We start from the raw sequence: 137,063 nt of genomic DNA, 5'->3' as shown, positions 1-137,063 counted from the left end.
GGGCGTGGCCTGTCCGCGCCGGTGCGCGTCCCTCCGCGGTTGGCGCTGTCCCGCTCGCTGTGCGCGGTGCTCCGGCAGTCGCTCCGGGGGAGGATGCCCGCACACCCCCGTGTGCCCAGCTGCCGCTGCCTCCCGGCCGGGAGTCAGACCCGAACCGCCCCCGCCGCCCTGTTGCACCTTCCCTCCTCTTCTCACCTGCCTGTCCTTCCTAAACCACCTATGTCACTGCATCCCAACGCTCCAGTCCTAAAAGTAATCCCACCACGTCTCCGTGATGCCAACAACGCTGTAGAGCTGCTCATGTGCACCCATCTCCAGCTCATCCTGTTTGTTCCCCATGCTGTGCGCCTTGGGGCACTTAAGTCAGGTCCCCAACGAAGCCGCCTTGCTGGCTGGAGCAATAAGAATTCTTTTGGGCTTCATTTTAGGATTGATGAAAAGACCACCTGCATCCCAGAGTCCTTAACTGTTGCTGCAAGGGCCCTGAAGTCCCTCTTGATGCTCCTCAGGCTGCTCCTGGCTGCGTCGCTGGCACTCAGGTGAAACACGAGCAGTGGATAACAGTCCGTGGGCCATATGGGGTTGGATACTCTCTTAGTAACACCCCTGATACGAGCCCCTGTAGAATGACGCTAGCCTGTGTACAAAGTGGAGCTATCTCATTTGTACAGCTGTTATACTGCAATCGGCTCCAGAAATCCAGCGACCGGAGCCTCCTGGAATGCTCCTCAGTGACAGCAGCTTTACGCAGCCAACCAAGTAAAGCCAACCAACTGCTCATGTTTGCCTGTTCCTTCTGCAGCTGATCCAAACCTTGTCCGTCACTGGATGTCAGACCAAACACAGCTGCACGGCCTCGCAGGGAGGCCATTTTCCATTATGATTATTGAATGATACTGTGAGATATGTTCAATTGATTCGTGTTAATGTGAAGCAATACTAGGGCTGCATGGTGAAATGTGACCCTCTCTGTGTATGGAATCTTTAATTATCCTGTTTGTTCTTATATAGCCACAGGCTTAGGGGAAACAGGAAGACATGTACATAGTTCCATAAGTTTTGTTTAAAGTTATAAACATATTTGGGAGGTTTACTTAAGTTATTAAAAATGTGTTTGGCAGGATTCACTCCTGCCTTAGTAGTTTGACATAATTAAGGATTTTACCTGCTTAACAGCGCTGTTTGCATAACTAGGACACTTGACAACGGAGCGAACAAAAGGAGGGAAAAGCGGGCTGGGGGCTGATGACCACAGGCACGTAAACAACCCCAAATCTGGGACCCGCCCCTTCTCTACTTTTAGCCAATTAACACCTGTGTAGAGGCCAGTGATACGCTCTTGGCCAATCAGTACCTGCCGCGAACGGTGTGAGTAACCAATGCAGTGTAGAGTGTGAGCTCCCCAAAAAAAGGAGAGAGGCACGATGGGGGGACCGGGAGGTTATAAATGCGGTAACTGCGAACAAAGGGGTGTGCCTCTTGGGGGAGCGGAGGCTGCCGGCGCACCCAGCGCTGTTTGCTTGTTTCTGTTCAACAAACTGGAAACTATAATTGGAATCCTGTTTTGGGGCTCAACTCATTTATAACAATACCGTCTGCATTAGCATCCTCAAGAGGGAGATCTTAAAGGCACAAGAACAGGCTGTTCCTGAATGCTGTAAGGCGAGCCGTAGGGGAAGAAGACCGGTGTGGATGAACCGGGAACTATTGTTGAGGCTCCGGAAGAAAAAGAGAGTCTATGTCCTCTGGAAGAAGGGACAGGCTACTTGGGGAGATTACAAAGAAGTTTCTAAGGTATGCAGGGAGGAAGTTAGGAAGGCAAAAGCTCAGCATGAACTCAGATTGGCCACTGCAGTAAAAGAGAACAAGAAATCCTTTTACAAATATATCAGTGGTAAGAGAAGAAATAAGGAGCATTTACACCCTTTACTTGATGCAGCGGGGAATGTGATCACTGAGGATAAGGAGAAGGCTGAGGTCCTCAACGCCTTCTTTACTTCTGCCTTTAATAGGCAGATCAGTTATCCTCAGGGCACTTTATGCCCTAATCTGGAAGTCTGGGATGCAAGGCCGAGTACACCCCCTGTGGTACAGGTGGAGACAGTTAGAGAGCTCCTTCTCCATCTGGACTGCCACAAGTCCATGGGACCGGACGGGCTCCATCCTAGGGTGCTAAGGGAGTTGGTGGGGGTGATTGCCGAGCCGCTCTCGGCCATCTACCAGCGGTCCTGGTTATCTGGGGAGGTCCCGGAGGACTGGAGGCTTGCCGATGTGACTCCCATCTACAAGAAGGGCCGTAAGGAGGATCCGGGGAACTACAGGCCTGTCAGCCTGACCTCAGTACCTGGGAAAGTTATGGAGCAAATCATCTTGGGTGAGATCACTCGGCATATGAGTGGCATCCAGGGGATCAGGCCCAGCCAGCACGGGTTCACGAAAGGCAGGTCGTGCTTGACCAACCTCATTTCCTTTTACGACTGGGTGACCAGACTGGTGGATGAAGGAAAGGCTGTTGATGTGGTCTACCTGGACTTCAGCAAGGCCTTTGACACGGTCTCTCACAGTATTCTCCTAGGGAAACTGGCTGCCTGTGGACTGGGTAGGTATACCCTTCTTTGGATAAAGAATTGGCTAGGGGGCCGTGCCCAGCGGGTGGTGGTTAATGGAGTCAAGTCCAGCTGGCAGCCTGTTACAAGTGGTGTCCCCCAGGGGTCGGTACTTGGGCCCATCTTGTTCAATATCTTTATTGATGACCTAGACGAGGGGATTGAGTGTACCCTCAGTAAGTTTGCAGATGACACCAAGTTGGGTGGTGGTGTTGATCTGCCTGAGGGTAGGGAGGCCCTTCAGAGGGATCTGGATAGGCTGGATCACTGGGCTGAGCTGAATGGCATGAGGTTCAACAAGGCCAAGTGTCGGGTCCTGCACTTTGGCCACAATAACCCCATGCAGCGCTATAGGCTCGGAGCTGAGTGGCTGGAGGACTGTGAAGAGGAAAGGGACCTGGGGGTGTTGGTTGATGCTCAGCTGAACATGAGCCGACAGTGTGCCCAGGTGGCCAAGAGGGCCAACGGCATCCTGGCCTGCATTAGAAATAGTGTGGCCAGCAGGAGCAGGGAGGTAATCATCCCCCTGTATTCGGCACTGGTGAGGCCGCACCTTGAGTATTGTGTTCAGTTTTGGGCCCCTCACTACAAGAAAGACATTGAAGCCCTGGAACGTGTCCAGAGAAGGGCAACAAAGCTGGTGAGGGGTCTGGAGCACAAGTCTTATGAGGAGCGGCTGAGAGAGTTTGGATTGTTTAGTCTGGAGAAGAGGAGGCTCAGGGGAGACCTCATTGCACTCTATAGCTTCCTGAAGGCAGGTTGTGATGAGCAGGGGTTTGGCCTCTTCTCCCAGGCAACAAGCAGGACCCGAGGAAATGGCCACAAGTTGTACCAGAGGAGGTTTAGATTGGACTTGAGGAAAAACTTTTTCTCTCAAAGAGTGGTAAGGCACTGGAACGGCCTGCCCAGGGAGGTGGTGGAGTCTCCGTCCCTGGCAGTGTTCAAGAGGCGGCTTGATGAGAAGCTACAGGATATGCTTTAGTAGCTGTGGCAGCAATGGTAGTGGGAAGACGGTTGGACTAGATGATCTTATAGGTCCCATCCAACCATGTGATTCTATGATTCTATGATTCTATCTTTCTGCTTGCTGGTTTTTTCCCCCATCCCAGAAATGTTCCATAAGTAAGACAACTTTTGATTTCCCACTGCTGCTAAAACAGAAATCTTGACAAGGTACGCAGAGAGGGGAAAAAAATCGAACAGGAAACGTGATGAAAACAGGAGAAAAGAATATGACCAAAGATTTATTAGAAGTTTTATTTCTAGGACCTGGTCAAAAATAAATTATAAAATGAACTTTCATCTTCCCCTAGCATTCCAACAACAGCCCGAATAATCAACACAACGTTTTTCTTCTGCCTGTTTAATAATGAGTAAAACACGTCAGAAACAAGACTCCTGTGAGCTGCAATTCTGCTCCTGTCTTCCTTTAGTACCAAGATCAAAGACTTTCGTGCCAAAGACATCAGCTTAGACTTTTTTCTTTTTATGTATACCTGAGAGCAAGTAGTTCTGGCCTAGGATGCTCTGTCTGACCTTCTGCAGCAGTCAGGGCCGCTTGCCCGGACTCCACAACGCAGCCGCTCTCCCGAAACCAAAACCTAGCGAGTGTTTTCCTTCGGTGCCAACCAAGCGAACTTTCCCGTCAGCTGCAGGGGGGGCATTTCGGCCGCCAGCAGCCTCCGAGCAGCCTCCCAGGCGCAGCTCCGCTGCCCCTCCAGTACCGGCTGGCTTCGAGAAGGCCGCCAACACCGGCGGGAGCACGCCGCCCCGCCGCCGCCGCGCCTGCCGGCACCCAGCCGGGAGGGCAGGGCCACCCCCACCGCCCCATTCCAGCTCGCCCCTTCAGCTGGGAGGCGGCTGGCTGCGCGGCCCGGCCCCGTTTGCCCAAAAAGCGCCACAAGCCCCGCGGGGGGTCGGGAGGTGCCGCGGGAGAGGGCCGGAGCTGAAGCGGGGCCGCCCCCACGACACGCAGCCGGGGGCAGGGGCGGGAAATGGTTCCGTGGGGCGGCCCAGGCGCCGGCGCTGTGACCGGTCTGTCCGTGCGCTGCGCGCTGAGCCGTTACATTTCGCCGCTCGGCAGAACGGGCTGGAAACTTGCGCGGCCGTGCTCTCCGAGCCAGCTCCGCCGGGGCTGACCCGTGGGCTGGGACAGCGTCCGCCCCTGCGCGGGAGGGTTTTTGGCAGTGCGGTGCATTCTGCGGAGCCCCGTTTTGATCCTTGTCACCGTCTTGCTCTCCTTTTCAGGGACCGGTCAGTTCTGCACACACGGAGCTCGCTTGTGGAGAAGCTCTTCTCGGGTAATCTCATAGAACGGGGTTTAAGTAGTTCAACAGGATCTGCCGTCTCTGCTGGGGAACAAATCTGCCCTGTTTCTGCCGTGGAGCCCTGGCAGAGCCGTGCAAAGGCACCCGTGAAGGCAGAAGCTTCAGAAGAGCAGGGGTTGTTATCCCAGGTGATGAGGTACCTCATAGATCTGTGAGGGATGGTTCCCCTAGTTTTTTCCACTTTCCTTGCTCTCGACTGGGAAGATGACAACTTTGGAAAGTTTTCCTATTTAATGATTCCGTTTTCTGCATCATCTGAAATGACCTTAACTTGAGGTTAGTTATCATTTACAAGAGGTAAAAAAATTTGTCTGTTTTTAAAAAGCAAACTGTCTCTGGTAACTCCCAGTATCCCTGCTCTCAGTGAATCTGCTCATGGAGGCAAGCTGGCAGCAGAGAACATCTGTCTGCGTCTCGGCTGCTCTGGTAGGAATGCAGTTGGGGTTCTTTAGCTTCAGCTGCTGATCAAAATGGGACCTCGGAGGACAGGAGCCTATGAGCTGAGGCTGAATGGCTCTCACGTGCTCAGATCAAAGCTGTCATTGTCTTGGCCCCACCTTGGGCAGCAAGAAGGAGTGTGGTGGGTTGACCTTGGCCAACAGCTAAAGACACAGCCAGGGACTTGCTGGAGAGGGAGAAGAGAGGAGGAGGGTGAGAAGACTTGTGGGTAGAGATAGTGGCCATTGAATGGGGAAAGCAAAAGCTGCGTCCTCCAGCAGAACAAAAAGAGCCATTCAGTCACTGCTGCCCATCAGTGGGTAGATGCTGAGCCACCTTCTGTCAAGCAGAGCCTCAGCATGCGTCCTGACTGCATGTGCAGACAAGCGCAACAACCACGAACGTTTCCCCTCCTCCTCTTTTCCCTGAGCTCTGTTTGCTGAGCACAATCTCATCTGGTATGGGATATCCCTCTGGTCCATTGGGGCAGCTGTCCTGGCTGTACCCCCTCCCAGCCTCCTGGCTGGGGGAGAGTGGCGCAGGGCAGAGCGGGAAGGAGAGAAGCAAGCACTGTCCAGCGAGAGCCAAAAGATTGGTGTGTTCTCAGCAGTGGTTTGGCCAAACAGACAAAGCACAGCCTCACACGGAGTGCGGTGCAGAAGAAAGCAGCCAGACTCGTGACATGCTCCTAGGAGGGAGGCTGTGGATGGGAACTGGGGAAGGAAAATTGCCCAGAGCTTGCCGGTGAAAGGCCTTTACCTGGACAACGGCTGTTGTTTGCAGGAGCGTTGTTTGAGCTGAATAACCAAGGGACTTTCAAAGCTTGTGCATCTTTGTGCACTTGACCGCACGGTTTTTATGAGTTGGAGTGTTTCATAGCTCAGCGTGCGTACCAAGAAAGAAACATGCGCATCATCTCAGCGTTATTCTCCATTGTTTGCTCCACAGAGAAACCTCAGCAAGAGGAACCCAGAGAACCCAGTTTCCTTGTTGTGGATCTGTTTGTGTCAGTGAGGCAAGCCCTGGGATTTCAGAGCTTCCTGTATGTTCCTGCTTTAACTTGCAGGTTTCCTTATGTGCAGTGGTCTTGCCTTCTTATTTTGGAAGAGTGCCGTGTTGTTGCTGCCCAGATACGTAAAATGGGGGCAGATGAAGAGTGAGAGGATGGAAAAGGGAAAGACACCATGAGACTGTCCTGGGGCTGACTGAATACGACACACTCTGAATAAACAGGCTGCTGCTAGGGAAATGGCTTGCCTTGCTTATACACTGGGGCTAACTATGCATTTTTGTTTTGTTTTGTTTTATCCTGAAGTCTCTCTCCCAGTCTTCTTGTGTTCCCCTGGCCTGTCCCCATCGTTTCTGTAGCCTTCTTGGCTCTGACTGGCTAACAAAGAGGGATGTTCAGGCTATTGGCCAGCTGCTGGAACTGGTTAAAACGACGCCAGGAACCCGTCAGGTAAACGCATGAAAGTATTTTACACTTCTGTGCTGACCTTCCCAAACTGTATTTCATGTCCTCTCACCTATGTTTTGCTGTCTTAGCTGTATAACATGATTTCCCATTTTTTAATTCTGAGACAAAAACCTGTATTTTTTTTTTTTTCTCCAAGAGAGAATCAAGACATCTTCTGAACTTAAAAAGTTAATTCAGGTGTTGTTTCTGACTTCTGCAACGTACAAACTTCAAAATACTTGGCCTTCACATACTGTTTCCTCAAGTTGAATGTTATGGGATGATGCTGTTTCCTAAAATGTTGTATGTGCTCAACAGCACTGGTTTGCACATTTGCAGTGCAGATTGCTCCTGCTGGAAACCAAGGCACAATGAGTACCAGTGCCGCTTGTTGACAGCATCTGCTGTTGTCTACACGAGTGTTGTGTACTGAAATGAGTTTTGAGTAGAGGCACGACTTTGAAGCAGAGTGACAGTGAAAATACAGGGGAGTGGGAAAGAAATGACGGAAATTGTTTGAGACCATGACCACACCAAAAGAAAAGGATAAAATTGGCAGTACCGTGAAACTAACTTTCAGCAGGCAAATACAGGTTGAAAGCAAAATCCGTGTCTCCTGTGAAACTTGGAGCACAATCTTAGACTTCTCATTTCATACCTTCTTCTGCTGTTCTGTCTAATCTGAGAGTTGGACACCTTGAACAGCAGATACCAAGCAGCAGGCGTTGTTACAATGGTGTATTTTGATCCCTATTCTTCCTACTCCTTAGTGGTAAATTTGCTAGGCGTGTATGAATGAAAGAAGTGATGTCTAGCTAGAGGAAAAATGTTTGAAATGTGTTTCTTGCTTTTTTACTCCTTATGAAGGAAGGTGACTCTGTTAATGGTGGGTCTGGATAATGCTGGCAAAACTGCTATCACCCAAGGAATTCAAGGAGGTAAGCCATTAATTGGTTTATCACCTCAGTGGAGCATTGAAAGAGAGAGTGTAATTACTAATTTTCCATCCTTTTAATCTAAAAATGTTTCTTCGTCTCTTCATTTATCTCTCCCTCCCATACTGTGGAAAGACAATTCTGGTAATGGTACCCCCCAAAGTAGGACAAGGGTGGTTGCCAAAGTGAGCAGGTCACCGGCCCCATTGTGTGAAGAGCTGCAGATGAGAGAAAAATGAAGGAGTCTTACCTTTGTAAGATCAAGATTCTGATTTTTGATATCAGGCAAGTCACACTGCGGTGACTGTAAAGGTCGGTGCTGCCAATCACGTGCTTAATGCTCAGGAGAAGCAGCAGAGCAAGCTCTGCATTTGCTTGTTGGCCACTGCACCTACCATCATGTTGAGCTCCCGTAGACCAAACCCGTGGTAGTTCAACCAAATGGCTACCATTCTGCTACGTCTTTGCCAAAGGTAATAGGATGGTGTGGAGGCCAGGTAGATACTCTGGAGAGAGCTGCCTCTTCAGGCGTTGCACCCGGCAGCATTACAGCCCTTACTCCACTGAGACAGGAAAAAATTGGCGCATAGAGGTGCTGAATTATCTGGGGAACACCGAGACCCAATGATGAGTCCCTTGATGCTTCTGTACCTTGAGTTGACCCCTGTCTTATTAACTGCGCTGAATGCTAAATGGCAACAAAATCTGTTCTGGGTTCTTGTTTAAATTTCATGAGCATCAGAGTGTATTTTGGGAGTAGAGGAAGGTTTTTTCAGTAGCTCAGTAAAGAGCTGAAGGAACATTGTCACTAAAAGGAAGGCGACTGTCTCCATCAGTTGCCTGAAGTGAAAGAGAGTGTAGGACAAAAACTCTGAAGGCTGTAGACCACATTTAAATTCAGAATTACTTTGAATTAGTGAAATGATATAAAATACTCTGGTTGAGAGACCAATGCTTTCATTTGAAATTCCCCGAGGAGAGGGGAAAGTCTTAATGTAAAAAAATAGGTGGTTACCAATATGCTGTCACTGAACAGGTTTCCTCCATGTTTTTAAAACTGGAATTTTGCTACACAAATCACAATGTAAAATGCTGTTGAAATAACTCAGGACACTTTTGACTGAAGGATTTCTTCTGTGAACTCTGACAGAGTCTCCTGAAGACGTGGCTCCAACCGTTGGGTTTTCCAAGGTTAACCTGAAACAGGGACGCTTTGAAGTCACCATCTTTGATTTAGGAGGCGGAAAAGAAATTCGCGACATCTGGAGAAATTACTATGCCGAGTCCCACGGTGTAATATTTGTGGTGGATTCCAGCGACGTGGCAAGAATGGGAGAAACCAGAGAAGCCATGAGAGAGGTTTTAAACAGCCCTAAGATATCAGGAAAACCCATGTTAGTGTAAGTAATGTTCTGAAATGTTCTCCTGACAGCCTGAAGTGTGGTAAATGTTGCCCTTCAGTACACCTTCTCAAGCAGTGTTTCTGTCTAGTACAAACGTAAGTAGAAAGTTACTTATGAAGAGCAAGTTCAAAACATGACAAATCAAGTTGTTTGGCACTGGAGAGAAGTTCTGGAGAGCAGGCAGAGCCGAGGTGATCGTGAAGCAGTGTTCTGTGGGGAAATGCACACGGTTTGGGAAGTTGCAAAGTTCTGAGCTTGCATTCCCGGACTCCACCAGATGGGGCTGCGTAGCTCTAGGTGCAGAACAGTACAGTCTTTTCCATCTGCCTTCTCAGGTGTAAAACGGAATTGCTTTGCCGAGGGATGCTTAGAAATGACTGACTATTAGTATCTGCTGAATACAGTGCATGGACTAACATGTTTATTAAGTAGAATTAAAGCTGGAAGTAGGCATTTGATCTTGACTTTCTCCTCCTTCCCCCTCTTCCTCCATTTCTCAAAAATGTAGCTTTTGGAGATGTGAGAATCTCTCACGTCAGGGTGCTAAGTTGTTTCTTTTCATCTTTTCTTTAGGCTGGCAAATAAGCAGGACAGAGAAGAAGCTCTGCCAGAAGCAGATATCATCGAAGTCTTGTCTCTGGAAAAGCTTGCCAATGAACACAAGTGTCTGTGTCAAATTGTAAGTCTGTTTTAAGATGCTTCATTTTCTAATAGGTAGGTGATGCTTGCAAGAAGGTGGGGATTGTGCCACAGAGTGTAAAACCGAAACTGGAACCCTGCAATCCCAGCCACGACACAGTACATCTACTGTTTTGCAAGCAATTGGACTGTTCACCTTGACGTTCTGCCTATGGATCCGTTGAAGAAATCTTTCTAACACGGTTCTCAAAGCGTACCTGCTGGTCCACTCTGAAACCATGTAAAAAAAAATAATTACTGATGTGGTTTAAAACTTGTTTACTTGGACAGCAAGTTTAGTATTCCAAAAAGCACCTAAATGTGTAAAATAACTACATGCAAATTTATTTCCCATACTTGTAAGTCTTTTGCAGGCTTCACAGTCAACAGCAATTGTTTGGCTCATTTCTCGTTTTCAGCCAAGGAATGTGATCTGAACTGCAAATGATTTTCCCCTCCTTCTCCTTCTGTTGATAGGAACCTTGCTCAACTATCATTAGCTGTCAGAAGAAAATGGATGAAACACTTAGAAAAGGTTTCTGTTGGCTTCTGGGGATCATAGCAAATCATTTTGAGGACTTAGAAGAGCGCATCCAAAGAGACACCAGCGAACAAAAAGCCTATGAAGAACAGATGAAACGAGAACGGGCTGAGCGAGTGAGAAAGATACGAGAAGAAAGGTATTCTCTCTGTCATCTTTCCGCCCTCTGCTTCCTCCCTTTCTCTCAGAGACTGGATTCATTCCTGTACACAGACCTTGTGAGAACCAAGCTATCAAGGATTTAAAGCTGACAACCCAAGAGTCTCCCTATTAAAAGTACAGACCTGAGTGCTAGAGCCTTTCTTTAAGACCTACAGAAACTTTTTTTTTGCCTGGCTCATCCCCTTTATTCTGTTGGCTCTGTGCTGGAAATGCACCCTGAATGAGAATGGCAAGGTGGTTGTGGAACAAACTGGGCCTTGCTAATAGAACTTGACAGGAGGCTAACCTAAGCAAGAAATCCTGTCATTTAATCTTGTTCCCTCCAAGTGTGTTCTAACATCAGCTTTGATTCACGGAAGTTAGACTTTGTAACCCACATGTGAATATCAAAGACTAGATGCCAAACGTGATTCAACACTGTGCTCCATCAACTGCAGGCTATCCAGTTGCAGATGTATTCTGTCACATCTCCAGAAATTGCTTCCAATTCTTGAAGTGCTGATGAACACTCAGGCACACAGCAGCACGTGTTTCTACCTCTGCCACGGCAGATACTTGTGCTTCAGTGATGTGAGCCTGTCCTCTTGATTTTTGGAGAATGTTTTTCAAAATCCAGAAGCATCTTGTAAAAATCAGCTGGCATAAACTGGAGAATGAATTAGATGACCTAATAAGTGTTCTCTACTGTGTAAAATTTATGGCTTGGCTTCTTCATAACTCTTTGTTCATCTCCCTTCCTTTCCATGCCCATTCCCCCCCCAAAAAAACCCGACAAACAAACCCCCAAAACACTAAACCAACTACATAAACTCAACAACAACAACCAAGGGCAAGAGAAGAAGGACGTGTATCTGACGAGGACAGCCCTGAGCCTGAGAACTGTGGAAACCCCTTCCAGCATCTATCTGCTGTCATCTCTGAGGTAGGAGAAGATGTGGAAATCTGGATCCTTTTAGACCTACCAGTAACACATGTCTGAGAGGTAATGAGAAAAATGGTTCGATTGCAAGAATTGTCCTATGTCTGTCTGCACAGCATTATTTTATTTATTTCTCCCTCATCTTGGCAGTCTGGTTTTGTGTGCGTTGAATCAAAGCTTTCACGTTAAGAAAATCCCCTCGTATTGATTTGGGGACAAAAATTTTTGTAGACACAGTAACATCAAGGCATTGTAAAGAGATGACTCAACACATTTCCTAATTAAACTCTGGGATATTCAGGAGTGGAAAATATTCCAAGTGTATGAATTTCTTGCAAAGTGTTCTTTTTTATTGTACCGTATTTTTTTATTCGATTGACTTGAGAGAACATCATCTCAAGAAACACTCTAATCCCCAGACTTTTCCATTAAGTAATTCCAACATTTGCTTCTCTCCAGGACAAAAGCACCCGTATCCCTCTCTCTTGTAAAGTCAGCTCCATGCACAGTAACACACTTTATAATAACATACAGAGTAGAAGAGAAGGGTCCAGCTGGGAGTATTGCAGAGATGGTGATTTGGTGATCTAGCACCTGGGAAACAGCCTGGCATTCAGTCTGTATGACACAAGGGGTATTTGTCCAAATCATGGTAGCACCTTCTGGATACTTTAACTAAATCACTTTTTTTTTTTTTAAAAAAAAAAGGGATAATTGAAGAAATTAGGAGTTTTCTAACCTTTTGCTCGGGACTGTTGATGCTGTTTATATAGCTAGCATGTTTTTTTGGTCATATGCCTCGAAAGAAAGCAAGAATAGAGGCTATGAACCTAAAGATAATTTATTTTGCTGTTAATTCTTTGTTTTCTTAATTTTATTTTCTTCCTCTGGACAAGATACTGGAAATATAATTTCTTCACCTATTTGAAAATATTTTCTATGCTAGATGAGGGACTGAACAATATTTTAGGAATATTTGGATTTTAAAAATAAACTCCCTGTCTTATTAGTGAGTTTTCAGCATTAGGACTTACTAAAAACATCTTATACTTTTTGTTAGTATGGAAAACAAATTGAAAAGGAAAAGGAGCAGCCAAAGTTGGAGACTGAGAAGGCTGCAGTTCTCCTGAAAGCTGAAGCAGAGCAGGAACAAATGGATGCCCCGACCTCCTCAAGTAGCAGTAGCCAAAAGACAAATGATGGTAAACGAGAAATTTTATGACTAGCAATTCTACAACTACGCAGCTTTTGCAGCACGAAGAAGAGGCCGAGCGTGAAGCCTCAAAAGGCCTTGTCTCAGATAAAACTGGTTCCTTTTAATGTCTCATTTAATGTTATTCTTGATAGAGTTCTTCCCTATGTCTGACTTTTTTTTCATGATGCCGCACATCAATGTCATCCACAGAAATCATAAAAAAGCAGCATCAGGTGATTGTCTTGGAAAATCAGCTTTGACCAAGTGTGTGTTTGTCGGTGTGACTGGTAGTGTAGCTGAAACTGGGTTCCTTTGGAACATCATCAAATGTGGGGTACACTTTCCATCAGTACCAGGCTACGTTGAATTTCTTTATTCAACCATAGAGTTTGTATCTATTTTATGCTTATGGTTTATTTGCTCTAGCAAAATGTTCTGTAAATTTTACATTTCACACAAATTTGTGTTTAAGTTCAAACAGAAAATGCTGATGTAGCTCATCCCAACAGTGGTATTAAAAGATGAGGTAAGAGATTCTCTGAGTAGAACTGGATGATAGGTAATGCTTTATTTCTCTTTGGTATAGGTAACAGGAAGAGAAAAATTAAAATCCCCAATTTCAAAAGGCACCACAAAGTAACACCTGTCAACACAGAGGACACTGGTTCCCCAAACCCTACACCAGCACCAGCACTTCTACGGGGTACGTGTACTAACAAACAAGAACTGATGTCTCAGTTGGTGGTTATTCGTCGTTTAAAACATTCATTTGGGAATGATGGAACAGGAATGGTCTTCCTACAGAGACAGGCTACTAAAACTCTCTAGGAACTCTTTGGTACTTTTTCCCACTTCATGGTATGGACTTTGAGCAGTTCAATGGTATTAAAAGATGAGGTAAGAGATTCTCTGAGTAGAACTGGATGATAGGTAATGCTTTATTTCTCTTTGGTATAGGTAACAGGAAGAGAAAAATTAAAATCCCCAATTTCAAAAGGCACCACAAAGTAACACCTTTCAACACAGAGGACAGTGGTTCCCTAAATTGTATACCAGCAGCAGCTCTTCTACCGGGTAGGTGTACTAACAAACAAGAACTGATGTCTCAATTGGTGGTTATTCGTCATTTAAACATTTGGGAATGATGGAACAGGAATGGTCTTCCTACAGAGACCGGCTACTAAACCTTACTCTCCAGGAACTCTTTGATACCTTTTCCCACTTCATGGTATGGGCTTCCAGCAGTACTGATTTGCTCTGCTCTGTGGGGAAAGATGTCATTGCTTTCACAAAAGCGAGTCAGAAACTTGACTAGTCACTGATGAAAAAGTGATTAAAAATTGGAATATTTTCAAGGGCCAATCTGTCCAAATACATCTTGCATTCAAAATAAAAATGGCAGAGTGTATTTCCACTGTCCATCTGTAGACAGTTCATCGTCATCTGATGCAGTGGGGACAGGAGCTGGGTTACCTGCACACTGGAAGAAGTCTGAGGTCCTCAGACACACCCAAGCAGGACTGCAGAGATCCAGCAGGGCTTATTAATTTGGGATCCGTAGTGGCACTTCCACATCCAGGCTGGTTCTGCATGAAGCTGCCTGTTTGTTTCCACATGGACCTGATGATCTGCTCTCACTGACCAGTGCTCATCACTTCACAAGACTGAAGCCCGATGGGCCTGGTGTATTTCTGTCGTTCTGAGAACCACAGGCCACCTCCGGATACATTTGCCGTGTGTAAGCTGACTCCTTGCATTGCCATGCATCAGTTGTCCCAAAATTCTGGATGCTGCATTGCGTTACTGTCACTTACAACTGTATTGCAATGCTGACTTGACTACAGCAACATTCCAATGTTGCTACTTCCTTTTTTCAGTTCTTGTTTGTACACTTTGGATGTCTCATTTCCTATTGTTAGCGATGTTTACAGATTACCATTGAGCTTGATCTTGCAAACGCTGATGCACGTAGAACAAAATGGAGTTAAACCTGTTTTGGTCAATATACCTCCCGACATTCAATAGCACTGTCTGAAAGTTGCTTGTCGGAATTCGCTCTAAACTTCTAGGCTACCTGACTTTCATTCAGGAAGCAAGAATTTTCCTTATTTCAATGGCCTGGAAGCAAGGTAGATGGTAAGTCTACAGAGATTAATGTGTTTTTCTTCTCTGACATTTCTTCCACAGATTTCTATGGAAAACCTCTCCCGCAGACTCTGTGCCAAAGACCCAGCAGTGATTCCCACAATGTTATTGCATAACTGGTTCTCAAACAGCATTTTAAAAAATTTACAAAAAAAAAAATTCAGAGATGTTTTTTAAAATGACAGTGTTAGCTTTTGCCAAATGATGTTATGACCATTAAAATGGAGTTTGTTCTATCCTAGTTGTTCAGACTTTGTGATTCACTTCTCACATCACCAGCTCTTCTTCAGGACTTAGCGTGAAATCAGGAAAGGTCTGTGTGTCCATGGATGCTCATGTGAACATGGTATTGAACACTGTTCTGGTTTTGTTAGTGAGGGGGGGCCTAAGGTGGCAGCTTCTGTAGGAAACTGCTAGAAGTCGCTCCCCTTTGTTCAGTGGACTCGGCCGGGCCTAGGGCGGACCTGCTGCTGGCCAAGGCCGAGCCAATTGGTAGCAGAATGTCCCGTGATAACGCCTCTGCGATAACGTATTTAAGTAGGGGAAAACAGGAAAAAGAAGAAGAGAAGATGTGAAGCAGCTGAGCGGGGGGCAGAGAGGGGGAGGCGCGAGCCTCATGGGCCTTGCAGGCCTCACCCTCTGGCCTCCCGCCGGGCAGCCGACTGGGCCCAACTCGGCCCGGCCCGGCTGCAAGAAGTGGAGAGGAGATGAGAAGTGAATAAGATGTAAAAAGGATCCTGAGAGGCGTCTGCCAGCCTGTTGTGAGGAACGGCTGCAGACGCCAAGGTCAGTTCAGAAGGAGGTGGAGGAGTAATATGGCTCCTGGCCAAGATTCCTCTGCAACTCGTGGTGAAGACCATGGTGGAGCGGGTTGTCCCCCTGCAGCCCATGGAGGTCCACGGAGGGGCAGAGATCCACCTGCAGCTCGTGGAGGACCCCACGCCAGAGCAGGTGGAGGCCTGAAGGAGGCTGTGGCCCGTGGAGGGCCCGCTGGGACAGCTGTTCTAGAGGGACTGCACCCGTGGAAGAGATGACCCACGCCGGAGCAGTTTCACGGAGGACTGTGGCCCGTGGGAGGGACCCCACGCTGGAGCAGAGGAGGAATGCGAGGAGTTCTTCCCCCGACGATGATACAGCGGCGTAAAACAACGCGTGATGAACTGACCGCGACCCCCATTCCCTTTTCCCTCCCCGTGCCGCTCGGGAGGGGAAGGTAGTAGAGATAATGTTAAGCCCGGGAAGAGGGAGGGGTGGGGAGAGGTTATCTTGTTCTCTGTCTCATTCTCCTGCTAATTTTAGAAAATAAATGAATAGTTTTCCCCAAGTCGAGTCTGTTTTGCCCGTGACGGTAACTTTAAGGATTTCTCCCCGTCCTTATCTCAAACCTTGAGCCGTTTTTCTTATATCATCTCCCCCTGTTCTCTCGGAGGGTGGGGGGAGCAGGAGAGAGAGACTGCGTAGTCTGGTCCTGATCAGGGCTGAACTACGACAAACACGCAGTGGGTTCACTTGTGCAAATACACAGCTGTAAACCTGAAGAAAAATACCTTCAAGATGCCATGATCCTGGACCGTATGTGCTTACCAAGACCTTTCTCCAGGTGCTGCGCAGTGCTTGGTATTTTTGCAGCTCATCAATGGTTCTAAAGCATTTGGTAGGATTCACGTATGATAGGGTGAATATAGGAAGGTCATGCAACAACTATGGAGTCTATTTTTCTAACTTTTTATAGAATTAGTTGAAAGTTTGAGTGGACAGACGTACCTACGGCCAATAAAATGATACCTAGAAAGCATGAGAACGCTGATGGTCAAATGCATACAAGCAGAGGATGTTTGACTCTTCCATTTCTCTTACAGCAGCAATTCCTCTCCTGAGGGATGACATGACCAGACGCAGACTTCCTATTTCTGGCAATGTGAAGGGGGAGGAAGTTAGACAGGGAAGTTTAAGAGAAATACGTTTTCTACCAATACGTGCTATTTTGAATCATCTGAAATCTTCCCATGTGTGGTTTTCTTTGTTTTGTTACCTGAGTTGGGCATAGGTAGAAATTCAGTTGAGAAAACAGAGCTGAATCGTGTGTAGTCTACTACAACGTCCCGGAAAATTGCACACAGTGACAGTTTTGCACTAATTCAGTCATCAGCTCTGATGGAAAACTGCATTAACTGGTAGCGAATCATAGAACTGTTAGGGCTGGAAGGGGCCTTTGAAGGTCATCCAGTCCAACCCCCCTGCAAGGAGCAGGGACATCTCCCACCAGATCAGGTTGGTCAGAGGCCCCTGCAACCTGGCCTTGAACGTTTCCAGGGATGGGGCATCCACCACCGCTCTGGCCAACCTGTTCCAGTGCTCCACCACCCTCAGTGTCAAAAATTGTGTCCTGATATCTCATCTGAATCTACCTCCCTCTGCTTTGAAACCATTACCCCTTGTCCCGTCACAACAGGCCCTGCTGAAGAGTTTCTCCCCATCTTCCCTGTAGGCCCCCTTGAGGTACTGGAAGGCCGCTAGAAGCTATGCAGAGCAGCAGATAAGCTCCTGCGCTTTTTCATCTCGATAAGACTAAAATGCCATCTTGAAAACAAAAGAAGCCCCAGATTTTTAAGGACTTACAGAATACTTCCATGTCATGTGTTAGTTTTGCATGTTAAAAATCACAGAGAAGTGACACATAAACAACGAGGGTTACAATTGCATCTGTGCCTATTTAAATGCTTTTCCTCTTCCCTGGGAGACAGCCATGGGTCTCTTGCTTGCGAGGACAGCGTTATGCCGGCTCTCTGTCCGGCTGTCTGCCCCACGATGCACCGGAGCCCCGCTGCGGGGAAAGCAAGGCGTCACACGGCTGCCGTTGAGCCAAGCTTTCAATTTAATGCTGCGCAACACAGCATTATCTACCCGAACACCCCCTGCGCACGCGAACACACCCGCCCCCTGCGCCCACGGACCTATCCGCGCCTCGCGCGCAAATCGCCGCGGACCTTCCTGTGCACGTGCAGCCCCGCTCGCAGCCCTTCCCGTGCACGTGCAGCCCAGCCCCGCTCGGAGCCTTGTTGCGAAGCTGCAAGTTCTGCCGTGCAACACCCACCAGTCTGCGAACGTTACCCCACAGCGTTATGCCGCCTGCTTACAGCAAGGATGGAAACCCTCTTTCAAAGGGATTCTGGAAGAAGCATTCCTTGATCTCCTGCTACACCCCAGTCCTCCATCCCATGGTATTACCAACAGATTTTGGTAGCTAGCAAAGCAAGGCAATGTTTATATTCAGCACTTTGGCATGAGAAATCTTTGCCAGGTCCCCCTGAGAGCAGTGTGTTACACAAATAAATACCTACCCTATCAATCCAAATGAAATTATTACCTGAGATTTGTGAAGGGTCTATGTGGGGGGGGAGGGGGAAATCCGTCGTAAGAATGGGATGTTTGGAATGGGTGGAGAGGAATGTTCCAAATCTGCTAGTTCCGTGTGAGGATGAAACCATTTGTGTGTGACCGTCAGGACGGGAATACTTTCGTTGTATTCTAGTAGCACAACACAGTCAGTTTGATTTGATTATTCTCAAGATTTCATCATTTTAACTTCACACCAACACAACAGGAAGTGGAGGGAGGGGGTTGCATAAAAGCGGATGTGTGCAATCTGGATCTTGCTGTCTTTAGCTGTGTTACCGCCAGCTTTACAAGATGCCAGCTTTCTCATGGCCCCCTTGTGAGCCCTGCTGATGAGGATCAAGATGGAAACAGCACGGCATCCGCAGAGAGGGCCACGAGGCAAGTGGTACTGGCCATCCTCAAGCACATCAGTCACCCCGCTGGCCACTGGCCACCAGCGGGGCCGAGAAGCCCCTGTGCAAGAGGCTCTAAGCCCACGTTCTCTTCCACCTTCTGTGTGAGCTTGAGAAAGGCTGTGGTGATTATCCTTTCCCTGAGACCCCAAGATCTGTAACTCTGTCCTCTGGAGGCCTGTCTGTCACTTCAAAATAGGTTTCTCAGCTTGGCTGTTTCAGAGGACTTTTCAAATCAGGTTGCCAGGAGTGTTCTCCTGACCATTTTCTTCTCCAGTAGAAACCAGCAGACTTCCTCAGAACAGTTCTTTTTGGATAGAATGATGTCACATTAGAAAAGACTGATGGACACTAACAAAGCAAGCAGCACAGGTTTGTTTTTTTTTTTTTTTTTGAATAAAATTCGAACAGTATTTGTTCCACTAAGATATTCCAGTCTTTGAGTTGAAAACTTTGTACTGTTGCTTCAGCATGCTACCCAGGAACTTTGCCAAACTGTCTGTCAGCTTCCTATAGAATTGTCCTGGGTTTATCGAGCGAGGGAGGCTACGGTGGCAGCTTCTGTAACAAGTTGTTTCCCTTTTGTCCAGTGGACTGGGCCCGGCCCAGGGCAGACCTGCTGCTGGCCAGGGCCGAGCCAGCTGGTGACAGAATGTTCCCTGCCAAAGCCTCTGCCACCGTGTATTTAAGAAGGGGAAGAACAGGAAAGAAAAAAATAACAACATGTGAGGATGCTGAGCGTGGGCAAAGACGGGGAGACGCAAGCCTTGTGGGCCTTGCGGCCCTCACCCCCTGGCCTCCCTCTGGGCGGCCGACTGGGCCCGGCCTGGCTGCAAGAAGTGGAGAGGAGATGGGATGTGAAGAGACCCTAGGAGGCGTCTGCCCGAGCCTGATCGTGGGGAATTTCTGGTGAGAGGAACGGCTGCAGGTGCCAAGGTCAGTGAAGAAGGAGGGGGAGGAGTAACGCGGGTCCCGGCCAAGATTCCCCCGCAGCCCGTGGTGCAGCCCGTGGTGAGGCCGGTTGTCCCCTTGCAGCCCGGGGAGGACCCCACACTGGGGCAGGCGGATGCCTGAAAGAGGCTGTGGCCCATGGAGGGCCCGTGCTGGAGCACTACTACCGCGGCGCCGCGCACAGCGAGCGGGACAGCGCCCACCGCGGACGGACGCGCACCTGCGCGGACAGGCCACGCCCCCGCGCACGCCTGAGGGGTGGCGCCTGTGCTTCCCTTCGGACAGCGGGACCGGGAGGGGCGGGCGTTCTGGCCTCGCCCCCTTACAGCTGATTGGCTGGTCCTCCGCGGGGTGGTAACCTCCTATTGGCTAGCCGCGGGCTTGCCCTCGCCTGTGCGCCCTCGGGTTCCGCTGTTGCCGAGCGGCCGGTCCATGACAGCCTCCGCTTAGCGGTGGCCAGGGGTTACCGGCCTGGTTACGCGTCGCCGGTGCCTCGGACATCTCGGCTTCGACCAGTGAGCGGCTCAGCATGAGCGGGGCTCCGGGCAGTGATCCCGGAGCGGGCGCGCCGCGTTCGGCGCGGCGAAGCCGAAATGGAACGCCGCCGCCACCGCCGCCTCGAACTCCCCTCGCCCGCCGCGCTCGGCCGCGTTCTCCCGTCGCCCGGGGCAACACCGGTCGCGCTGGCAGCCCTGAGCGCGCGGCCGGCCGGTGCGGAGCTGCGGCGGTGAGTGCCTGGTGCCGGCAGCTGCTGCTGGCGCTGCTGGCGGTGCTGCTGGGAGGCGGCCGGCTGCGCGGCCCGGCCCCGTTTGCCCAAAAAGCGCCACAAGCCCCGCGGGGGGTCGGGAGGCGCCGCGGGAGAGGGCCGGAGCTGAAGCGGGGCCGCCCCCACGACACGCAGCCGGGGGCAGGGGCGGGAAATGGTTCCGTGAGGCGGCCCAGGCGCCGGCGCTGTGACCGGTCTGTCCGTGCGCTGCGCGCTGAGCCGTTACATTTCGCCGCTCGGCAGAACGGGCTGGAAACTTGCGCGGCCGTGCTCTCCGAGCCAGCTCCGCCGGGGCTGACCCGTGGGCTGGGACAGCGTCCGCCCCTGCGCGGGAGGGTTTTTGGCAGTGCGGTGCCTTCTGCGGAGCCCCGTTTTGATCCTTGTCACCGTCTTGCTCTCCTTTTCAGGGACCGGTCAGTTCTGCACACACGGAGCTCGCTTGTGGAGAAGCTCTTCTCGGGTAATCTCATAGAACGGGGTTTAAGTAGTTCAACAGGATCTGCCGTCTCTGCTGGGGAACAAATCTGCCCTGTTTCTGCCGTGGAGCCCTGGCAGAGCCGTGCAAAGGCACCCGTGAAGGCAGAAGCTTCAGAAGAGCAGGGGTTGTTATCCCAGGTGATGAGGTACCACATAGATCTGTGAGGGATGGTTCCCCTAGTTTTTTCCACTTTCCTTGCTCTCGACTGGGAAGATGACAACTTTGGAAAGTTTTCCTATTTAATGATTCCGTTTTCTGCATCATCTGAAATGACCTTAACTTGAGGTTAGTTATCATTTACAAGAGGTAAAAAAAATTTGTCTGTTTTTAAAAAGCAAACTGTCTCTGGTAACTCCCAGTATCCCTGCTCTCAGTGAATCTGCTCATGGAGGCAAGCTGGCAGCAGAGAACATCTGTCTGCGTCTCGGCTGCTCTGGTAGGAATGCAGTTGGGGTTCTTTAGCTTCAGCTGCTGATCAAAATGGGACCTCGGAGGACAGGAGCCTATGAGCTGAGGCTGAATGGCTCTCACGTGCTCAGATCAAAGCTGTCATTGTCTTGGCCCCACCTTGGGCAGCAAGAAGGAGTGTGGTGGGTTGACCTTGGCCAACAGCTAAAGACACAGCCAGGGACTTGCTGGAGAGGGAGAAGAGAGGAGGAGGGTGAGAAGACTTGTGGGTAGAGATAGTGGCCATTGAATGGGGAAAGCAAAAGCTGCGTCCTCCAGCAGAACAAAAAGAGCCATTCGGTCACTGCTGCCCATCAGTGGGTAGATGCTGAGCCACCTTCTGTCAAGCAGAGCCTCAGCATGCGTCCTGACTGCATGTGCAGACAAGCGCAACAACCACAAACGTTTCCCCTCCTCCTCTTTTCCCTGAGCTCTGTTTGCTGAGCACAGTCTCATCTGGTATGGAATATCCCTCTGGTCCATTGGGGCAGCTGTCCTGGCTGTACCCCCTCCCAGCCTCCTGGCTGGGGGAGAGTGGCGCAGGGCAGAGCGGGAAGGAGAGAAGCAAGCACTGTCCAGCGAGAGGCAAAAGATTGGTGTGTTCTCAGCAGTGGTTTGGCCAAACAGACAAAGCACAGCCTCACACGGAGTGCGGTGCAGAAGAAAGCAGCCAGACTCGTGACATGCTCCTAGGAGGGAGGCTGTGGATGGGAACTGGGGAAGGAAAATTGCCCAGAGCTTGCCGGTGAAAGGCCTTTACCTGGACAACGGCTGTTGTTTGCAGGAGCGTTGTTTGAGCTGAATAACCAAGGGACTTTCAAAGCTTGTGCATCTTTGTGCGCTTGACCGCACGGTTTTTATGAGTTGGAGTGTTTCATAGCTCAGCGTGCGTACCAAGAAAGAAACATGCGCATCATCTCAGCGTTATTCTCCATTGTTTGCTCCACAGAGAAACCTCAGCAAGAGGAACCCAGAGAACCCAGTTTCCTTGTTGTGGATCTGTTTGTGTCAGTGAGGCAAGCCCTGGGATTTCAGAGCTTCCTGTATGTTCCTGCTTTAACTTGCAGGTTTCCTTATGTGCAGTGGTCTTGCCTTCTTATTTTGGAAGAGTGCCGTGTTGTTGCTGCCCAGATACGTAAAATGGGGGCAGATGAAGAGTGAGAGGATGGAAAAGGGAAAGACACCATGAGACTGTCCTGGGGCTGACTGAATACGACACACTCTGAATAAACAGGCTGCTGCTAGGGAAATGGCTTGCCTTGCTTATACACTGGGGCTAACTATGCATTTTTGTTTTGTTTTGTTTTATCCTGAAGTCTCTCTCCCAGTCTTCTTGTGTTCCCCTGGCCTGTCCCCATCGTTTCTGTAGCCTTCTTGGCTCTGACTGGCTAACAAAGAGGGATGTTCAGGCTATTGGCCAGCTGCTGGAACTGGTTAAAACGACGCCAGGAACCCGTCAGGTAAACGCATGAAAGTATTTTACACTTCTGTGCTGACCTTCCCAAACTGTATTTCATGTCCTCTCACCTATGTTTTGCTGTCTTAGCTGTATAACATGATTTCCCATTTTTTAATTCTGAGACAAAAACCTGCATTTTTTTTTTTTTCTCCAAGAGAGAATCAAGACATCTTCTGAACTTAAAAAGTTAATTCAGGTGTTGTTTCTGACTTCTGCAACGTATAAACTTCAAAATACTTGGCCTTCACATACTGTTTGCTCAAGTTGAGCGTTATGGGATGATGCTGTTTCCTAAAATGTTGTATGTGCTCAACAGCACTGGTTTGCACATTTGCAGTGCAGATTGCTCCTGCTTGAAACCAAGGCACAATGAGTACCCGTGCCGCTTGTTGACAGCATCTGCTGTTGTCTACACAAGTGTTGTGTACTGAAATGAGTTTTGAGTAGAGGCACGACTTTGAAGCAGAGTGACAGTGAAAATACAGGGGAGTGGGAAAGAAATGACGGAAATTGTTTGAGACCATGACCACACCAAAAGAAAAGGATAAAATTGGCAGTACCGTGAAACTAACTTTCAGCAGGCAAATACAGGTTGAAAGCAAAATCCGTGTCTCCTGTGAAACTTGGAGCACAATCTTAGACTTCTCATTTCATACCTTCTTCTGCTGTTCTGTCTAATCTGAGAGTTGGACACCTTGAACAGCAGATACCAAGCAGCAGGCGTTGTTACAATGGTGTATTTTGATCCCTATTCTTCCTGCTCCTTAGTGGTAAATTTGCTAGGCGTGTATGAATGAAAGAAGTGATGTCTAGCTAGAGGAAAAATGTTTGAAATGTGTTTCTTGCTTTTTTACTCCTTATGAAGGAAGGTGACTCTGTTAATGGTGGGTCTGGATAATGCTGGCAAAACTGCTATCACCCGAGGAATTCAAGGAGGTAAGCCATTAATTGGTTTATCACCTCAGTGGAGCATTGAAAGAGAGAGTGTAATTACTAATTTTCCATCCTTTTAATCTAAAAATGTTTCTTCGTCTCTTCATTTATCTCTCCCTCCCATACTGTGGAAAGACAATTCTGGTAATGGTACCCCCCAAAGTAGGACAAGGGTGGTTGCCAAAGTGAGCAGGTCACCGGCCCCATTGTGTGAAGAGCTGCAGATGAGAGAAAAATGAAGGAGTCTTACCTTTGTAAGATCAAGATTCTGATTTTTGATATCAGGCAAGTCACACTGCGGTGACTGTAAAGGTCGGTGCTGCCAATCACGTGCTTAATGCTCAGGAGAAGCAGCAGAGCAAGCTCTGCATTTGCTTGTTGGCCACTGCACCTACCATCATGTTGAGCTCCCGTAGACCAAACCCGTGGTAGTTCAACCAAATGGCTACCATTCTGCTACGTCTTTGCCAAAGGTAATAGGATGGTGTGGAGGCCAGGTAGATACTCTGGAGAGAGCTGCCTCTTCAGGCGTTGCACCAGGCAGCATTACGGCCCTTACTCCACTGAGACAGGAAAAAATTGGCGCATAGAGGTGCTGAATTATCTGGGGAACACCGAGACCCAATGATGAGTCCCTTGATGCTTCTGTACCTTGAGTTGACCCCTGTCTTATTAACTGCGCTGAATGCTAAATGGCAACAAAATCTGTTCTGGGTTCTTGTTTAAATTTCATGAGCATCAGAGTGTATTTTGGGAGTAGAGGAAGGTTTTTTCAGTAGCTCAGTAAAGAGCTGAAGGAACATTGTCACTAAAAGGAAGCCGACTGTCTCCATCAGTTGCCTGAAGTGAAAGAAAGTGTAGGACAAAAACTCTGAAGGCTGTAGACCACATTTAAATTCAGAATTACTTTGAATTAGTGAAATGATATAAAATACTCTGGTTGAGAGACCAATGCTTTCATTTGAAATTCCCCGAGGAGAGGGGAAAGTCTTAATGTAAAAAAAGAGGTGGTTACCAATATGCTGTCACTGAACAGGTTTGCTCCATGTTTTTAAAACTGGAATTTTGCTACACAAATCACAATGTAAAATGCTGTTGAAATAACTCAGGACACTTTTGACTGAAGGATTTTTTCTGTGAACTCTGACAGAGTCTCCTGAAGACGTGGCTCCAACCGTTGGGTTTTCCAAGGTTAACCTGAAACAGGGACGCTTTGAAGTCACCATCTTTGATTTAGGAGGCGGAAAAGAAATTCGCGACATCTGGAGAAATTACTATGCCGAGTCCCACGGTGTAATATTTGTGGTGGATTCCAGCGACGTGGCAAGAATGGGAGAAACCAGAGAAGCCATGAGAGAGGTTTTAAACAGCCCTAAGATATCAGGAAAACCCATGTTAGTGTAAGTAATGTTCTGAAATGTTCTCCTGACAGCCTGAAGTGTGGTAAATGTTGCCCTTCAGTACACCTTCTCAAGCAGTGTTTCTGTCTAGTACAAACGTAAGTAGAAAGTTACTTATGAAGAGCAAGTTCAAAACATGACAAATCAAGTTGTTTGGCACTGGAGAGAAGTTCTGGAGAGCAGGCAGAGCCGAGGTGATCGTGAAGCAGTGTTCTGTGGGGAAATGCACACGGTTTGGGAAGTTGCAAAGTTCTGAGCTTGCATTCCCGGACTCCACCAGATGGGGCTGCGTAGCTCTAGGTGCAGAACAGTACAATCTTTTCCATCTGCCTTCTTAGGTGTAAAACGGAATTGCTTTGCCGAGGGATGCTTAGAAATGACTGACTATTAGTATCTGCTGAATACAGTGCATGGACTAACATGTTTATTAAGTAGAATTAAAGCTGGAAGTAGGCATTTGATCTTGACTTTCTCCTCCTTCCCCCTCTTCCTCCATTTCTCAAAAATGTAGCTTTTGGAGATGTGAGAATCTCTCACGTCAGGGTGCTAAGTTGTTTCTTTTCATCTTTTCTTTAGGCTGGCAAATAAGCAGGACAGAGAAGAAGCTCTGCCAGAAGCAGATATCATCGAAGTCTTATCTCTGGAAAAGCTTGCTAATGAACACAAGTGTCTGTGTCAAATTGTAAGTCTGTTTTAAGATGCTTCATTTTCTAATAGGTAGGTGATGCTTGCAAGAAGGTGGGGATTGTGCCACAGAGTGTAAAACCGAAACTGGAACCCTGCAATCCCAGCCACGACACAGTACATCTACTGTTTTGCAAGCAATTGGACTGTTCACCTTGACGGTCTGCCTATGGATCCGTTGAAGAAATCTTTCTAACACGGTTCTCAAAGCGTACCTGCTGGTCCACTCTGAAACCATGTAAAAAAAAATAATTACTGATGTGGTTTAAAACTTGTTTACTTGGACAGCAAGTTTAGTATTCCAAAAAGCACCTAAATGTGTAAAATAACTACATGCAAATTTATTTCCCATACTTGTAAGTCTTTTGCAGGCTTCACAGTCAACAGCAGTTGTTTGGCTCATTTCTCGTTTTCAGCCAAGGAATGTGATCTGAACTGCAAATGATTTTCCCCTCCTTCTCCTTCTGTTGATAGGAACCTTGCTCAACTATCATTAGCTGTCAGAAGAAAATGGATGAAACACTTAGAAAAGGTTTCTGTTGGCTTCTGGGGATCATAGCAAATCATTTTGAGGACTTAGAAGAGCGCATCCAAAGAGACACCAGCGAACAAAAAGCCTATGAAGAACAGATGAAACGAGAACGGGCTGAGCGAGTGAGAAAGATACGAGAAGAAAGGTATTCCCTCTGTCATCTTTCCGCCCTCTGCTATTTCCCTTTCTCTCAGAGACTGGATTCATTCCTGTACACAGACCTTGTGAGAACCAAGCTATCAAGGATTTAAAGCTGACAACCCAAGAGTCTCCCTATTAAAAGTACAGACCTGAGTGCTAGAGCCTTTCTTTAAGACCTACAGAAACTTTTTTTTTGCCTGGCTCATCCCCTTTATTCTGTTGGCTCTGTGCTGGAAATGCACCCTGAATGAGAATGGCAAGGTGGTTGTGGAACAAACTGGGCCTTGCTAATAGAACTTGACAGGAGGCTAACCTAAGCAAGAAATCCTGTCATTTAATCTTGTTCCCTCCAAGTGTGTTCTAACATCAGCTTTGATTCACGGAAGTTAGACTTTGTAACCCACATGTGAATATCAAAGACTAGATGCCAAACGTGATTCAACACTGTGCTCCATCAACTGCAGGCTATCCAGTTGCAGATGTATTCTGTCACATCTCCAGAAATTGCTTCCAATTCTTGAAGTGCTGATGAACACTCAGGCACACAGCAGCACGTGTTTCTACCTCTGCCACGGCAGATACTTGTGCTTCAGTGATGTGAGCCTGTCCTCTTCATTTTTGGAGAATGTTTTTCAAAATCCAGAAGCATCTTGTAAAAATCAACTGGCATAAACTGGAGAATGAATTAGATGACCTAATAAGTGTTCTCTACTGTGTAAAATTTATGGCTTGGCTTCTTCATAACTCTTTGTTCATCTCCCTTCCTTTCCATGCCCATTCCCCCCCCCAAAAAAACCCGACAAACAAACCCCCCAAACACTAAACCAACTACATAAACTCAACAACAACAACCAAGGGCAAGAGAAGAAGGACGTGTATCTGACGAGGACAGCCCTGAGCCTGAGAACTGTGGAAACCCCTTCCAGCATCTATCTGCTGTCATCTCTGAGGTAGGAGAAGATGTGGAAATCTGGATCCTTTTAGACCTACCAGTAACACATGTCTGAGAGGTAATGAGAAAAATGGTTCGATTGCAAGAATTGTCCTATGTCTGTCTGCACAGCATTATTTTATTTATTTCTCCCTCATCTTGGCAGTCTGGTTTTGTGTGCGTTGAATCAAAGCTTTCACGTTAAGAAAATCCCCTCGTATTGATTTGGGGACAAAAATTTTTGTAGACACAGTAACATCAAGGCATTGTAAAGAGATGACTCAACACATTTCCTAATTAAACTCTGGGATATTCAGGAGTGGAAAATATTCCAAGTGTATGAATTTCTTGCAAAGTGTTCTTTTTTATTGTACCGTATTTTTTTATTCGATTGACTTGAGAGAACATCATCTCAAGAAACACTCTAATCCCCAGACTTTTCCATTAAGTAATTCCAACATTTGCTTCTCTCCAGGACAAAAGCACCCGTATCCCTCTCTCTTGTAAAGTCAGCTCCATGCACAGTAACACACTTTATAATAACATACAGAGTAGAAGAGAAGGGTCCAGCTGGGAGTATTGCAGAGATGGTGATTTGGTGATCTAGCACCTGGGAAACAGCCTGGCATTCAGTCTGTATGACACAAGGGGTATTTGTCCAAATCATGGTAGCACCTTCTGGATACTTTAACTAAATCACTTTTTTTTTTAAAAAAAAAAAGGGATAATTGAAGAAATTAGGAGTTTTCTAACCTTTTGCTCGGGACTGTTGATGCTGTTTATATAGCTAGCATGTTTTTTTGGTCATATGCCTCGAAAGAAAGCAAGAATAGAGGCTATGAACCTAAAGATAATTTATTTTGCTGTTAATTCTTTGTTTTCTTAATTGTATTTTCTTCCTCTGGACAAGATACTGGAAATATAATTTCTTCACCTATTTGAAAATATTTTCTATGCTAGATGAGGGACTGAACAATATTTTAGGAATATTTGGATTTTAAAAATAAACTCCCTGTCTTATTAGTGAGTTTTCAGCATTAGGACTTACTAAAAACATCTTATACTTTTTGTTAGTATGGAAAACAAATTGAAAAGGAAAAGGAGCAGCCAAAGTTGGAGACTGAGAAGGCTGCAGTTCTCCTGAAAGCTGAAGCAGAGCAGGAACAAATGGATGCCCCGACCTCCTCAAGTAGCAGTAGCCAAAAGACAAATGATGGTAAACGAGAAATTTTATGACTAGCAATTCTACAACTACGCAGCTTTTGCAGCACGAAGAAGAGGCCGAGCGTGAAGCCTCAAAAGGCCTTGTCTCAGATAAAACTGGTTCCTTTTAATGTCTCATTTAATGTTATTCTTGATAGAGTTCTTCCCTATGTCTGACTTTTTTTTCATGATGCCGCACATCAATGTCATCCACAGAAATCATAAAAAAGCAGCATCAGGTGATTGTCTTGGAAAATCAGCTTTGACCAAGTGTGTGTTTGTCGGTGTGACTGGTAGTGTAGCTGAAACTGGGTTCCTTTGGAACATCATCAAGTGTGGGGTACACTTTCCATCAGTACCAGGCTACGTTGAATTTCTTTATTCAACCATAGAGTTTGTATCTATTTTATGCTTATGGTTTATTTGCTCTAGCAAAATGTTCTGTAAATTTTACATTTCACACAAATTTGTGTTTAAGTTCAAACAGAAAATGCTGATGTAGCTCATCCCAACAGTGGTATTAAAAGATGAGGTAAGAGATTCTCTGAGTAGAACTGGATGATAGATAATGCTTTATTTCTGTTTGGTATAGGTAACAGGAAGAGAAAAATTAAAATCCCCAATTTCAAAAGGCACCACAAAGTAACACCTGTCAACACAGAGGACACTGGTTCCCCAAATCCTACACCAGCACCAGCACTTCTACGGGGTACGTGTACTAACAAACAAGAACTGATGTCTCAATTGGTGGTTATTCGTCGTTTAAAACATTCATTTGGGAATGATGGAACAGGAATGGTCTTCCTACAGAGACAGGCTACTAAAACTCTCTAGGAACTCTTTGGTACTTTTTCCCACTTCATGGTATGGACTTTGAGCAGTTCAATGGTATTAAAAGATGAGGTAAGAGATTCTCTGAGTAGAACTGGATGATACGTAATGCTTTATTTCTCTTTGGTATAGGTAACAGGAAGAGAAAAATTAAAATCCCCAATTTCAAAAGGCACCACAAAGTAACACCTGTCAACACAGAGGACACTGGTTCCCCAAACCCTACACCAGCACCAGCACCAGCACTTCTACGGGGTACGTGTACTAACAAACAAGAACTGATGTCTCAATTGGTGGTTATTCGTCGTTTAAAACATTCATTTGGGAATGATGGAACAAGAATGGTCTTCCTACAGAGACAGGCTACTAAAACTCTCTAGGAACTCTTTGGTACTTTTTCCCACTTCATGGTATGGACTTCCAGCAGTTCAATGGTATTAAAAGATGACGTAAGAGATTCTCTGAATAGAACTGGATGATAGGTAATGCTTTATTTCTGTTTGGTATAGGTAACAGGAAGAGAAAAATTAAAATCCCCAAATTCAAAAGACACCACAAAGTAACACCTTTCAACACAGAGGACAGTGGGTCCCTAAATTGTATACCAGCAGCAGCTCTTCTACCGGGTAGGTGTACTAACAAACAAGAACTGATGTCTCAATTGGTGGTTATTCGTCGTTTAAACATTTGGGAATGATGGAACAGGAATGGTCTTCCTACAGAGACCGGCTACTAAACCTTACTCTCCAGGAACTCTTTGATACCTTTTCCCACTTCATGGTATGGACTTCCAGCAGTACTGATTTGCTCTGCTCTGTGGGGAAAGATGTCATTGCTTTCACAAAAGCGAGTCAGAAACTTGACTAGTCACTGATGAAAAAGTGATTAAAAATTGGAATATTTTCAAGGGCCAATCTGTCCAAATACATCTTGCATTCAAAATAAAAATGGCAGAGTGTATTTCCACTGTCCATCTGTAGACAGTTCATCGTCATCTGATGCAGTGGGGACAGGAGCTGGGTTACCTGCACACTGGAAGAAGTCTGAGGTCCTCAGACACACCCAAGCAGGACTGCAGAGATCCAGCAGGGCTTATTAATTTGGGATCCGTAGTGGCACTTCCACATCCAGGCTGGTTCTGCATGAAGCTGCCTGTTTGTTTCCACATGGACCTGATGATCTGCTCTCACTGACCAGTGCTCATCACTTCACAAGACTGAAGCCCGATGGGCCTGGTGTATTTCTGTCGTTCTGAGAACCACAGGCCACCTCCGGATACATTTGCCGTGTGTAAGCTGACTCCTTGCATTGCCATGCATCAGTTGTCCCAAAATTCTGGATGCTGCATTGCGTTACTGTCACTTACAACTGTATTGCAATGCTGACTTGACTACAGCAACATTCCAATGTTGCTACTTCCTTTTTTCAGTTCTTGTTTGTACACTTTGGATGTCTCATTTCCTATTGTTAGCGATGTTTACAGATTACCATTGAGCTTGATCTTGCAAACGCTGATGCACGTAGAACAAAATGGAGTTAAACCTGTTTTGGTCAATATACCTCCCGACATTCAATAGCACTGTCTGAAAGTTGCTTGTCGGAATTCGCTCTAAACTTCTAGGCTACCTGACTTTCATTCAGGAAGCAAGAATTTTCCTTATTTCAATGGCCTGGAAGCAAGGTAGATGGTAAGTCTACAGAGATTAATGTGTTTTTCTTCTCTGACATTTCTTCCACAGATTTCTATGGAAAACCTCTCCCGCAGACTCTGTGCCAAAGACCCAGCAGTGATTCCCACAATGTTATTGCATAACTGGTTCTCAAACAGCATTTTAAAAAATTTACAAAAAAAAAAATTCAGAGATGTTTTTTAAAATGACAGTGTTAGCTTTTGCCAAATGATGTTATGACCATTAAAATGGAGTTTGTTCTATCCTAGTTGTTCAGACTTTGTGATTCACTTCTCACATCACCAGCTCTTCTTCAGGACTTAGCGTGAAATCAGGAAAGGTCTGTGTGTCCATGGATGCTCATGTGAACATGGTATTGAACACGCAGTGGGTTCACTTGTGCAAATACACAGCTGTAAACCTGAAGAAAAATACCTTCAGGATGCCATGATCCTGGACCGTATGTGCTCACCAAGACCTTTCTCCAGGTGCTGCGCAGTGCTTGGTATTTTTGCAGCTCATCAATGGTTCTAAAGCATTTGGTAGGATTCACGTATGATGGGGTGAACATAGGAAGGTCATGCAACAACTATGGAGTCTGTTTTTCTAACTTTTTATAGAATTAGTTGAAAGTTTGAGTGGACAGACGTACCTACGGCCAATAAAATGATACCTAGAAAGCATGAGAACGCTGATGGTCAAATGCATACAAGCAGAGGATGTTTGACTCTTCCATTTCTCTTACAGCAGCAATTCCTCTCCTGAGGGATGACATGACCAGACGCAGACTTCCTATTTCTGGCAATGTGAAGGGGGAGGAAGTTAGACAGGGAAGTTTAAGAGAAATACGTTTTCTACCAATACGTGCTATTTTGAATCATCTGAAATCTTCCCATGTGTGGTTTTCTTTGTTTTGTTACCTGAGTTGGGCATAGGTAGAAATTCAGTTGAGAAAACAGAGCTGAATCGTGTGTAGTCTACTACAACGTCCCGGAAAATTGCACACAGTGACAGTTTTGCACTAATTCAGTCATCAGCTCTGATGGAAAACTGCATTAACTGGTAGCGAATCATAGAACTGTTAGGGCTGGAAGGGGCCTTTGAAGGTCATCCAGTCCAACCCCCCTGCAAGGAGCAGGGACATCTCCCACCAGATCAGGTTGGTCAGAGGCCCCTGCAACCTGGCCTTGAACGTTTCCAGGGATGGGGCATCCACCACCGCTCTGGCCAACCTGTTCCAGTGCTCCACCACCCTCAGTGTCAAAAATTGTGTCCTGATATCTCATCTGAATCTACCTCCCTCTGCTTTGAAACCATTACCCCTTGTCCCGTCACAACAGGCCCTGCTGAAGAGTTTCTCCCCATCTTCCCTGTAGGCCCCCTTGAGGTACTGGAAGGCCGCTAGAAGCTATGCAGAGCAGCAGATAAGCTCCTGCGCTTTTTCATCTCGATAAGACTAAAATGCCATCTTGAAAACAAAAGAAGCCCCAGATTTTTAAGGACTTACAGAATACTTCCATGTCATGTGTTAGTTTTGCATGTTAAAAATCACAGAGAAGTGACACATAAACAACGACGGTTACAATTGCATCTGTGCCTATTTAAATGCTTTTCCTCTTCCCTGGGAGACAGCCATGGGTCTCTTGCTTGCGAGGACAGCGTTATGCCGGCTCTCTGTCCGGCTGTCTGCCCCACGATGCACCGGAGCCCCGCTGCGGGGAAAGCAAGGCGTCACACGGCTGCCGTTGAGCCAAGCTTTCAATTTAATGCTGCGCAACACAGCATTATCTACCCGAACACCCCCTGCGCACGCGAACACACCCGCCCCCTGCGCCCACGGACCTATCCGCGCCTCGCGCGCAAATCGCCGCGGACCTTCCTGTGCACGTGCAGCCCCGCTCGCAGCCCTTCCCGTGCACGTGCAGCCCAGCCCCGCTCGGAGCCTTGTTGCGAAGCTGCAAGTTCTGCCGTGCAACACCCACCAGTCTGCGAACGTTACCCCACAGCGTTATGCCGCCTGCTTACAGCAAGGATGGAAACCCTCTTTCAAAGGGATTCTGGAAGAAGCATTCCTTGATCTCCTGCTACACCCCAGTCCTCCATCCCATGGTATTACCAACAGATTTTGGTAGCTAGCAAAGCAATGCAATGTTTATATTCAGCACTTTGGCATGAGAAATCTTTGCCAGGTCCCCCTGAGAGCAGTGTGTTACACAAATAAATACCTACCCTATCAATCCAAATGAAATTATTACCTGAGATTTGTGAAGGGTCTATGTGGGGGGGGGGGGGGGAAATCCGTCGTAAGAATGGGATGTTTGGAATGGGTGGAGAGGAATGTTCCAAATCTGCTAGTTCCGTGTGAGGATGAAACCATTTGTGTGTGACCGTCAGGACGGGAATACTTTCGTTGTATTCTAGTAGCACAACACAGTCAGTTTGATTTGATTATTCTCAAGATTTCATCATTTTAACTTCACACCAACACACCAGGAAGTGGAGGGAGGGGGTTGCATAAAAGTGGATGTGTGCAATCTGGATCTTGCTGTCTTTAGCTGTGTTACCGCCAGCTTTACAAGATGCCAGCTTTCTCATGGCCCCCTTGTGAGCCCTGCTGATGAGGATCAAGATGGAAACAGCACGGCATCCGCAGAGAGGGCCACGAGGCAAGTGGTACTGGCCATCCTCAAGCACATCAGTCACCCCGCTGGCCACTGGCCACCAGCGGGGCCGAGAAGCCCCTGTGCAAGAGGCTCTAAGCCCACGTTCTCTTCCACCTTCTGTGTGAGCTTGAGAAAGGCTGTGGTGATTATCCTTTCCCTGAGACCCCAAGATCTGTAACTCTGTCCTCTGGAGGCCTGTCTGTCACTTCAAAATAGGTTTCTCAGCTTGGCTGTTTCAGAGGACTTTTCAAATCAGGTTGCCAGGAGTGTTCTCCTGACCATTTTCTTCTCCAGTAGAAACCAGCAGACTTCCTCAGAACAGTTCTTTTTGGATAGAATGATGTCACATTAGAAAAGACTGATGGACACTAACAAAGCAAGCAGCACAGGTTTGTTTTTTTTTTTTTTTTTGAATAAAATTCGAACAGTATTTGTTCCACTAAGATATTCCAGTCTTTGAGTTGAAAACTTTGTACTGTTGCTTCAGCATGCTACCCAGGAACTTTGCCAAACTGTCTGTCAGCTTCCTATAGAATTGTCCTGGGTTTATCGAGCGAGGGAGGCTACGGTGGCAGCTTCTGTAACAAGTTGTTTCCCTTTTGTCCAGTGGACTGGGCCCGGCCCAGGGCAGACCTGCTGCTGGCCAGGGCCGAGCCAGCTGGTGACAGAATGTTCCCTGCCAAAGCCTCTGCCACCGTGTATTTAAGAAGGGGAAGAACAGGAAAGAAAAAAATAACAACATGTGAGGATGCTGAGCGTGGGCAAAGACGGGGAGACGCAAGCCTTGTGGGCCTTGCGGCCCTCACCCCCTGGCCTCCCTCTGGGCGGCCGACTGGGCCCGGCCTGGCTGCAAGAAGTGGAGAGGAGATGGGATGTGAAGAGACCCTAGGAGGCGTCTGCCCGAGCCTGATCGTGGGGAATTTCTGGTGAGAGGAACGGCTGCAGGTGCCAAGGTCAGTGAAGAAGGAGGGGGAGGAGTAACGCGGGTCCCGGCCAAGATTCCCCCGCAGCCCGTGGTGCAGCCCGTGGTGAGGCCGGTTGTCCCCTTGCAGCCCGGGGAGGACCCCACACTGGGGCAGGCGGATGCCTGAAAGAGGCTGTGGCCCATGGAGGGCCCGTGCTGCAGCACTACTACCGCGGCGCCGCGCACAGCGAGCGGGACAGCGCCCACCGCGGACGGACGCGCACCTGCGCGGACAGGCCACGCCCCCGCGCACGCCTGAGGGGTGGCGCCTGTGCTTCCCTTCGGACAGCGGGACCGGGAGGGGCGGGCGTTCTGGCCTCGCCCCCTTACAGCTGATTGGCTGGTCCTCCGCGGGGTGGTAACCTCCTATTGGCTAGCCGCGGGCTTGCCCTCGCCTGTGCGCCCTCGGGTTCCGCTGTTGCCGAGCGGCCGGTCCATGACAGCCTCCGCTTAGCGGTGGCCAGGGGTTACCGGCCTGGTTACGCGTCGCCGGTGCCTCGGACATCTCGGCTTCGACCAGTGAGCGGCTCAGCATGAGCGGGGCTCCGGGCAGTGATCCCGGAGCGGGCGCGCCGCGTTCGGCGCGGCGAAGCCGAAATGGAACGCCGCCGCCACCGCCGCCTCGAACTCCCCTCGCCCGCCGCGCTCGGCCGCGTTCTCCCGTCGCCCGGGGCAACACCGGTCGCGCTGGCAGCCCTGAGCGCGCGGCCGGCCGGTGCGGAGCTGCGGCGGTGAGTGCCTGGTGCCGGCAGCTGCTGCTGGCGCTGCTGGCGGTGCTGCTGGGAGGCGGCCGGCTGCGCGGCCCGGCCCCGTTTGCCCAAAAAGCGCCACAAGCCCCGCGGGGGGTCGGGAGGTGCCGCGGGAGAGGGCCGGAGCTGAAGCGGGGCCGCCCCCACGACACGCAGCCGGGGGCAGGGGCGGGAAATGGTTCCGTGGGGCGGCCCAGGCGCCGGCGCTGTGACCGGTCTGTCCGTGCGCTGCGCGCTGAGCCGTTACATTTCGCCGCTCGGCAGAACGGGCTGGAAACTTGCGCGGCCGTGCTCTCCGAGCCAGCTCCGCCGGGGCTGACCCGTGGGCTGGGACAGCGTCCGCCCCTGCGCGGGAGGGTTTTTGGCAGTGCGGTGCCTTCTGCGGAGCCCCGTTTTGATCCTTGTCACCGTCTTGCTCTCCTTTTCAGGGACCGGTCAGTTCTGCACACACGGAGCTCGCTTGTGGAGAAGCTCTTCTCGGGTAATCTCATAGAACGGGGTTTAAGTAGTTCAACAGGATCTGCCGTCTCTGCTGGGGAACAAATCTGCCCTGTTTCTGCCGTGGAGCCCTGGCAGAGCCGTGCAAAGGCACCCGTGAAGGCAGAAGCTTCAGAAGAGCAGGGGTTGTTATCCCAGGTGATGAGGTACCACATAGATCTGTGAGGGATGGTTCCCCTAGTTTTTTCCACTTTCCTTGCTCTCGACTGGGAAGATGACAACTTTGGAAAGTTTTCCTATTTAATGATTCCGTTTTCTGCATCATCTGAAATGACCTTAACTTGAGGTTAGTTATCATTTACAAGAGGTAAAAAAAATTTGTCTGTTTTTAAAAAGCAAACTGTCTCTGGTAACTCCCAGTATCCCTGCTCTCAGTGAATCTGCTCATGGAGGCAAGCTGGCAGCAGAGAACATCTGTCTGCGTCTCGGCTGCTCTGGTAGGAATGCAGTTGGGGTTCTTTAGCTTCAGCTGCTGATCAAAATGGGACCTCGGAGGACAGGAGCCTATGAGCTGAGGCTGAATGGCTCTCACGTGCTCAGATCAAAGCTGTCATTGTCTTGGCCCCACCTTGGGCAGCAAGAAGGAGTGTGGTGGGTTGACCTTGGCCAACAGCTAAAGACACAGCCAGGGACTTGCTGGAGAGGGAGAAGAGAGGAGGAGGGTGAGAAGACTTGTGGGTAGAGATAGTGGCCATTGAATGGGGAAAGCAAAAGCTGCGTCCTCCAGCAGAACAAAAAGAGCCATTCGGTCACTGCTGCCCATCAGTGGGTAGATGCTGAGCCACCTTCTGTCAAGCAGAGCCTCAGCATGCGTCCTGACTGCATGTGCAGACAAGCGCAACAACCACAAACGTTTCCCCTCCTCCTCTTTTCCCTGAGCTCTGTTTGCTGAGCACAGTCTCATCTGGTATGGAATATCCCTCTGGTCCATTGGGGCAGCTGTCCTGGCTGTACCCCCTCCCAGCCTCCTGGCTGGGGGAGAGTGGCGCAGGGCAGAGCGGGAAGGAGAGAAGCAAGCACTGTCCAGCGAGAGGCAAAAGATTGGTGTGTTCTCAGCAGTGGTTTGGCCAAACAGACAAAGCACAGCCTCACACGGAGTGCGGTGCAGAAGAAAGCAGCCAGACTCGTGACATGCTCCTAGGAGGGAGGCTGTGGATGGGAACTGGGGAAGGAAAATTGCCCAGAGCTTGCCGGTGAAAGGCCTTTACCTGGACAACGGCTGTTGTTTGCAGGAGCGTTGTTTGAGCTGAATAACCAAGGGACTTTCAAAGCTTGTGCATCTTTGTGCACTTGACCGCACGGTTTTTATGAGTTGGAGTGTTTCATAGCTCAGCGTGCGTACCAAGAAAGAAACATGCGCATCATCTCAGCGTTATTCTCCATTGTTTGCTCCACAGAGAAACCTCAGCAAGAGGAACCCAGAGAACCCAGTTTCCTTGTTGTGGATCTGTTTGTGTCAGTGAGGCAAGCCCTGGGATTTCAGAGCTTCCTGTATGTTCCTGCTTTAACTTGCAGGTTTCCTTATGTGCAGTGGTCTTGCCTTCTTATTTTGGAAGAGTGCCGTGTTGTTGCTGCCCAGATACGTAAAATGGGGGCAGATGAAGAGTGAGAGGATGGAAAAGGGAAAGACACCATGAGACTGTCCTGGGGCTGACTGAATACGACACACTCTGAATAAACAGGCTGCTGCTAGGGAAATGGCTTGCCTTGCTTATACACTGGGGCTAACTATGCATTTTTGTTTTGTTTTGTTTTATCCTGAAGTCTCTCTCCCAGTCTTCTTGTGTTCCCCTGGCCTGTCCCCATCGTTTCTGTAGCCTTCTTGGCTCTGACTGGCTAACAAAGAGGGATGTTCAGGCTATTGGCCAGCTGCTGGAACTGGTTAAAACGACGCCAGGAACCCGTCAGGTAAACGCATGAAAGTATTTTACACTTCTGTGCTGACCTTCCCAAACTGTATTTCATGTCCTCTCACCTATGTTTTGCTGTCTTAGCTGTATAACATGATTTCCCATTTTTTAATTCTGAGACAAAAACCTGCATTTTTTTTTTTTTCTCCAAGAGAGAATCAAGACATCTTCTGAACTTAAAAAGTTAATTCAGGTGTTGTTTCTGACTTCTGCAACGTATAAACTTCAAAATACTTGGCCTTCACATACTGTTTGCTCAAGTTGAGCGTTATGGGATGATGCTGTTTCCTAAAATGTTGTATGTGCTCAACAGCACTGGTTTGCACATTTGCAGTGCAGATTGCTCCTGCTTGAAACCAAGGCACAATGAGTACCCGTGCCGCTTGTTGACAGCATCTGCTGTTGTCTACACAAGTGTTGTGTACTGAAATAAGTTTTGAGTAGAGGCACGACTTTGAAGCAGAGTGACAGTGAAAATACAGGGGAGTGGGAAAGAAATGACGGAAATTGTTTGAGACCATGACCACACCAAAAGAAAAGGATAAAATTGGCAGTACCGTGAAACTAACTTTCAGCAGGCAAATACAGGTTGAAAGCAAAATCCGTGTCTCCTGTGAAACTTGGAGCACAATCTTAGACTTCTCATTTCATACCTTCTTCTGCTGTTCTGTCTAATCTGAGAGTTGGACACCTTGAACAGCAGATACCAAGCAGCAGGCGTTGTTACAATGGTGTATTTTGATCCCTATTCTTCCTGCTCCTTAGTGGTAAATTTGCTAGGCGTGTATGAATGAAAGAAGTGATGTCTAGCTAGAGGAAAAATGTTTGAAATGTGTTTCTTGCTTTTTTACTCCTTATGAAGGAAGGTGACTCTGTTAATGGTGGGTCTGGATAATGCTGGCAAAACTGCTATCACCCGAGGAATTCAAGGAGGTAAGCCATTAATTGGTTTATCACCTCAGTGGAGCATTGAAAGAGAGAGTGTAATTACTAATTTTCCATCCTTTTAATCTAAAAATGTTTCTTCGTCTCTTCATTTATCTCTCCCTCCCATACTGTGGAAAGACAATTCTGGTAATGGTACCCCCCAAAGTAGGACAAGGGTGGTTGCCAAAGTGAGCAGGTCACCGGCCCCATTGTGTGAAGAGCTGCAGATGAGAGAAAAATGAAGGAGTCTTACCTTTGTAAGATCAAGATTCTGATTTTTGATATCAGGCAAGTCACACTGCGGTGACTGTAAAGGTCGGTGCTGCCAATCACGTGCTTAATGCTCAGGAGAAGCAGCAGAGCAAGCTCTGCATTTGCTTGTTGGCCACTGCACCTACCATCATGTTGAGCTCCCGTAGACCAAACCCGTGGTAGTTCAACCAAATGGCTACCATTCTGCTACGTCTTTGCCAAAGGTAATAGGATGGTGTGGAGGCAAGGTAGATACTCTGGAGAGAGCTGCCTCTTCAGGCGTTGCACCAGGCAGCATTACGGCCCTTACTCCACTGAGACAGGAAAAAATTGGCGCATAGAGGTGCTGAATTATCTGGGGAACACCGAGACCCAATGATGAGTCCCTTGATGCTTCTGTACCTTGAGTTGACCCCTGTCTTATTAACTGCGCTGAATGCTAAATGGCAACAAAATCTGTTCTGGGTTCTTGTTTAAATTTCATGAGCATCAGAGTGTATTTTGGGAGTAGAGGAAGGTTTTTTCAGTAGCTCAGTAAAGAGCTGAAGGAACATTGTCACTAAAAGGAAGCCGACTGTCTCCATCAGTTGCCTGAAGTGAAAGAAAGTGTAGGACAAAAACTCTGAAGGCTGTAGACCACATTTAAATTCAGAATTACTTTGAATTAGTGAAATGATATAAAATACTCTGGTTGAGAGACCAATGCTTTCATTTGAAATTCCCCGAGGAGAGGGGAAAGTCTTAATGTAAAAAAAGAGGTGGTTACCAATATGCTGTCACTGAACAGGTTTGCTCCATGTTTTTAAAACTGGAATTTTGCTACACAAATCACAATGTAAAATGCTGTTGAAATAACTCAGGACACTTTTGACTGAAGGATTTTTTCTGTGAACTCTGACAGAGTCTCCTGAAGACGTGGCTCCAACCGTTGGGTTTTCCAAGGTTAACCTGAAACAGGGACGCTTTGAAGTCACCATCTTTGATTTAGGAGGCGGAAAAGAAATTCGCGACATCTGGAGAAATTACTATGCCGAGTCCCACGGTGTAATATTTGTGGTGGATTCCAGCGACGTGGCAAGAATGGGAGAAACCAGAGAAGCCATGAGAGAGGTTTTAAACAACCCTAAGATATCAGGAAAACCCATGTTAGTGTAAGTAATGTTCTGAAATGTTCTCCTGACAGCCTGAAGTGTGGTAAATGTTGCCCTTCAGTACACCTTCTCAAGCAGTGTTTCTGTCTAGTACAAACGTAAGTAGAAAGTTACTTATGAAGAGCAAGTTCAAAACATGACAAATCAAGTTGTTTGGCACTGGAGAGAAGTTCTGGAGAGCAGGCAGAGCCGAGGTGATCGTGAAGCAGTGTTCTGTGGGGAAATGCACACGGTTTGGGAAGTTGCAAAGTTCTGAGCTTGCATTCCCGGACTCCACCAGATGGGGCTGCGTAGCTCTAGGTGCAGAACAGTACAATCTTTTCCATCTGCCTTCTTAGGTGTAAAACGGAATTGCTTTGCCGAGGGATGCTTAGAAATGACTGACTATTAGTATCTGCTGAATACAGTGCATGGACTAACATGTTTATTAAGTAGAATTAAAGCTGGAAGTAGGCATTTGATCTTGACTTTCTCCTCCTTCCCCCTCTTCCTCCATTTCTCAAAAATGTAGCTTTTGGAGATGTGAGAATCTCTCACGTCAGGGTGCTAAGTTGTTTCTTTTCATCTTTTCTTTAGGCTGGCAAATAAGCAGGACAGAGAAGAAGCTCTGCCAGAAGCAGATATCATCGAAGTCTTATCTCTGGAAAAGCTTGCTAATGAACACAAGTGTCTGTGTCAAATTGTAAGTCTGTTTTAAGATGCTTCATTTTCTAATAGGTAGGTGATGCTTGCAAGAAGGTGGGGATTGTGCCACAGAGTGTAAAACCGAAACTGGAACCCTGCAATCCCAGCCACGACACAGTACATCTACTGTTTTGCAAGCAATTGGACTGTTCACCTTGACGGTCTGCCTATGGATCCGTTGAAGAAATCTTTCTAACACGGTTCTCAAAGCGTACCTGCTGGTCCACTCTGAAACCATGTAAAAAAAAATAATTACTGATGTGGTTTAAAACTTGTTTACTTGGACAGCAAGTTTAGTATTCCAAAAAGCACCTAAATGTGTAAAATAACTACATGCAAATTTATTTCCCATACTTGTAAGTCTTTTGCAGGCTTCACAGTCAACAGCAGTTGTTTGGCTCATTTCTCGTTTTCAGCCAAGGAATGTGATCTGAACTGCAAATGATTTTCCCCTCCTTCTCCTTCTGTTGATAGGAACCTTGCTCAACTATCATTAGCTGTCAGAAGAAAATGGATGAAACACTTAGAAAAGGTTTCTGTTGGCTTCTGGGGATCATAGCAAATCATTTTGAGGACTTAGAAGAGCGCATCCAAAGAGACACCAGCGAACAAAAAGCCTATGAAGAACAGATGAAACGAGAACGGGCTGAGCGAGTGAGAAAGATACGAGAAGAAAGGTATTCCCTCTGTCATCTTTCCGCCCTCTGCTTCCTCCCTTTCTCTCAGAGACTGGATTCATTCCTGTACACAGACCTTGTGAGAACCAAGCTATCAAGGATTTAAAGCTGACAACCCAAGAGTCTCCCTATTAAAAGTACAGACCTGAGTGCTAGAGCCTTTCTTTAAGACCTACAGAAACTTTTTTTTTGCCTGGCTCATCCCCTTTATTCTGTTGGCTCTGTGCTGGAAATGCACCCTGAATGAGAATGGCAAGGTGGTTGTGGAACAAACTGGGCCTTGCTAATAGAACTTGACAGGAGGCTAACCTAAGCAAGAAATCCTGTCATTTAATCTTGTTCCCTCCAAGTGTGTTCTAACATCAGCTTTGATTCACGGAAGTTAGACTTTGTAACCCACATGTGAATATCAAAGACTAGATGCCAAACGTGATTCAACACTGTGCTCCATCAACTGCAGGCTATCCAGTTGCAGATGTATTCTGTCACATCTCCAGAAATTGCTTCCAATTCTTGAAGTGCTGATGAACACTCAGGCACACAGCAGCACGTGTTTCTACCTCTGCCACGGCAGATACTTGTGCTTCAGTGATGTGAGCCTGTCCTCTTCATTTTTGGAGAATGTTTTTCAAAATCCAGAAGCATCTTGTAAAAATCAACTGGCATAAACTGGAGAATGAATTAGATGACCTAATAAGTGTTCTCTACTGTGTAAAATTTATGGCTTGGCTTCTTCATAACTCTTTGTTCATCTCCCTTCCTTTCCATGCCCATTCCCCCCCCCAAAAAAACCCGACAAACAAACCCCCCAAACACTAAACCAACTACATAAACTCAACAACAACAACCAAGGGCAAGAGAAGAAGGACGTGTATCTGACGAGGACAGCCCTGAGCCTGAGAACTGTGGAAACCCCTTCCAGCATCTATCTGCTGTCATCTCTGAGGTAGGAGAAGATGTGGAAATCTGGCTCCTTTTAGACCTACCAGTAACACATGTCTGAGAGGTAATGAGAAAAATGGTTCGATTGCAAGAATTGTCCTATGTCTGTCTGCACAGCATTATTTTATTTATTTCTCCCTCATCTTGGCAGTCTGGTTTTGTGTGCGTTGAATCAAAGCTTTCACGTTAAGAAAATCCCCTCGTATTGATTTGGGGACAAAAATTTTTGTAGACACAGTAACATCAAGGCATTGTAAAGAGATGACTCAACACATTTCCTAATTAAACTCTGGGATATTCAGGAGTGGAAAATATTCCAAGTGTATGAATTTCTTGCAAAGTGTTCTTTTTTATTGTACCGTATTTTTTTATTCGATTGACTTGAGAGAACATCATCTCAAGAAACACTCTAATCCCCAGACTTTTCCATTAAGTAATTCCAACATTTGCTTCTCTCCAGGACAAAAGCACCCGTATCCCTCTCTCTTGTAAAGTCAGCTCCATGCACAGTAACACACTTTATAATAACATACAGAGTAGAAGAGAAGGGTCCAGCTGGGAGTATTGCAGAGATGGTGATTTGGTGATCTAGCACCTGGGAAACAGCCTGGCATTCAGTCTGTATGACACAAGGGGTATTTGTCCAAATCATGGTAGCACCTTCTGGATACTTTAACTAAATCACTTTTTTTTTTTTTAAAAAAAAAAGGGATAATTGAAGAAATTAGGAGTTTTCTAACCTTTTGCTCGGGACTGTTGATGCTGTTTATATAGCTAGCATGTTTTTTTGGTCATATGCCTCGAAAGAAAGCAAGAATAGAGGCTATGAACCTAAAGATAATTTATTTTGCTGTTAATTCTTTGTTTTCTTAATTGTATTTTCTTCCTCTGGACAAGATACTGGAAATATAATTTCTTCACCTATTTGAAAATATTTTCTATGCTAGATGAGGGACTGAACAATATTTTAGGAATATTTGGATTTTAAAAATAAACTCCCTGTCTTATTAGTGAGTTTTCAGCATTAGGACTTACTAAAAACATCTTATACTTTTTGTTAGTATGGAAAACAAATTGAAAAGGAAAAGGAGCAGCCAAAGTTGGAGACTGAGAAGGCTGCAGTTCTCCTGAAAGCTGAAGCAGAGCAGGAACAAATGGATGCCCCGACCTCCTCAAGTAGCAGTAGCCAAAAGACAAATGATGGTAAACGAGAAATTTTATGACTAGCAATTCTACAACTACGCAGCTTTTGCAGCACGAAGAAGAGGCCGAGCGTGAAGCCTCAAAAGGCCTTGTCTCAGATAAAACTGGTTCCTTTTAATGTCTCATTTAATGTTATTCTTGATAGAGTTCTTCCCTATGTCTGACTTTTTTTTCATGATGCCGCACATCAATGTCATCCACAGAAATCATAAAAAAGCAGCATCAGGTGATTGTCTTGGAAAATCAGCTTTGACCAAGTGTGTGTTTGTTGGTGTGACTGGTAGTGTAGCTGAAACTGGGTTCCTTTGGAACATCATCAAGTGTGGGGTACACTTTCCATCAGTACCAGGCTACGTTGAATTTCTTTATTCAACCATAGAGTTTGTATCTATTTTATGCTTATGGTTTATTTGCTCTAGCAAAATGTTCTGTAAATTTTACATTTCACACAAATTTGTGTTTAAGTTCAAACAGAAAATGCTGATGTAGCTCATCCCAACAGTGGTATTAAAAGATGAGGTAAGAGATTCTCTGAGTAGAACTGGATGATAGATAATGCTTTATTTCTGTTTGGTATAGGTAACAGGAAGAGAAAAATTAAAATCCCCAATTTCAAAAGGCACCACAAAGTAACACCTGTCAACACAGAGGACACTGGTTCCCCAAACCCTACACCAGCACCAGCACTTCTACGGGGTACGTGTACTAACAAACAAGAACTGATGTCTCAATTGGTGGTTATTCGTCGTTTAAAACATTCATTTGGGAATGATGGAACAAGAATGGTCTTCCTACAGAGACAGGCTACTAAAACTCTCTAGGAACTCTTTGGTACTTTTTCCCACTTCATGGTATGGACTTTGAGCAGTTCAATGGTATTAAAAGATGAGGTAAGAGATTCTCTGAGTAGAACTGGATGATACGTAATGCTTTATTTCTCTTTGGTATAGGTAACAGGAAGAGAAAAATTAAAATCCCCAATTTCAAAAGGCACCACAAAGTAACACCTGTCAACACAGAGGACACTGGTTCCCCAAACCCTACACCAGCACCAGCACTTCTACGGGGTACGTGTACTAACAAACAAGAACTGATGTCTCAATTGGTGGTTATTCGTCGTTTAAAACATTCATTTGGGAATGATGGAACAAGAATGGTCTTCCTACAGAGACAGGCTACTAAAACTCTCTAGGAACTCTTTGGTACTTTTTCCCACTTCATGGTATGGACTTCCAGCAGTTCAATGGTATTAAAAGATGACGTAAGAGATTCTCTGAATAGAACTGGATGATAGGTAATGCTTTATTTCTGTTTGGTATAGGTAACAGGAAGAGAAAAATTAAAATCCCCAAATTCAAAAGACACCACAAAGTAACACCTTTCAACACAGAGGACAGTGGGTCCCTAAATTGTATACCAGCAGCAGCTCTTCTACCGGGTAGGTGTACTAACAAACAAGAACTGATGTCTCAATTGGTGGTTATTCGTCGTTTAAACATTTGGGAATGATGGAACAGGAATGGTCTTCCTACAGAGACCGGCTACTAAACCTTACTCTCCAGGAACTCTTTGATACCTTTTCCCACTTCATGGTATGGACTTCCAGCAGTACTGATTTGCTCTGCTCTGTGGGGAAAGATGTCATTGCTTTCACAAAAGCGAGTCAGAAACTTGACTAGTCACTGATGAAAAAGTGATTAAAAATTGGAATATTTTCAAGGGCCAATCTGTCCAAATACATCTTGCATTCAAAATAAAAATGGCAGAGTGTATTTCCACTGTCCATCTGTAGACAGTTCATCGTCATCTGATGCAGTGGGGACAGGAGCTGGGTTACCTGCACACTGGAAGAAGTCTGAGGTCCTCAGACACACCCAAGCAGGACTGCAGAGATCCAGCAGGGCTTATTAATTTGGGATCCGTAGTGGCACTTCCACATCCAGGCTGGTTCTGCATGAAGCTGCCTGTTTGTTTCCACATGGACCTGATGATCTGCTCTCACTGACCAGTGCTCATCACTTCACAAGACTGAAGCCCGATGGGCCTGGTGTATTTCTGTCGTTCTGAGAACCACAGGCCACCTCCGGATACATTTGCCGTGTGTAAGCTGACTCCTTGCATTGCCATGCATCAGTTGTCCCAAAATTCTGGATGCTGCATTGCGTTACTGTCACTTACAACTGTATTGCAATGCTGACTTGACTACAGCAACATTCCAATGTTGCTACTTCCTTTTTTCAGTTCTTGTTTGTACACTTTGGATGTCTCATTTCCTATTGTTAGCGATGTTTACAGATTACCATTGAGCTTGATCTTGCAAACGCTGATGCACGTAGAACAAAATGGAGTTAAACCTGTTTTGGTCAATATACCTCCCGACATTCAATAGCACTGTCTGAAAGTTGCTTGTCGGAATTCGCTCTAAACTTCTAGGCTACCTGACTTTCATTCAGGAAGCAAGAATTTTCCTTATTTCAATGGCCTGGAAGCAAGGTAGATGGTAAGTCTACAGAGATTAATGTGTTTTTCTTCTCTGACATTTCTTCCACAGATTTCTATGGAAAACCTCTCCCGCAGACTCTGTGCCAAAGACCCAGCAGTGATTCCCACAATGTTATTGCATAACTGGTTCTCAAACAGCATTTTAAAAAATTTACAAAAAAAAAAATTCAGAGATGTTTTTTAAAATGACAGTGTTAGCTTTTGCCAAATGATGTTATGACCATTAAAATGGAGTTTGTTCTATCCTAGTTGTTCAGACTTTGTGATTCACTTCTCACATCACCAGCTCTTCTTCAGGACTTAGCGTGAAATCAGGAAAGGTCTGTGTGTCCATGGATGCTCATGTGAACATGGTATTGAACACGCAGTGGGTTCACTTGTGCAAATACACAGCTGTAAACCTGAAGAAAAATACCTTCAGGATGCCATGATCCTGGACCGTATGTGCTCACCAAGACCTTTCTCCAGGTGCTGCGCAGTGCTTGGTATTTTTGCAGCTCATCAATGGTTCTAAAGCATTTGGTAGGATTCACGTATGATAGGGTGAACATAGGAAGGTCATGCAACAACTATGGAGTCTGTTTTTCTAACTTTTTATAGAATTAGTTGAAAGTTTGAGTGGACAGACGTACCTACGGCCAATAAAATGATACCTAGAAAGCATGAGAACGCTGATGGTCAAATGCATACAAGCAGAGGATGTTTGACTCTTCCATTTCTCTTACAGCAGCAATTCCTCTCCTGAGGGATGACATGACCAGACGCAGACTTCCTATTTCTGGCAATGTGAAGGGGGAGGAAGTTAGACAGGGAAGTTTAAGAGAAATACGTTTTCTACCAATACGTGCTATTTTGAATCATCTGAAATCTTCCCATGTGTGGTTTTTTTTGTTTTGTTACCTGAGTTGGGCATAGGTAGAAATTCAGTTGAGAAAACAGAGCTGAATCGTGTGTAGTCTACTACAACGTCCCGGAAAATTGCACACAGTGACAGTTTTGCACTAATTCAGTCATCAGCTCTGATGGAAAACTGCATTAACTGGTAGCGAATCATAGAACTGTTAGGGCTGGAAGGGGCCTTTGAAGGTCATCCAGTCCAACCCCCCTGCAAGGAGCAGGGACATCTCCAACCAGATCAGGTTGCTCAGAGTCCCCTGCAACCTGGCCTTGAACGTTTCCAGGGATGGGGCATCCACCACCGCTCTGGCCAACCTGTGCCAGTGCTCCACCACCCTCAGTGTCAAAAATTGTGTCCTGATATCTCATCTGAATCTACCTCCCTCTACTTTGAAACCATTACCCCTTGTCCCGTCACAACAGGCCCTGCTGAAGAGTTTCTCCCCATCTTCCCTGTAGGCCCCCTTGAGGTACTGGAAGGCCGCTAGAAGCTATGCAGAGCAGCAGATAAGCTCCTGCGCTTTTTCATCTCGATAAGACTAAAATGCCATCTTGAAAACAAAAGAAGCCCCAGATTTTTAAGGACTTACAGAATACTTCCATGTCATGTGTTAGTTTTGCATGTTAAAAATCACAGAGAAGTGACACATAAACAACGAGGGTTACAATTGCATCTGTGCCTATTTAAATGCTTTTCCTCTTCCCTGGGAGACAGCCATGGGTCTCTTGCTTGCGAGGACAGCGTTATGCCGGCTCTCTGTCCGGCTGTCTGCCCCACGATGCACCGGAGCCCCGCTGCGGGGAAAGCAAGGCGTCACACGGCTGCCGTTGAGCCAAGCTTTCAATTTAATGCTGCGCAACACAGCATTATCTACCCGAACACCCCCTGCGCCCGTGAACACACCCGCCCCCTGCGCCCACGGACCTATCCGCGCCTCGCGCGCAAATCGCCGCGGACCTTCCTGTGCACGTGCAGCCCCGCTCGCAGCCCTTCCCGTGCACGTGCAGCCCAGCCCCGCTCAGAGCCTTGTTGCGAAGCTGCAAGTTCTGCCGTGCAACACCCACCAGTCTGCGAACGTTACCCCACAGCGTTATGCCGCCTGCTTACAGCAAGGATGGAAACCCTCTTTCAAAGGGATTCTGGAAGAAGCATTCCTTGATCTCCTGCTACACCCCAGTCCTCCATCCCATGGTATTACCAACAGATTTTGGTAGCTAGCAAAGCAATGCAATGTTTATATTCAGCACTTTGGCATGAGAAATCTTTGCCAGGTCCCCCTGAGAGCAGTGTGTTACACAAATAAATACCTACCCTATCAATCCAAATGAAATTATTACCTGAGATTTGTGAAGGGTCTATGTGGGGGGGGAGGGGGAAATCCGTCGTAAGAATGGGATGTTTGGAATGGGTGGAGAGGAATGTTCCAAATCTGCTAGTTCCGTGTGAGGATGAAACCATTTGTGTGTGACCGTCAGGACGGGAATACTTTAGTTGTATTCTAGTAGCACAACACAGTCAGTTTGATTTGATTATTCTCAAGATTTCATCATTTTAACTTCACACCAACACACCAGGAAGTGGAGGGAGGGGGTTGCATAAAAGTGGATGTGTGCAATCTGGATCTTGCTGTCTTTAGCTGTGTTACCGCCAGCTTTACAAGATGCCAGCTTTCTCATGGCCCCCTTGTGAGCCCTGCTGATGAGGATCAAGATGGAAACAGCACGGCATCCGCAGAGAGGGCCACGAGGCAAGTGGTACTGGCCATCCTCAAGCACATCAGTCACCCCGCTGGCCACTGGCCACCAGCGGGGCCGAGAAGCCCCTGTGCAAGAGGCTCTAAGCCCACGTTCTCTTCCACCTTCTGTGTGAGCTTGAGAAAGGCTGTGGTGATTATCCTTTCCCTGAGACCCCAAGATCTGTAACTCTGTCCTCTGGAGGCCTGTCTGTCACTTCAAAATAGGTTTCTCAGCTTGGCTGTTTCAGAGGACTTTTCAAATCAGGTTGCCAGGAGTGTTCTCCTGACCATTTTCTTCTCCAGTAGAAACCAGCAGACTTCCTCAGAACAGTTCTTTTTGGATAGAATGATGTCACATTAGAAAAGACCGATGGACACTAACAAAGCAAGCAGCACAGGTTTGGTTTTTTGGTTTTTTTTTGAATAAAATTCGAACAGTATTTGTTCCACTAAGATATTCCAGTCTTTGAGTTGAAAACTTTGTACTGTTGCTTCAGCATGCTACCCAGGAACTTTGCCAAACTGTCTGTCAGCTTCCTATAGAATTGTCCTGGGTTTATCGAGCGAGGGAGGCTACGGTGGCAGCTTCTGTAACAAGTTGTTTCCCTTTTGTCCAGTGGACTGGGCCCGGCCCAGGGCAGACCTGCTGCTGGCCAGGGCCGAGCCAGCTGGTGACAGAATGTTCCCTGCCAAAGCCTCTGCCACCGTGTATTTAAGAAGGGGAAGAACAGGAAAGAAAAAAATAACAACATGTGAGGATGCTGAGCGTGGGCAAAGGGGGAGACGCAAGCCTTGTGGGCCTTGCGGCCCTCACCCCCTGGCCTCCCTCTGGGCGGCCGACTGGGCCCGGCCTGGCTGCAAGAAGTGGAGAGGAGATGGGATGTGAAGAGACCCTAGGAGGCGTCTGCCCGAGCCTGATCGTGGGGAATTTCTGGTGAGAGGAACGGCTGCAGGTGCCAAGGTCAGTGAAGAAGGAGGGGGAGGAGTAACGCGGGTCCCGGCCAAGATTCCCCCGCAGCCCGTGGTGCAGCCCGTGGTGAGGCCGGTTGTCCCCTTGCAGCCCGGGGAGGACCCCACACTGGGGCAGGCGGATGCCTGAAAGAGGCTGTGGCCCATGGAGGGCCCGTGCTGCAGCACTACTACCGCGGCGCCGCGCACAGCGAGCGGGACAGCGCCCACCGCGGACGGACGCGCACCTGCGCGGACAGGCCACGCCCCCGCGCACGCCTGAGGGGTGGCGCCTGTGCTTCCCTTCGGACAGCGGGACCGGGAGGGGCGGGCGTTCTGGCCTCGCCCCCTTACAGCTGATTGGCTGGTCCTCCGCGGGGTGGTAACCTCCTATTGGCTAGCCGCGGGCTTGCCCTCGCCTGTGCGCCCTCGGGTTCCGCTGTTGCCGAGCGGCCGGTCCATGACAGCCTCCGCTTAGCGGTGGCCAGGGGTTACCGGCCTGGTTACGCGTCGCCGGTGCCTCGGACATCTCGGCTTCGACCAGTGAGCGGCTCAGCATGAGCGGGGCTCCGGGCAGTGATCCCGGAGCGGGCGCGCCGCGTTCGGCGCGGCGAAGCCGAAATGGAACGCCGCCGCCACCGCCGCCTCGAACTCCCCTCGCCCGCCGCGCTCGGCCGCGTTCTCCCGTCGCCCGGGGCAACACCGGTCGCGCTGGCAGCCCTGAGCGCGCGGCCGGCCGGTGCGGAGCTGCGGCGGTGAGTGCCTGGTGCCGGCAGCTGCTGCTGGCGCTGCTGGCGGTGCTGCTGGGAGGCGGCCGGCTGCGCGGCCCGGCCCCGTTTGCCCAAAAAGCGCCACAAGCCCCGCGGGGGGTCGGGAGGTGCCGCGGGAGAGGGCCGGAGCTGAAGCGGGGCCGCCCCCACGACACGCAGCCGGGGGCAGGGGCGGGAAATGGTTCCGTGGGGCGGCCCAGGCGCCGGCGCTGTGACCGGTCTGTCCGTGCGCTGCGCGCTGAGCCGTTACATTTCGCCGCTCGGCAGAACGGGCTGGAAACTTGCGCGGCCGTGCTCTCCGAGCCAGCTCCGCCGGGGCTGACCCGTGGGCTGGGACAGCGTCCGCCCCTGCGCGGGAGGGTTTTTGGCAGTGCGGTGCCTTCTGCGGAGCCCCGTTTTGATCCTTGTCACCGTCTTGCTCTCCTTTTCAGGGACCGGTCAGTTCTGCACACACGGAGCTCGCTTGTGGAGAAGCTCTTCTCGGGTAATCTCATAGAACGGGGTTTAAGTAGTTCAACAGGATCTGCCGTCTCTGCTGGGGAACAAATCTGCCCTGTTTCTGCCGTGGAGCCCTGGCAGAGCCGTGCAAAGGCACCCGTGAAGGCAGAAGCTTCAGAAGAGCAGGGGTTGTTATCCCAGGTGATGAGGTACCACATAGATCTGTGAGGGATGGTTCCCCCAGTTTTTTCCACTTTCCTTGCTCTCGACTGGGAAGATGACAACTTTGGAAAGTTTTCCTATTTAATGATTCCGTTTTCTGCATCATCTGAAATGACCTTAACTTGAGGTTAGTTATCATTTACAAGAGGTAAAAAAATTTGTCTGTTTTTAAAAAGCAAACTGTCTCTGGTAACTCCCAGTATCCCTGCTCTCAGTGAATCTGCTCAAGGAGGCAAGCTGGCAGCAGAGAACATCTGTCTGCGTCTCGGCTGCTCTGGTAGGAATGCAGTTGGGGTTCTTTAGCTTCAGCTGCTGATCAAAATGGGACCTCGGAGGACAGGAGCCTATGAGCTGAGGCTGAATGGCTCTCACGTGCTCAGATCAAAGCTGTCATTGTCTTGGCCCCACCTTGGGCAGCAAGAAGGACTGTGGTGGGTTGACCTTGGCCAACAGCTAAAGACACAGCCAGGGACTTGCTGGAGAGGGAGAAGAGAGGAGGAGGGTGAGAAGACTTGTGGGTAGAGATAGTGGCCATTGAATGGGGAAAGCAAAAGCTGCGTCCTCCAGCAGAACAAAAAGAGCCATTCGGTCACTGCTGCCCATCAGTGGGTAGATGCTGAGCCACCTTCTGTCAAGCAGAGCCTCAGCATGCGTCCTGACTGCATGTGCAGACAAGCGCAACAACCATGAACGTTTCCCCTCCTCCTCTTTTCCCTGAGCTCTGTTTGCTGAGCACAATCTCATCTGGTATGGAATATCCCTCTGGTCCATTGGGGCAGCTGTCCTGGCTGTACCCCCTCCCAGCCTCCTGGCTGGGGGAGAGTGGCGCAGGGCAGAGCGGGAAGGAGAGAAGCAAGCACTGTCCAGCGAGAGGCAAAAGATTGGTGTGTTCTCAGCAGTGGTTTGGCCAAACAGACAAAGCACAGCCTCACACGGAGTGCGGTGCAGAAGAAAGCAGCCAGACTCGTGACATGCTCCTAGGAGGGAGGCTGTGGATGGGAACTGGGGAAGGAAAATTGCCCAGAGCTTGCCGGTGAAAGGCCTTTACCTGGACAACGGCTGTTGTTTGCAGGAGCGTTGTTTGAGCTGAATAACCAAGGGACTTTCAAAGCTTGTGCATCTTTGTGCACTTGACCGCACGGTTTTTATGAGTTGGAGTGTTTCATAGCTCAGCGTGCGTACCAAGAAAGAAACATGCGCATCATCTCAGCGTTATTCTCCATTGTTTGCTCCACAGAGAAACCTCAGCAAGAGGAACCCAGAGAACCCAGTTTCCTTGTTGTGGATCTGTTTGTGTCAGTGAGGCAAGCCCTGGGATTTCAGAGCTTCCTGTATGTTCCTGCTTTAACTTGCAGGTTTCCTTATGTGCAGTGGTCTTGCCTTCTTATTTTGGAAGAGTGCCGTGTTGTTGCTGCCCAGATACGTAAAATGGGGGCAGATGAAGAGTGAGAGGATGGAAAAGGGAAAGACACCATGAGACTGTCCTGGGGCTGACTGAATACGACACACTCTGAATAAACAGGCTGCTGCTAGGGAAATGGCTTGCCTTGCTTATACACTGGGGCTAACTATGCATTTTTGTTTTGTTTTGTTTTATCCTGAAGTCTCTCTCCCAGTCTTCTTGTGTTCCCCTGGCCTGTCCCCATCGTTTCTGTAGCCTTCTTGGCTCTGACTGGCTAACAAAGAGGGATGTTCAGGCTATTGGCCAGCTGCTGGAACTGGTTAAAACGACGCCAGGAACCCGTCAGGTAAACGCATGAAAGTATTTTACACTTCTGTGCTGACCTTCCCAAACTGTATTTCATGTCCTCTCACCTATGTTTTGCTGTCTTAGCTGTATAACATGATTTCCCATTTTTTAATTCTGAGACAAAAACCTGCATTTTTTTTTTTTTCTCCAAGAGAGAATCAAGACATCTTCTGAACTTAAAAAGTTAATTCAGGTGTTGTTTCTGACTTCTGCAACGTATAAACTTCAAAATACTTGGCCTTCACATACTGTTTGCTCAAGTTGAGCGTTATGGGATGATGCTGTTTCCTAAAATGTTGTATGTGCTCAACAGCACTGGTTTGCACATTTGCAGTGCAGATTGCTCCTGCTTGAAACCAAGGCACAATGAGTACCCGTGCCGCTTGTTGACAGCATCTGCTGTTGTCTACACAAGTGTTGTGTACTGAAATGAGTTTTGAGTAGAGGCACGACTTTGAAGCAGAGTGACAGTGAAAATACAGGGGAGTGGGAAAGAAATGACGGAAATTGTTTGAGACCATGACCACACCAAAAGAAAAGGATGAAATTGGCAGTACCGTGAAACTAACTTTCAGCAGGCAAATACAGGTTGAAAGCAAAATCCGTGTCTTCTGTGAAACTTGGAGCACAATCTTAGACTTCTCATTTCATACCTTCTTCTGCTGTTCTGTCTAATCTGAGAGTTGGACACCTTGAACAGCAGATACCAAGCAGCAGGCATTGTTACAATGGTGTATTTTGATCCCTATTCTTCCTACTCCTTAGTGGTAAATTTGCTAGGCGTGTATGAATGAAAGAAGTGATGTCTAGCTAGAGGAAAAATGTTTGAAATGTGTTTCTTGCTTTTTTACTCCTTATGAAGGAAGGTGACTCTGTTAATGGTGGGTCTGGATAATGCTGGCAAAACTGCTATCACCCGAGGAATTCAAGGAGGTAAGCCATTAATTGGTTTATCACCTCAGTGGAGCATTGAAAGAGAGAGTGTAATTACTAATTTTCCATCCTTTTAATCTAAAAATGTTTCTTCGTCTCTTCATTTATCTCTCCCTCCCATACTGTGGAAAGACAATTCTGGTAATGGTACCCCCCAAAGTAGGACAAGGGTGGTTGCCAAAGTGAGCAGGTCACCGGCCCCATTGTGTGAAGAGCTGCAGATGAGAGAAAAATGAAGGAGTCTTACCTTTGTAAGATCAAGATTCTGATTTTTGATATCAGGCAAGTCACACTGCGGTGACTGTAAAGGTCGGTGCTGCCAATCACGTGCTTAATGCTCAGGAGAAGCAGCAGAGCAAGCTCTGCATTTGCTTGTTGGCCACTGCACCTACCATCATGTTGAGCTCCCGTAGACCAAACCCGTGGTAGTTCAACCAAATGGCTACCATTCTGCTACGTCTTTGCCAAAGGTAATAGGATGGTGTGGAGGCAAGGTAGATACTCTGGAGAGAGCTGCCTCTTCAGGCGTTGCACCAGGCAGCATTACGGCCCTTACTCCACTGAGACAGGAAAAAATTGGCGCATAGAGGTGCTGAATTATCTGGGGAACACCGAGACCCAATGATGAGTCCCTTGATGCTTCTGTACCTTGAGTTGACCCCTGTCTTATTAACTGCGCTGAATGCTAAATGGCAACAAAATCTGTTCTGGGTTCTTGTTTAAATTTCATGAGCATCAGAGTGTATTTTGGGAGTAGAGGAAGGTTTTTTCAGTAGCTCAGTAAAGAGCTGAAGGAACATTGTCACTAAAAGGAAGCCGACTGTCTCCATCAGTTGCCTGAAGTGAAAGAAAGTGTAGGACAAAAACTCTGAAGGCTGTAGACCACATTTAAATTCAGAATTACTTTGAATTAGTGAAATGATATAAAATACTCTGGTTGAGAGACCAATGCTTTCATTTGAAATTCCCCGAGGAGAGGGGAAAGTCTTAATGTAAAAAAATAGGTGGTTACCAATATGCTGTCACTGAACAGGTTTGCTCCATGTTTTTAAAACTGGAATTTTGCTACACAAATCACAATGTAAAATGCTGTTGAAATAACTCAGGACACTTTTGACTGAAGGATTTCTTCTGTGAACTCTGACAGAGTCTCCTGAAGACGTGGCTCCAACCGTTGGGTTTTCCAAGGTTAACCTGAAACAGGGACGCTTTGAAGTCACCATCTTTGATTTAGGAGGCGGAAAAGAAATTCGCGACATCTGGAGAAATTACTATGCCGAGTCCCACGGTGTAATATTTGTGGTGGATTCCAGCGACGTGGCAAGAATGGGAGAAACCAGAGAAGCCATGAGAGAGGTTTTAAACAGCCCTAAGATATCAGGAAAACCCATGTTAGTGTAAGTAATGTTCTGAAATGTTCTCCTGACAGCCTGAAGTGTGGTAAATGTTGCCCTTCAGTACACCTTCTCAAGCAGTGTTTCTGTCTAGTACAAACGTAAGTAGAAAGTTACTTATGAAGAGCAAGTTCAAAACATGACAAATCAAGTTGTTTGGCACTGGAGAGAAGTTCTGGAGAGCAGGCAGAGCCGAGGTGATCGTGAAGCAGTGTTCTGTGGGGAAATGCACACGGTTTGGGAAGTTGCAAAGTTCTGAGCTTGCATTCCCGGACTCCACCAGATGGGGCTGCGTAGCTCTAGGTGCAGAACAGTACAATCTTTTCCATCTGCCTTCTCAGGTGTAAAACGGAATTGCTTTGCCGAGGGATGCTTAGAAATGACTGACTATTAGTATCTGCTGAATACAGTGCATGGACTAACATGTTTATTAAGTAGAATTAAAGCTGGAAGTAGGCATTTGATCTTGACTTTCTCCTCCTTCCCCCTCTTCCTCCATTTCTCAAAAATGTAGCTTTTGGAGATGTGAGAATCTCTCACGTCAGGGTGCTAAGTTGTTTCTTTTCATCTTTTCTTTAGGCTGGCAAATAAGCAGGACAGAGAAGAAGCTCTGCCAGAAGCAGATATCATCGAAGTCTTGTCTCTGGAAAAGCTTGCCAATGAACACAAGTGTCTGTGTCAAATTGTAAGTCTGTTTTAAGATGCTTCATTTTCTAATAGGTAGGTGATGCTTGCAAGAAGGTGGGGATTGTGCCACAGAGTGTAAAACCGAAACTGGAACCCTGCAATCCCAGCCACGACACAGTACATCTACTGTTTTGCAAGCAATTGGACTGTTCACCTTGACGTTCTGCCTATGGATCCGTTGAAGAAATCTTTCTAACACGGTTCTCAAAGCGTACCTGCTGGTCCACTCTGAAACCATGTAAAAAAAAATAATTACTGATGTGCTTTAAAACTTGTTTACTTGGACAGCAAGTTTAGTATTCCAAAAAGCACCTAAATGTGTAAAATAACTACATGCAAATTTATTTCCCATACTTGTAAGTCTTTTGCAGGCTTCACAGTCAACAGCAATTGTTTGGCTCATTTCTCGTTTTCAGCCAAGGAATGTGATCTGAACTGCAAATGATTTTCCCCTCCTTCTCCTTCTGTTGATAGCAACCTTGCTCAACTATCATTAGCTGTCAGAAGAAAATGGATGAAACACTTAGAAAAGGTTTCTGTTGGCTTCTGGGGATCATAGCAAATCATTTTGAGGACTTAGAAGAGCGCATCCAAAGAGACACCAGCGAACAAAAAGCCTATGAAGAACAGATGAAACGAGAACGGGCTGAGCGAGTGAGAAAGATACGAGAAGAAAGGTATTCTCTCTGTCATCTTTCCGCCCTCTGCTTCCTCCCTTTCTCTCAGAGACTGGATTCATTCCTGTACACAGACCTTGTGAGAACCAAGCTATCAAGGATTTAAAGCTGACAACCCAAGAGTCTCCCTATTAAAAGTACAGACCTGAGTGCTAGAGCCTTTCTTTAAGACCTACAGAAACTTTTTTTTTGCCTGGCTCATCCCCTTTATTCTGTTGGCTCTGTGCTGGAAATGCACCCTGAATGAGAATGGCAAGGTGGTTGTGGAACAAACTGGGCCTTGCTAATAGAACTTGACAGGAGGCTAACCTAAGAAAGAAATCCTGTCATTTAATCTTGTTCCCTCCAAGTGTGTTCTAACATCAGCTTTGATTCACGGAAGTTAGACTTTGTAACCCACATGTGAATATCAAAGACTAGATGCCAAACGTGATTCAACACTGTGCTCCATCAACTGCAGGCTATCCAGTTGCAGATGTATTCTGTCACATCTCCAGAAATTGCTTCCAATTCTTGAAGTGCTGATGAACACTCAGGCACACAGCAGCACGTGTTTCTACCTCTGCCACGGCAGATACTTGTGCTTCAGTGATGTGAGCCTGTCCTCTTCATTTTTGGAGAATGTTTTTCAAAATCCAGAAGCATCTTGTAAAAATCAACTGGCATAAACTGGAGGATGAATTAGATGACCTAATAAGTGTTCTCTACTGTGTAAAATTTATGGCTTGGCTTCTTCATAACTCTTTGTTCATCTCCCTTCCTTTCCATGCTCATTCCCCCCCCAAAAAAAACCCGACAAACAAACCCCCAAAACACTAAACCAACTACATAAACTCAACAACAACAACCAAGGGCAAGAGAAGAAGGACGTGTATCTGACGAGGACAGCCCTGAGCCTGAGAACTGTGGAAACCCCTTCCAGCATCTATCTGCTGTCATCTCTGAGGTAGGAGAAGATGTGGAAATCTGGCTCCTTTTAGACCTACCAGTAACACATGTCTGAGAGGTAATGAGAAAAATGGTTCGATTGCAAGAATTGTCCTATGTCTGTCTGCACAGCATTATTTTATTTATTTCTCCCTCATCTTGGCAGTCTGGTTTTGTGTGCGTTGAATCAAAGCTTTCACGTTAAGAAAATCCCCTCGTATTGATTTGGGGACAAAAATTTTTGTAGACACAGTAACATCAAGGCATTGTAAAGAGATGACTCAACACATTTCCTAATTAAACTCTGGGATATTCAGGAGTGGAAAATATTCCAAGTGTATGAATTTCTTGCAAAGTGTTCTTTTTTATTGTACCGTATTTTTTTATTCGATTGACTTGAGAGAACATCATCTCAAGAAACACTCTAATCCCCAGACTTTTCCATTAAGTAATTCCAACATTTGCTTCTCTCCAGGACAAAAGCACCCGTATCCCTCTCTCTTGTAAAGTCAGCTCCATGCACAGTAACACACTTTATAATAACATACAGAGTAGAAGAGAAGGGTCCAGCTGGGAGTATTGCAGAGATGGTGATTTGGTGATCTAGCACCTGGGAAACAGCCTGGCATTCAGTCTGTATGACACAAGGGGTATTTGTCCAAATCATGGTAGCACCTTCTGGATACTTTAACTAAATCACTTTTTTTTTTTTTAAAAAAAAAAGGGATAATTGAAGAAATTAGGAGTTTTCTAACCTTTTGCTCGGGACTGTTGATGCTGTTTATATAGCTAGCATGTTTTTTTGGTCATATGCCTCGAAAGAAAGCAAGAATAGAGGCTATGAACCTAAAGATAATTTATTTTGCTGTTAATTCTTTGTTTTCTTAATTTTATTTTCTTCCTCTGGACAAGATACTGGAAATATAATTTCTTCACCTATTTGAAAATATTTTCTATGCTAGATGAGGGACTGAACAATATTTTAGGAATATTTGGATTTTTAAAATAAACTCCCTGTCTTATTAGTGAGTTTTCAGCATTAGGACTTACTAAAAACATCTTATACTTTTTGTTAGTATGGAAAACAAATTGAAAAGGAAAAGGAGCAGCCAAAGTTGGAGACTGAGAAGGCTGCAGTTCTCCTGAAAGCTGAAGCAGAGCAGGAACAAATGGATGCCCCGACCTCCTCAAGTAGCAGTAGCCAAAAGACAAATGATGGTAAACGAGAAATTTTATGACTAGCAATTCTACAACTACGCAGCTTTTGCAGCACGAAGAAGAGGCCGAGCGTGAAGCCTCAAAAGGCCTTGTCTCAGATAAAACTGGTTCCTTTTAATGTCTCATTTAATGTTATTCTTGATAGAGTTCTTCCCTATGTCTGACTTTTTTTTCATGATGCCACACATCAATGTCATCCACAGAAATCATAAAAAAGCAGCATCAGGTGATTGTCTTGGAGAATCAGCTTTGACCAAGTGTGTGTTTGTTGGTGTGACTGGTAGTGTAGCTGAAACTGGGTTCCGTTGGAACATCATCAAATGTGGGGTACACTTTCCATCAGTACCAGGCTACGTTGAATTTCTTTATTCAACCATAGAGTTTGTATCTATTTTATGCTTATGGTTTATTTGCTCTAGCAAAATGTTCTGTAAATTTTACATTTCACACAAATTTGTGTTTAAGTTCAAACAGAAAATGCTGATGTAGCTCATCCCAACAGTGGTATTAAAAGATGAGGTAAGAGATTCTCTGAGTAGAACTGGATGATAGGTAATGCTTTATTTCTGTTTGGTATAGGTAACAGGAAGAGAAAAATTAAAATCCCCAATTTCAAAAGGCACCACAAAGTAACACCTGTCAACACAGAGGACACTGGTTCCCCAAATCCTACACCAGCACCAGCACTTCTACGGGGTACGTGTACTAACAAACAAGAACTGATGTCTCAATTGGTGGTTATTCGTCGTTTAAAACATTCATTTGGGAATGATGGAACAGGAATGGTCTTCCTACAGAGACAGGCTACTAAAACTCTCCAGGAACTCTTTGGTACTTTTTCCCACTTCATGGTATGGACTTTGAGCAGTTCAATGGTATTAAAAGATGAGGTAAGAGATTCTCTGAGTAGAACTGGATGATACGTAATGCTTTATTTCTCTTTGGTATAGGTAACAGGAAGAGAAAAATTAAAATCCCCAATTTCAAAAGGCACCACAAAGTAACACCTGTCAACACAGAGGACACTGGTTCCCCAAACCCTACACCAGCACCAGCACTTCTACGGGGTACGTGTACTAACAAACAAGAACTGATGTCTCAATTGGTGGTTATTCGTCGTTTAAAACATTCATTTGGGAATGATGGAACAGGAATGGTCTTCCTACAGAGACAGGCTACTAAAACTCTCTAGGAACTCTTTGGTACTTTTTCCCACTTCATGGTATGGACTTCCAGCAGTTCAATGGTATTAAAAGATGACGTAAGAGATTCTCTGAGTAGAACTGGATGATACGTAATGCTTTATTTCTGTTTGGTATAGGTAACAGGAAGAGAAAAATTAAAATCCCCAAATTCAAAAGGCACCACAAAGTAACACCTTTCAACACAGAGGACAGTGGTTCCCTAAATTGTATACCAGCAGCAGCTCTTCTACCGGGTAGGTGTACTAACAAACAAGAACTGATGTCTCAATTGGTGGTTATTCGTCATTTAAACATTTGGGAATGATGGAACAGGAATGGTCTTCCTACAGAGACCGGCTACTAAACCTTACTCTCCAGGAACTCTTTGATACCTTTTCCCACTTCATGGTATGGACTTCCAGCAGTACTGATTTGCTCTGCTCTGTGGGGAAAGATGTCATTGCTTTCACAAAAGCGAGTCAGAAACTTGACTAGTCACTGATGAAAAAGTGATTAAAAATTGGAATATTTTCAAGGGCCAATCTGTCCAAATACATCTTGCATTCAAAATAAAAATGGCAGAGTGTATTTCCACTGTCCATCTGTAGACAGTTCATCGTCATCTGATGCAGTGGGGACAGGAGCTGGGTTACCTGCACACTGGAAGAAGTCTGAGGTCCTCAGACACACCCAAGCAGGACTGCAGAGATCCAGCAGGGCTTATTAATTTGGGATCCGTAGTGGCACTTCCACATCCAGGCTGGTTCTGCATGAAGCTGCCTGTTTGTTTCCACATGGACCTGATGATCTGCTCTCACTGACCAGTGCTCATCACTTCACAAGACTGAAGCCCGATGGGCCTGGTGTATTTCTGTCGTTCTGAGAACCACAGGCCACCTCCGGATACATTTGCCGTGTGTAAGCTGACTCCTTGCATTGCCATGCATCAGTTGTCCCAAAATTCTGGATGCTGCATTGCGTTACTGTCACTTACAACTGTATTGCAATGCTGACTTGACTACAGCAACATTCCAATGTTGCTACTTCCTTTTTTCAGTTCTTGTTTGTACACTTTGGATGTCTCATTTCCTATTGTTAGCGATGTTTACAGATTACCATTGAGCTTGATCTTGCAAACGCTGATGCACGTAGAACAAAATGGAGTTAAACCTGTTTTGGTCAATATACCTCCCGACATTCAATAGCACTGTCTGAAAGTTGCTTGTCGGAATTCGCTCTAAACTTCTAGGCTACCTGACTTTCATTCAGGAAGCAAGAATTTTCCTTATTTCAATGGCCTGGAAGCAAGGTAGATGGTAAGTCTACAGAGATTAATGTGTTTTTCTTCTCTGACATTTCTTCCACAGATTTCTATGGAAAACCTCTCCCGCAGACTCTGTGCCAAAGACCCAGCAGTGATTCCCACAATGTTATTGCATAACTGGTTCTCAAACAGCATTTTAAAAAATTTACAAAAAAAAAAATTCAGAGATGTTTTTTAAAATGACAGTGTTAGCTTTTGCCAAATGATGTTATGACCATTAAAATGGAGTTTGTTCTATCCTAGTTGTTCAGACTTTGTGATTCACTTCTCACATCACCAGCTCTTCTTCAGAACTTAGCGTGAAATCAGGAAAGGTCTGTGTGTCCATGGATGCTCATGTGAACATGGTATTGAACACGCAGTGGGTTCACTTGTGCAAATACACAGCTGTAAACCTGAAGAAAAATACCTTCAAGATGCCATGATCCTGGACCGTATGTGCTCACCAAGACCTTTCTCCAGGTGCTGCGCAGTGCTTGGTATTTTTGCAGCTCATCAATGGTTCTAAAGCATTTGGTAGGATTCACGTATGATAGGGTGAACATAGGAAGGTCATGCAACAACTATGGAGTCTGTTTTTCTAACTTTTTATAGAATTAGTTGAAAGTTTGAGTGGACAGACGTACCTACGGCCAATAAAATGATTCCTAGAAAGCATGAGAACGCTGATGGTCAAATGCATACAAGCAGAGGATGTTTGACTCTTCCATTTCTCTTACAGCAGCAATTCCTCTCCTGAGGGATGACATGACCAGACGCAGACTTCCTATTTCTGGCAATGTGAAGGGGGAGGAAGTTAGACAGGGAAGTTTAAGAGAAATACGTTTTCTACCAATACGTGCTATTTTGAATCATCTGAAATCTTCCCATGTGTGGTTTTCTTTGTTTTGTTACCTGAGTTGGGCATAGGTAGAAATTCAGTTGAGAAAACAGAGCTGAATCGTGTGTAGTCTACTACAACGTCCCGGAAAATTGCACACAGTGACAGTTTTGCACTAATTCAGTCATCAGCTCTGATGGAAAACTGCATTAACTGGTAGCGAATCATAGAACTGTTAGGGCTGGAAGGGGCCTTTGAAGGTCATCCAGTCGCTCACTGGTCGAAGCCGAGATGTCCGAGGCACCGGCGACGCGTAACCAGGCCGGTAACCCCTGGCCACCGCTAAGCGGAGGCTGTCATGGACCGGCCGCTCGGCAACAGCGGAACCCGAGGGCGCACAGGCGAGGGCAAGCCCGCGGCTAGCCAATAGGAGGTTACCACCCCGCGGAGGACCAGCCAATCAGCTGTAAGGGGGCGAGGCCAGAACGCCCGCCCCTCCCGGTCCCGCTGTCCGAAGGGAAGCACAGGCGCCACCCCTCAGGCGTGCGCGGGGGCGTGGCCTGTCCGCGCAGGTGCGCGTCCGTCCGCGGTGGGCGCTGTCCCGCTCGCTGTGCGCGGCGCCGCGGTAGTAGTGCTCCAGCACGGGCCCTCCATGGGCCACAGCCTCTTTCAGGCATCCGCCTGCCCCAGTGTGGGGTCCTCCCCGGGCTGCAAGGGGACAACCGGCCTCACCACGGGCTGCACCACGGGCTGCGGGGGAATCTTGGCCGGGACCCGCGTTACTCCTCCCCCTCCTTCTTCACTGACCTTGGCACCTGCAGCCGTTCCTCTCACCAGAAATTCCCCACGATCAGGCTCGGGCAGACGCCTCCTAGGGTCTCTTCACATCCCATCTCCTCTCCACTTCTTGCAGCCAGGCCGGGCCCAGTCGGCCGCCCAGAGGGAGGCCAGGGGGTGAGGGCCGCAAGGCCCACAAGGCTTGCGTCTCCCCGTCTTTGCCCACGCTCAGCATCCTCACATGTTGTTATTTTTTTCTTTCCTGTTCTTCCCCTTCTTAAATACACGGTGGCAGAGGCTTTGGCAGGGAACATTCTGTCACCAGCTGGCTCGGCCCTGGCCAGCAGCAGGTCTGCCCTGGGCCGGGCCCAGTCCACTGGACAAAAGGGAAACAACTTGTTACAGAAGCTGCCACCGTAGCCTCCCTCGCTCGATAAACCCAGGACAATTCTATAGGAAGCTGACAGACAGTTTGGCAAAGTTCCTGGGTAGCATGCTGAAGCAACAGTACAAAGTTTTCAACTCAAAGACTGGAATATCTTAGTGGAACAAATACTGTTCGAATTTTATTCAAAAAAAAACCAAAAAACCAAACCTGTGCTGCTTGCTTTGTTAGTGTCCATCGGTCTTTTCTAATGTGACATCATTCTATCCAAAAAGAACTGTTCTGAGGAAGTCTGCTGGTTTCTACTGGAGAAGAAAATGGTCAGGAGAACACTCCTGGCAACCTGATTTGAAAAGTCCTCTGAAACAGCCAAGCTGAGAAACCTATTTTGAAGTGACAGACAGGCCTCCAGAGGACAGAGTTACAGATCTTGGGGTCTCAGGGAAAGGATAATCACCACAGCCTTTCTCAAGCTCACACAGAAGGTGGAAGAGAACGTGGGCTTAGAGCCTCTTGCACAGGGGCTTCTCGGCCCCGCTGGTGGCCAGTGGCCAGCGGGGTGACTGATGTGCTTGAGGATGGCCAGTACCACTTGCCTCGTGGCCCTCTCTGCGGATGCCGTGCTGTTTCCATCTTGATCCTCATCAGCAGGGCTCACAAGGGGGCCATGAGAAAGCTGGCATCTTGTAAAGCTGGCGGTAACACAGCTAAAGACAGCAAGATCCAGATTGCACACATCCGCTTTTATGCAACCCCCTCCCTCCACTTCCTAGTGTGTTGGTGTGAAGTTAAAATGATGAAATCTTGAGAATAATCAAATCAAACTGACTGTGTTGTGCTACTAGAATACAACTAAAGTATTCCCGTCCTGACGGTCACACACAAATGGTTTCATCCTCACACGGAACTAGCAGATTTGGAACATTCCTCTCCACCCATTCCAAACATCCCATTCTTACGACGGATTTCCCCCTCCCCCCCCACATAGACCCTTCACAAATCTCAGGTAATAATTTCATTTGGATTGATAGGGTAGGTATTTATTTGTGTAACACACTGCTCTCAGGGGGACCTGGCAAAGATTTCTCATGCCAAAGTGCTGAATATAAACATTGCCTTGCTTTGCTAGCTACCAAAATCTGTTGGTAATACCATGGGATGGAGGACTGGGGTGTAGCAGGAGATCAAGGAATGCTTCTTCCAGAATCCCTTTGAAAGAGGGTTTCCATCCTTGCTGTAAGCAGGCGGCATAACGCTGTGGGGTAACGTTCGCAGACTGGTGGGTGTTGCACGGCAGAACTTGCAGCTTCGCAACAAGGCTCCGAGCGGGGCTGGGCTGCACGTGCACGGGAAGGGCTGCGAGCGGGGCTGCACGTGCACAGGAAGGTCCGCGGCGATTTGCGCGCGAGGCGCGGATAGGTCCATGGGCGCAGGGGGCGGGTGTGTTCGCGGGCGCAGGGGGTGTTCGGGTAGATAATGCTGTGTTGCGCAGCATTAAATTGAAAGCTTGGCTCAACGGCAGCCGTGTGACGCCTTGCTTTCCCCGCAGCGGGGCTCCGGTGCATCGTGGGGCAGACAGCCGGACAGAGAGCCGGCATAACGCTGTCCTCGCAAGCAAGAGACCCATGGTTGTCTCCCAGGGAAGAGGAAAAGCATTTAAATAGGCACAGATGCAATTGTAACCGTCGTTGTTTATGTGTCACTTCTCTGTGATTTTTAACATGCAAAACTAACACATGACATGGAAGTATTCTGTAAGTCCTTAAAAATCTGGGGCTTCTTTTGTTTTCAAGATGGCATTTCAGTCTTATCGAGATGAAAAAGCGCAGGAGCTTATCTGCTGCTCTGCATAGCTTCTAGCGGCCTTCCAGTACCTCAAGGGGGCCTACAGGGAAGATGGGGAGAAACTCTTCAGCAGGGCCTGTTGTGACGGGACAAGGGGTAATGCTTTCAAAGTAGAGGGAGGTAGATTCAGATGAGATATCAGGACACCATTTTTGACACTGAGGGTGGTGGAGCACTGGCACAGGTTGGCCAGAGCGGTGGTGGATGCCCCATCCCTGGAAACGTTCAAGGCCAGGTTGCAGGGGCCTCTGACCAATCTGATCTGGTGGGAGATGTCCCTGCTCCTTGCAGGGGGGTTGGACTGGATGACCTTCAAAGGCCCCTTCCAGCCCTAACAGTTCTATGATTCGCTACCAGTTAATGCAGTTTTCCATCAGAGCTGATGACTGAATTAGTGCAAAACTGTCACTGTGTGCAATTTTCCGGGACGTTGTAGTAGACTACACACGATTCAGCTCTGTTTTCTCAACTGAATTTCTACCTATGCCCAACTCAGGTAACAAAACAAAGAAAACCACACATGGGAAGATTTCAGATGATTCAAAATAGCACGTATTGGTAGAAAACGTATTTCTCTTAAACTTCCCTGTCTAACTTCCTCCCCCTTCACATTGCCAGAAATAGGAAGTCTGCGTCTGGTCATGTCATCCCTCAGGAGAGGAATTGCTGCTGTAAGAGAAATGGAAGAGTCAAACATCCTCTGCTTGTATGCATTTGACCATCAGCGTTCTCATGCTTTCTAGGAATCATTTTATTGGCCGTAGGTACGTCTGTCCACTCAAACTTTCAACTAATTCTATAAAAAGTTAGAAAAACAGACTCCATAGTTGTTGCATGACCTTCCTATGTTCACCCTATCATACGTGAATCCTACCAAATGCTTTAGAACCATTGATGAGCTGCAAAAATACCAAGCACTGCGCAGCACCTGGAGAAAGGTCTCGGTGAGCACATACGGTCCAGGATCATGGCATCTTGAAGGTATTTTTCTTCAGGTTTACAGCTGTGTATTTGCACAAGGGAACCCACTGCGTGTTCAATACCATGTTCACATGAGCATCCATGGACACACAGACTTTTCCTGATTTCACGCTAAGTCCTGAAGAAGAGCTGGTGATGTGAGAAGTGAATCACAAAGTCTGAACAACTAGGATAGAACAAACTCCATTTTAATGGTCATAACATCATTTGGCAAAAGCTAACACTGTCATTTTAAAAAACATCTCTGAATTTTTTTTTTGTAAATTTTTTAAAATGCTGTTTGAGAACCAGTTATGCAATAACATTGTGGGAATCACTGCTGGGTCTTTGGCACAGAGTCTGCGGGAGAGGTTTTCCATAGAAATCTGTGGAAGAAATGTCAGAGAAGAAAAACACATTAATCTCTGTAGACTTACCATCTACCTTGCTTCCAGGCCATTGAAATAAGGAAAATTCTTGCTTCCTGAATGAAAGTCAGGTAGCCTAGAAGTTTAGAGCGAATTCCGACAAGCAACTTTCAGACAGTGCTATTGAATGTCGGGAGGTATATTGACCAAAACAGGTTTAACTCCATTTTGTTCTACGTGCATCAGCGTTTGCAAGATCAAGCTCAATGGTAATCTGTAAACATCGCTAACAATAGGAAATGAGACATCCAAAGTGTACAAACAAGAACTGAAAAAAGGAAGTAGCAACATTGGAATGTTGCTGTAGTCAAGTCAGCATTGCAATACAGTTGTAAGTGACAGTAACGCAATGCAGCATCCAGAATTTTGGGACAACTGATGCATGGCAATGCAAGGAGTCAGCTTACACACGGCAAATGTATCCGGAGGTGGCCTGTGGTTCTCAGAACGACAGAAATACACCAGGCCCATCGGGCTTCAGTCTTGTGAAGTGATGAGCACTGGTCAGTGAGAGCAGATCATCAGGTCCATGTGGAAACAAACAGGCAGCTTCATGCAGAACCAGCCTGGATGTGGAAGTGCCACTACGGATCCCAAATTAATAAGCCCTGCTGGATCTCTGCAGTCCTGCTTGGGTGTGTCTGAGGACCTCAGACTTCTTCCAGTGTGCAGGTAACCCAGCTCCTGTCCCCACTGCATCAGATGACGATGAACTGTCTACAGATGGACAGTGGAAATACACTCTGCCATTTTTATTTTGAATGCAAGATGTATTTGGACAGATTGGCCCTTGAAAATATTCCAATTTTTAATCACTTTTTCATCAGTGACTAGTCAAGTTTCTGACTCGCTTTTGTGAAAGCAATGACATCTTTCCCCACAGAGCAGAGCAAATCAGTACTGCTGGAAGTCCATACCATGAAGTGGGAAAAGGTATCAAAGAGTTCCTGGAGAGTAAGGTTTAGTAGCCGGTCTCTGTAGGAAGACCATTCCTGTTCCATCATTCCCAAATGTTTAAATGACGAATAACCACCAATTGAGACATCAGTTCTTGTTTGTTAGTACACCTACCCGGTAGAAGAGCTGCTGCTGGTATACAATTTAGGGAACCACTGTCCTCTGTGTTGAAAGGTGTTACTTTGTGGTGTCTTTTGAATTTGGGGATTTTAATTTTTCTCTTCCTGTTACCTATACCAAACAGAAATAAAGCATTACCTATCATCCAGTTCTATTCAGAGAATCTCTTACGTCATCTTTTAATACCATTGAACTGCTCAAAGTCCATACCATGAAGTGGGAAAAAGTACCAAAGAGTTCCTAGAGAGTTTTAGTAGCCTGTCTCTGTAGGAAGACCATTCCTGTTCCATCATTCCCAAATGAATGTTTTAAACGACGAATAACCACCAATTGAGACATCAGTTCTTGTTTGTTAGTACACGTACCCCGTAGAAGTGCTGGTGCTGGTGTAGGGTTTGGGGAACCAGTGTCCTCTGTGTTGACAGGTGTTACTTTGTGGTGCCTTTTGAAATTGGGGATTTTAATTTTTCTCTTCCTGTTACCTATACCAAAGAGAAATAAAGCATTACCTATCATCCAGTTCTACTCAGAGAATCTCTTACCTCATCTTTTAATACCATTGAACTGCTCAAAGTCCATACCATGAAGTGGGAAAAAGTACCAAAGAGTTCCTGGAGAGTTTTAGTAGCCTGTCTCTGTAGGAAGACCATTCCTGTTCCATCATTCCCAAATGAATGTTTTAAACGACGAATAACCACCAACTGAGACATCAGTTCTTGTTTGTTAGTACACGTACCCCGTAGAAGTGCTGGTGCTGGTGTAGGATTTGGGGAACCAGTGTCCTCTGTGTTGACAGGTGTTACTTTGTGGTGCCTTTTGAAATTGGGGATTTTAATTTTTCTCTTCCTGTTACCTATACCAAACAGAAATAAAGCATTACCTATCATCCAGTTCTACTCAGAGAATCTCTTACCTCATCTTTTAATACCACTGTTGGGATGAGCTACATCAGCATTTTCTGTTTGAACTTAAACACAAATTTGTGTGAAATGTAAAATTTACAGAACATTTTGCTAAACCAAATAAACCATAAGCATAAAATAGATACAAACTCTATGGTTGAATAAAGAAATTCAACGTAGCCTGGTACTGATGGAAAGTGTACCCCACATTTGATGATGTTCCAACGGAACCCAGTTTCAGCTACACTACCAGTCACACCAACAAACACACACTTGGTCAAAGCTGATTCTCCAAGACAATCACCTGATGCTGCTTTTTTATGATTTCTGTGGATGACATTGATGTGCGGCATCATGAAAAAAAAGTCAGACATAGGGAAGAACTCTATCAAGAATAACATTAAATGAGACATTAAAAGGAACCAGTTTTATCTGAGACAAGGCCTTTTGAGGCTTCACGCTCGGCCTCTTCTTCGTGCTGCAAAAGCTGCGTAGTTGTAGAATTGCTAGTCATAAAATTTCTCGTTTACCATCATTTGTCTTTTGGCTACTGCTACTTGAGGAGGTCGGGGCATCCATTTGTTCCTGCTCTGCTTCAGCTTTCAGGAGAACTGCAGCCTTCTCAGTCTCCAACTTTGGCTGCTCCTTTTCCTTTTCAATTTGTTTTCCATACTAACAAAAAGTATAAGATGTTTTTAGTAAGTCCTAATGCTGAAAACTCACTAATAAGACAGGGAGTTTATTTTAAAAATCCAAATATTCCTAAAATATTGTTCAGTCCCTCATCTAGCATAGAAAATATTTTCAAATAGGTGAAGAAATTATATTTCCAGTATCTTGTCCAGAGGAAGAAAATAAAATTAAGAAAACAAAGAATTAACAGCAAAATAAATTATCTTTAGGTTCATAGCCTCTATTCTTGCTTTCTTTCGAGGCATATGACCAAAAAAACATGCTAGCTATATAAACAGCATCAACAGTCCCGAGCAAAAGGTTAGAAAACTCCTAATTTCTTCAATTATCCCTTTTTTTTTAAAAAAAAAAAAGTGATTTAGTTAAAGTATCCAGAAGGTGCTACCATGATTTGGACAAATACCCCTTGTGTCATACAGACTGAATGCCAGGCTGTTTCCCAGGTGCTAGATCACCAAATCACCATCTCTGCAATACTCCCAGCTGGACCCTTCTCTTCTACTCTGTATGTTATTATAAAGTGTGCTACTGTGCATGGAGCTGACTTTACAAGAGAGAGGGATACGGGTGCTTTTGTCCTGGAGAGAAGCAAATGTTGGAATTACTTAATGGAAAAGTCTGGGGATTAGAGTGTTTCTTGAGATGATGTTCTCTCAAGTCAATCGAATAAAAAAATATGGTACAATAAAAAAGAACACTTTGCAAGAAATTCATACACTTGGAATATTTTCCACTCCTGAATATCCCAGAGTTTAATTAGGAAATGTGTTGAGTCATCTCTTTACAATGCCTTGATGTTACTGTGTCTACAAAAATTTTTGTCCCCAAATCAATACGAGGGGATTTTCTTAACGTGAAAGCTTTGATTCAACGCACACAAAACCAGACTGCCAAGATGAGGGAGAAATAAATAAAATAATGCTGTGCAGACAGACATAGGACAATTCTTGCAATCGAACCATTTTTCTCATTACCTCTCAGACATGTGTTACTGGTAGGTCTAAAAGGAGCCAGATTTCCACATCTTCTCCTACCTCAGAGATGACAGCAGATAGATGCTGAAAGGGGTTTCCACAGTTCTCAGGCTCAGGGCTGTCCTCGTCAGATACACGTCCTTCTTCTCTTGCCCTTGGTTGTTGTTGTTGAGTTTATGTAGTTGGTTTAGTGTTTTGGGGGTTTGTTTGTGGGGTTTTTTTGGGGGGGGAATGGGCATGGAAAGGAAGGGAGATGAACAAAGAGTTATGAAGAAGCCAAGCCATAAATTTTACACAGTAGAGAACACTTATTAGGTCATCTAATTCATCCTCCAGTTTATGCCAGTTGATTTTTACAAGATGCTTCTGGATTTTGAAAAACATTCTCCAAAAATCAAGAGGACAGGCTCACATCACTGAAGCACAAGTATCTGCCGTGGCAGAGGTAGAAACACGTGCTGCTGTGTGCCTGAGTGTTCATCAGCACTTCAAGAATTGGAAGCAATTTCTGGAGATGTGACAGAATACATCTGCAACTGGATAGCCTGCAGTTGATGGAGCACAGTGTTGAATCACGTTTGGCATCTAGTCTTTGATATTCACATGTGGGTTACAAAGTCTAACTTCCGTGAATCAAAGCTGATGTTAGAACACACTTGGAGGGAACAAGATTAAATGACAGGATTTCTTGCTTAGGTTAGCCTCCTGTCAAGTTCTATTAGCAAGGCCCAGTTTGTTCCACAACCACCTTGCCATTCTCATTCAGGGTGCATTTCCAGCACAGAGCCAACAGAATAAAGGGGATGAGCCAGGCAAAAAAAAAGTTTCTGTAGGTCTTAAAGAAAGGCTCTAGCACTCAGGTCTGTACTTTTAATAGGGAGACTCTTGGGTTGTCAGCTTTAAATCCTTGATAGCTTGGTTCTCACAAGGTCTGTGTACAGGAATGAATCCAGTCTCTGAGAGAAAGGGAGGAAGCAGAGGGCGGAAAGATGACAGAGAGAATACCTTTCTTCTCGTATCTTTCTCACTCGCTCAGCCCGTTCTCGTTTCATCTGTTCTTCATAGGCTTTTTGTTCGCTGGTGTCTCTTTGGATGCGCTCTTCTAAGTCCTCAAAATGATTTGCTATGATCCCCAGAAGCCAACAGAAACCTTTTCTAAGTGTTTCATCCATTTTCTTCTGACAGCTAATGATAGTTGAGCAAGGTTCCTATCAACAGAAGGAGAAGGAGGGGAAAATCATTTGCAGTTCAGATCACATTCCTTGGCTGAAAACGAGAAATGAGCCAAACAACTGCTGTTGACTGTGAAGCCTGCAAAAGACTTACAAGTATGGGAAATAAATTTGCATGTAGTTATTTTACACATTTAGGTGCTTTTTGGAATACTAAACTTGCTGTCCAAGTAAACAAGTTTTAAAGCACATCAGTAATTATTTTTTTTTACATGGTTTCAGAGTGGACCAGCAGGTACGCTTTGAGAACCGTGTTAGAAAGATTTCTTCAACGGATCCATAGGCAGAACGTCAAGGTGAACAGTCCAATTGCTTGCAAAACAGTAGATGTACTGTGTCGTGGCTGGGATTGCAGGGTTCCAGTTTCGGTTTTACACTCTGTGGCACAATCCCCACCTTCTTGCAAGCATCACCTACCTATTAGAAAATGAAGCATCTTAAAACAGACTTACAATTTGACACAGACACTTGTGTTCATTGGCAAGCTTTTCCAGAGACAAGACTTCGATGATATCTGCTTCTGGCAGAGCTTCTTCTCTGTCCTGCTTATTTGCCAGCCTAAAGAAAAGATGAAAAGAAACAACTTAGCACCCTGACGTGAGAGATTCTCACATCTCCAAAAGCTACATTTTTGAGAAATGGAGGAAGAGGGGGAAGGAGGAGAAAGTCAAGATCAAATGCCTACTTCCAGCTTTAATTCTACTTAATAAACATGTTAGTCCATGCACTGTATTCAGCAGATACTAATAGTCAGTCATTTCTAAGCATCCCTCGGCAAAGCAATTCCGTTTTACACCTGAGAAGGCAGATGGAAAAGACTGTACTGTTCTGCACCTAGAGCTACGCAGCCCCATCTGGTGGAGTCCGGGAATGCAAGCTCAGAACTTTGCAACTTCCCAAACCGTGTGCATTTCCCCACAGAACACTGCTTCACGATCACCTCGGCTCTGCCTGCTCTCCAGAACTTCTCTCCAGTGCCAAACAACTTGATTTGTCATGTTTTGAACTTGCTCTTCATAAGTAACTTTCTACTTACGTTTGTACTAGACAGAAACACTGCTTGAGAAGGTGTACTGAAGGGCAACATTTACCACACTTCAGGCTGTCAGGAGAACATTTCAGAACATTACTTACACTAACATGGGTTTTCCTGATATCTTAGGGCTGTTTAAAACCTCTCTCATGGCTTCTCTGGTTTCTCCCATTCTTGCCACGTCGCTGGAATCCACCACAAATATTACACCGTGGGACTCGGCATAGTAATTTCTCCAGATGTCGCGAATTTCTTTTCCGCCTCCTAAATCAAAGATGGTGACTTCAAAGCGTCCCTGTTTCAGGTTAACCTTGGAAAACCCAACGGTTGGAGCCACGTCTTCAGGAGACTCTGTCAGAGTTCACAGAAGAAATCCTTCAGTCAAAAGTGTCCTGAGTTATTTCAACAGCATTTTACATTGTGATTTGTGTAGCAAAATTCCAGTTTTAAAAACATGGAGCAAACCTGTTCAGTGACAGCATATTGGTAACCACCTATTTTTTTACATTAAGACTTTCCCCTCTCCTCGGGGAATTTCAAATGAAAGCATTGGTCTCTCAACCAGAGTATTTTATATCATTTCACTAATTCAAAGTAATTCTGAATTTAAATGTGGTCTACAGCCTTCAGAGTTTTTGTCCTACACTTTCTTTCACTTCAGGCAACTGATGGAGACAGTCGGCTTCCTTTTAGTGACAATGTTCCTTCAGCTCTTTACTGAGCTACTGAAAAAACCTTCCTCTACTCCCAAAATACACTCTGATGCTCATGAAATTTAAACAAGAACCCAGAACAGATTTTGTTGCCATTTAGCATTCAGCGCAGTTAATAAGACAGGGGTCAACTCAAGGTACAGAAGCATCAAGGGACTCATCATTGGGTCTCGGTGTTCCCCAGATAATTCAGCACCTCTATGCGCCAATTTTTTCCTGTCTCAGTGGAGTAAGGGCCGTAATGCTGCCTGGTGCAACGCCTGAAGAGGCAGCTCTCTCCAGAGTATCTACCTTGCCTCCACACCATCCTATTACCTTTGGCAAAGACGTAGCAGAATGGTAGCCATTTGGTTGAACTACCACGGGTTTGGTCTACGGGAGCTCAACATGATGGTAGGTGCAGTGGCCAACAAGCAAATGCAGAGCTTGCTCTGCTGCTTCTCCTGAGCATTAAGCACGTGATTGGCAGCACCGACCTTTACAGTCACCGCAGTGTGACTTGCCTGATATCAAAAATCAGAATCTTGATCTTACAAAGGTAAGACTCCTTCATTTTTCTCTCATCTGCAGCTATTCACACAATGGGGCCGGTGACCTGCTCACTTTGGCAACCACCCTTGTCCTACTTTGGGGGGTACCATTACCAGAATTGTCTTTCCACAGTATGGGAGGGAGAGATAAATGAAGAGACGAAGAAACATTTTTAGATTAAAAGGATGGAAAATTAGTAATTACACTCTCTCTTTCAATGCTCCACTGAGGTGATAAACCAATTAATGGCTTACCTCCTTGAATTCCTCGGGTGATAGCAGTTTTGCCAGCATTATCCAGACCCACCATTAACAGAGTCACCTTCCTTCATAAGGAGTAAAAAAGCAAGAAACACATTTCAAACATTTTTCCTCTAGCTAGACATCACTTCTTTCATTCATACACGCCTAGCAAATTTACCACTAAGGAGTAGGAAGAATAGGGATCAAAATACACCATTGTAACAACGCCTGCTGCTTGGTATCTGCTGTTCAAGGTGTCCAACTCTCAGATTAGACAGAACAGCAGAAGAAGGTATGAAATGAGAAGTCTAAGATTGTGCTCCAAGTTTCACAGGAGACACGGATTTTGCTTTCAACCTGTATTTGCCTGCTGAAAGTTAGTTTCACGGTACTGCCAATTTTATCCTTTTCTTTTGGTGTGGTCATGGTCTCAAACAATTTCCGTCATTTCTTTCCCACTCCCCTGTATTTTCACTGTCACTCTGCTTCAAAGTCGTGCCTCTACTCAAAACTTATTTCAGTACACAACACTTGTGTAGACAACAGCAGATGCTGTCAACAAGCGGCACGGGTACTCATTGTGCCTTGGTTTCAAGCAGGAGCAATCTGCACTGCAAATGTGCAAACCAGTGCTGTTGAGCACATACAACATTTTAGGAAACAGCATCATCCCATAACGCTCAACTTGAGCAAACAGTATGTGAAGGCCAAGTATTTTGAAGTTTATACGTTGCAGAAGTCAGAAACAACACCTGAATTAACTTTTTAAGTTCAGAAGATGTCTTGATTCTCTCTTGGAGAAAAAAAAAAAAATGCAGGTTTTTGTCTCAGAATTAAAAAATGGGAAATCATGTTATACAGCTAAGACAGCAAAACATAGGTGAGAGGACATGAAATACAGTTTGGGAAGGTCAGCACAGAAGTGTAAAATACTTTCATGCGTTTACCTGACGGGTTCCTGGCGTCGTTTTAACCAGTTCCAGCAGCTGGCCAATAGCCTGAACATCCCTCTTTGTTAGCCAGTCAGAGCCAAGAAGGCTACAGAAACGATGGGGACAGGCCAGGGGAACACAAGAAGACTGGGAGAGAGACTTCAGGATAAAACAAAACAAAACAAAAATGCATAGTTAGCCCCAGTGTATAAGCAAGGCAAGCCATTTCCCTAGCAGCAGCCTGTTTATTCAGAGTGTGTCGTATTCAGTCAGCCCCAGGACAGTCTCATGGTGTCTTTCCCTTTTCCATCCTCTCACTCTTCATCTGCCCCCATTTTACGTATCTGGGCAGCAACAACACGGCACTCTTCCAAAATAAGAAGGCAAGACCACTGCACATAAGGAAACCTGCAAGTTAAAGCAGGAACATACAGGAAGCTCTGAAATCCCAGGGCTTGCCTCACTGACACAAACAGATCCACAACAAGGAAACTGGGTTCTCTGGGTTCCTCTTGCTGAGGTTTCTCTGTGGAGCAAACAATGGAGAATAACGCTGAGATGATGCGCATGTTTCTTTCTTGGTACGCACGCTGAGCTATGAAACACTCCAACTCATAAAAACCGTGCGGTCAAGTGCACAAAGATGCACAAGCTTTGAAAGTCCCTTGGTTATTCAGCTCAAACAACGCTCCTGCAAACAACAGCCGTTGTCCAGGTAAAGGCCTTTCACCGGCAAGCTCTGGGCAATTTTCCTTCCCCAGTTCCCATCCACAGCCTCCCTCCTAGGAGCATGTCACGAGTCTGGCTGCTTTCTTCTGCACCGCACTCCGTGTGAGGCTGTGCTTTGTCTGTTTGGCCAAACCACTGCTGAGAACACACCAATCTTTTGGCTCTCGCTGGACAGTGCTTGCTTCTCTCCTTCCCGCTCTGCCCTGCGCCACTCTCCCCCAGCCAGGAGACTGGGAGGGGGTACAGCCAGGACAGCTGCCCCAATGGACCAGAGGGATATTCCATACCAGATGAGATTGTGCTCAGCAAACAGAGCTCAGGGAAAAGAGGAGGAGGGGAAACGTTCATGGTTGTTGCGCTTGTCTGCACATGCAGTCAGGACGCATGCTGAGGCTCTGCTTGACAGAAGGTGGCTCAGCATCTACCCACTGATGGGCAGCAGTGACCGAATGGCTCTTTTTGTTCTGCTGGAGGACGCAGCTTTTGCTTTCCCCATTCAATGGCCACTATCTCTACCCACAAGTCTTCTCACCCTCCTCCTCTCTTCTCCCTCTCCAGCAAGTCCCTGGCTGTGTCTTTAGCTGTTGGCCAAGGTCAACCCACCACAGTCCTTCTTGCTGCCCAAGGTGGGGCCAAGACAATGACAGCTTTGATCTGAGCACGTGAGAGCCATTCAGCCTCAGCTCATAGGCTCCTGTCCTCCGAGGTCCCATTTTGATCAGCAGCTGAAGCTAAAGAACCCCAACTGCATTCCTACCAGAGCAGCCGAGACGCAGACAGATGTTCTCTGCTGCCAGCTTGCCTCCTTGAGCAGATTCACTGAGAGCAGGGATACTGGGAGTTACCAGAGACAGTTTGCTTTTTAAAAACAGACAAATTTTTTTACCTCTTGTAAATGATAACTAACCTCAAGTTAAGGTCATTTCAGATGATGCAGAAAACGGAATCATTAAATAGGAAAACTTTCCAAAGTTGTCATCTTCCCAGTCGAGAGCAAGGAAAGTGGAAAAAACTGGGGGAACCATCCCTCACAGATCTATGTGGTACCTCATCACCTGGGATAACAACCCCTGCTCTTCTGAAGCTTCTGCCTTCACGGGTGCCTTTGCACGGCTCTGCCAGGGCTCCACGGCAGAAACAGGGCAGATTTGTTCCCCAGCAGAGACGGCAGATCCTGTTGAACTACTTAAACCCCGTTCTATGAGATTACCCGAGAAGAGCTTCTCCACAAGCGAGCTCCGTGTGTGCAGAACTGACCGGTCCCTGAAAAGGAGAGCAAGACGGTGACAAGGATCAAAACGGGGCTCCGCAGAAGGCACCGCACTGCCAAAAACCCTCCCGCGCAGGGGCGGACGCTGTCCCAGCCCACGGGTCAGCCCCGGCGGAGCTGGCTCGGAGAGCACGGCCGCGCAAGTTTCCAGCCCGTTCTGCCGAGCGGCGAAATGTAACGGCTCAGCGCGCAGCGCACGGACAGACCGGTCACAGCGCCGGCGCCTGGGCCGCCCCACGGAACCATTTCCCGCCCCTGCCCCCGGCTGCGTGTCGTGGGGGCGGCCCCGCTTCAGCTCCGGCCCTCTCCCGCGGCACCTCCCGACCCCCCGCGGGGCTTGTGGCGCTTTTTGGGCAAACGGGGCCGGGCCGCGCAGCCGGCCGCCTCCCAGCAGCACCGCCAGCAGCGCCAGCAGCAGCTGCCGGCACCAGGCACTCACCGCCGCAGCTCCGCACCGGCCGGCCGCGCGCTCAGGGCTGCCAGCGCGACCGGTGTTGCCCCGGGCGACGGGAGAACGCGGCCGAGCGCGGCGGGCGAGGGGAGTTCGAGGCGGCGGTGGCGGCGGCGTTCCATTTCGGCTTCGCCGCGCCGAACGCGGCGCGCCCGCTCCGGGATCACTGCCCGGAGCCCCGCTCATGCTGAGCCGCTCACTGGTCGAAGCCGAGATGTCCGAGGCACCGGCGACGCGTAACCAGGCCGGTAACCCCTGGCCACCGCTAAGCGGAGGCTGTCATGGACCGGCCGCTCGGCAACAGCGGAACCCGAGGGCGCACAGGCGAGGGCAAGCCCGCGGCTAGCCAATAGGAGGTTACCACCCCGCGGAGGACCAGCCAATCAGCTGTAAGGGGGCGAGGCCAGAACGCCCGCCCCTCCCGGTCCCGCTGTCCGAAGGGAAGCACAGGCGCCACCCCTCAGGCGTGCGCGGGGGCGTGGCCTGTCCGCGCAGGTGCGCGTCCGTCCGCGGTGGGCGCTGTCCCGCTCGCTGTGCGCGGCGCCGCGGTAGTAGTGCTGCAGCACGGGCCCTCCATGGGCCACAGCCTCTTTCAGGCATCCGCCTGCCCCAGTGTGGGGTCCTCCCCGGGCTGCAAGGGGACAACCGGCCTCACCACGGGCTGCACCACGGGCTGCGGGGGAATCTTGGCCGGGACCCGCGTTACTCCTCCCCCTCCTTCTTCACTGACCTTGGCACCTGCAGCCGTTCCTCTCACCAGAAATTCCCCACGATCAGGCTCGGGCAGACGCCTCCTAGGGTCTCTTCACATCCCATCTCCTCTCCACTTCTTGCAGCCAGGCCGGGCCCAGTCGGCCGCCCAGAGGGAGGCCAGGGGGTGAGGGCCGCAAGGCCCACCAGGCTTGCGTCTCCCCCTTTGCCCACGCTCAGCATCCTCACATGTTGTTATTTTTTTCTTTCCTGTTCTTCCCCTTCTTAAATACACGGTGGCAGAGGCTTTGGCAGGGAACATTCTGTCACCAGCTGGCTCGGCCCTGGCCAGCAGCAGGTCTGCCCTGGGCCGGGCCCAGTCCACTGGACAAAAGGGAAACAACTTGTTACAGAAGCTGCCACCGTAGCCTCCCTCGCTCGATAAACCCAGGACAATTCTATAGGAAGCTGACAGACAGTTTGGCAAAGTTCCTGGGTAGCATGCTGAAGCAACAGTACAAAGTTTTCAACTCAAAGACTGGAATATCTTAGTGGAACAAATACTGTTCGAATTTTATTCAAAAAAAAAAAAAAAACCAAACCTGTGCTGCTTGCTTTGTTAGTGTCCATCGGTCTTTTCTAATGTGACATCATTCTATCCAAAAAGAACTGTTCTGAGGAAGTCTGCTGGTTTCTACTGGAGAAGAAAATGGTCAGGAGAACACTCCTGGCAACCTGATTTGAAAAGTCCTCTGAAACAGCCAAGCTGAGAAACCTATTTTGAAGTGACAGACAGGCCTCCAGAGGACAGAGTTACAGATCTTGGGGTCTCAGGGAAAGGATAATCACCACAGCCTTTCTCAAGCTCACACAGAAGGTGAAAGAGAACGTGGGCTTAGAGCCTCTTGCACAGGGGCTTCTCGGCCCCGCTGGTGGCCAGTGGCCAGCGGGGTGACTGATGTGCTTGAGGATGGCCAGTACCACTTGCCTCGTGGCCCTCTCTGCGGATGCCGTGCTGTTTCCATCTTGATCCTCATCAGCAGGGCTCACAAGGGGGCCATGAGAAAGCTGGCATCTTGTAAAGCTGGCGGTAACACAGCTAAAGACAGCAAGATCCAGATTGCACACATCCGCTTTTATGCAACCCCCTCCCTCCACTTCCTAGTGTGTTGGTGTGAAGTTAAAATGATGAAATCTTGAGAATAATCAAATCAAACTGACTGTGTTGTGCTACTAGAATACAACGAAAGTATTCCCGTCCTGACGGTCACACACAAATGGTTTCATCCTCACACGGAACTAGCAGATTTGGAACATTCCTCTCCACCCATTCCAAACATCCCATTCTTACGACGGATTTCCCCCTCCCCCCCCACATAGACCCTTCACAAATCTCAGGTAATAATTTCATTTGGATTGATAGGGTAGGTATTTATTTGTGTAACACACTGCTCTCAGGGGGACCTGGCAAAGATTTCTCATGCCAAAGTGCTGAATATAAACATTGCCTTGCTTTGCTAGCTACCAAAATCTGTTGGTAATACCATGGGATGGAGGACTGGGGTGTAGCAGGAGATCAAGGAATGCTTCTTCCAGAATCCCTTTGAAAGAGGGTTTCCATCCTTGCTGTAAGCAGGCGGCATAACGCTGTGGGGTAACGTTCGCAGACTGGTGGGTGTTGCACGGCAGAACTTGCAGCTTCGCAACAAGGCTCCGAGCGGGGCTGGGCTGCACGTGCACGGGAAGGGCTGCGAGCGGGGCTGCACGTGCACAGGAAGGTCCGCGGCGATTTGCGCGCGAGGCGCGGATAGGTCCATGGGCGCAGGGGGCGGGTGTGTTCGCGGGCGCAGGGGGTGTTCGGGTAGATAATGCTGTGTTGCGCAGCATTAAATTGAAAGCTTGGCTCAACGGCAGCCGTGTGACGCCTTGCTTTCCCCGCAGCGGGGCTCCGGTGCATCGTGGGGCAGACAGCCGGACAGAGAGCCGGCATAACGCTGTCCTCGCAAGCAAGAGACCCATGGCTGTCTCCCAGGGAAGAGGAAAAGCATTTAAATAGGCACAGATGCAATTGTAACCCTCGTTGTTTATGTGTCACTTCTCTGTGATTTTTAACATGCAAAACTAACACATGACATGGAAGTATTCTGTAAGTCCTTAAAAATCTGGGGCTTCTTTTGTTTTCAAGATGGCATTTCAGTCTTATCGAGATGAAAAAGCGCAGGAGCTTATCTGCTGCTCTGCATAGCTTCTAGCGGCCTTCCAGTACCTCAAGGGGGCCTACAGGGAAGATGGGGAGAAACTCTTCAGCAGGGCCTGTTGTGACGGGACAAGGGGTAATGGTTTCAAAGTAGAGGGAGGTAGATTCAGATGAGATATCAGGACACCATTTTTGACACTGAGGGTGGTGGAGCACTGGCACAGGTTGGCCAGAGCGGTGGTGGATGCCCCATCCCTGGAAACGTTCAAGGCCAGGTTGCAGGGGACTCTGAGCAACCTGATCTGGTGGGAGATGTCCCTGCTCCTTGCAGGGGGGTTGGACTGGATGACCTTCAAAGGCCCCTTCCAGCCCTAACAGTTCTATGATTCGCTACCAGTTAATGCAGTTTTCCATCAGAGCTGATGACTGAATTAGTGCAAAACTGTCACTGTGTGCAATTTTCCGGGATGTTGTAGTAGACTACACACGATTCAGCTCTGTTTTCTCAACTGAATTTCTACCTATGCCCAACTCAGGTAACAAAACAAAGAAAACCACACATGGGAAGATTTCAGATGATTCAAAATAGCACGTATTGGTAGAAAACGTATTTCTCTTAAACTTCCCTGTCTAACTTCCTCCCCCTTCACATTGCCAGAAATAGGAAGTCTGCGTCTGGTCATGTCATCCCTCAGGAGAGGAATTGCTGCTGTAAGAGAAATGGAAGAGTCAAACATCCTCTGCTTGTATGCATTTGACCATCAGCGTTCTCATGCTTTCTAGGAATCATTTTATTGGCCGTAGGTACGTCTGTCCACTCAAACTTTCAACTAATTCTATAAAAAGTTAGAAAAACAGACTCCATAGTTGTTGCATGACCTTCCTATGTTCACCCTATCATACGTGAATCCTACCAAATGCTTTAGAACCATTGATGAGCTGCAAAAATACCAAGCACTGCGCAGCACCTGGAGAAAGGTCTTGGTGAGCACATACGGTCCAGGATCATGGCATCTTGAAGGTATTTTTCTTCAGGTTTACAGCTGTGTATTTGCACAAGTGAACCCACTGCGTGTTCAATACCATGTTCACATGAGCATCCATGGACACACAGACCTTTCCTGATTTCACGCTAAGTCCTGAAGAAGAGCTGGTGATGTGAGAAGTGAATCACAAAGTCTGAACAACTAGGATAGAACAAACTCCATTTTAATGGTCATAACATCATTTGGCAAAAGCTAACACTGTCATTTTAAAAAACATCTCTGAATTTTTTTTTTTGTAAATTTTTTAAAATGCTGTTTGAGAACCAGTTATGCAATAACATTGTGGGAATCACTGCTGGGTCTTTGGCACAGAGTCTGCGGGAGAGGTTTTCCATAGAAATCTGTGGAAGAAATGTCAGAGAAGAAAAACACATTAATCTCTGTAGACTTACCATCTACCTTGCTTCCAGGCCATTGAAATAAGGAAAATTCTTGCTTCCTGAATGAAAGTCAGGTAGCCTAGAAGTTTAGAGCGAATTCCGACAAGCAACTTTCAGACAGTGCTATTGAATGTCGGGAGGTATATTGACCAAAACAGGTTTAACTCCATTTTGTTCTACGTGCATCAGCGTTTGCAAGATCAAGCTCAATGGTAATCTGTAAACATCGCTAACAATAGGAAATGAGACATCCAAAGTGTACAAACAAGAACTGAAAAAAGGAAGTAGCAACATTGGAATGTTGCTGTAGTCAAGTCAGCATTGCAATACAGTTGTAAGTGACAGTAACGCAATGCAGCATCCAGAATTTTGGGACAACTGATGCATGGCAATGCAAGGAGTCAGCTTACACACGGCAAATGTATCCGGAGGTGGCCTGTGGTTCTCAGAACGACAGAAATACACCAGGCCCATCGGGCTTCAGTCTTGTGAAGTGATGAGCACTGGTCAGTGAGAGCAGATCATCAGGTCCATGTGGAAACAAACAGGCAGCTTCATGCAGAACCAGCCTGGATGTGGAAGTGCCACTACGGATCCCAAATTAATAAGCCCTGCTGGATCTCTGCAGTCCTGCTTGGGTGTGTCTGAGGACCTCAGACTTCTTCCAGTGTGCAGGTAACCCAGCTCCTGTCCCCACTGCATCAGATGACGATGAACTGTCTACAGATGGACAGTGGAAATACACTCTGCCATTTTTATTTTGAATGCAAGATGTATTTGGACAGATTGGCCCTTGAAAATATTCCAATTTTTAATCACTTTTTCATCAGTGACTAGTCAAGTTTCTGACTCGCTTTTGTGAAAGCAATGACATCTTTCCCCACAGAGCAGAGCAAATCAGTACTGCTGGAAGTCCATACCATGAAGTGGGAAAAGGTATCAAAGAGTTCCTGGAGAGTAAGGTTTAGTAGCCGGTCTCTGTAGGAAGACCATTCCTGTTCCATCATTCCCAAATGTTTAAACGACGAATAACCACCAATTGAGACATCAGTTCTTGTTTGTTAGTACACCTACCCGGTAGAAGAGCTGCTGCTGGTATACAATTTAGGGAACCACTGTCCTCTGTGTTGAAAGGTGTTACTTTGTGGTGTCTTTTGAATTTGGGGATTTTAATTTTTCTCTTCCTGTTACCTATACCAAACAGAAATAAAGCATTACGTATCATCCAGTTCTATTCAGAGAATCTCTTACGTCATCTTTTAATACCATTGAACTGCTGGAAGTCCATACCATGAAGTGGGAAAAAGTACCAAAGAGTTCCTAGAGAGTTTTAGTAGCCTGTCTCTGTAGGAAGACCATTCTTGTTCCATCATTCCCAAATGAAAGTTTTAAACGACGAATAACCACCAATTGAGACATCAGTTCTTGTTTGTTAGTACACGTACCCCGTAGAAGTGCTGGTGCTGGTGCTGGTGTAGGGTTTGGGGAACCAGTGTCCTCTGTGTTGACAGGTGTTACTTTGTGGTGCCTTTTGAAATTGGGGATTTTAATTTTTCTCTTCCTGTTACCTATACCAAAGAGAAATAAAGCATTACCTATCATCCAGTTCTACTCAGAGAATCTCTTACCTCATCTTTTAATACCATTGAACTGCTCAAAGTCCATACCATGAAGTGGGAAAAAGTACCAAAGAGTTCCTAGAGAGTTTTAGTAGCCTGTCTCTGTAGGAAGACCATTCCTGTTCCATCATTCCCAAATGAATGTTTTAAACGACGAATAACCACCAATTGAGACATCAGTTCTTGTTTGTTAGTACACGTACCCCGTAGAAGTGCTGGTGCTGGTGTAGGATTTGGGGAACCAGTGTCCTCTGTGTTGACAGGTGTTACTTTGTGGTGCCTTTTGAAATTGGGGATTTTAATTTTTCTCTTCCTGTTACCTATACCAAACAGAAATAAAGCATTATCTATCATCCAGTTCTACTCAGAGAATCTCTTACCTCATCTTTTAATACCACTGTTGGGATGAGCTACATCAGCATTTTCTGTTTGAACTTAAACACAAATTTGTGTGAAATGTAAAATTTACAGAACATTTTGCTAGAGCAAATAAACCATAAGCATAAAATAGATACAAACTCTATGGTTGAATAAAGAAATTCAACGTAGCCTGGTACTGATGGAAAGTGTACCCCACACTTGATGATGTTCCAAAGGAACCCAGTTTCAGCTACACTACCAGTCACACCAACAAACACACACTTGGTCAAAGCTGATTTTCCAAGACAATCACCTGATGCTGCTTTTTTATGATTTCTGTGGATGACATTGATGTGCGGCATCATGAAAAAAAAGTCAGACATAGGGAAGAACTCTATCAAGAATAACATTAAATGAGACATTAAAAGGAACCAGTTTTATCTGAGACAAGGCCTTTTGAGGCTTCACGCTCGGCCTCTTCTTCGTGCTGCAAAAGCTGCGTAGTTGTAGAATTGCTAGTCATAAAATTTCTCGTTTACCATCATTTGTCTTTTGGCTACTGCTACTTGAGGAGGTCGGGGCATCCATTTGTTCCTGCTCTGCTTCAGCTTTCAGGAGAACTGCAGCCTTCTCAGTCTCCAACTTTGGCTGCTCCTTTTCCTTTTCAATTTGTTTTCCATACTAACAAAAAGTATAAGATGTTTTTAGTAAGTCCTAATGCTGAAAACTCACTAATAAGACAGGGAGTTTATTTTAAAAATCCAAATATTCCTAAAATATTGTTCAGTCCCTCATCTAGCATAGAAAATATTTTCAAATAGGTGAAGAAATTATATTTCCAGTATCTTGTCCAGAGGAAGAAAATACAATTAAGAAAACAAAGAATTAACAGCAAAATAAATTATCTTTAGGTTCATAGCCTCTATTCTTGCTTTCTTTCGAGGCATATAACCAAAAAAACATGCTAGCTATATAAACAGCATCAACAGTCCCGAGCAAAAGGTTAGAAAACTCCTAATTTCTTCAATTATCCCTTTTTTTTTAAAAAAAAAAAAGTGATTTAGTTAAAGTATCCAGAAGGTGCTACCATGATTTGGACAAATACCCCTTGTGTCATACAGACTGAATGCCAGGCTGTTTCCCAGGTGCTAGATCACCAAATCACCATCTCTGCAATACTCCCAGCTGGACCCTTCTCTTCTACTCTGTATGTTATTATAAAGTGTGCTACTGTGCATGGAGCTGACTTTACAAGAGAGAGGGATACGGGTGCTTTTGTCCTGGAGAGAAGCAAATGTTGGAATTACTTAATGGAAAAGTCTGGGGATTAGAGTGTTTCTTGAGATGATGTTCTCTCAAGTCAATCGAATAAAAAAATACGGTACAATAAAAAAGAACACTTTGCAAGAAATTCATACACTTGGAATATTTTCCACTCCTGAATATCCCAGAGTTTAATTAGGAAATGTGTTGAGTCATCTCTTTACAATGCCTTGATGTTACTGTGTCTACAAAAATTTTTGTCCCCAAATCAATACGAGGGGATTTTCTTAACGTGAAAGCTTTGATTCAACGCACACAAAACCAGACTGCCAAGATGAGGGAGAAATAAATAAAATAATGCTGTGCAGACAGACATAGGACAATTCTTGCAATCGAACCATTTTTCTCATTACCTCTCAGACACGTGTTACTGGTAGGTCTAAAAGGAGCCAGATTTCCACATCTTCTCCTACCTCAGAGATGACAGCAGATAGATGCTGGAAGGGGTTTCCACAGTTCTCAGGCTCAGGGCTGTCCTCGTCAGATACACGTCCTTCTTCTCTTGCCCTTGGTTGTTGTTGTTGAGTTTATGTAGTTGGTTTAGTGTTTGGGGGGTTTGTTTGTCGGGTTTTTTTGGGGGGGGGAATGGGCATGGAAAGGAAGGGAGATGAACAAAGAGTTATGAAGAAGCCAAGCCATAAATTTTACACAGTAGAGAACACTTATTAGGTCATCTAATTCATTCTCCAGTTTATGCCAGTTGATTTTTACAAGATGCTTCTGGATTTTGAAAAACATTCTCCAAAAATGAAGAGGACAGGCTCACATCACTGAAGCACAAGTATCTGCCGTGGCAGAGGTAGAAACACGTGCTGCTGTGTGCCTGAGTGTTCATCAGCACTTCAAGAATTGGAAGCAATTTCTGGAGATGTGACAGAATACATCTGCAACTGGATAGCCTGCAGTTGATGGAGCACAGTGTTGAATCACGTTTGGCATCTAGTCTTTGATATTCACATGTGGGTTACAAAGTCTAACTTCCGTGAATCAAAGCTGATGTTAGAACACACTTGGAGGGAACAAGATTAAATGACAGGATTTCTTGCTTAGGTTAGCCTCCTGTCAAGTTCTATTAGCAAGGCCCAGTTTGTTCCACAACCACCTTGCCATTCTCATTCAGGGTGCATTTCCAGCACAGAGCCAACAGAATAAAGGGGATGAGCCAGGCAAAAAAAAAGTTTCTGTAGGTCTTAAAGAAAGGCTCTAGCACTCAGGTCTGTACTTTTAATAGGGAGACTCTTGGGTTGTCAGCTTTAAATCCTTGATAGCTTGGTTCTCACAAGGTCTGTGTACAGGAATGAATCCAGTCTCTGAGAGAAAGGGAGGAAGCAGAGGGCGGAAAGATGACAGAGGGAATACCTTTCTTCTCGTATCTTTCTCACTCGCTCAGCCCGTTCTCGTTTCATCTGTTCTTCATAGGCTTTTTGTTCGCTGGTGTCTCTTTGGATGCGCTCTTCTAAGTCCTCAAAATGATTTGCTATGATCCCCAGAAGCCAACAGAAACCTTTTCTAAGTGTTTCATCCATTTTCTTCTGACAGCTAATGATAGTTGAGCAAGGTTCCTATCAACAGAAGGAGAAGGAGGGGAAAATCATTTGCAGTTCAGATCACATTCCTTGGCTGAAAACGAGAAATGAGCCAAACAACTGCTGTTGACTGTGAAGCCTGCAAAAGACTTACAAGTATGGGAAATAAATTTGCATGTAGTTATTTTACACATTTAGGTGCTTTTTGGAATACTAAACTTGCTGTCCAAGTAAACAAGTTTTAAACCACATCAGTAATTATTTTTTTTTACATGGTTTCAGAGTGGACCAGCAGGTACGCTTTGAGAACCGTGTTAGAAAGATTTCTTCAACGGATCCATAAGCAGAACGTCAAGGTGAACAGTCCAATTGCTTGCAAAACAGTAGATGTACTGTGTCGTGGCTGGGATTGCAGGGTTCCAGTTTCGGTTTTACACTCTGTGGCACAATCCCCACCTTCTTGCAAGCATCACCTACCTATTAGAAAATGAAGCATCTTAAAACAGACTTACAATTTGACACAGACACTTGTGTTCATTGGCAAGCTTTTCCAGAGACAAGACTTCGATGATATCTGCTTCTGGCAGAGCTTCTTCTCTGTCCTGCTTATTTGCCAGCCTAAAGAAAAGATGAAAAGAAACAACTTAGCACCCTGATGTGAGAGATTCTCACATCTCCAAAAGCTACATTTTTGAGAAATGGAGGAAGAGGGGGAAGGAGGAGAAAGTCAAGATCAAATGCCTACTTCCAGCTTTAATTCTACTTAATAAACATGTTAGTCCATGCACTGTATTCAGCAGATACTAATAGTCAGTCATTTCTAAGCATCCCTCGGCAAAGCAATTCCGTTTTACACCTGAGAAGGCAGATGGAAAAGATTGTACTGTTCTGCACCTAGAGCTACGCAGCCCCATCTGGTGGAGTCCGGGAATGCAAGCTCAGAACTTTGCAACTTCCCAAACCGTGTGCATTTCCCCACAGAACACTGCTTCACGATCACCTCGGCTCTGCCTGCTCTCCAGAACTTCTCTCCAGTGCCAAACAACTTGATTTGTCATGTTTTGAACTTGCTCTTCATAAGTAACTTTCTACTTACGTTTGTACTAGACAGAAACACTGCTTGAGAAGGTGTACTGAAGGGCAACATTTACCACACTTCAGGCTGTCAGGAGAACATTGCAGAACATTACTTACACTAACATGGGTTTTCCTGATATCTTAGGGTTGTTTAAAACCTCTCTCATGGCTTCTCTGGTTTCTCCCATTCTTGCCACGTCGCTGGAATCCACCACAAATATTACACCGTGGGACTCGGCATAGTAATTTCTCCAGATGTCGCGAATTTCTTTTCCGCCTCCTAAATCAAAGATGGTGACTTCAAAGCGTCCCTGTTTCAGGTTAACCTTGGAAAACCCAACGGTTGGAGCCACGTCTTCAGGAGACTCTGTCAGAGTTCACAGAAGAAATCCTTCAGTCAAAAGTGTCCTGAGTTATTTCAACAGCATTTTACATTGTGATTTGTGTAGCAAAATTCCAGTTTTAAAAACATGGAGCAAACCTGTTCAGTGACAGCATATTGGTAACCACCTATTTTTTTACATTAAGACTTTCCCCTCTCCTCGGGGAATTTCAAATGAAAGCATTGGTCTCTCAACCAGAGTATTTTATATCATTTCACTAATTCAAAGTAATTCTGAATTTAAATGTGGTCTACAGCCTTCAGAGTTTTTGTCCTACACTCTCTTTCACTTCAGGCAACTGATGGAGACAGTCGGCTTCCTTTTAGTGACAATGTTCCTTCAGCTCTTTACTGAGCTACTGAAAAAACCTTCCTCTACTCCCAAAATACACTCTGATGCTCATGAAATTTAAACAAGAACCCAGAACAGATTTTGTTGCCATTTAGCATTCAGCGCAGTTAATAAGACAGGGGTCAACTCAAGGTACAGAAGCATCAAGGGACTCATCATTGGGTCTCGGTGTTCCCCAGATAATTCAGCACCTCTATGCGCCAATTTTTTCCTGTCTCAGTGGAGTAAGGGCTGTAATGCTGCCTGGTGCAACGCCTGAAGAGGCAGCTCTCTCCAGAGTATCTACCTTGCCTCCACACCATCCTATTACCTTTGGCAAAGACGTAGCAGAATGGTAGCCACTTGGTTGAACTACCACGGGTTTGGTCTACGGGAGCTCAACATGATGGTAGGTGCAGTGGCCAACAAGCAAATGCAGCGCTTGCTCTGCTGCTTCTCCTGAGCATTAAGCACGTGATTGGCAGCACCGACCTTTACAGTCACCGCAGTGTGACTTGCCTGATATCAAAAATCAGAATCTTGATCTTACAAAGGTAAGACTCCTTCATTTTTCTCTCATCTGCAGCTCTTCACACAATGGGGCCGGTGACCTGCTCACTTTGGCAACCACCCTTGTCCTACTTTGGGGGGTACCATTACCAGAATTGTCTTTCCACAGTATGGGAGGGAGAGATAAATGAAGAGACGAAGAAACATTTTTAGATTAAAAGGATGGAAAATTAGTAATTACACTCTCTCTTTCAATGCTCCACTGAGGTGATAAACCAATTAATGGCTTACCTCCTTGAATTCCTCGGGTGATAGCAGTTTTGCCAGCATTATCCAGACCCACCATTAACAGAGTCACCTTCCTTCATAAGGAGTAAAAAAGCAAGAAACACATTTCAAACATTTTTCCTCTAGCTAGACATCACTTCTTTCATTCATACACGCCTAGCAAATTTACCACTAAGGAGTAGGAAGAATAGGGATCAAAATACACCATTGTAACAACGCCTGCTGCTTGGTATCTGCTGTTCAAGGTGTCCAACTCTCAGATTAGACAGAACAGCAGAAGAAGGTATGAAATGAGAAGTCTAAGATTGTGCTCCAAGTTTCACAGGAGACACGGATTTTGCTTTCAACCTGTATTTGCCTGCTGAAAGTTAGTTTCACGGTACTGCCAATTTTATCCTTTTCTTTTGGTGTGGTCATGGTCTCAAACAATTTCCGTCATTTCTTTCCCATTCCCCTGTATTTTCACTGTCACTCTGCTTCAAAGTCGTGCCTCTACTCAAAACTCATTTCAGTACACAACACTCGTGTAGACAACAGCAGATGCTGTCAATAAGCGGCACAGGTACTCATTGTGCCTTGGTTTCAAGCAGGAGCAATCTGCACTGCAAATGTGCAAACCAGTGCTGTTGAGCACATACAACATTTTAGGAAACAGCATCATCCCATAACACTCAACTTGAGGAAACAGTATGTGAAGGCCAAGTATTTTGAAGTTTGTACGTTGCAGAAGTCAGAAACAACACCTGAATTAACTTTTTAAGTTCAGAAGATGTCTTGATTCTCTCTTGGAGAAAAAAAAAAAATACAGGTTTTTGTCTCAGAATTAAAAAATGGGAAATCATGTTATACAGCTAAGACAGCAAAACATAGGTGAGAGGACATGAAATACAGTTTGGGAAGGTCAGCACAGAAGTGTAAAATACTTTCATGCGTTTACCTGACGGGTTCCTGGCGTCGTTTTAACCAGTTCCAGCAGCTGGCCAATAGCCTGAACATCCCTCTTTGTTAGCCAGTCAGAGCCAAGAAGGCTACAGAAACGATGGGGACAGGCCAGGGGAACACAAGAAGACTGGGAGAGAGACTTCAGGATAAAACAAAACAAAACAAAAATGCATAGTTAGCCCCAGTGTATAAGCAAGGCAAGCCATTTCCCTAGCAGCAGCCTGTTTATTCAGAGTGTGTCGTATTCAGTCAGCCCCAGGACAGTCTCATGGTGTCTTTCCCTTTTCCATCCTCTCACTCTTCATCTGCCCCCATTTTACGTATCTGGGCAGCAACAACACGGCACTCTTCCAAAATAAGAAGGCAAGACCACTGCACATAAGGAAACCTGCAAGTTAAAGCAGGAACATACAGGAAGCTCTGAAATCCCAGGGCTTGCCTCACTGACACAAACAGATCCACAACAAGGAAACTGGGTTCTCTGGGTTCCTCTTGCTGAGGTTTCTCTGTGGAGCAAACAATGGAGAATAACGCTGAGATGATGCGCATGTTTCTTTCTTGGTACGCACGCTGAGCTATGAAACACTCCAACTCATAAAAACCGTGCGGTCAAGTGCACAAAGATGCACAAGCTTTGAAAGTCCCTTGGTTATTCAGCTCAAACAACGCTCCTGCAAACAACAGCCGTTGTCCAGGTAAAGGCCTTTCACCGGCAAGCTGTGGGCAATTTTCCTTCCCCAGTTCCCATCCACAGCCTCCCTCCTAGGAGCATGTCACGAGTCTGGCTGCTTTCTTCTGCACCGCACTCCGTGTGAGGCTGTGCTTTGTCTGTTTGGCCAAACCACTGCTGAGAACACACCAATCTTTTGCCTCTCGCTGGACAGTGCTTGCTTCTCTCCTTCCCGCTCTGCCCTGCGCCACTCTCCCCCAGCCAGGAGGCTGGGAGGGGGTACAGCCAGGACAGCTGCCCCAGTGGACCAGAGGGATATTCCATACCAGATGAGATTGTGCTCAGCAAACAGAGCTCAGGGAAAAGAGGAGGAGGGGAAACGTTCGTGGTTGTTGCGCTTGTCTGCACATGCAGTCAGGACGCATGCTGAGGCTCTGCTTGACAGAAGGTGGCTCAGCATCTACCCACTGATGGGCAGCAGTGACCGAATGGCTCTTTTTGTTCTGCTGGAGGACGCAGCTTTTGCTTTCCCCATTCAATGGCCACTATCTCTACCCACAAGTCTTCTCACCCTCCTCCTCTCTTCTCCCTCTCCAGCAAGTCCCTGGCTGTGTCTTTAGCTGTTGGCCAAGGTCAACCCACCACACTCCTTCTTGCTGCCCAAGGTGGGGCCAAGACAATGACAGCTTTGATCTGAGCACGTGAGAGCCATTCAGCCTCAGCTCATAGGCTCCTGTCCTCCGAGGTCCCATTTTGATCAGCAGCTGAAGCTAAAGAACCCCAACTGCATTCCTACCAGAGCAGCCGAGACGCAGACAGATGTTCTCTGCTGCCAGCTTGCCTCCTTGAGCAGATTCACTGAGAGCAGGGATACTGGGAGTTACCAGAGACAGTTTGCTTTTTAAAAACAGACAAATTTTTTTACCTCTTGTAAATGATAACTAACCTCAAGTTAAGGTCATTTCAGATGATGCAGAAAACGGAATCATTAAATAGGAAAACTTTCCAAAGTTGTCATCTTCCCAGTCGAGAGCAAGGAAAGTGGAAAAAACTGGGGGAACCATCCCTCACAGATCTATGTGGTACCTCATCACCTGGGATAACAACCCCTGCTCTTCTGAAGCTTCTGCCTTCACGGGTGCCTTTGCACGGCTCTGCCAGGGCTCCACGGCAGAAACAGGGCAGATTTGTTCCCCAGCAGAGACGGCAGATCCTGTTGAACTACTTAAACCCCGTTCTATGAGATTACCCGAGAAGAGCTTCTCCACAAGCGAGCTCCGTGTGTGCAGAACTGACCGGTCCCTGAAAAGGAGAGCAAGACGGTGACAAGGATCAAAACGGGGCTCCGCAGAAGGCACCGCACTGCCAAAAACCCTCCCGCGCAGGGGCGGACGCTGTCCCAGCCCACGGGTCAGCCCCGGCGGAGCTGGCTCGGAGAGCACGGCCGCGCAAGTTTCCAGCCCGTTCTGCCGAGCGGCGAAATGTAACGGCTCAGCGCGCAGCGCACGGACAGACCGGTCACAGCGCCGGCGCCTGGGCCGCCTCACGGAACCATTTCCCGCCCCTGCCCCCGGCTGCGTGTCGTGGGGGCGGCCCCGCTTCAGCTCCGGCCCTCTCCCGCGGCACCTCCCGACCCCCCGCGGGGCTTGTGGCGCTTTTTGGGCAAACGGGGCCGGGCCGCGCAGCCGGCCGCCTCCCAGCAGCACCGCCAGCAGCGCCAGCAGCAGCTGCCGGCACCAGGCACTCACCGCCGCAGCTCCGCACCGGCCGGCCGCGCGCTCAGGGCTGCCAGCGCGACCGGTGTTGCCCCGGGCGACGGGAGAACGCGGCCGAGCGCGGCGGGCGAGGGGAGTTCGAGGCGGCGGTGGCGGCGGCGTTCCATTTCGGCTTCGCCGCGCCGAACGCGGCGCGCCCGCTCCGGGATCACTGCCCGGAGCCCCGCTCATGCTGAGCCGCTCACTGGTCGAAGCCGAGATGTCCGAGGCACCGGCGACGCGTAACCAGGCCGGTAACCCCTGGCCACCGCTAAGCGGAGGCTGTCATGGACCGGCCGCTCGGCAACAGCGGAACCCGAGGGCGCACAGGCGAGGGCAAGCCCGCGGCTAGCCAATAGGAGGTTACCACCCCGCGGAGGACCAGCCAATCAGCTGTAAGGGGGCGAGGCCAGAACGCCCGCCCCTCCCGGTCCCGCTGTCCGAAGGGAAGCACAGGCGCCACCCCTCAGGCGTGCGCGGGGGCGTGGCCTGTCCGCGCAGGTGCGCGTCCGTCCGCGGTGGGCGCTGTCCCGCTCGCTGTGCGCGGCGCCGCGGTAGTAGTGCTGCAGCACGGGCCCTCCATGGGCCACAGCCTCTTTCAGGCATCCGCCTGCCCCAGTGTGGGGTCCTCCCCGGGCTGCAAGGGGACAACCGGCCTCACCACGGGCTGCACCACGGGCTGCGGGGGAATCTTGGCCGGGACCCGCGTTACTCCTCCCCCTCCTTCTTCACTGACCTTGGCACCTGCAGCCGTTCCTCTCACCAGAAATTCCCCACGATCAGGCTCGGGCAGACGCCTCCTAGGGTCTCTTCACATCCCATCTCCTCTCCACTTCTTGCAGCCAGGCCGGGCCCAGTCGGCCGCCCAGAGGGAGGCCAGGGGGTGAGGGCCGCAAGGCCCACCAGGCTTGCGTCTCCCCCTTTGCCCACGCTCAGCATCCTCACATGTTGTTATTTTTTTCTTTCCTGTTCTTCCCCTTCTTAAATACACGGTGGCAGAGGCTTTGGCAGGGAACATTCTGTCACCAGCTGGCTCGGCCCTGGCCAGCAGCAGGTCTGCCCTGGGCCGGGCCCAGTCCACTGGACAAAAGGGAAACAACTTGTTACAGAAGCTGCCACCGTAGCCTCCCTCGCTCGATAAACCCAGGACAATTCTATAGGAAGCTGACAGACAGTTTGGCAAAGTTCCTGGGTAGCATGCTGAAGCAACAGTACAAAGTTTTCAACTCAAAGACTGGAATATCTTAGTGGAACAAATACTGTTCGAATTTTATTCAAAAAAAAAAAAAAAACCAAACCTGTGCTGCTTGCTTTGTTAGTGTCCATCGGTCTTTTCTAATGTGACATCATTCTATCCAAAAAGAACTGTTCTGAGGAAGTCTGCTGGTTTCTACTGGAGAAGAAAATGGTCAGGAGAACACTCCTGGCAACCTGATTTGAAAAGTCCTCTGAAACAGCCAAGCTGAGAAACCTATTTTGAAGTGACAGACAGGCCTCCAGAGGACAGAGTTACAGATCTTGGGGTCTCAGGGAAAGGATAATCACCACAGCCTTTCTCAAGCTCACACAGAAGGTGAAAGAGAACGTGGGCTTAGAGCCTCTTGCACAGGGGCTTCTCGGCCCCGCTGGTGGCCAGTGGCCAGCGGGGTGACTGATGTGCTTGAGGATGGCCAGTACCACTTGCCTCGTGGCCCTCTCTGCGGATGCCGTGCTGTTTCCATCTTGATCCTCATCAGCAGGGCTCACAAGGGGGCCATGAGAAAGCTGGCATCTTGTAAAGCTGGCGGTAACACAGCTAAAGACAGCAAGATCCAGATTGCACACATCCGCTTTTATGCAACCCCCTCCCTCCACTTCCTAGTGTGTTGGTGTGAAGTTAAAATGATGAAATCTTGAGAATAATCAAATCAAACTGACTGTGTTGTGCTACTAGAATACAAGGAAAGTATTCCCGTCCTGACGGTCACACACAAATGGTTTCATCCTCACACGGAACTAGCAGATTTGGAACATTCCTCTCCACCCATTGCAAACATCCCATTCTTACGACGGATTTCCCCCTCCCCCCCCACATAGACCCTTCACAAATCTCAGGTAATAATTTCATTTGGATTGATAGGGTAGGTATTTATTTGTGTAACACACTGCTCTCAGGGGGACCTGGCAAAGATTTCTCATGCCAAAGTGCTGAATATAAACATTGCCTTGCTTTGCTAGCTACCAAAATCTGTTGGTAATACCATGGGATGGAGGACTGGGGTGTAGCAGGAGATCAAGGAATGCTTCTTCCAGAATCCCTTTGAAAGAGGGTTTCCATCCTTGCTGTAAGCAGGCGGCATAACGCTGTGGGGTAACGTTCGCAGACTGGTGGGTGTTGCACGGCAGAACTTGCAGCTTCGCAACAAGGCTCCGAGCGGGGCTGGGCTGCACGTGCACGGGAAGGGCTGCGAGCGGGGCTGCACGTGCACAGGAAGGTCCGCGGCGATTTGCGCGCGAGGCGCGGATAGGTCCGTGGGCGCAGGGGGCGGGTGTGTTCGCGGGCGCAGGGGGTGTTCGGGTAGATAATGCTGTGTTGCGCAGCATTAAATTGAAAGCTTGGCTCAACGGCAGCCGTGTGACGCCTTGCTTTCCCCGCAGCGGGGCTCCGGTGCATCGTGGGGCAGACAGCCGGACAGAGAGCCGGCATAACGCTGTCCTCGCAAGCAAGAGACCCATGGCTGTCTCCCAGGGAAGAGGAAAAGCATTTAAATAGGCACAGATGCAATTGTAACCCTCGTTGTTTATGTGTCACTTCTCTGTGATTTTTAACATGCAAAACTAACACATGACATGGAAGTATTCTGTAAGTCCTTAAAAATCTGGGGCTTCTTTTGTTTTCAAGATGGCATTTCAGTCTTATCGAGATGAAAAAGCGCAGGAGCTTATCTGCTGCTCTGCATAGCTTCTAGCGGCCTTCCAGTACCTCAAGGGGGCCTACAGGGAAGATGGGGAGAAACTCTTCAGCAGGGCCTGTTGTGACGGGACAAGGGGTAATGGTTTCAAAGTAGAGGGAGGTAGATTCAGATGAGATATCAGGACACCATTTTTGACACTGAGGGTGGTGGAGCACTGGCACAGGTTGGCCAGAGCGGTGGTGGATGCCCCATCCCTGGAAACGTTCAAGGCCAGGTTGCAGGGGCCTCTGACCAATCTGATCTGGTGGGAGATGTCCCTGCTCCTTGCAGGGGGGTTGGACTGGATGACCTTCAAAGGCCCCTTCCAGCCCTAACAGTTCTATGATTCGCTACCAGTTAATGCAGTTTTCCATCAGAGCTGATGACTGAATTAGTGCAAAACTGTCACTGTGTGCAATTTTCCGGGATGTTGTAGTAGACTACACACGATTCAGCTCTGTTTTCTCAACTGAATTTCTACCTATGCCCAACTCAGGTAACAAAACAAAGAAAACCACACATGGGAAGATTTCAGATGATTCAAAATAGCACGTATTGGTAGAAAACGTATTTCTCTTAAACTTCCCTGTCTAACTTCCTCCCCCTTCACATTGCCAGAAATAGGAAGTCTGCGTCTGGTCATGTCATCCCTCAGGAGAGGAATTGCTGCTGTAAGAGAAATGGAAGAGTCAAACATCCTCTGCTTGTATGCATTTGACCATCAGCGTTCTCATGCTTTCTAGGAATCATTTTATTGGCCGTAGGTACGTCTGTCCACTCAAACTTTCAACTAATTCTATAAAAAGTTAGAAAAACAGACTCCATAGTTGTTGCATGACCTTCCTATGTTCACCCTATCATACGTGAATCCTACCAAATGCTTTAGAACCATTGATGAGCTGCAAAAATACCAAGCACTGCGCAGCACCTGGAGAAAGGTCTTGGTGAGCACATACGGTCCAGGATCATGGCATCTTGAAGGTATTTTTCTTCAGGTTTACAGCTGTGTATTTGCACAAGTGAACCCACTGCGTGTTCAATACCATGTTCACATGAGCATCCATGGACACACAGACCTTTCCTGATTTCACGCTAAGTCCTGAAGAAGAGCTGGTGATGTGAGAAGTGAATCACAAAGTCTGAACAACTAGGATAGAACAAACTCCATTTTAATGGTCATAACATCATTTGGCAAAAGCTAACACTGTCATTTTAAAAAACATCTCTGAATTTTTTTTTTTGTAAATTTTTTAAAATGCTGTTTGAGAACCAGTTATGCAATAACATTGTGGGAATCACTGCTGGGTCTTTGGCACAGAGTCTGCGGGAGAGGTTTTCCATAGAAATCTGTGGAAGAAATGTCAGAGAAGAAAAACACATTAATCTCTGTAGACTTACCATCTACCTTGCTTCCAGGCCATTGAAATAAGGAAAATTCTTGCTTCCTGAATGAAAGTCAGGTAGCCTAGAAGTTTAGAGCGAATTCCGACAAGCAACTTTCAGACAGTGCTATTGAATGTCGGGAGGTATATTGACCAAAACAGGTTTAACTCCATTTTGTTCTACGTGCATCAGCGTTTGCAAGATCAAGCTCAATGGTAATCTGTAAACATCGCTAACAATAGGAAATGAGACATCCAAAGTGTACAAACAAGAACTGAAAAAAGGAAGTAGCAACATTGGAATGTTGCTGTAGTCAAGTCAGCATTGCAATACAGTTGTAAGTGACAGTAACGCAATGCAGCATCCAGAATTTTGGGACAACTGATGCATGGCAATGCAAGGAGTCAGCTTACACACGGCAAATGTATCCGGAGGTGGCCTGTGGTTCTCAGAACGACAGAAATACACCAGGCCCATCGGGCTTCAGTCTTGTGAAGTGATGAGCACTGGTCAGTGAGAGCAGATCATCAGGTCCATGTGGAAACAAACAGGCAGCTTCATGCAGAACCAGCCTGGATGTGGAAGTGCCACTACGGATCCCAAATTAATAAGCCCTGCTGGATCTCTGCAGTCCTGCTTGGGTGTGTCTGAGGACCTCAGACTTCTTCCAGTGTGCAGGTAACCCAGCTCCTGTCCCCACTGCATCAGATGACGATGAACTGTCTACAGATGGACAGTGGAAATACACTCTGCCATTTTTATTTTGAATGCAAGATGTATTTGGACAGATTGGCCCTTGAAAATATTCCAATTTTTAATCACTTTTTCATCAGTGACTAGTCAAGTTTCTGACTCGCTTTTGTGAAAGCAATGACATCTTTCCCCACAGAGCAGAGCAAATCAGTACTGCTGGAAGTCCATACCATGAAGTGGGAAAAGGTATCAAAGAGTTCCTGGAGAGTAAGGTTTAGTAGCCGGTCTCTGTAGGAAGACCATTCCTGTTCCATCATTCCCAAATGTTTAAACGACGAATAACCACCAATTGAGACATCAGTTCTTGTTTGTTAGTACACCTACCCGGTAGAAGAGCTGCTGCTGGTATACAATTTAGGGAACCACTGTCCTCTGTGTTGAAAGGTGTTACTTTGTGGTGTCTTTTGAATTTGGGGATTTTAATTTTTCTCTTCCTGTTACCTATACCAAACAGAAATAAAGCATTACCTATCATCCAGTTCTACTCAGAGAATCTCTTACCTCATCTTTTAATACCATTGAACTGCTCAAAGTCCATACCATGAAGTGGGAAAAAGTACCAAAGAGTTCCTGGAGAGTTTTAGTAGCCTGTCTCTGTAGGAAGACCATTCCTGTTCCATCATTCCCAAATGAATGTTTTAAACGACGAATAACCACCAATTGAGACATCAGTTCTTGTTTGTTAGTACACGTACCCCGTAGAAGTGCTGGTGCTGGTGTAGGATTTGGGGAACCAGTGTCCTCTGTGTTGACAGGTGTTACTTTGTGGTGCCTTTTGAAATTGGGGATTTTAATTTTTCTCTTCCTGTTACCTATACCAAACAGAAATAAAGCATTACCTATCACCCAGTTCTACTCAGAGAATCTCTTACCTCATCTTTTAATACCACTGTTGGGATGAGCTACATCAGCATTTTCTGTTTGAACTTAAACACAAATTTGTGTGAAATGTAAAATTTACAGAACATTTTGCTAGAGCAAATAAACCATAAGCATAAAATAGATACAAACTCTATGGTTGAATAAAGAAATTCAACGTAGCCTGGTACTGATGGAAAGTGTACCCCACATTTGATGATGTTCCAACGGAACCCAGTTTCAGCTACACTACCAGTCACACCAACAAACACACACTTGGTCAAAGCTGATTCTCCAAGACAATCACCTGATGCTGCTTTTTTATGATTTCTGTGGATGACATTGATGTGTGGCATCATGAAAAAAAAGTCAGACATAGGGAAGAACTCTATCAAGAATAACATTAAATGAGACATTAAAAGGAACCAGTTTTATCTGAGACAAGGCCTTTTGAGGCTTCACGCTCGGCCTCTTCTTCGTGCTGCAAAAGCTGCGTAGTTGTAGAATTGCTAGTCATAAAATTTCTCGTTTACCATCATTTGTCTTTTGGCTACTGCTACTTGAGGAGGTCGGGGCATCCATTTGTTCCTGCTCTGCTTCAGCTTTCAGGAGAACTGCAGCCTTCTCAGTCTCCAACTTTGGCTGCTCCTTTTCCTTTTCAATTTGTTTTCCATACTAACAAAAAGTATAAGATGTTTTTAGTAAGTCCTAATGCTGAAAACTCACTAATAAGACAGGGAGTTTATTTTAAAAATCCAAATATTCCTAAAATATTGTTCAGTCCCTCATCTAGCATAGAAAATATTTTCAAATAGGTGAAGAAATTATATTTCCAGTATCTTGTCCAGAGGAAGAAAATAAAATTAAGAAAACAAAGAATTAACAGCAAAATAAATTATCTTTAGGTTCATAGCCTCTATTCTTGCTTTCTTTCGAGGCATATGACCAAAAAAACATGCTAGCTATATAAACAGCATCAACAGTCCCGAGCAAAAGGTTAGAAAACTCCTAATTTCTTCAATTATCCCTTTTTTTTTAAAAAAAAAAAAGTGATTTAGTTAAAGTATCCAGAAGGTGCTACCATGATTTGGACAAATACCCCTTGTGTCATACAGACTGAATGCCAGGCTGTTTCCCAGGTGCTAGATCACCAAATCACCATCTCTGCAATACTCCCAGCTGGACCCTTCTCTTCTACTCTGTATGTTATTATAAAGTGTGCTACTGTGCATGGAGCTGACTTTACAAGAGAGAGGGATACGGGTGCTTTTGTCCTGGAGAGAAGCAAATGTTGGAATTACTTAATGGAAAAGTCTGGGGATTAGAGTGTTTCTTGAGATGATGTTCTCTCAAGTCAATCGAATAAAAAAATACGGTACAATAAAAAAGAACACTTTGCAAGAAATTCATACACTTGGAATATTTTCCACTCCTGAATATCCCAGAGTTTAATTAGGAAATGTGTTGAGTCATCTCTTTACAATGCCTTGATGTTACTGTGTCTACAAAAATTTTTGTCCCCAAATCAATACGAGGGGATTTTCTTAACGTGAAAGCTTTGATTCAACGCACACAAAACCAGACTGCCAAGATGAGGGAGAAATAAATAAAATAATGCTGTGCAGACAGACATAGGACAATTCTTGCAATCGAACCATTTTTCTCATTACCTCTCAGACACGTGTTACTGGTAGGTCTAAAAGGAGCCAGATTTCCACATCTTCTCCTACCTCAGAGATGACAGCAGATAGATGCTGGAAGGGGTTTCCACAGTTCTCAGGCTCAGGGCTGTCCTCGTCAGATACACGTCCTTCTTCTCTTGCCCTTGGTTGTTGTTGTTGAGTTTATGTAGTTGGTTTAGTGTTTTGGGGGTTTGTTTGTCGGGTTTTTTTGGGGGGGGGAATGGGCATGGAAAGGAAGGGAGATGAACAAAGAGTTATGAAGAAGCCAAGCCATAAATTTTACACAGTAGAGAACACTTATTAGGTCATCTAATTCATCCTCCAGTTTATGCCAGTTGATTTTTACAAGATGCTTCTGGATTTTGAAAAACATTCTCCAAAAATGAAGAGGACAGGCTCACATCACTGAAGCACAAGTATCTGCCGTGGCAGAGGTAGAAACACGTGCTGCTGTGTGCCTGAGTGTTCATCAGCACTTCAAGAATTGGAAGCAATTTCTGGAGATGTGACAGAATACATCTGCAACTGGATAGCCTGCAGTTGATGGAGCACAGTGTTGAATCACGTTTGGCATCTAGTCTTTGATATTCACATGTGGGTTACAAAGTCTAACTTCCGTGAATCAAAGCTGATGTTAGAACACACTTGGAGGGAACAAGATTAAATGACAGGATTTCTTTCTTAGGTTAGCCTCCTGTCAAGTTCTATTAGCAAGGCCCAGTTTGTTCCACAACCACCTTGCCATTCTCATTCAGGGTGCATTTCCAGCACAGAGCCAACAGAATAAAGGGGATGAGCCAGGCAAAAAAAAAGTTTCTGTAGGTCTTAAAGAAAGGCTCTAGCACTCAGGTCTGTACTTTTAATAGGGAGACTCTTGGGTTGTCAGCTTTAAATCCTTGATAGCTTGGTTCTCACAAGGTCTGTGTACAGGAATGAATCCAGTCTCTGAGAGAAAGGGAGGAAGCAGAGGGCGGAAAGATGACAGAGAGAATACCTTTCTTCTCGTATCTTTCTCACTCGCTCAGCCCGTTCTCGTTTCATCTGTTCTTCATAGGCTTTTTGTTCGCTGGTGTCTCTTTGGATGCGCTCTTCTAAGTCCTCAAAATGATTTGCTATGATCCCCAGAAGCCAACAGAAACCTTTTCTAAGTGTTTCATCCATTTTCTTCTGACAGCTAATGATAGTTGAGCAAGGTTCCTATAAACAGAAGGAGAAGGAGGGGAAAATCATTTGCAGTTCAGATCACATTCCTTGGCTGAAAACGAGAAATGAGCCAAACAATTGCTGTTGACTGTGAAGCCTGCAAAAGACTTACAAGTATGGGAAATAAATTTGCATGTAGTTATTTTACACATTTAGGTGCTTTTTGGAATACTAAACTTGCTGTCCAAGTAAACAAGTTTTAAACCACATCAGTAATTATTTTTTTTTACATGGTTTCAGAGTGGACCAGCAGGTACGCTTTGAGAACCGTGTTAGAAAGATTTCTTCAACGGATCCATAGGCAGAACGTCAAGGTGAACAGTCCAATTGCTTGCAAAACAGTAGATGTACTGTGTCGTGGCTGGGATTGCAGGGTTCCAGTTTCGGTTTTACACTCTGTGGCACAATCCCCACCTTCTTGCAAGCATCACCTACCTATTAGAAAATGAAGCATCTTAAAACAGACTTACAATTTGACACAGACACTTGTGTTCATTGGCAAGCTTTTCCAGAGACAAGACTTCGATGATATCTGCTTCTGGCAGAGCTTCTTCTCTGTCCTGCTTATTTGCCAGCCTAAAGAAAAGATGAAAAGAAACAACTTAGCACCCTGATGTGAGAGATTCTCACATCTCCAAAAGCTACATTTTTGAGAAATGGAGGAAGAGGGGGAAGGAGGAGAAAGTCAAGATCAAATGCCTACTTCCAGCTTTAATTCTACTTAATAAACATGTTAGTCCATGCACTGTATTCAGCAGATACTAATAGTCAGTCATTTCTAAGCATCCCTCGGCAAAGCAATTCCGTTTTACACCTAAGAAGGCAGATGGAAAAGACTGTACTGTTCTGCACCTAGAGCTACGCAGCCCCATCTGGTGGAGTCCGGGAATGCAAGCTCAGAACTTTGCAACTTCCCAAACCGTGTGCATTTCCCCACAGAACACTGCTTCACGATCACCTCGGCTCTGCCTGCTCTCCAGAACTTCTCTCCAGTGCCAAACAACTTGATTTGTCATGTTTTGAACTTGCTCTTCATAAGTAACTTTCTACTTACGTTTGTACTAGACAGAAACACTGCTTGAGAAGGTGTACTGAAGGGCAACATTTACCACACTTCAGGCTGTCAGGAGAACATTTCAGAACATTACTTACACTAACATGGGTTTTCCTGATATCTTAGGGCTGTTTAAAACCTCTCTCATGGCTTCTCTGGTTTCTCCCATTCTTGCCACGTCGCTGGAATCCACCACAAATATTACACCGTGGGACTCGGCATAGTAATTTCTCCAGATGTCGCGAATTTCTTTTCCGCCTCCTAAATCAAAGATGGTGACTTCAAAGCGTCCCTGTTTCAGGTTAACCTTGGAAAACCCAACGGTTGGAGCCACGTCTTCAGGAGACTCTGTCAGAGTTCACAGAAGAAATCCTTCAGTCAAAAGTGTCCTGAGTTATTTCAACAGCATTTTACATTGTGATTTGTGTAGCAAAATTCCAGTTTTAAAAACATGGAGCAAACCTGTTCAGTGACAGCATATTGGTAACCACCTCTTTTTTTACATTAAGACTTTCCCCTCTCCTCGGGGAATTTCAAATGAAAGCATTGGTCTCTCAACCAGAGTATTTTATATCATTTCACTAATTCAAAGTAATTCTGAATTTAAATGTGGTCTACAGCCTTCAGAGTTTTTGTCCTACACTTTCTTTCACTTCAGGCAACTGATGGAGACAGTCGGCTTCCTTTTAGTGACAATGTTCCTTCAGCTCTTTACTGAGCTACTGAAAAAACCTTCCTCTACTCCCAAAATACACTCTGATGCTCATGAAATTTAAACAAGAACCCAGAACAGATTTTGTTGCCATTTAGCATTCAGCGCAGTTAATAAGACAGGGGTCAACTCAAGGTACAGAAGCATCAAGGGACTCATCATTGGGTCTCGGTGTTCCCCAGATAATTCAGCACCTCTATGCGCCAATTTTTTCCTGTCTCAGTGGAGTAAGGGCCGTAATGCTGCCTGGTGCAACGCCTGAAGAGGCAGCTCTCTCCAGAGTATCTACCTTGCCTCCACACCATCCTATTACCTTTGGCAAAGACGTAGCAGAATGGTAGCCATTTGGTTGAACTACCACGGGTTTGGTCTACGGGAGCTCAACATGATGGTAGGTGCAGTGGCCAACAAGCAAATGCAGAGCTTGCTCTGCTGCTTCTCCTGAGCATTAAGCACGTGATTGGCAGCACCGACCTTTACAGTCACCGCAGTGTGACTTGCCTGATATCAAAAATCAGAATCTTGATCTTACAAAGGTAAGACTCCTTCATTTTTCTCTCATCTGCAGCTCTTCACACAATGGGGCCGGTGACCTGCTCACTTTGGCAACCACCCTTGTCCTACTTTGGGGGGTACCATTACCAGAATTGTCTTTCCACAGTATGGGAGGGAGAGATAAATGAAGAGACGAAGAAACATTTTTAGATTAAAAGGATGGAAAATTAGTAATTACACTCTCTCTTTCAATGCTCCACTGAGGTGATAAACCAATTAATGGCTTACCTCCTTGAATTCCTCGGGTGATAGCAGTTTTGCCAGCATTATCCAGACCCACCATTAACAGAGTCACCTTCCTTCATAAGGAGTAAAAAAGCAAGAAACACATTTCAAACATTTTTCCTCTAGCTAGACATCACTTCTTTCATTCATACACGCCTAGCAAATTTACCACTAAGGAGTAGGAAGAATAGGGATCAAAATACACCATTGTAACAACGCCTGCTGCTTGGTATCTGCTGTTCAAGGTGTCCAACTCTCAGATTAGACAGAACAGCAGAAGAAGGTATGAAATGAGAAGTCTAAGATTGTGCTCCAAGTTTCACAGGAGACACGGATTTTGCTTTCAACCTGTATTTGCCTGCTGAAAGTTAGTTTCACGGTACTGCCAATTTTATCCTTTTCTTTTGGTGTGGTCATGGTCTCAAACAATTTCCGTCATTTCTTTCCCACTCCCCTGTATTTTCACTGTCACTCTGCTTCAAAGTCGTGCCTCTACTCAAAACTTATTTCAGTACACAACACTTGTGTAGACAACAGCAGATGCTGTCAACAAGCGGCACGGGTACTCATTGTGCCTTGGTTTCAAGCAGGAGCAATCTGCACTGCAAATGTGCAAACCAGTGCTGTTGAGCACATACAACATTTTAGGAAACAGCATCATCCCATAACGCTCAACTTGAGCAAACAGTATGTGAAGGCCAAGTATTTTGAAGTTTATACGTTGCAGAAGTCAGAAACAACACCTGAATTAACTTTTTAAGTTCAGAAGATGTCTTGATTCTCTCTTGGAGAAAAAAAAAAAAATGCAGGTTTTTGTCTCAGAATTAAAAAATGGGAAATCATGTTATACAGCTAAGACAGCAAAACATAGGTGAGAGGACATGAAATACAGTTTGGGAAGGTCAGCACAGAAGTGTAAAATACTTTTATGTGTTTACCTGACGGGTTCCTGGCGTCGTTTTAACCAGTTCCAGCAGCTGGCCAATAGCCTGAACATCCCTCTTTGTTAGCCAGTCAGAGCCAAGAAGGCTACAGAAACGATGGGGACAGGCCAGGGGAACACAAGAAGACTGGGAGAGAGACTTCAGGATAAAACAAAACAAAACAAAAATGCATAGTTAGCCCCAGTGTATAAGCAAGGCAAGCCATTTCCCTAGCAGCAGCCTGTTTATTCAGAGTGTGTCGTATTCAGTCAGCCCCAGGACAGTCTCATGGTGTCTTTCCCTTTTCCATCCTCTCACTCTTCATCTGCCCCCATTTTACGTATCTGGGCAGCAACAACACGGCACTCTTCCAAAATAAGAAGGCAAGACCACTGCACATAAGGAAACCTGCAAGTTAAAGCAGGAACATACAGGAAGCTCTGAAATCCCAGGGCTTGCCTCACTGACACAAACAGATCCACAACAAGGAAACTGGGTTCTCTGGGTTCCTCTTGCTGAGGTTTCTCTGTGGAGCAAACAATGGAGAATAACGCTGAGATGATGCGCATGTTTCTTTCTTGGTACGCACGCTGAGCTATGAAACACTCCAACTCATAAAAACCGTGCGGTCAAGTGCACAAAGATGCACAAGCTTTGAAAGTCCCTTGGTTATTCAGCTCAAACAACGCTCCTGCAAACAACAGCCGTTGTCCAGGTAAAGGCCTTTCACCGGCAAGCTGTGGGCAATTTTCCTTCCCCAGTTCCCATCCACAGCCTCCCTCCTAGGAGCATGTCACGAGTCTGGCTGCTTTCTTCTGCACCGCACTCCGTGTGAGGCTGTGCTTTGTCTGTTTGGCCAAACCACTGCTGAGAACACACCAATCTTTTGCCTCTCGCTGGACAGTGCTTGCTTCTCTCCTTCCCGCTCTGCCCTGCGCCACTCTCCCCCAGCCAGGAGGCTGGGAGGGGGTACAGCCAGGACAGCTGCCCCAGTGGACCAGAGGGATATTCCATACCAGATGAGATTGTGCTCAGCAAACAGAGCTCAGGGAAAAGAGGAGGAGGGGAAACGTTCGTGGTTGTTGCGCTTGTCTGCACACGCAGTCAGGACGCATGCTGAGGCTCTGCTTGACAGAAGGTGGCTCAGCATCTACCCACTGATGGGCAGCAGTGACCGAATGGCTCTTTTTGTTCTGCTGGAGGACGCAGCTTTTGCTTTCCCCATTCAATGGCCACTATCTCTACCCACAAGTCTTCTCACCCTCCTCCTCTCTTCTCCCTCTCCAGCAAGTCCCTGGCTGTGTCTTTAGCTGTTGGCCAAGGTCAACCCACCACACTCCTTCTTGCTGCCCAAGGTGGGGCCAAGACAATGACAGCTTTGATCTGAGCAGGTGAGAGCCATTCAGCCTCAGCTCATAGGCTCCTGTCCTCCGAGGTCCCATTTTGATCAGCAGCTGAAGCTAAAGAACCCCAACTGCATTCCTACCAGAGCAGCCGAGACGCAGACAGATGTTCTCTGCTGCCAGCTTGCCTCCTTGAGCAGATTCACTGAGAGCAGGGATACTGGGAGTTACCAGAGACAGTTTGCTTTTTAAAAACAGACAAATTTTTTTACCTCTTGTAAATGATAACTAACCTCAAGTTAAGGTCATTTCAGATGATGCAGAAAACGGAATCATTAAATAGGAAAACTTTCCAAAGTTGTCATCTTCCCAGTCGAGAGCAAGGAAAGTGGAAAAAACTAGGGGAACCATCCCTCACAGATCTATGTGGTACCTCATCACCTGGGATAACAACCCCTGCTCTTCTGAAGCTTCTGCCTTCACGGGTGCCTTTGCACGGCTCTGCCAGGGCTCCACGGCAGAAACAGGGCAGATTTGTTCCCCAGCAGAGACGGCAGATCCTGTTGAACTACTTAAACCCCGTTCTATGAGATTACCCGAGAAGAGCTTCTCCACAAGCGAGCTCCGTGTGTGCAGAACTGACCGGTCCCTGAAAAGGAGAGCAAGACGGTGACAAGGATCAAAACGGGGCTCCGCAGAAGGCACCGCACTGCCAAAAACCCTCCCGCGCAGGGGCGGACGCTGTCCCAGCCCACGGGTCAGCCCCGGCGGAGCTGGCTCGGAGAGCACGGCCGCGCAAGTTTCCAGCCCGTTCTGCCGAGCGGCGAAATGTAACGGCTCAGCGCGCAGCGCACGGACAGACCGGTCACAGCGCCGGCGCCTGGGCCGCCTCACGGAACCATTTCCCGCCCCTGCCCCCGGCTGCGTGTCGTGGGGGCGGCCCCGCTTCAGCTCCGGCCCTCTCCCGCGGCACCTCCCGACCCCCCGCGGGGCTTGTGGCGCTTTTTGGGCAAACGGGGCCGGGCCGCGCAGCCGGCCGCCTCCCAGCAGCACCGCCAGCAGCGCCAGCAGCAGCTGCCGGCACCAGGCACTCACCGCCGCAGCTCCGCACCGGCCGGCCGCGCGCTCAGGGCTGCCAGCGCGACCGGTGTTGCCCCGGGCGACGGGAGAACGCGGCCGAGCGCGGCGGGCGAGGGGAGTTCGAGGCGGCGGTGGCGGCGGCGTTCCATTTCGGCTTCGCCGCGCCGAACGCGGCGCGCCCGCTCCGGGATCACTGCCCGGAGCCCCGCTCATGCTGAGCCGCTCACTGGTCGAAGCCGAGATGCCCGAGGCACCGGCGACGCGTAACCAGGCCGGTAACCCCTGGCCACCGCTAAGCGGAGGCTGTCATGGACCGGCCGCTCGGCAACAGCGGAACCCGAGGGCGCACAGGCGAGGGCAAGCCCGCGGCTAGCCAATAGGAGGTTACCACCCCGCGGAGGACCAGCCAATCAGCTGTAAGGGGGCGAGGCCAGAACGCCCGCCCCTCCCGGTCCCGCTGTCCGAAGGGAAGCACAGGCGCCACCCCTCAGGCGTGCGCGGGGGCGTGGCCTGTCCGCGCAGGTGCGCGTCCGTCCGCGGTGGGCGCTGTCCCGCTCGCTGTGCGCGGCGCCGCGGTAGTAGTGCTGCAGCACGGGCCCTCCATGGGCCACAGCCTCTTTCAGGCATCCGCCTGCCCCAGTGTGGGGTCCTCCCCGGGCTGCAAGGGGACAACCGGCCTCACCACGGGCTGCACCACGGGCTGCGGGGGAATCTTGGCCGGGACCCGCGTTACTCCTCCCCCTCCTTCTTCACTGACCTTGGCACCTGCAGCCGTTCCTCTCACCAGAAATTCCCCACGATCAGGCTCGGGCAGACGCCTCCTAGGGTCTCTTCACATCCCATCTCCTCTCCACTTCTTGCAGCCAGGCCGGGCCCAGTCGGCCGCCCAGAGGGAGGCCAGGGGGTGAGGGCCGCAAGGCCCACCAGGCTTGCGTCTCCCCGTCTTTGCCCACGCTCAGCATCCTCACATGTTGTTATTTTTTTCTTTCCTGTTCTTCCCCTTCTTAAATACACGGTGGCAGAGGCTTTGGCAGGGAACATTCTGTCACCAGCTGGCTCGGCCCTGGCCAGCAGCAGGTCTGCCCTGGGCCGGGCCCAGTCCACTGGACAAAAGGGAAACAACTTGTTACAGAAGCTGCCACCGTAGCCTCCCTCGCTCGATAAACCCAGGACAATTCTATAGGAAGCTGACAGACAGTTTGGCAAAGTTCCTGGGTAGCATGCTGAAGCAACAGTACAAAGTTTTCAACTCAAAGACTGGAATATCTTAGTGGAACAAATACTGTTCGAATTTTATTCAAAAAAAAAAAAAAAACCAAACCTGTGCTGCTTGCTTTGTTAGTGTCCATCGGTCTTTTCTAATGTGACATCATTCTATCCAAAAAGAACTGTTCTGAGGAAGTCTGCTGGTTTCTACTGGAGAAGAAAATGGTCAGGAGAACACTCCTGGCAACCTGATTTGAAAAGTCCTCTGAAACAGCCAAGCTGAGAAACCTATTTTGAAGTGACAGACAGGCCTCCAGAGGACAGAGTTACAGATCTTGGGGTCTCAGGGAAAGGATAATCACCACAGCCTTTCTCAAGCTCACACAGAAGGTGAAAGAGAACGTGGGCTTAGAGCCTCTTGCACAGGGGCTTCTCGGCCCCGCTGGTGGCCAGTGGCCAGCGGGGTGACTGATGTGCTTGAGGATGGCCAGTACCACTTGCCTCGTGGCCCTCTCTGCGGATGCCGTGCTGTTTCCATCTTGATCCTCATCAGCAGGGCTCACAAGGGGGCCATGAGAAAGCTGGCATCTTGTAAAGCTGGCGGTAACACAGCTAAAGACAGCAAGATCCAGATTGCACACATCCGCTTTTATGCAACCCCCTCCCTCCACTTCCTAGTGTGTTGGTGTGAAGTTAAAATGATGAAATCTTGAGAATAATCAAATCAAACTGACTGTGTTGTGCTACTAGAATACAACGAAAGTATTCCCGTCCTGACGGTCACACACAAATGGTTTCATCCTCACACGGAACTAGCAGATTTGGAACATTCCTCTCCACCCATTCCAAACATCCCATTCTTACGACGGATTTCCCCCTCCCCCCCCACATAGACCCTTCACAAATCTCAGGTAATAATTTCATTTGGATTGATAGGGTAGGTATTTATTTGTGTAACACACTGCTCTCAGGGGGACCTGGCAAAGATTTCTCATGCCAAAGTGCTGAATATAAACATTGCCTTGCTTTGCTAGCTACCAAAATCTGTTGGTAATACCATGGGATGGAGGACTGGGGTGTAGCAGGAGATCAAGGAATGCTTCTTCCAGAATCCCTTTGAAAGAGGGTTTCCATCCTTGCTGTAAGCAGGCGGCATAACGCTGTGGGGTAACGTTCGCAGACTGGTGGGTGTTGCACGGCAGAACTTGCAGCTTCGCAACAAGGCTCCGAGCGGGGCTGGGCTGCACGTGCACGGGAAGGGCTGCGAGCGGGGCTGCACGTGCACAGGAAGGTCCGCGGCGATTTGCGCGCGAGGCGCGGATAGGTCCGTGGGCGCAGGGGGCGGGTGTGTTCGCGGGCGCAGGGGGTGTTCGGGTAGATAATGCTGTGTTGCGCAGCATTAAATTGAAAGCTTGGCTCAACGGCAGCCGTGTGACGCCTTGCTTTCCCCGCAGCGGGGCTCCGGTGCATCGTGGGGCAGACAGCCGGACAGAGAGCCGGCATAACGCTGTCCTCGCAAGCAAGAGACCCATGGCTGTCTCCCAGGGAAGAGGAAAAGCATTTAAATAGGCACAGATGCAATTGTAACCCTCGTTGTTTATGTGTCACTTCTCTGTGATTTTTAACATGCAAAACTAACACATGACATGGAAGTATTCTGTAAGTCCTTAAAAATCTGGGGCTTCTTTTGTTTTCAAGATGGCATTTCAGTCTTATCGAGATGAAAAAGCGCAGGAGCTTATCTGCTGCTCTGCATAGCTTCTAGCGGCCTTCCAGTACCTCAAGGGGGCCTACAGGGAAGATGGGGAGAAACTCTTCAGCAGGGCCTGTTGTGACGGGACAAGGGGTAATGGTTTCAAAGTAGAGGGAGGTAGATTCAGATGAGATATCAGGACACCATTTTTGACACTGAGGGTGGTGGAGCACTGGCACAGGTTGGCCAGAGCGGTGGTGGATGCCCCATCCCTGGAAACGTTCAAGGCCAGGTTGCAGGGGCCTCTGACCAATCTGATCTGGTGGGAGATGTCCCTGCTCCTTGCAGGGGGGTTGGACTGGATGACCTTCAAAGGCCCCTTCCAGCCCTAACAGTTCTATGATTCGCTACCAGTTAATGCAGTTTTCCATCAGAGCTGATGACTGAATTAGTGCAAAACTGTCACTGTGTGCAATTTTCCGGGATGTTGTAGTAGACTACACACGATTCAGCTCTGTTTTCTCAACTGAATTTCTACCTATGCCCAACTCAGGTAACAAAACAAAGAAAACCACACATGGGAAGATTTCAGATGATTCAAAATAGCACGTATTGGTAGAAAACGTATTTCTCTTAAACTTCCCTGTCTAACTTCCTCCCCCTTCACATTGCCAGAAATAGGAAGTCTGCGTCTGGTCATGTCATCCCTCAGGAGAGGAATTGCTGCTGTAAGAGAAATGGAAGAGTCAAACATCCTCTGCTTGTATGCATTTGACCATCAGCGTTCTCATGCTTTCTAGGAATCATTTTATTGGCCGTAGGTACGTCTGTCCACTCAAACTTTCAACTAATTCTATAAAAAGTTAGAAAAACAGACTCCATAGTTGTTGCATGACCTTCCTATGTTCACCCTATCATACGTGAATCCTACCAAATGCTTTAGAACCATTGATGAGCTGCAAAAATACCAAGCACTGCGCAGCACCTGGAGAAAGGTCTTGGTGAGCACATACGGTCCAGGATCATGGCATCTTGAAGGTATTTTTCTTCAGGTTTACAGCTGTGTATTTGCACAAGTGAACCCACTGCGTGTTCAATACCATGTTCACATGAGCATCCATGGACACACAGACCTTTCCTGATTTCACGCTAAGTCCTGAAGAAGAGCTGGTGATGTGAGAAGTGAATCACAAAGTCTGAACAACTAGGATAGAACAAACTCCATTTTAATGGTCATAACATCATTTGGCAAAAGCTAACACTGTCATTTTAAAAAACATCTCTGAATTTTTTTTTTTGTAAATTTTTTAAAATGCTGTTTGAGAACCAGTTATGCAATAACATTGTGGGAATCACTGCTGGGTCTTTGGCACAGAGTCTGCGGGAGAGGTTTTCCATAGAAATCTGTGGAAGAAATGTCAGAGAAGAAAAACACATTAATCTCTGTAGACTTACCATCTACCTTGCTTCCAGGCCATTGAAATAAGGAAAATTCTTGCTTCCTGAATGAAAGTCAGGTAGCCTAGAAGTTTAGAGCGAATTCCGACAAGCAACTTTCAGACAGTGCTATTGAATGTCGGGAGGTATATTGACCAAAACAGGTTTAACTCCATTTTGTTCTACGTGCATCAGCGTTTGCAAGATCAAGCTCAATGGTAATCTGTAAACATCGCTAACAATAGGAAATGAGACATCCAAAGTGTACAAACAAGAACTGAAAAAAGGAAGTAGCAACATTGGAATGTTGCTGTAGTCAAGTCAGCATTGCAATACAGTTGTAAGTGACAGTAACGCAATGCAGCATCCAGAATTTTGGGACAACTGATGCATGGCAATGCAAGGAGTCAGCTTACACACGGCAAATGTATCCGGAGGTGGCCTGTGGTTCTCAGAACGACAGAAATACACCAGGCCCATCGGGCTTCAGTCTTGTGAAGTGATGAGCACTGGTCAGTGAGAGCAGATCATCAGGTCCATGTGGAAACAAACAGGCAGCTTCATGCAGAACCAGCCTGGATGTGGAAGTGCCACTACGGATCCCAAATTAATAAGCCCTGCTGGATCTCTGCAGTCCTGCTTGGGTGTGTCTGAGGACCTCAGACTTCTTCCAGTGTGCAGGTAACCCAGCTCCTGTCCCCACTGCATCAGATGACGATGAACTGTCTACAGATGGACAGTGGAAATACACTCTGCCATTTTTATTTTGAATGCAAGATGTATTTGGACAGATTGGCCCTTGAAAATATTCCAATTTTTAATCACTTTTTCATCAGTGACTAGTCAAGTTTCTGACTCGCTTTTGTGAAAGCAATGACATCTTTCCCCACAGAGCAGAGCAAATCAGTACTGCTGGAAGTCCATACCATGAAGTGGGAAAAGGTATCAAAGAGTTCCTGGAGAGTAAGGTTTAGTAGCCGGTCTCTGTAGGAAGACCATTCCTGTTCCATCATTCCCAAATGTTTAAACGACGAATAACCACCAATTGAGACATCAGTTCTTGTTTGTTAGTACACCTACCCGGTAGAAGAGCTGCTGCTGGTATACAATTTAGGGAACCACTGTCCTCTGTGTTGAAAGGTGTTACTTTGTGGTGTCTTTTGAATTTGGGGATTTTAATTTTTCTCTTCCTGTTACCTATACCAAACAGAAATAAAGCATTACCTATCATCCAGTTCTACTCAGAGAATCTCTTACCTCATCTTTTAATACCATTGAACTGCTGGAAGTCCATACCATGAAGTGGGAAAAAGTACCAAAGAGTTCCTAGAGAGTTTTAGTAGCCTGTCTCTGTAGGAAGACCATTCCTGTTCCATCATTCCCAAATGAATGTTTTAAACGACGAATAACCACCAATTGAGACATCAGTTCTTGTTTGTTAGTACACGTACCCCGTAGAAGTGCTGGTGCTGGTGTAGGGTTTGGGGAACCAGTGTCCTCTGTGTTGACAGGTGTTACTTTGTGGTGCCTTTTGAAATTGGGGATTTTAATTTTTCTCTTCCTGTTACCTATACCAAAGAGAAATAAAGCATTACCTATCATCCAGTTCTACTCAGAGAATCTCTTACCTCATCTTTTAATACCATTGAACTGCTCAAAGTCCATACCATGAAGTGGGAAAAAGTACCAAAGAGTTCCTGGAGAGTTTTAGTAGCCTGTCTCTGTAGGAAGACCATTCCTGTTCCATCATTCCCAAATGAATGTTTTAAACGACGAATAACCACCAATTGAGACATCAGTTCTTGTTTGTTAGTACACGTACCCCGTAGAAGTGCTGGTGCTGGTGTAGGATTTGGGGAACCAGTGTCCTCTGTGTTGACAGGTGTTACTTTGTGGTGCCTTTTGAAATTGGGGATTTTAATTTTTCTCTTCCTGTTACCTATACCAAACAGAAATAAAGCATTACCTATCACCCAGTTCTACTCAGAGAATCTCTTACCTCATCTTTTAATACCACTGTTGGGATGAGCTACATCAGCATTTTCTGTTTGAACTTAAACACAAATTTGTGTGAAATGTAAAATTTACAGAACATTTTGCTAGAGCAAATAAACCATAAGCATAAAATAGATACAAACTCTATGGTTGAATAAAGAAATTCAACGTAGCCTGGTACTGATGGAAAGTGTACCCCACATTTGATGATGTTCCAACGGAACCCAGTTTCAGCTACACTACCAGTCACACCAACAAACACACACTTGGTCAAAGCTGATTCTCCAAGACAATCACCTGATGCTGCTTTTTTATGATTTCTGTGGATGACATTGATGTGTGGCATCATGAAAAAAAAGTCAGACATAGGGAAGAACTCTATCAAGAATAACATTAAATGAGACATTAAAAGGAACCAGTTTTATCTGAGACAAGGCCTTTTGAGGCTTCACGCTCGGCCTCTTCTTCGTGCTGCAAAAGCTGCGTAGTTGTAGAATTGCTAGTCATAAAATTTCTCGTTTACCATCATTTGTCTTTTGGCTACTGCTACTTGAGGAGGTCGGGGCATCCATTTGTTCCTGCTCTGCTTCAGCTTTCAGGAGAACTGCAGCCTTCTCAGTCTCCAACTTTGGCTGCTCCTTTTCCTTTTCAATTTGTTTTCCATACTAACAAAAAGTATAAGATGTTTTTAGTAAGTCCTAATGCTGAAAACTCACTAATAAGACAGGGAGTTTATTTTAAAAATCCAAATATTCCTAAAATATTGTTCAGTCCCTCATCTAGCATAGAAAATATTTTCAAATAGGTGAAGAAATTATATTTCCAGTATCTTGTCCAGAGGAAGAAAATAAAATTAAGAAAACAAAGAATTAACAGCAAAATAAATTATCTTTAGGTTCATAGCCTCTATTCTTGCTTTCTTTCGAGGCATATGACCAAAAAAACATGCTAGCTATATAAACAGCATCAACAGTCCCGAGCAAAAGGTTAGAAAACTCCTAATTTCTTCAATTATCCCTTTTTTTTTAAAAAAAAAAAAGTGATTTAGTTAAAGTATCCAGAAGGTGCTACCATGATTTGGACAAATACCCCTTGTGTCATACAGACTGAATGCCAGGCTGTTTCCCAGGTGCTAGATCACCAAATCACCATCTCTGCAATACTCCCAGCTGGACCCTTCTCTTCTACTCTGTATGTTATTATAAAGTGTGCTACTGTGCATGGAGCTGACTTTACAAGAGAGAGGGATACGGGTGCTTTTGTCCTGGAGAGAAGCAAATGTTGGAATTACTTAATGGAAAAGTCTGGGGATTAGAGTGTTTCTTGAGATGATGTTCTCTCAAGTCAATCGAATAAAAAAATACGGTACAATAAAAAAGAACACTTTGCAAGAAATTCATACACTTGGAATATTTTCCACTCCTGAATATCCCAGAGTTTAATTAGGAAATGTGTTGAGTCATCTCTTTACAATGCCTTGATGTTACTGTGTCTACAAAAATTTTTGTCCCCAAATCAATACGAGGGGATTTTCTTAACGTGAAAGCTTTGATTCAACGCACACAAAACCAGACTGCCAAGATGAGGGAGAAATAAATAAAATAATGCTGTGCAGACAGACATAGGACAATTCTTGCAATCGAACCATTTTTCTCATTACCTCTCAGACACGTGTTACTGGTAGGTCTAAAAGGAGCCAGATTTCCACATCTTCTCCTACCTCAGAGATGACAGCAGATAGATGCTGGAAGGGGTTTCCACAGTTCTCAGGCTCAGGGCTGTCCTCGTCAGATACACGTCCTTCTTCTCTTGCCCTTGGTTGTTGTTGTTGAGTTTATGTAGTTGGTTTAGTGTTTTGGGGGTTTGTTTGTCGGGTTTTTTTGGGGGGGGGAATGGGCATGGAAAGGAAGGGAGATGAACAAAGAGTTATGAAGAAGCCAAGCCATAAATTTTACACAGTAGAGAACACTTATTAGGTCATCTAATTCATCCTCCAGTTTATGCCAGTTGATTTTTACAAGATGCTTCTGGATTTTGAAAAACATTCTCCAAAAATGAAGAGGACAGGCTCACATCACTGAAGCACAAGTATCTGCCGTGGCAGAGGTAGAAACACGTGCTGCTGTGTGCCTGAGTGTTCATCAGCACTTCAAGAATTGGAAGCAATTTCTGGAGATGTGACAGAATACATCTGCAACTGGATAGCCTGCAGTTGATGGAGCACAGTGTTGAATCACGTTTGGCATCTAGTCTTTGATATTCACATGTGGGTTACAAAGTCTAACTTCCGTGAATCAAAGCTGATGTTAGAACACACTTGGAGGGAACAAGATTAAATGACAGGATTTCTTTCTTAGGTTAGCCTCCTGTCAAGTTCTATTAGCAAGGCCCAGTTTGTTCCACAACCACCTTGCCATTCTCATTCAGGGTGCATTTCCAGCACAGAGCCAACAGAATAAAGGGGATGAGCCAGGCAAAAAAAAAGTTTCTGTAGGTCTTAAAGAAAGGCTCTAGCACTCAGGTCTGTACTTTTAATAGGGAGACTCTTGGGTTGTCAGCTTTAAATCCTTGATAGCTTGGTTCTCACAAGGTCTGTGTACAGGAATGAATCCAGTCTCTGAGAGAAAGGGAGGAAGCAGAGGGCGGAAAGATGACAGAGAGAATACCTTTCTTCTCGTATCTTTCTCACTCGCTCAGCCCGTTCTCGTTTCATCTGTTCTTCATAGGCTTTTTGTTCGCTGGTGTCTCTTTGGATGCGCTCTTCTAAGTCCTCAAAATGATTTGCTATGATCCCCAGAAGCCAACAGAAACCTTTTCTAAGTGTTTCATCCATTTTCTTCTGACAGCTAATGATAGTTGAGCAAGGTTCCTATCAACAGAAGGAGAAGGAGGGGAAAATCATTTGCAGTTCAGATCACATTCCTTGGCTGAAAACGAGAAATGAGCCAAACAATTGCTGTTGACTGTGAAGCCTGCAAAAGACTTACAAGTATGGGAAATAAATTTGCATGTAGTTATTTTACACATTTAGGTGCTTTTTGGAATACTAAACTTGCTGTCCAAGTAAACAAGTTTTAAACCACATCAGTAATTATTTTTTTTTACATGGTTTCAGAGTGGACCAGCAGGTACGCTTTGAGAACCGTGTTAGAAAGATTTCTTCAACGGATCCATAGGCAGAACGTCAAGGTGAACAGTCCAATTGCTTGCAAAACAGTAGATGTACTGTGTCGTGGCTGGGATTGCAGGGTTCCAGTTTCGGTTTTACACTCTGTGGCACAATCCCCACCTTCTTGCAAGCATCACCTACCTATTAGAAAATGAAGCATCTTAAAACAGACTTACAATTTGACACAGACACTTGTGTTCATTGGCAAGCTTTTCCAGAGACAAGACTTCGATGATATCTGCTTCTGGCAGAGCTTCTTCTCTGTCCTGCTTATTTGCCAGCCTAAAGAAAAGATGAAAAGAAACAACTTAGCACCCTGATGTGAGAGATTCTCACATCTCCAAAAGCTACATTTTTGAGAAATGGAGGAAGAGGGGGAAGGAGGAGAAAGTCAAGATCAAATGCCTACTTCCAGCTTTAATTCTACTTAATAAACATGTTAGTCCATGCACTGTATTCAGCAGATACTAATAGTCAGTCATTTCTAAGCATCCCTCGGCAAAGCAATTCCGTTTTACACCTAAGAAGGCAGATGGAAAAGACTGTACTGTTCTGCACCTAGAGCTACGCAGCCCCATCTGGTGGAGTCCGGGAATGCAAGCTCAGAACTTTGCAACTTCCCAAACCGTGTGCATTTCCCCACAGAACACTGCTTCACGATCACCTCGGCTCTGCCTGCTCTCCAGAACTTCTCTCCAGTGCCAAACAACTTGATTTGTCATGTTTTGAACTTGCTCTTCATAAGTAACTTTCTACTTACGTTTGTACTAGACAGAAACACTGCTTGAGAAGGTGTACTGAAGGGCAACATTTACCACACTTCAGGCTGTCAGGAGAACATTTCAGAACATTACTTACACTAACATGGGTTTTCCTGATATCTTAGGGCTGTTTAAAACCTCTCTCATGGCTTCTCTGGTTTCTCCCATTCTTGCCACGTCGCTGGAATCCACCACAAATATTACACCGTGGGACTCGGCATAGTAATTTCTCCAGATGTCGCGAATTTCTTTTCCGCCTCCTAAATCAAAGATGGTGACTTCAAAGCGTCCCTGTTTCAGGTTAACCTTGGAAAACCCAACGGTTGGAGCCACGTCTTCAGGAGACTCTGTCAGAGTTCACAGAAGAAATCCTTCAGTCAAAAGTGTCCTGAGTTATTTCAACAGCATTTTACATTGTGATTTGTGTAGCAAAATTCCAGTTTTAAAAACATGGAGCAAACCTGTTCAGTGACAGCATATTGGTAACCACCTATTTTTTTACATTAAGACTTTCCCCTCTCCTCGGGGAATTTCAAATGAAAGCATTGGTCTCTCAACCAGAGTATTTTATATCATTTCACTAATTCAAAGTAATTCTGAATTTAAATGTGGTCTACAGCCTTCAGAGTTTTTGTCCTACACTCTCTTTCACTTCAGGCAACTGATGGAGACAGTCGGCTTCCTTTTAGTGACAATGTTCCTTCAGCTCTTTACTGAGCTACTGAAAAAACCTTCCTCTACTCCCAAAATACACTCTGATGCTCATGAAATTTAAACAAGAACCCAGAACAGATTTTGTTGCCATTTAGCATTCAGCGCAGTTAATAAGACAGGGGTCAACTCAAGGTACAGAAGCATCAAGGGACTCATCATTGGGTCTCGGTGTTCCCCAGATAATTCAGCACCTCTATGCGCCAATTTTTTCCTGTCTCAGTGGAGTAAGGGCTGTAATGCTGCCTGGTGCAACGCCTGAAGAGGCAGCTCTCTCCAGAGTATCTACCTTGCCTCCACACCATCCTATTACCTTTGGCAAAGACGTAGCAGAATGGTAGCCATTTGGTTGAACTACCACGGGTTTGGTCTACGGGAGCTCAACATGATGGTAGGTGCAGTGGCCAACAAGCAAATGCAGAGCTTGCTCTGCTGCTTCTCCTGAGCATTAAGCACGTGATTGGCAGCACCGACCTTTACAGTCACCGCAGTGTGACTTGCCTGATATCAAAAATCAGAATCTTGATCTTACAAAGGTAAGACTCCTTCATTTTTCTCTCATCTGCAGCTCTTCACACAATGGGGCCGGTGACCTGCTCACTTTGGCAACCACCCTTGTCCTACTTTGGGGGGTACCATTACCAGAATTGTCTTTCCACAGTATGGGAGGGAGAGATAAATGAAGAGACGAAGAAACATTTTTAGATTAAAAGGATGGAAAATTAGTAATTACACTCTCTCTTTCAATGCTCCACTGAGGTGATAAACCAATTAATGGCTTACCTCCTTGAATTCCTCGGGTGATAGCAGTTTTGCCAGCATTATCCAGACCCACCATTAACAGAGTCACCTTCCTTCATAAGGAGTAAAAAAGCAAGAAACACATTTCAAACATTTTTCCTCTAGCTAGACATCACTTCTTTCATTCATACACGCCTAGCAAATTTACCACTAAGGAGTAGGAAGAATAGGGATCAAAATACACCATTGTAACAACGCCTGCTGCTTGGTATCTGCTGTTCAAGGTGTCCAACTCTCAGATTAGACAGAACAGCAGAAGAAGGTATGAAATGAGAAGTCTAAGATTGTGCTCCAAGTTTCACAGGAGACACGGATTTTGCTTTCAACCTGTATTTGCCTGCTGAAAGTTAGTTTCACGGTACTGCCAATTTTATCCTTTTCTTTTGGTGTGGTCATGGTCTCAAACAATTTCCGTCATTTCTTTCCCACTCCCCTGTATTTTCACTGTCACTCTGCTTCAAAGTCGTGCCTCTACTCAAAACTTATTTCAGTACACAACACTTGTGTAGACAACAGCAGATGCTGTCAACAAGCGGCACGGGTACTCATTGTGCCTTGGTTTCAAGCAGGAGCAATCTGCACTGCAAATGTGCAAACCAGTGCTGTTGAGCACATACAACATTTTAGGAAACAGCATCATCCCATAACGCTCAACTTGAGCAAACAGTATGTGAAGGCCAAGTATTTTGAAGTTTATACGTTGCAGAAGTCAGAAACAACACCTGAATTAACTTTTTAAGTTCAGAAGATGTCTTGATTCTCTCTTGGAGAAAAAAAAAAAAATGCAGGTTTTTGTCTCAGAATTAAAAAATGGGAAATCATGTTATACAGCTAAGACAGCAAAACATAGGTGAGAGGACATGAAATACAGTTTGGGAAGGTCAGCACAGAAGTGTAAAATACTTTTATGTGTTTACCTGACGGGTTCCTGGCGTCGTTTTAACCAGTTCCAGCAGCTGGCCAATAGCCTGAACATCCCTCTTTGTTAGCCAGTCAGAGCCAAGAAGGCTACAGAAACGATGGGGACAGGCCAGGGGAACACAAGAAGACTGGGAGAGAGACTTCAGGATAAAACAAAACAAAAAAAAAATGCATAGTTAGCCCCAGTGTATAAGCAAGGCAAGCCATTTCCCTAGCAGCAGCCTGTTTATTCAGAGTGTGTCGTATTCAGTCAGCCCCAGGACAGTCTCATGGTGTCTTTCCCTTTTCCATCCTCTCACTCTTCATCTGCCCCCATTTTACGTATCTGGGCAGCAACAACACGGCACTCTTCCAAAATAAGAAGGCAAGACCACTGCACATAAGGAAACCTGCAAGTTAAAGCAGGAACATACAGGAAGCTCTGAAATCCCAGGGCTTGCCTCACTGACACAAACAGATCCACAACAAGGAAACTGGGTTCTCTGGGTTCCTCTTGCTGAGGTTTCTCTGTGGAGCAAACAATGGAGAATAACGCTGAGATGATGCGCATGTTTCTTTCTTGGTACGCACGCTGAGCTATGAAACACTCCAACTCATAAAAACCGTGCGGTCAAGTGCACAAAGATGCACAAGCTTTGAAAGTCCCTTGGTTATTCAGCTCAAACAACGCTCCTGCAAACAACAGCCGTTGTCCAGGTAAAGGCCTTTCACCGGCAAGCTGTGGGCAATTTTCCTTCCCCAGTTCCCATCCACAGCCTCCCTCCTAGGAGCATGTCACGAGTCTGGCTGCTTTCTTCTGCACCGCACTCCGTGTGAGGCTGTGCTTTGTCTGTTTGGCCAAACCACTGCTGAGAACACACCAATCTTTTGCCTCTCGCTGGACAATGCTTGCTTCTCTCCTTCCCGCTCTGCCCTGCGCCACTCTCCCCCAGCCAGGAGGCTGGGAGGGGGTACAGCCAGGACAGCTGCCCCAGTGGACCAGAGGGATATTCCATACCAGATGAGATTGTGCTCAGCAAACAGAGCTCAGGGAAAAGAGGAGGAGGGGAAACGTTCGTGGTTGTTGCGCTTGTCTGCACATGCAGTCAGGACGCATGCTGAGGCTCTGCTTGACAGAAGGTGGCTCAGCATCTACCCACTGATGGGCAGCAGTGACCGAATGGCTCTTTTTGTTCTGCTGGAGGACGCAGCTTTTGCTTTCCCCATTCAATGGCCACTATCTCTACCCACAAGTCTTCTCACCCTCCTCCTCTCTTCTCCCTCTCCAGCAAGTCCCTGGCTGTGTCTTTAGCTGTTGGCCAAGGTCAACCCACCACACTCCTTCTTGCTGCCCAAGGTGGGGCCAAGACAATGACAGCTTTGATCTGAGCACGTGAGAGCCATTCAGCCTCAGCTCATAGGCTCCTGTCCTCCGAGGTCCCATTTTGATCAGCAGCTGAAGCTAAAGAACCCCAACTGCATTCCTACCAGAGCAGCCGAGACGCAGACAGACGTTCTCTGCTGCCAGCTTGCCTCCATGAGCAGATTCACTGAGAGCAGGGATACTGGGAGTTACCAGAGACAGTTTGCTTTTTAAAAACAGACAAATTTTTTTACCTCTTGTAAATGATAACTAACCTCAAGTTAAGGTCATTTCAGATGATGCAGAAAACGGAATCATTAAATAGGAAAACTTTCCAAAGTTGTCATCTTCCCAGTCGAGAGCAAGGAAAGTGGAAAAAACTAGGGGAACCATCCCTCACAGATCTATGTGGTACCTCATCACCTGGGATAACAACCCCTGCTCTTCTGAAGCTTCTGCCTTCACGGGTGCCTTTGCACGGCTCTGCCAGGGCTCCACGGCAGAAACAGGGCAGATTTGTTCCCCAGCAGAGACGGCAGATCCTGTTGAACTACTTAAACCCCGTTCTATGAGATTACCCGAGAAGAGCTTCTCCACAAGCGAGCTCCGTGTGTGCAGAACTGACCGGTCCCTGAAAAGGAGAGCAAGACGGTGACAAGGATCAAAACGGGGCTCCGCAGAAGGCACCGCACTGCCAAAAACCCTCCCGCGCAGGGGCGGACGCTGTCCCAGCCCACGGGTCAGCCCCGGCGGAGCTGGCTCGGAGAGCACGGCCGCGCAAGTTTCCAGCCCGTTCTGCCGAGCGGCGAAATGTAACGGCTCAGCGCGCAGCGCACGGACAGACCGGTCACAGCGCCGGCGCCTGGGCCGCCTCACGGAACCATTTCCCGCCCCTGCCCCCGGCTGCGTGTCGTGGGGGCGGCCCCGCTTCAGCTCCGGCCCTCTCCCGCGGCACCTCCCGACCCCCCGCGGGGCTTGTGGCGCTTTTTGGGCAAACGGGGCCGGGCCGCGCAGCCGGCCGCCTCCCAGCAGCACCGCCAGCAGCGCCAGCAGCAGCTGCCGGCACCAGGCACTCACCGCCGCAGCTCCGCACCGGCCGGCCGCGCGCTCAGGGCTGCCAGCGCGACCGGTGTTGCCCCGGGCGACGGGAGAACGCGGCCGAGCGCGGCGGGCGAGGGGAGTTCGAGGCGGCGGTGGCGGCGGCGTTCCATTTCGGCTTCGCCGCGCCGAACGCGGCGCGCCCGCTCCGGGATCACTGCCCGGAGCCCCGCTCATGCTGAGCCGCTCACTGGTCGAAGCCGAGATGTCCGAGGCACCGGCGACGCGTAACCAGGCCGGTAACCCCTGGCCACCGCTAAGCGGAGGCTGTCATGGACCGGCCGCTCGGCAACAGCGGAACCCGAGGGCGCACAGGCGAGGGCAAGCCCGCGGCTAGCCAATAGGAGGTTACCACCCCGCGGAGGACCAGCCAATCAGCTGTAAGGGGGCGAGGCCAGAACGCCCGCCCCTCCCGGTCCCGCTGTCCGAAGGGAAGCACAGGCGCCACCCCTCAGGCGTGCGCGGGGGCGTGGCCTGTCCGCGCAGGTGCGCGTCCGTCCGCGGTGGGCGCTGTCCCGCTCGCTGTGCGCGGCGCCGCGGTAGTAGTGCTGCAGCACGGGCCCTCCATGGGCCACAGCCTCTTTCAGGCATCCGCCTGCCCCAGTGTGGGGTCCTCCCCGGGCTGCAAGGGGACAACCGGCCTCACCACGGGCTGCACCACGGGCTGCGGGGGAATCTTGGCCGGGACCCGCGTTACTCCTCCCCCTCCTTCTTCACTGACCTTGGCACCTGCAGCCGTTCCTCTCACCAGAAATTCCCCACGATCAGGCTCGGGCAGACGCCTCCTAGGGTCTCTTCACATCCCATCTCCTCTCCACTTCTTGCAGCCAGGCCGGGCCCAGTCGGCCGCCCAGAGGGAGGCCAGGGGGTGAGGGCCGCAAGGCCCACCAGGCTTGCGTCTCCCCCTTTGCCCACGCTCAGCATCCTCACATGTTGTTATTTTTTTCTTTCCTGTTCTTCCCCTTCTTAAATACACGGTGGCAGAGGCTTTGGCAGGGAACATTCTGTCACCAGCTGGCTCGGCCCTGGCCAGCAGCAGGTCTGCCCTGGGCCGGGCCCAGTCCACTGGACAAAAGGGAAACAACTTGTTACAGAAGCTGCCACCGTAGCCTCCCTCGCTCGATAAACCCAGGACAATTCTATAGGAAGCTGACAGACAGTTTGGCAAAGTTCCTGGGTAGCATGCTGAAGCAACAGTACAAAGTTTTCAACTCAAAGACTGGAATATCTTAGTGGAACAAATACTGTTCGAATTTTATTCAAAAAAAAAAAAAAAACCAAACCTGTGCTGCTTGCTTTGTTAGTGTCCATCGGTCTTTTCTAATGTGACATCATTCTATCCAAAAAGAACTGTTCTGAGGAAGTCTGCTGGTTTCTACTGGAGAAGAAAATGGTCAGGAGAACACTCCTGGCAACCTGATTTGAAAAGTCCTCTGAAACAGCCAAGCTGAGAAACCTATTTTGAAGTGACAGACAGGCCTCCAGAGGACAGAGTTACAGATCTTGGGGTCTCAGGGAAAGGATAATCACCACAGCCTTTCTCAAGCTCACACAGAAGGTGAAAGAGAACGTGGGCTTAGAGCCTCTTGCACAGGGGCTTCTCGGCCCCGCTGGTGGCCAGTGGCCAGCGGGGTGACTGATGTGCTTGAGGATGGCCAGTACCACTTGCCTCGTGGCCCTCTCTGCGGATGCCGTGCTGTTTCCATCTTGATCCTCATCAGCAGGGCTCACAAGGGGGCCATGAGAAAGCTGGCATCTTGTAAAGCTGGCGGTAACACAGCTAAAGACAGCAAGATCCAGATTGCACACATCCGCTTTTATGCAACCCCCTCCCTCCACTTCCTAGTGTGTTGGTGTGAAGTTAAAATGATGAAATCTTGAGAATAATCAAATCAAACTGACTGTGTTGTGCTACTAGAATACAACGAAAGTATTCCCGTCCTGACGGTCACACACAAATGGTTTCATCCTCACACGGAACTAGCAGATTTGGAACATTCCTCTCCACCCATTCCAAACATCCCATTCTTACGACGGATTTCCCCCTCCCCCCCCACATAGACCCTTCACAAATCTCAGGTAATAATTTCATTTGGATTGATAGGGTAGGTATTTATTTGTGTAACACACTGCTCTCAGGGGGACCTGGCAAAGATTTCTCATGCCAAAGTGCTGAATATAAACATTGCCTTGCTTTGCTAGCTACCAAAATCTGTTGGTAATACCATGGGATGGAGGACTGGGGTGTAGCAGGAGATCAAGGAATGCTTCTTCCAGAATCCCTTTGAAAGAGGGTTTCCATCCTTGCTGTAAGCAGGCGGCATAACGCTGTGGGGTAACGTTCGCAGACTGGTGGGTGTTGCACGGCAGAACTTGCAGCTTCGCAACAAGGCTCCGAGCGGGGCTGGGCTGCACGTGCACGGGAAGGGCTGCGAGCGGGGCTGCACGTGCACAGGAAGGTCCGCGGCGATTTGCGCGCGAGGCGCGGATAGGTCCATGGGCGCAGGGGGCGGGTGTGTTCGCGGGCGCAGGGGGTGTTCGGGTAGATAATGCTGTGTTGCGCAGCATTAAATTGAAAGCTTGGCTCAACGGCAGCCGTGTGACGCCTTGCTTTCCCCGCAGCGGGGCTCCGGTGCATCGTGGGGCAGACAGCCGGACAGAGAGCCGGCATAACGCTGTCCTCGCAAGCAAGAGACCCATGGCTGTCTCCCAGGGAAGAGGAAAAGCATTTAAATAGGCACAGATGCAATTGTAACCCTCGTTGTTTATGTGTCACTTCTCTGTGATTTTTAACATGCAAAACTAACACATGACATGGAAGTATTCTGTAAGTCCTTAAAAATCTGGGGCTTCTTTTGTTTTCAAGATGGCATTTCAGTCTTATCGAGATGAAAAAGCGCAGGAGCTTATCTGCTGCTCTGCATAGCTTCTAGCGGCCTTCCAGTACCTCAAGGGGGCCTACAGGGAAGATGGGGAGAAACTCTTCAGCAGGGCCTGTTGTGACGGGACAAGGGGTAATGGTTTCAAAGTAGAGGGAGGTAGATTCAGATGAGATATCAGGACACAATTTTTGACACTGAGGGTGGTGGAGCACTGGCACAGGTTGGCCAGAGCGGTGGTGGATGCCCCATCCCTGGAAACGTTCAAGGCCAGGTTGCAGGGGACTCTGACCAACCTGATCTGGTGGGAGATGTCCCTGCTCCTTGCAGGGGGGTTGGACTGGATGACCTTCAAAGGCCCCTTCCAGCCCTAACAGTTCTATGATTCGCTACCAGTTAATGCAGTTTTCCATCAGAGCTGATGACTGAATTAGTGCAAAACTGTCACTGTGTGCAATTTTCCGGGACGTTGTAGTAGACTACACACGATTCAGCTCTGTTTTCTCAACTGAATTTCTACCTATGCCCAACTCAGGTAACAAAACAAAGAAAACCACACATGGGAAGATTTCAGATGATTCAAAATAGCACGTATTGGTAGAAAACGTATTTCTCTTAAACTTCCCTGTCTAACTTCCTCCCCCTTCACATTGCCAGAAATAGGAAGTCTGCGTCTGGTCATGTCATCCCTCAGGAGAGGAATTGCTGCTGTAAGAGAAATGGAAGAGTCAAACATCCTCTGCTTGTATGCATTTGACCATCAGCGTTCTCATGCTTTCTAGGTATCATTTTATTGGCCGTAGGTACGTCTGTCCACTCAAACTTTCAACTAATTCTATAAAAAGTTAGAAAAACAGACTCCATAGTTGTTGCATGACCTTCCTATGTTCACCCCATCATACGTGAATCCTACCAAATGCTTTAGAACCATTGATGAGCTGCAAAAATACCAAGCACTGCGCAGCACCTGGAGAAAGGTCTTGGTGAGCACATACGGTCCAGGATCATGGCATCCTGAAGGTATTTTTCTTCAGGTTTACAGCTGTGTATTTGCACAAGTGAACCCACTGCGTGTTCAATACCATGTTCACATGAGCATCCATGGACACACAGACCTTTCCTGATTTCACGCTAAGTCCTGAAGAAGAGCTGGTGATGTGAGAAGTGAATCACAAAGTCTGAACAACTAGGATAGAACAAACTCCATTTTAATGGTCATAACATCATTTGGCAAAAGCTAACACTGTCATTTTAAAAAACATCTCTGAATTTTTTTTTTTGTAAATTTTTTAAAATGCTGTTTGAGAACCAGTTATGCAATAACATTGTGGGAATCACTGCTGGGTCTTTGGCACAGAGTCTGCGGGAGAGGTTTTCCATAGAAATCTGTGGAAGAAATGTCAGAGAAGAAAAACACATTAATCTCTGTAGACTTACCATCTACCTTGCTTCCAGGCCATTGAAATAAGGAAAATTCTTGCTTCCTGAATGAAAGTCAGGTAGCCTAGAAGTTTAGAGCGAATTCCGACAAGCAACTTTCAGACAGTGCTATTGAATGTCGGGAGGTATATTGACCAAAACAGGTTTAACTCCATTTTGTTCTACGTGCATCAGCGTTTGCAAGATCAAGCTCAATGGTAATCTGTAAACATCGCTAACAATAGGAAATGAGACATCCAAAGTGTACAAACAAGAACTGAAAAAAGGAAGTAGCAACATTGGAATGTTGCTGTAGTCAAGTCAGCATTGCAATACAGTTGTAAGTGACAGTAACGCAATGCAGCATCCAGAATTTTGGGACAACTGATGCATGGCAATGCAAGGAGTCAGCTTACACACGGCAAATGTATCCGGAGGTGGCCTGTGGTTCTCAGAACGACAGAAATACACCAGGCCCATCGGGCTTCAGTCTTGTGAAGTGATGAGCACTGGTCAGTGAGAGCAGATCATCAGGTCCATGTGGAAACAAACAGGCAGCTTCATGCAGAACCAGCCTGGATGTGGAAGTGCCACTACGGATCCCAAATTAATAAGCCCTGCTGGATCTCTGCAGTCCTGCTTGGGTGTGTCTGAGGACCTCAGACTTCTTCCAGTGTGCAGGTAACCCAGCTCCTGTCCCCACTGCATCAGATGACGATGAACTGTCTACAGATGGACAGTGGAAATACACTCTGCCATTTTTATTTTGAATGCAAGATGTATTTGGACAGATTGGCCCTTGAAAATATTCCAATTTTTAATCACTTTTTCATCAGTGACTAGTCAAGTTTCTGACTCACTTTTGTGAAAGCAATGACATCTTTCCCCACAGAGCAGAGCAAATCAGTACTGCTGGAAGTCCATACCATGAAGTGGGAAAAGGTATCAAAGAGTTCCTGGAGAGTAAGGTTTAGTAGCCGGTCTCTGTAGGAAGACCATTCCTGTTCCATCATTCCCAAATGTTTAAATGACGAATAACCACCAATTGAGACATCAGTTCTTGTTTGTTAGTACACCTACCCGGTAGAAGAGCTGCTGCTGGTATACAATTTAGGGAACCACTGTCCTCTGTGTTGAAAGGTGTTACTTTGTGGTGCCTTTTGAATTTGGGGATTTTAATTTTTCTCTTCCTGTTACCTATACCAAACAGAAATAAAGCATTACGTATCATCCAGTTCTACTCAGAGAATCTCTTACCTCATCTTTTAATACCATTGAACTGCTGGAAGTCCATACCATGAAGTGGGAAAAAGTACCAAAGAGTTCCTAGAGAGTTTTAGTAGCCTGTCTCTGTAGGAAGACCATTCCTGTTCCATCATTCCCAAATGAATGTTTTAAACGACGAATAACCACCAATTGAGACATCAGTTCTTGTTTGTTAGTACACGTACCCCGTAGAAGTGCTGGTGCTGGTGTAGGGTTTGGGGAACCAGTGTCCTCTGTGTTGACAGGTGTTACTTTGTGGTGCCTTTTGAAATTGGGGATTTTAATTTTTCTCTTCCTGTTACCTATACCAAACAGAAATAAAGCATTACCTATCATCCAGTTCTACTCAGAGAATCTCTTACCTCATCTTTTAATACCACTGTTGGGATGAGCTACATCAGCATTTTCTGTTTGAACTTAAACACAAATTTGTGTGAAATGTAAAATTTACAGAACATTTTGCTAGAGCAAATAAACCATAAGCATAAAATAGATACAAACTCTATGGTTGAATAAAGAAATTCAACGTAGCCTGGTACTGATGGAAAGTGTACCCCACATTTGATGATGTTCCAACGGAACCCAGTTTCAGCTACACTACCAGTCACACCAACAAACACACACTTGGTCAAAGCTGATTCTCCAAGACAATCACCTGATGCTGCTTTTTTATGATTTCTGTGGATGACATTGATGTGTGGCATCATGAAAAAAAAGTCAGACATAGGGAAGAACTCTATCAAGAATAACATTAAATGAGACATTAAAAGGAACCAGTTTTATCTGAGACAAGGCCTTTTGAGGCTTCACGCTCGGCCTCTTCTTCGTGCTGCAAAAGCTGCGTAGTTGTAGAATTGCTAGTCATAAAATTTCTCGTTTACCATCATTTGTCTTTTGGCTACTGCTACTTGAGGAGGTCGGGGCATCCATTTGTTCCTGCTCTGCTTCAGCTTTCAGGAGAACTGCAGCCTTCTCAGTCTCCAACTTTGGCTGCTCCTTTTCCTTTTCAATTTGTTTTCCATACTAACAAAAAGTATAAGATGTTTTTAGTAAGTCCTAATGCTGAAAACTCACTAATAAGACAGGGAGTTTATTTTAAAAATCCAAATATTCCTAAAATATTGTTCAGTCCCTCATCTAGCATAGAAAATATTTTCAAATAGGTGAAGAAATTATATTTCCAGTATCTTGTCCAGAGGAAGAAAATAAAATTAAGAAAACAAAGAATTAACAGCAAAATAAATTATCTTTAGGTTCATAGCCTCTATTCTTGCTTTCTTTCGAGGCATATGACCAAAAAAACATGCTAGCTGTATAAACAGCATCAACAGTCCCGAGCAAAAGGTTAGAAAACTCCTAATTTCTTCAATTATCCCTTTTTTTTAAAAAAAAAAAAAGTGATTTAGTTAAAGTATCCAGAAGGTGCTACCATGATTTGGACAAATACCCCTTGTGTCATACAGACTGAATGCCAGGCTGTTTCCCAGGTGCTAGATCACCAAATCACCATCTCTGCAATACTCCCAGCTGGACCCTTCTCTTCTACTCTGTATGTTATTATAAAGTGTGCTACTGTGCATGGAGCTGACTTTACAAGAGAGAGGGATACGGGTGCTTTTGTCCTGGAGAGAAGCAAATGTTGGAATTACTTAATGGAAAAGTCTGGGGATTAGAGTGTTTCTTGAGATGATGTTCTCTCAAGTCAATCGAATAAAAAAATACGGTACAATAAAAAAGAACACTTTGCAAGAAATTCATACACTTGGAATATTTTCCACTCCTGAATATCCCAGAGTTTAATTAGGAAATGTGTTGAGTCATCTCTTTACAATGCCTTGATGTTACTGTGTCTACAAAAATTTTTGTCCCCAAATCAATACGAGGGGATTTTCTTAACGTGAAAGCTTTGATTCAACGCACACAAAACCAGACTGCCAAGATGAGGGAGAAATAAATAAAATAATGCTGTGCAGACAGACATAGGACAATTCTTGCAATCGAACCATTTTTCTCATTACCTCTCAGACACGTGTTACTGGTAGGTCTAAAAGGAGCCAGATTTCCACATCTTCTCCTACCTCAGAGATGACAGCAGATAGATGCTGGAAGGGGTTTCCACAGTTCTCAGGCTCAGGGCTGTCCTCGTCAGATACACGTCCTTCTTCTCTTGCCCTTGGTTGTTGTTGTTGAGTTTATGTAGTTGGTTTAGTGTTTGGGGGGTTTGTTTGTCGGGTTTTTTTGGGGGGGGGAATGGGCATGGAAAGGAAGGGAGATGAACAAAGAGTTATGAAGAAGCCAAGCCATAAATTTTACACAGTAGAGAACACTTATTAGGTCATCTAATTCATCCTCCAGTTTATGCCAGTTGATTTTTACAAGATGCTTCTGGATTTTGAAAAACATTCTCCAAAAATGAAGAGGACAGGCTCACATCACTGAAGCACAAGTATCTGCCGTGGCAGAGGTAGAAACACGTGCTGCTGTGTGCCTGAGTGTTCATCAGCACTTCAAGAATTGGAAGCAATTTCTGGAGATGTGACAGAATACATCTGCAACTGGATAGCCTGCAGTTGATGGAGCACAGTGTTGAATCACGTTTGGCATCTAGTCTTTGATATTCACATGTGGGTTACAAAGTCTAACTTCCGTGAATCAAAGCTGATGTTAGAACACACTTGGAGGGAACAAGATTAAATGACAGGATTTCTTTCTTAGGTTAGCCTCCTGTCAAGTTCTATTAGCAAGGCCCAGTTTGTTCCACAACCACCTTGCCATTCTCATTCAGGGTGCATTTCCAGCACAGAGCCAACAGAATAAAGGGGATGAGCCAGGCAAAAAAAAAGTTTCTGTAGGTCTTAAAGAAAGGCTCTAGCACTCAGGTCTGTACTTTTAATAGGGAGACTCTTGGGTTGTCAGCTTTAAATCCTTGATAGCTTGGTTCTCACAAGGTCTGTGTACAGGAATGAATCCAGTCTCTGAGAGAAAGGGAGGAAGCAGAGGGCGGAAAGATGACAGAGAGAATACCTTTCTTCTCGTATCTTTCTCACTCGCTCAGCCCGTTCTCGTTTCATCTGTTCTTCATAGGCTTTTTGTTCGCTGGTGTCTCTTTGGATGCGCTCTTCTAAGTCCTCAAAATGATTTGCTATGATCCCCAGAAGCCAACAGAAACCTTTTCTAAGTGTTTCATCCATTTTCTTCTGACAGCTAATGATAGTTGAGCAAGGTTCCTATCAACAGAAGGAGAAGGAGGGGAAAATCATTTGCAGTTCAGATCACATTCCTTGGCTGAAAACGAGAAATGAGCCAAACAACTGCTGTTGACTGTGAAGCCTGCAAAAGACTTACAAGTATGGGAAATAAATTTGCATGTAGTTATTTTACACATTTAGGTGCTTTTTGGAATACTAAACTTGCTGTCCAAGTAAACAAGTTTTAAAGCACATCAGTAATTATTTTTTTTTACATGGTTTCAGAGTGGACCAGCAGGTACGCTTTGAGAACCGTGTTAGAAAGATTTCTTCAACGGATCCATAGGCAGAACGTCAAGGTGAACAGTCCAATTGCTTGCAAAACAGTAGATGTACTGTGTCGTGGCTGGGATTGCAGGGTTCCAGTTTCGGTTTTACACTCTGTGGCACAATCCCCACCTTCTTGCAAGCATCACCTACCTATTAGAAAATGAAGCATCTTAAAACAGACTTACAATTTGACACAGACACTTGTGTTCATTGGCAAGCTTTTCCAGAGACAAGACTTCGATGATATCTGCTTCTGGCAGAGCTTCTTCTCTGTCCTGCTTATTTGCCAGCCTAAAGAAAAGATGAAAAGAAACAACTTAGCACCCTGACGTGAGAGATTCTCACATCTCCAAAAGCTACATTTTTGAGAAATGGAGGAAGAGGGGGAAGGAGGAGAAAGTCAAGATCAAATGCCTACTTCCAGCTTTAATTCTACTTAATAAACATGTTAGTCCATGCACTGTATTCAGCAGATACTAATAGTCAGTCATTTCTAAGCATCCCTCGGCAAAGCAATTCCGTTTTACACCTAAGAAGGCAGATGGAAAAGATTGTACTGTTCTGCACCTAGAGCTACGCAGCCCCATCTGGTGGAGTCCGGGAATGCAAGCTCAGAACTTTGCAACTTCCCAAACCGTGTGCATTTCCCCACAGAACACTGCTTCACGATCACCTCGGCTCTGCCTGCTCTCCAGAACTTCTCTCCAGTGCCAAACAACTTGATTTGTCATGTTTTGAACTTGCTCTTCATAAGTAACTTTCTACTTACGTTTGTACTAGACAGAAACACTGCTTGAGAAGGTGTACTGAAGGGCAACATTTACCACACTTCAGGCTGTCAGGAGAACATTTCAGAACATTACTTACACTAACATGGGTTTTCCTGATATCTTAGGGCTGTTTAAAACCTCTCTCATGGCTTCTCTGGTTTCTCCCATTCTTGCCACGTCGCTGGAATCCACCACAAATATTACACCGTGGGACTCGGCATAGTAATTTCTCCAGATGTCGCGAATTTCTTTTCCGCCTCCTAAATCAAAGATGGTGACTTCAAAGCGTCCCTGTTTCAGGTTAACCTTGGAAAACCCAACGGTTGGAGCCACGTCTTCAGGAGACTCTGTCAGAGTTCACAGAAGAAATCCTTCAGTCAAAAGTGTCCTGAGTTATTTCAACAGCATTTTACATTGTGATTTGTGTAGCAAAATTCCAGTTTTAAAAACATGGAGGAAACCTGTTCAGTGACAGCATATTGGTAACCACCTATTTTTTTACATTAAGACTTTCCCCTCTCCTCGGGGAATTTCAAATGAAAGCATTGGTCTCTCAACCAGAGTATTTTATATCATTTCACTAATTCAAAGTAATTCTGAATTTAAATGTGGTCTACAGCCTTCAGAGTTTTTGTCCTACACTTTCTTTCACTTCAGGCAACTGATGGAGACAGTCGGCTTCCTTTTAGTGACAATGTTCCTTCAGCTCTTTACTGAGCTACTGAAAAAACCTTCCTCTACTCCCAAAATACACTCTGATGCTCATGAAATTTAAACAAGAACCCAGAACAGATTTTGTTGCCATTTAGCATTCAGCGCAGTTAATAAGACAGGGGTCAACTCAAGGTACAGAAGCATCAAGGGACTCATCATTGGGTCTCGGTGTTCCCCAGATAATTCAGCACCTCTATGCGCCAATTTTTTCCTGTCTCAGTGGAGTAAGGGCCGTAATGCTGCCTGGTGCAACGCCTGAAGAGGCAGCTCTCTCCAGAGTATCTACCTTGCCTCCACACCATCCTATTACCTTTGGCAAAGACGTAGCAGAATGGTAGCCATTTGGTTGAACTACCACGGGTTTGGTCTACGGGAGCTCAACATGATGGTAGGTGCAGTGGCCAACAAGCAAATGCAGAGCTTGCTCTGCTGCTTCTCCTGAGCATTAAGCACGTGATTGGCAGCACCGACCTTTACAGTCACCGCAGTGTGACTTGCCTGATATCAAAAATCAGAATCTTGATCTTACAAAGGTAAGACTCCTTCATTTTTCTCTCATCTGCAGCTCTTCACACAATGGGGCCGGTGACCTGCTCACTTTGGCAACCACCCTTGTCCTACTTTGGGGGGTACCATTACCAGAATTGTCTTTCCACAGTATGGGAGGGAGAGATAAATGAAGAGACGAAGAAACATTTTTAGATTAAAAGGATGGAAAATTAGTAATTACACTCTCTCTTTCAATGCTCCACTGAGGTGATAAACCAATTAATGGCTTACCTCCTTGAATTCCTCGGGTGATAGCAGTTTTGCCAGCATTATCCAGACCCACCATTAACAGAGTCACCTTCCTTCATAAGGAGTAAAAAAGCAAGAAACACATTTCAAACATTTTTCCTCTAGCTAGACATCACTTCTTTCATTCATACACGCCTAGCAAATTTACCACTAAGGAGTAGGAAGAATAGGGATCAAAATACACCATTGTAACAATGCCTGCTGCTTGGTATCTGCTGTTCAAGGTGTCCAACTCTCAGATTAGACAGAACAGCAGAAGAAGGTATGAAATGAGAAGTCTAAGATTGTGCTCCAAGTTTCACAGAAGACACGGATTTTGCTTTCAACCTGTATTTGCCTGCTGAAAGTTAGTTTCACGGTACTGCCAATTTTATCCTTTTCTTTTGGTGTGGTCATGGTCTCAAACAATTTCCGTCATTTCTTTCCCATTCCCCTGTATTTTCACTGTCACTCTGCTTCAAAGTCGTGCCTCTACTCAAAACTCATTTCAGTACACAACACTCGTGTAGACAACAGCAGATGCTGTCAACAAGCGGCACGGGTACTCATTGTGCCTTGGTTTCAAGCAGGAGCAATCTGCACTGCAAATGTGCAAACCAGTGCTGTTGAGCACATACAACATTTTAGGAAACAGCATCATCCCATAACGCTCAACTTGAGCAAACAGTATGTGAAGGCCAAGTATTTTGAAGTTTATACGTTGCAGAAGTCAGAAACAACACCTGAATTAACTTTTTAAGTTCAGAAGATGTCTTGATTCTCTCTTGGAGAAAAAAAAAAAAATGCAGGTTTTTGTCTCAGAATTAAAAAATGGGAAATCATGTTATACAGCTAAGACAGCAAAACATAGGTGAGAGGACATGAAATACAGTTTGGGAAGGTCAGCACAGAAGTGTAAAATACTTTCATGCGTTTACCTGACGGGTTCCTGGCGTCGTTTTAACCAGTTCCAGCAGCTGGCCAATAGCCTGAACATCCCTCTTTGTTAGCCAGTCAGAGCCAAGAAGGCTACAGAAACGATGGGGACAGGCCAGGGGAACACAAGAAGACTGGGAGAGAGACTTCAGGATAAAACAAAACAAAAAAAAAATGCATAGTTAGCCCCAGTGTATAAGCAAGGCAAGCCATTTCCCTAGCAGCAGCCTGTTTATTCAGAGTGTGTCGTATTCAGTCAGCCCCAGGACAGTCTCATGGTGTCTTTCCCTTTTCCATCCTCTCACTCTTCATCTGCCCCCATTTTACGTATCTGGGCAGCAACAACACGGCACTCTTCCAAAATAAGAAGGCAAGACCACTGCACATAAGGAAACCTGCAAGTTAAAGCAGGAACATACAGGAAGCTCTGAAATCCCAGGGCTTGCCTCACTGACACAAACAGATCCACAACAAGGAAACTGGGTTCTCTGGGTTCCTCTTGCTGAGGTTTCTCTGTGGAGCAAACAATGGAGAATAACGCTGAGATGATGCGCATGTTTCTTTCTTGGTACGCACGCTGAGCTATGAAACACTCCAACTCATAAAAACCGTGCGGTCAAGTGCACAAAGATGCACAAGCTTTGAAAGTCCCTTGGTTATTCAGCTCAAACAACGCTCCTGCAAACAACAGCCGTTGTCCAGGTAAAGGCCTTTCACCGGCAAGCTCTGGGCAATTTTCCTTCCCCAGTTCCCATCCACAGCCTCCCTCCTAGGAGCATGTCACGAGTCTGGCTGCTTTCTTCTGCACCGCACTCCGTGTGAGGCTGTGCTTTGTCTGTTTGGCCAAACCACTGCTGAGAACACACCAATCTTTTGCCTCTCGCTGGACAGTGCTTGCTTCTCTCCTTCCCGCTCTGCCCTGCGCCACTCTCCCCCAGCCAGGAGGCTGGGAGGGGGTACAGCCAGGACAGCTGCCCCAATGGACCAGAGGGATATTCCATACCAGATGAGATTGTGCTCAGCAAACAGAGCTCAGGGAAAAGAGGAGGAGGGGAAACGTTTGTGGTTGTTGCGCTTGTCTGCACATGCAGTCAGGACGCATGCTGAGGCTCTGCTTGACAGAAGGTGGCTCAGCATCTACCCACTGATGGGCAGCAGTGACCGAATGGCTCTTTTTGTTCTGCTGGAGGACGCAGCTTTTGCTTTCCCCATTCAATGGCCACTATCTCTACCCACAAGTCTTCTCACCCTCCTCCTCTCTTCTCCCTCTCCAGCAAGTCCCTGGCTGTGTCTTTAGCTGTTGGCCAAGGTCAACCCACCACACTCCTTCTTGCTGCCCAAGGTGGGGCCAAGACAATGACAGCTTTGATCTGAGCACGTGAGAGCCATTCAGCCTCAGCTCATAGGCTCCTGTCCTCCGAGGTCCCATTTTGATCAGCAGCTGAAGCTAAAGAACCCCAACTGCATTCCTACCAGAGCAGCCGAGACGCAGACAGATGTTCTCTGCTGCCAGCTTGCCTCCTTGAGCAGATTCACTGAGAGCAGGGATACTGGGAGTTACCAGAGACAGTTTGCTTTTTAAAAACAGACAAATTTTTTTACCTCTTGTAAATGATAACTAACCTCAAGTTAAGGTCATTTCAGATGATGCAGAAAACGGAATCATTAAATAGGAAAACTTTCCAAAGTTGTCATCTTCCCAGTCGAGAGCAAGGAAAGTGGAAAAAACTGGGGGAACCATCCCTCACAGATCTATGTGGTACCTCATCACCTGGGATAACAACCCCTGCTCTTCTGAAGCTTCTGCCTTCACGGGTGCCTTTGCACGGCTCTGCCAGGGCTCCACGGCAGAAACAGGGCAGATTTGTTCCCCAGCAGAGACGGCAGATCCTGTTGAACTACTTAAACCCCGTTCTATGAGATTACCCGAGAAGAGCTTCTCCACAAGCGAGCTCCGTGTGTGCAGAACTGACCGGTCCCTGAAAAGGAGAGCAAGACGGTGACAAGGATCAAAACGGGGCTCCGCAGAAGGCACCGCACTGCCAAAAACCCTCCCGCGCAGGGGCGGACGCTGTCCCAGCCCACGGGTCAGCCCCGGCGGAGCTGGCTCGGAGAGCACGGCCGCGCAAGTTTCCAGCCCGTTCTGCCGAGCGGCGAAATGTAACGGCTCAGCGCGCAGCGCACGGACAGACCGGTCACAGCGCCGGCGCCTGGGCCGCCTCACGGAACCATTTCCCGCCCCTGCCCCCGGCTGCGTGTCGTGGGGGCGGCCCCGCTTCAGCTCCGGCCCTCTCCCGCGGCACCTCCCGACCCCCCGCGGGGCTTGTGGCGCTTTTTGGGCAAACGGGGCCGGGCCGCGCAGCCGGCCGCCTCCCAGCAGCACCGCCAGCAGCGCCAGCAGCAGCTGCCGGCACCAGGCACTCACCGCCGCAGCTCCGCACCGGCCGGCCGCGCGCTCAGGGCTGCCAGCGCGACCGGTGTTGCCCCGGGCGACGGGAGAACGCGGCCGAGCGCGGCGGGCGAGGGGAGTTCGAGGCGGCGGTGGCGGCGGCGTTCCATTTCGGCTTCGCCGCGCCGAACGCGGCGCGCCCGCTCCGGGATCACTGCC

At 46.8% G+C, this 137,063-nt stretch overlaps 9 protein-coding genes across 9 annotated transcripts; 4 read left to right on the top strand and 5 right to left on the bottom strand.

The window, feature by feature from the left end:
* Positions 1–6,336: 6,336 nt before the first annotated feature.
* On the top strand, positions 6,337–11,673 carry LOC147602232 (ADP-ribosylation factor-like protein 13B). Its single transcript, XM_086771957.1, has 7 exons — positions 6,337–6,377; positions 6,687–6,830; positions 7,695–7,765; positions 8,913–9,162; positions 9,739–9,844; positions 10,321–10,523; positions 11,375–11,673. The coding sequence occupies exons 2-7, from the start codon at positions 6,772–6,774 to the stop codon at positions 11,523–11,525; spliced, it is 840 nt and encodes a 279-aa protein (XP_086628083.1). The 5' UTR covers positions 6,337–6,377; positions 6,687–6,771; the 3' UTR covers positions 11,526–11,673.
* Positions 11,674–22,204: 10,531 nt separating this feature from the next.
* On the top strand, positions 22,205–28,652 carry LOC147602231 (ADP-ribosylation factor-like protein 13B). Its single transcript, XM_086752311.1, is given in 9 exon segments — positions 22,205–22,245; positions 22,555–22,698; positions 23,563–23,633; positions 24,781–25,030; positions 25,607–25,712; positions 26,189–26,391; positions 27,244–27,337; positions 28,393–28,551; positions 28,554–28,652. Coding segments are annotated over 8 exon segments (1,041 nt in total). The 5' UTR covers positions 22,205–22,245; positions 22,555–22,639.
* Positions 28,653–37,310: 8,658 nt separating this feature from the next.
* Positions 37,311–43,760, top strand: LOC147602230 (ADP-ribosylation factor-like protein 13B). Its single transcript, XM_086752108.1, is given in 9 exon segments — positions 37,311–37,351; positions 37,661–37,804; positions 38,669–38,739; positions 39,887–40,136; positions 40,713–40,818; positions 41,295–41,497; positions 42,350–42,443; positions 43,501–43,659; positions 43,662–43,760. Coding segments are annotated over 8 exon segments (1,041 nt in total). The 5' UTR covers positions 37,311–37,351; positions 37,661–37,745.
* Positions 43,761–52,409: 8,649 nt separating this feature from the next.
* LOC147602229 (ADP-ribosylation factor-like protein 13B) lies at positions 52,410–55,932 on the top strand. Its single transcript, XM_086751983.1, has 5 exons — positions 52,410–52,450; positions 52,760–52,903; positions 53,768–53,838; positions 54,986–55,235; positions 55,812–55,932. The coding sequence occupies exons 2-5, from the start codon at positions 52,845–52,847 to the stop codon at positions 55,930–55,932; spliced, it is 501 nt and encodes a 166-aa protein (XP_086608109.1). The 5' UTR covers positions 52,410–52,450; positions 52,760–52,844.
* Positions 55,933–68,855: 12,923 nt separating this feature from the next.
* Positions 68,856–75,302, bottom strand: LOC147602228 (ADP-ribosylation factor-like protein 13B). The gene is given in 9 exon segments (XM_086751864.1): positions 68,856–68,960; positions 68,963–69,115; positions 70,171–70,264; positions 71,116–71,318; positions 71,795–71,900; positions 72,477–72,726; positions 73,874–73,944; positions 74,809–74,952; positions 75,262–75,302. Coding segments are annotated over 8 exon segments (1,041 nt in total). The 5' UTR covers positions 74,868–74,952; positions 75,262–75,302.
* Positions 75,303–83,956: 8,654 nt separating this feature from the next.
* Positions 83,957–90,403, bottom strand: LOC147602227 (ADP-ribosylation factor-like protein 13B). The gene is given in 9 exon segments (XM_086751733.1): positions 83,957–84,061; positions 84,064–84,216; positions 85,272–85,365; positions 86,218–86,420; positions 86,897–87,002; positions 87,579–87,828; positions 88,976–89,046; positions 89,910–90,053; positions 90,363–90,403. Coding segments are annotated over 8 exon segments (1,041 nt in total). The 5' UTR covers positions 89,969–90,053; positions 90,363–90,403.
* Positions 90,404–92,727: 2,324 nt separating this feature from the next.
* On the bottom strand, positions 92,728–105,128 carry LOC147602226 (ADP-ribosylation factor-like protein 13B). Its single transcript, XM_086751641.1, has 9 exons — positions 105,088–105,128; positions 104,635–104,778; positions 103,700–103,770; positions 102,303–102,552; positions 101,621–101,726; positions 100,942–101,144; positions 99,996–100,089; positions 98,799–98,940; positions 92,728–92,915 (listed from the first exon to the last, which is right to left on the bottom strand). Exons 2-9 carry the CDS (start codon positions 104,691–104,693, stop codon positions 92,728–92,730), a joined length of 1,113 nt encoding a protein of 370 aa, XP_086607767.1. The 5' UTR covers positions 104,694–104,778; positions 105,088–105,128.
* A 9,908-nt stretch (positions 105,129–115,036) lies between these two features.
* LOC147602225 (ADP-ribosylation factor-like protein 13B) lies at positions 115,037–120,226 on the bottom strand. Its single transcript, XM_086751524.1, has 7 exons — positions 120,186–120,226; positions 119,733–119,876; positions 118,798–118,868; positions 117,401–117,650; positions 116,719–116,824; positions 116,040–116,242; positions 115,037–115,187 (listed from the first exon to the last, which is right to left on the bottom strand). The coding sequence occupies exons 2-7, from the start codon at positions 119,789–119,791 to the stop codon at positions 115,037–115,039; spliced, it is 840 nt and encodes a 279-aa protein (XP_086607650.1). The 5' UTR covers positions 119,792–119,876; positions 120,186–120,226.
* Positions 120,227–122,550: 2,324 nt separating this feature from the next.
* On the bottom strand, positions 122,551–134,951 carry LOC147602224 (ADP-ribosylation factor-like protein 13B). Its single transcript, XM_086751414.1, has 9 exons — positions 134,911–134,951; positions 134,458–134,601; positions 133,523–133,593; positions 132,126–132,375; positions 131,444–131,549; positions 130,765–130,967; positions 129,819–129,912; positions 128,622–128,763; positions 122,551–122,738 (listed from the first exon to the last, which is right to left on the bottom strand). Exons 2-9 carry the CDS (start codon positions 134,514–134,516, stop codon positions 122,551–122,553), a joined length of 1,113 nt encoding a protein of 370 aa, XP_086607540.1. The 5' UTR covers positions 134,517–134,601; positions 134,911–134,951.
* Positions 134,952–137,063: the final 2,112 nt, after the last annotated feature.

Source organism: Chlamydotis macqueenii, chromosome 1 (assembly GCF_036417535.1).
Source record: "Chlamydotis macqueenii isolate bChlMac1 chromosome 1, bChlMac1.mat, whole genome shotgun sequence".
Classification (NCBI taxonomy): domain Eukaryota; kingdom Metazoa; phylum Chordata; class Aves; order Otidiformes; family Otididae; genus Chlamydotis; species Chlamydotis macqueenii.
The sequence above is the reverse complement of the archived record's forward strand: the minus strand, read 5'-3'. Positions and strand labels throughout refer to the sequence as shown.

Coding starts and splice junctions, on each gene's coding strand:
- LOC147602224 (XM_086751414.1), bottom strand. CDS start 134,516: ATGTTCAGGCTATTGGCCAGCTGCTGGAACTGGTTAAAACGACGCCAG. Junction 131,550..132,125: donor TCAGGAAAACCCATGTTAGT/GTAAGTAATGTT, acceptor TCTTTTCTTTAG/GCTGGCAAATAAGCAGGACA. Junction 128,764..129,818: donor TATCTGCTGTCATCTCTGAG/GTAGGAGAAGAT, acceptor ACTTTTTGTTAG/TATGGAAAACAAATTGAAAA.
- LOC147602232 (XM_086771957.1), top strand. CDS start 6,772: ATGTTCAGGCTATTGGCCAGCTGCTGGAACTGGTTAAAACGACGCCAG. Junction 9,845..10,320: donor ACAAGTGTCTGTGTCAAATT/GTAAGTCTGTTT, acceptor TTCTGTTGATAG/GAACCTTGCTCAACTATCAT. Junction 10,524..11,374: donor AGAAAGATACGAGAAGAAAG/GTATTCTCTCTG, acceptor ACAACAACCAAG/GGCAAGAGAAGAAGGACGTG.
- LOC147602229 (XM_086751983.1), top strand. CDS start 52,845: ATGTTCAGGCTATTGGCCAGCTGCTGGAACTGGTTAAAACGACGCCAG. Junction 53,839..54,985: donor CACCCGAGGAATTCAAGGAG/GTAAGCCATTAA, acceptor GAACTCTGACAG/AGTCTCCTGAAGACGTGGCT. Junction 55,236..55,811: donor TCAGGAAAACCCATGTTAGT/GTAAGTAATGTT, acceptor TCTTTTCTTTAG/GCTGGCAAATAAGCAGGACA.
- LOC147602225 (XM_086751524.1), bottom strand. CDS start 119,791: ATGTTCAGGCTATTGGCCAGCTGCTGGAACTGGTTAAAACGACGCCAG. Junction 118,869..119,732: donor CGACGCCAGGAACCCGTCAG/GTAAACACATAA, acceptor CTCCTTATGAAG/GAAGGTGACTCTGTTAATGG. Junction 116,243..116,718: donor ACAAGTGTCTGTGTCAAATT/GTAAGTCTGTTT, acceptor TTCTGTTGATAG/GAACCTTGCTCAACTATCAT.
- LOC147602226 (XM_086751641.1), bottom strand. CDS start 104,693: ATGTTCAGGCTATTGGCCAGCTGCTGGAACTGGTTAAAACGACGCCAG. Junction 102,553..103,699: donor CACCCGAGGAATTCAAGGAG/GTAAGCCATTAA, acceptor GAACTCTGACAG/AGTCTCCTGAAGACGTGGCT. Junction 101,145..101,620: donor ACAAGTGTCTGTGTCAAATT/GTAAGTCTGTTT, acceptor TTCTGTTTATAG/GAACCTTGCTCAACTATCAT.